At 37.6% G+C, this 103,463-nt stretch overlaps 3 protein-coding genes across 3 annotated transcripts; 1 reads left to right on the plus strand and 2 right to left on the minus strand.

Annotated features, from left to right (window-relative positions):
* Positions 1-2,736: 2,736 nt before the first annotated feature.
* LOC139734183 (organic cation transporter protein-like) lies at positions 2,737-20,060 on the minus strand. Its single transcript, XM_071644986.1, has 11 exons — positions 19,908-20,060; positions 17,193-17,462; positions 16,465-16,568; positions 13,655-13,809; positions 12,498-12,666; positions 11,359-11,497; positions 10,500-10,591; positions 9,307-9,515; positions 5,177-5,285; positions 4,143-4,352; positions 2,737-2,896 (listed from the first exon to the last, which is right to left on the minus strand). The coding sequence occupies exons 1-11, from the start codon at positions 20,058-20,060 to the stop codon at positions 2,737-2,739; spliced, it is 1,770 nt and encodes a 589-aa protein (XP_071501087.1).
* A 7,440-nt stretch (positions 20,061-27,500) lies between these two features.
* On the minus strand, positions 27,501-61,180 carry LOC139734184 (uncharacterized). Its single transcript, XM_071644987.1, has 33 exons — positions 60,919-61,180; positions 60,229-60,314; positions 59,510-59,629; positions 58,570-58,711; positions 57,347-57,493; positions 56,180-56,302; positions 55,269-55,342; positions 54,730-54,834; positions 53,863-53,992; positions 52,943-52,957; positions 51,930-51,953; positions 51,272-51,367; positions 48,829-49,049; positions 47,117-47,230; positions 44,971-45,112; positions 44,035-44,127; positions 42,851-42,982; positions 42,046-42,122; positions 41,332-41,445; positions 40,111-40,261; positions 38,526-38,627; positions 37,823-38,059; positions 36,781-36,962; positions 36,166-36,352; positions 35,316-35,414; positions 34,183-34,392; positions 33,456-33,557; positions 32,656-32,844; positions 31,785-31,898; positions 30,361-30,579; positions 29,462-29,587; positions 28,184-28,418; positions 27,501-27,594 (listed from the first exon to the last, which is right to left on the minus strand). The coding sequence occupies exons 1-33, from the start codon at positions 61,178-61,180 to the stop codon at positions 27,501-27,503; spliced, it is 4,464 nt and encodes a 1,487-aa protein (XP_071501088.1).
* A 2,618-nt stretch (positions 61,181-63,798) lies between these two features.
* Positions 63,799-74,504, plus strand: LOC139734185 (annexin A13-like). The gene is made up of 12 exons (XM_071644988.1): positions 63,799-63,816; positions 64,552-64,633; positions 65,029-65,123; positions 65,960-66,073; positions 66,648-66,719; positions 67,830-67,863; positions 69,377-69,456; positions 70,312-70,380; positions 71,068-71,169; positions 72,563-72,653; positions 73,192-73,304; positions 74,239-74,504. The coding sequence occupies exons 1-12, from the start codon at positions 63,799-63,801 to the stop codon at positions 74,359-74,361; spliced, it is 993 nt and encodes a 330-aa protein (XP_071501089.1). The 3' UTR covers positions 74,362-74,504.
* Positions 74,505-103,463: the final 28,959 nt, after the last annotated feature.

A 103,463-nucleotide genomic window follows, 5' to 3' on the forward strand; every position in this document is an offset into this window, starting at 1 on the left:
GCAGAAGGGGAATTTTGCGAACAAAAATCAGGAAGTCATGGACTTTATTTTTTGTTTTTCACTACGGTATTTTGACAAGACGGTAAAGATTGTAGAACCATAGAAAACAGATCGCAATTTATATTTGATGAGATCATTGCATCCAATTCTCCTTTACCCTATAGAGCTATTATAATTATGACATTGATAAGGCGGTAAACAAAAACAAAAACAAATAATAATTCATTATTTTCAATACTGGTGTTATCATCGATGGCAAAACAATCATAATTGTACAAATTTCTTTGTCATTTAGCATTGTCATTCTTGGCTTATCATTATTCCCGTTAACTCGAACTTCAATGATTTTTTCCATTGTATTACCTTTTGATATGTTCAAAGGAAATGTCACACCCTAATGTAGATATTTGTCATGGCATTGTGTATTATATAGGCACAGACGCACTCCCCTCCGTGCCAATGCTTTCCCATACACACTTGCTCATAAACCCTATTTTTTATTATGACAAAAGAACAAAAATATTTCGGTTACCTATCTATATGAACAAATTGAACGCGCATAATACATTTTTTTTAATGATGTTTATGTACATAATAATATGTGTACGTTATCCATACTGGACGTACCAGTCAAGCTTTTCATAGCTTGTGACGATCCAGACAAAATGTGTAATATGTTTCATGTACAAACTATGTGCATATTTGTGAATAATGTATGTATATGCATTTTGTGAATAAATCAAATCAAATCAAATCAAATCAAATCAAACCTAAGACATGCATAATTATAGAAACATACACGCTTGACATCTTATGTGCACAGCCATTTCAAGACATTAGGCCTACATGATAGTTAGAGACTCTCTCACTACTGATTTTGATTTTCATTTTAACGGGAGCCCACTGTATAGTTACAAGCCTTGTTTGTTACTACTATTGATTGACCGGGATACTTTCAAACTAAACGCTCAGTTCAATCCAGATCAAATTTTATTTCCAATATTGCAATTCTTTTTTTCTGATACACAACAATTACAATGAATCAATTCAACACGCAACATCATTGTACAGACACACACAATTACCTCACTTTAATGTTGAATTGAACGCTAACGACACTAATGCCACTTAGACATGTTTGTCCACTCGACTGATGTAGGAAATGAACATAAGGAGAATGGCATGAAGTATGATATCTCAAATGTCATTGTAAAAATTGATGAGTTTCATAAAATAGCAATCATCGATGTATTTCTGAAGGCACATACAATATTGTAACTAGAAAAGCACTCTGAGAGGACATATCTAAAACAAACTATAATCCTTCGTAAAATCCACGGAAATTCCCAGATGTTAAACCAATTTAATTATCTCTTCCTTGTACCATTATCAAATTGGTCCCGCAATTCTCATCTAAAGCCGTCCACAATTTTTGAAGTTTTGTGTACGTAGACAAACAAACAAGCTAACAAACAAACTACCAAACCCCGATAAAAACACAACATCCTTCCTTGGCGAAGGTATAATTCAATTTGAAGACAAGAACACTATAGTTTTGAGGACAAGAACACTAGTTCTCCTAAAAAGAGAGCAACAACAAATCTACGTTTTGACCAATGCAAATTAAGCAGAGAACATGTTTTTTTTTTCTTTTTTAAAAACAAAATCAGTTTTGTAAGTCTTTAAGTTGTTATGATTCGTCGTTTGTCTTGCACTTAATATTGTTAAAATAATATTTCAAATGCCATGTAGATGTTAAACATGGGGTTGGAAGGTATGATATACAATGTATCAATCTGTGTAGTCATTAGTGCCCTATACCACTTAATTTCTTATTTCTTTTTCCTCTCTCACTCAAATTAAAAATGAAGCTGTTCTGATATCTAACCAGTATAAAAAAAAAGCAATGATTTGCATACTTTCATTTGATTGACTGACACAGCTATTGTTTGTTGATTTTACTTTTTATGTGCTTGTTTGTTCGTGTTTCTATACAGATCTCCTCTCCGTCAAAATCATTCTTGGCCAGTCCTGTGTATCTAATGATACTAATTGACGATGAGTGGTTTAAGGGACAGAGAGAGAGAGAGGAGAGAGAGAGAGAGATGACTGAACTTGAACTCTATAAGAGTGACGTTTGTTAATTACGTGGTTCGTTTCCATTTCTGACTACAGGCATGCACCACTTACATTTTTCTTTGCTTTTGAGATCCTCAGCTGTCAGGTGATTGTTTTATCGCATGTACATATCTTTGCATGCTTGTAAAGTTGTTTAATGAATCTCCTGAAATTAATCTTTAATAAAAACCGGGGAAGGTGAGAAACTTTTCTGCAGCAGGTGTACAGCGGATAAAATAAAAATGGACTTTAGAGTATCTGCGTGCAAACTGATTGGTCAATTGTTTTACATTGATTTGTACTCGTCCACACAGACTGAGCCATGCGACGGGTAAAATCCGAATACATACAGTTTGTAGCCGTGCTTCCAGTAAAATCCGAATGCACGCCTTAATCCTTGTATAAATATGTGTTTTATGTGTACCGGAAGCATAATAGGGAAAAGGGTTTCATTAATTTACATAGCCATCTTAAACAGTTTAAAGGTAAAACTCATGCATCCAATTGTCACCGATCCATCTGTCCCGTGCATCATTTTTAATTGTATACATGTATCATTGTTCTGGCAATATTTTACTTTGATTCTGAAGTATCAAAAAAGTTGGAATCAAATTTGATTCATTCTCCATCTTGATGACTGAAGCCAGGATTAACGGTTCCCTGTTCGACCGGTTCTTTCTCCTTTTCTGGGGAATAGATCACGCTGAACTCTGGGGGCGCCCCATTCTTCTCGCCGTTGGCCAATGACCCGCTGTTCTCCGATTTGTCCTCCAGATTACTGTATGACAGAGACAAAATAAATGAACGTCGTAAGAACGATTTTTTGACCATTTCGTAAGATCTCACAAAGAAGGCTGTAAAAACCACGTCTATGTTATGTAATGCGCATGTATGTGTGATACAACTGCAGGTCTATTTGCATCTTTTGATAATTTAATAATAATTGCTTTTATTTTCTGTTGTAATTATTCATGTGTAATTACTGTTGTTGATAGAATATCGTATTTTGAAAGAGAATTGTATTTGTGGTTATAGCTATGTACATGCAATAAGGCTCACTTTTTGCGTCTGTTTCATGTGAATGATTATTGTATCGTATTGTTTTGTTTTGTTTGTATATTTATATCAAGAAGACGCAAATCACCCTCTAGGCTGCTATGTATTTTCATTTTGATGAAATAAACAAATATCTATCTACTTTTCGTATGTTCGTGGCCTGGTTACAGATTGTCTTGTCCAAGATTTCTTCTTATGACCATACGAACGTCTCAAGAACAACGTATGAACCACGCAATATTTTGGATAGATTTCATAGGTTTGCTAGACCATTCTAGAAGCATCAAATTCTTCAGATGATAGTAAGAACGCCTTCAGTTGTTCACAGAAGGCCCTTACACCGTTCGTAAGAAAGTTTTACCAACGGAGATTCGTACGGCGTTCATACGAACGACTCATAACCTTCATAAGACGTTTGTAAGCTGCTCTTAAAGGAGTGCGTACACAATTCGTGTAATTATTGTTGGGTATTAAGGAGTAAGAAGCCAAACGCGCGAAGTTCTAATTATCTTTCTGTTCATGGTGCTAGACGAGGAAGCATGTCCCGTCAAAGAAAATGCGGGACTATCAACAGTCATGATTTATAACTGTAGACTGTACACGACAGCGTATGCTTGAACCAGACAAAGTAAACACATTCATAAAATTTTCTTACGAATAACTTTAGAATGCCATGATCTGCACGTACAACTTTCTTGCGACAACGAAAAAATCTTAAAATTGCCATAGGTATGACGCAGTGTTACTCAAGGCATTAGTGTCAGATACGTACGAACTCAAGTCCATCTTATAACCGAAAATCACTTCGTCTTTCTCAAAATAGGCTTAAGTTATTCTTACGAATTAATCGGTGTTCGCACGAATTTCTACCAACTTCAACGAAGTCCTGAATTCATACAAAGAGGAGATTTGTACGAACGCAACGTTCGTACCAAAAATTTGTGACTGAGGTTTGAAGTAAAACTTACAGTCCAAAGTTTTCCCCGTCCTCCATGGTCTCGGGTAGCTTCTGGCCGCGAGTCTCCGGGAAGAAGAGGGAGAGCAGTCCCGCTAGGACCGAGGCGCTGCCGTAAATGACCAGCGGGAGTGGAGTCCAGTACTTGTCCAGCGTGAGGATGATCGGGGCGATGATGCCGGCGACGCGAGCAAACATCGAGCACGTCCCCATCGCCGCAGTCCTGATCGGGGGCGGATGTAGTCACGGTAATATAAATGACGAGAAAATGTACGGTTTTTTTTCATTAGCTTAGATCCGATCAAAATATTCCTTTTATAGGATTATAATGTTTATCATGCTTTTCCACAAGGAATACTCTGCGACCAATGATTCAATGATAACCATCTATTGATAACACAGTGCATGACATTTTTTTTTCAATAATTTAGTTACGTCTAAAGATAATGTTAGTAGTTCTATATTGCACATTCAGAAAAGAAAAGCGCATTGAGATAGATTTGTAACAGCATTCCCCTTTACGGGACGGACGAATGAATGCAATATGGAAAATTAACCGTCAATACACAATTACAAAGCATTTTTGTTTTTTTCTCCGCAAACTTTTGAAACAGAGTACAACAATGTACATAATTATGTAGTTACGTCATATAGCTACCTACAAAAGGAGAGAAGTAAAGAATACAGAAGAAAAAGACCCGCCCGTCCACCTATCAAAACTGCATGCTGCATTCACTTGGAACTCTCTTTAATAATGATTATTGTGTGTTTTTAAAAACCCTGCTACTAAATGAATTAACAATTTGCAGTTGAAAATGACAAAAAGAAGATATAAGAATGCTTATGAACGGAATGTAATGATTTATACCTCTATTATGAAATTAAACAAGGAAGAAGTAAATTGTAATGTTTTTACCAAATCTCCGTCATTTTAGCGGCTTTTCTTTTATGATAACTCTAAAACGGCCAAATTCCACATGCCACTTTTGATATGATAAGGTACCCAATATCATTACATTTTGACGCATTTGTCTTGAGTTTGCTTACCTGATCTCTGTAGGGTACAACTCCACAGTATACAGGTAGAGTATGGCGAACGAGGCTGAAATGCCGAACTTGCCTATCATAGCAACAGTGGTCAGGGCAGCTCCAGGGGCTGTTGATAACAAAGCATGTTCTAATTGTTGATATCATTTGTTTGTTTGTCCGTTTGTTCATTTCCATCTGCAGATGAGAAAATGGCTGGATAGCCCATATTCAGCTACGCTAAGCTGGTCTTTCATGGGGTCCAGTTGGATGTGAGGATGTTAGGTGGGTTAAACACCCTGCTCTTTGCGATGAATAAATGAAGCGGGATCTTTTACGTGTATGAGTTGTGTCTCTCTCATACACTGGACCTCCATTTTATGTCCTATCCGAGGGACAGAGTGTTTTGCCTCTTGATAGGGGGACGGCAGGCCTGTAGCCAGGATTTTTCAAGGGGGGGGGGGGGTGCGGTCACTAAAAAAACGGACCTTCGGTACCAATACCAATGATGACACACACACACACACACACACACACACACACACAATTATATATATATATATATATATATATATATATATATATATATATTCTTTGGACGACCGAACTACAAAAGTTGTATAAGAATTTGCGCGCGAAGCGCGCCGCAAATTGTGAATTTTGACTGTTTTAATGACGTTTTTAAAGTCTCGAGGAAATTTGTATTTTTGTCTGTTGCATGCAATCGCGTTACGGTATTTCATCTAGGAAATAGTAAAAACTCATTTTGCCAGGAAGTTGCAAAGTTTAATTGTGTTCGAGACTCTGCGCGCGTAGCGCGCCGCAAAATTGAGAATAGTGATTTTCCTGGTGTTGTTTTAACTTTTATTTTTTCTATTGTATACCCGCGTTAGCAGGCCTGAAGCCAGGATTTTTAAAGGAAGGGGGGATTGCGTTAATTAACAAAACGGTCCTTTGATACTGTCCCGGGAGGGGTAGCGACAATTAAAAGGTGGACACCATGCTCATACATGGACTTTCAAAATGGCCCCTAAACGAGTAATGATCATATGATTTTTTCGGGCCTTAAAAACAAGTATTCCTTAAATGTTTCCTGCACCCTAAAGAAGTACTTCATCATGATTGAACAATATACCATTTTCCCAAATTTCGGCCTTTTTGATGCCCTTTGATTATATACGCTCGTACATCACACTTTCCATCTAATCCGTGAGAAAAAACGACCCATATTACGCGTTTTCTTTGGCGAGTATGGTCACGGTGTCCACCTTTCAGTTGGAGTTTTCCATCCCATTGGATGCTGTTTGGAAGATGAAACATTCACTTTACTATACAGTGTATCAGCCGTTGGTATGCGAGTTTGTCAAAAACGAAAATAAATAAGAAAATTTTTAAAACAAAATGAATTGTAAACGTGAACCATTTATATTTTGCCTCCTTGTGGTAGGATATTTCCAGCATTTCCGAACTTTCAAATAATCATTTTAGATTTAATAATATTAAAGGTAGTAGATCCGATTCGCAAACATCTCCAATATCAGTCAAATGTCATATTAACCATCATGCTAAGAAGGTTTTCTTTGTGAAATTTGGAGGTTAGTGAAATTCAAAAATTAAATATCCGTTAGCCATTGGAAGAAGTTGAGTGCAAATTCAGACCTCAGGCTTAGTGCTCAGATGTTTTCCTATTTGATTTGATCTGTCTTACTGTGCACACTAAGATACATACTGGAATGGTTATTTCTTATTTATTAAATTATAGTAGCATATTTGGTTACTAGCTGTCTCTAGGCATTTTCGAATTTGGGCTGCAAAGAGATCCACTACCATTAAGTTAGAAGAGAGATAAGTAAATAATGATAAAATAAACAAACAAAAAAGAATGAGTTTCTTTTGTAATACTATCTGACAAACTTTTTACTTTACCATTTTACTTCATAGCTCAGCACTTTCCATTCTCTCTCATACCCTCTTACCCATTACATTTAAATGAAATACAACTAAAATGAGTTTGCGTGCCTGCATAATACTCTTTGGAAATTATAAGTGAAAATGTTCTTAGGATTTGGCTCACTTTAAAATGAGAACCAATAGAACTGTCACAACATGAGAAAATGTATAAGTAATAATCAACACTACATTTCCGAATTTGGCCTGCAAAGAAATCCGCTACCTGTAAGTTAGAAAAGAGATTAGTAAATAATGATAAAATAAACAACAAAAAGAATGAGTTTCTACCGCCGTATCCAGAACAGAGCCTGAAACGGTGCAGGCTCAAGAAATCGTTTGTACTATAATACGTCTTGAAGTACAGTGTGATACTGTTGACTCAGACTTCTACAAAGCTGTAAGTGAGAATTGTAATCCAATCCGACTCATTATACCTGAGATATTTATGAAAATATATCAATAAAGAATGTAAATTAAATAACGATGCGTCACAATGCAGTCTAACGCTCTCACAATGCTATCATACATAGGGTTTTTCACTGACTGTTTTTGCTCCGGAGCTCTTGCAATATTCAGGCTTTTCCTACTATATCTTTGTGAGACGTAGATATAAAATGTCTCAGGTTTTCGATTATAGTAATTTCGAGGAAATTTCTGTAATTTTTATCATATATGTAAACTTGAGGCTGTTAGATTTTCATCCACTTACCTCTGTTCCTGTGAAAAAATGCAAGTGTCAACCTCAATGTCATACACGAATCGCACGTACTCGGGCGGCCAGTGGAAAAAAAAAAAAAACACCGGTCACACGCGCCAAAGGCCATGGCATGCAGTGCCAATATAATAATAGCTCGCACAAATTGATACATAACATTTGTGTTTGTGTGCATGGGGACGATCCGATGGTTCATACAACAAAAGGGTTTCGTACAATTATTTCTAACATTGTTAAACGTACTCTTCCACATTTACGTATAAAGCATATAATGTGTCTTTATATTTATTTGGATTGTTATCCTGAGAATTGCTAAAAACCGTTATTATGAAAAAGTGGACCTTTCAGAATTTGGGGGGGGGGGGGGTGCGTACGCACCCGACGCACTCCCCCTGGCTACGGGCCTGGACGGTATGATTACACACAACATTGCCCTGTCAAGACGCGGGTTCGAACCCGGGTCCTTAGGTTCGTGAGGCAGACGCGCTACCGACTGAGCCAACTCACCGTCCTTGCTAATAAAGTTTGCAATTTAATATTTTTTTTTAATGTTATGATTGTTGAATAGATATAATTTGTTATTTTCTGTAGAAAACAACGAAACACATTGTGTGACCCTGCATCACAAAACCAACAAAAAGTCGCCAGGCATGGATTTTTAGTTAAGGGCATATTCTTAAAGAGCAGACTCTAAGCTTTGAAATGATGTTTAACTCAATTGAAATGGATTCCCCTAAACTATCTAAATATTACTCTGGAAAAATGTGAACTGAGAAAAGAGGCTCTGAAGTACAGGGTCTATTCAAGCGCTTAATCTTTACCAAGCCGAGCTAGCTGTGCAATGAAAGGGACAAAACACAGGGTGTAAACCACCGGAGCAACAACAATGAAGGGATTACCAGATTAAGCTGAAATTAAGAATGTTCTATTAACACATTCCGTCTATAATTCATGCCAACGTCAAAGCAGTAGAGTTATCCTTTCAAAAGTTATTAGACTTGAAAGTGAAGAGTGTGTAAAGCATTTCAAGAAATGAAAAGGGGACTCTAAGACATACCTGATCTTGCTGGACTCCCCCATAAAAGGGTTGTAGAAAAACTGCTGAAAACACACTTTCTCATCAATATTATGATCCCAAATTAAAGAATATAGAAGAAAGATAGTTCTTTCAGAAAATATGAAAAAAAACATGGACTCGGTTGACCAATTTCACCTCTTTTTAGTCCTCACGTAAAACCTAGGGGTGCGACTTTGTGTTCGTTTTGTGATGCACGGTCACATAATGTAAAGATGTAACAACATTACAGAAACAATATTTCATTTCATAAATGACGAAAAAAAAAAGAGATGATAATGATTGATTAAGACAGAGTTGAAAATGGGTTCTAGCTTTGGAAAACATGATATTGCGAAGGTTCATGATACAAGGACAATTCAGATATCTTTGTACTGGTCGAAATCGTTTGAATTGCTCCCATCGACTTACGAATAAAGGTTGTACACAGACAGGCGACGCCACCAAGCAACAGGCAGCCAAACATACTGAGCCGTCGACCGATGAGCTCAATGATGAACACGGAGAGAAGGTAGGCCGGGATCTCGACCGCGCCCGACACGGCAAAGGCCACGTAGTCGTCGACGCCCAGATTGGACGTGTTCAGAGAGAGCCCGTGGTAGACCATGACGTTGACCATCCTTCCAAGGAGAACCAAAAAGCACAAAGAGGACAATAAAAACAGCAACCGCTTCCCGATCGTTGTGACAGAGCCACGATATCCCGTGTTCCAGGTTTTTTTTATTACACACTCAGACGTTACGTTCACCGCTAATAAATATTGCTAAATAAATAGTTAGTCTCAAAAACATAAAGATCTGTAATATTAGACACTGTAAGAGGGTTAAACTGTATAGCACCATTTAACATCATCATCGGATTAAAAAACAGTTGCTTTTGATAATCAAGACAAACCGCCCGTTTAAAGAGTCAAGACTTGGCAGAAAGAAAATTGTTTGTGTACCAATGACTTAAAGAGATCACGAAATAATAAAGTGGATAATCGTAATTTCAACGTTCTTATTTAACCTTGTATAAATAATTCGTATACCACACAATGAAAGTATTATATTGACAGTGTCCCATCATCTTCGTTGCTATATCATATCTTTATGGTTGGATGTTTTCAGTTTTACATGAACCCTGCCGTTAATCAATTTGCCCTAGGGAATACAATAAGCATTACGATATTAATTTCGTCATGTTTGAATAAGAAATGAAGATATCCATTTTCATAACCATTTTCTTAATATTGTTTTCCTTCCAGTATATCACATAATCTATTTTCATCGCATTCTTATCCATTGATGTCGGCATAAAACTAAAGCTTCAAAAATCATAACTTCTAAAAAGATCTTCCTATTTTCCACAAGGTTAACAGACAAGTCTCAAAAACGTGTCTGCATTTTGAATCCACATCTCTATGTAAGGTAAATTCTGATTTGACCCTTTTCTGTGACATGGACTTTGGACAGAGTGGGAAACGCTATACCGGTGCAAATTGACACTAAGTCACACGAAGGTTTAAAGAGGAGTTTGAAAAACAAATACACACACACACACACACACACACACAACACTGCAGTTGATCAACGGTGTGAATTATAATATGGGAAAGGTCATACCAGTTAAAGATGATGTTCACAGAGCGGAGACGCATTCGTGGGGTACGGAATATGTCAAGACCTGTTTTACGCCGACCTTTGGTGGCGCTCTCCTGTTCGTAGAATCCATCGATTCGGGAGTCGGAAAGAGAGAAATGAGATTGTCGGATCAGCACTAAATGCCCAGTAAATACTTATGATGATATGATGCCCTTTCAGTACCAATGGATCATCCATGTCTGTCTATGTCTTCATCGCATTTTTTTTATTCATCTATCCATAATCAACAGTCGTCCGTTTTCGCCTTTTGGTGATCCTTGTGGTCTTGTGATATAATTTTGTTCGTCAGCTTGTGTTGAGAGCACTGACTCTTATGACCTTTGTGATTAATGTTATTGTTTCCATGCATTATCACAATCATATCATTATCACATCGCTATGATAATTTCTTGCTTCAGTTTTATGTTGATTCGTGATGCCTGTTATCAGTGCGTCTATACATCTGCCTATACGTCTGCGATTGAATTTCCAATCAGTACCAATAGTAGGAGAAGAGATTATTACATGTAGTGGATGACCATCTGGACAACATTATGAAGCTAAGTAGTCTTTTTGTGATGTATCCATCTATTACCGAACATATGAAGTTAATATTTCCGGTGACAGGACATTTGCTCTTGCAATTATCCCAGTCTTATTTTCTCCAATCACTTAGGGTTAGGGTTAGGGTTGTGATTGTGGGTAGAATTTCTGGCGTGCAGGCTTTTCATGGGAGCAATAATTGTCGCAGGAGCAAATGCCATGGAACCATACTCCCAAATCTGTATTCACATGGTGTCATATCGTTCGTCTTCCCATTCGTCAATTCTGGCATTCCTACCATTTCCTTGACGAACTCGCCGCTGAGGATGGGGCCCGACGGGGATTTGTCGTTCGACTCGGCAACCTTACGCAGTGCTTTCTCCGCCTCCTCGTACTTCCCCTGTGAAATCTGCCATCTCATAGATTCGGGCAGGAAGCTGTTAAAATGTGTATTACAGAAAAAAAAAACAAAGTGAGGAATCAATTAAAAAGGATTAATCAGTGACGTTGACGAGAAAGTTAGGGTAAACTAGGAAGAAATTAAGCAGAGAGAGAGAGCGAGAGAAAGAGAACAGGACTTAAATGAAGTTTGTATTTCAGGATGAGATACAGGTGGAGAGAGGAGAGAGAGAGAGAGAACACTAAGTGTAATGATTATGTACGTGAATGAGGGAGAGGGAGAGAGAGAGAGAGAGATAGAGAGATAAAAAAAGAGAGGGAAAGACCCTCATGACCATAATTCGAAAAGTAACAATCTATGAGAAATAGGTAAGAATATCTGACAAGTAGCAATATGAACACAGCAGTTTGTTTCTTTCCTTTGTTTCTCTCTCTCTCTCTCCCTCCCGCCTCTCTGGATTGATTCATTTAAACATTTGCATTCTTGGAAGATATTGCATTTCTTTGAAAAATGATGATAAAAACATTGTGATCATTAAAATGGGGTTTCATCAAATTGGAGGGGTATTTAACAATACGAACATCATCTTTAGTAACCCCAGATTGCATTGAGATGTAATCATTTAAAAATGTCTTTTTGCGTTTGTGAACTTGGGCAGTGGATCATGAGGGACCGTTAGGGTATGTTTTGTATTTGTTTCTGTTTGTTTGCTTGTTTACTTTGTTCATTATGGAGGTTGAGGAGGGCTTAGTGGTACAGGTGCATCACTTTTTACGAATTTAATCTAAGTGTGAGGAAGGATTGTCTACCAAGCATGCCTAAGCCTGTAAATAGTGAAAAATATCATTATAGGGATGCTGAATTGCAAGTATTGACGGAACAGCTAGGCCTGGGATGAGTCCAAAGAGGTACATCCTTGTAGCTCACCCCCCCCCCCCCCCCCCCCACACACACACACACGCAGGCACACAAACGAAGAGTAAATACTCCAACGTAGTGTTCTAGCTTAACTCACAGTCTTGAGAGGAATGACTTACAACATCAGAACTAAGAAGGCGACCGTTGGGGCGGTAGCCACTAGCTCCAGGGTCTTCCAGTAGCGGAGAAGGTAGGCGAGCAGGGCCAGTAGCATGTAACCGAGGGCGAAAGGGATGACGACCACGATCCCGACCACGTTGCGTTTGGAAGGACCCACAAACTCGGTCCCTGTGATATCAGAGAGGTCAGTCAATTTTATAATCCAGGGCCTTCAGGATTCTGAATTTTCCATGAATTGTGTATTCCTGTTGGCAATGGAATAAGCTGTTTGAGGTATTCATGCAGTAGATACACTGCGTATCGCAGTGGAAAATGGACTCTAAGACAATTTGTGAATGCTTTCAACAAAAACAAAAAATGTAAATATGCCTAGAATGAGTAAATGCAGCAATATATCAGTAGAACACATAATGCGTAAATTTTCACAATCCTTCCAAATGTTATAGATTGTTGTGTCTCTTATCTCTGGTGCTGGATGAGGAGACAACAACCGTTTGTGACGTCACTGCAGAAATACAAGAAAACGCAAATGATACATGGAAGTCAACATGATATCGAAGTGAATGAGCACCGAAGTAATCAGAATCAATCAGTAAACCAAATTTAAAAATAATAATTGGCATACATACTGGGGCAGGATTCGAACCTATACGATTACCGGAAAGGCGTTTTATCCACTCGACCACAACAGCCAGTGGTGATTCTAATCCACTTAACATGCAGCAGGTACTGCGTATATTCAGATTAATGATTTGTTTTGTAACTGATTGACAAATTGCTATACATCGATGGTATGCAATGTTAGCGGATAAAACGACTATCTGGTGATAGTATATATGTGCTTATATAATTATTTTTCATCAATTCGGTGATTATTTACGTGACTTGATTCAGGGACACTGTGATTTATAGTCTGAAGTCTTATTCACTGCGCCGCGAGGACTCCTCGATTACACAACATTCAAACTTTCAAGCCTTGGTGACAAGATTCCCTAAAATGATTTCATAGTATATTCCATGGGATATAGGCCCTATATATTTACTTTTTTGAGTAAACTACAGTTCCGAAGACTCTGCAGCAGCTTATCATGCCTCTTTTCATCACGAAGTACCTTATAGGTAGTGTAAGCATTAGTCTCTAGAAATTGACTCTCACCAAGCACGAATGTTATGATGTAAATGCTGATGCCAGCGGCGCCTTGGAAGAACCTCATAACCGCGTAGACTGGCCACGTCGGCGAGAACGCCAAAGCCACACCGGCTATCAGCCTCAGCACCAAACACGCCATCAACGTCCACCACCGGCCAACGCTGTAAAAACAACAACAACAACAACAACAACGTAAAAACCTATTATCATAAAATGAACCGTCATCTGTAAATTTAACATGATCTCATTCTTACGAAGGAAGGTTTTTGCGTTTCCACACAATTTGATTTTTGTTCTTTTATGATTGTCTTTATAAAGTTTGGTCATCAGATCAAACAAGACTTCTTTAGGTTATTTAACCAGAATCTTGTTTATGAAGTGTTCACAAAAGTAACAAGTATTGCTATTGTGCTTTGTTATATTGGCACAGTGAGATTCTTCTTTTGATTACCGAAAATAGAGCTATTCCATCATGTGAATGTGTATAAACATCAAATGCATTTCTATACACTTTAGAATACATGCAGTTTGCACGTGATATGCCTTTTTCAAAAATGTTCTCAAATTCACAGATATTTTGTCTTTCTCTACGGACATAATAATACTGCTTTTCGTCTCTACTATTATGTCAAAATACATTCAAATAGTGAACTGCCTCCAAAGAAAAAAAAATAAAAGAAACAAACTAATAAACTCACACTCACAGCAAATACTCGCTTTGTATTCAATTGCATTCATTTGGATGAATGCAATTGACAGTCACAAACTAGATGGCTGCTAGAATTTGATATTAGGGAGCTTTATATCATGACGCGCGGACGTTTGAGACGACGAGTGCCGTGGACGTTCTCCTCTCCCCTGCGTCGTGCTGAAAAGTAGCTTTAGATTACGCTGGGACGCAACGTATAAAGAAGAAAATCGCGCCCCCATAGTTATGATCGGTGCATGAAGTAGCTCTCTACGTTGCAAACTGTGCGGACGTAAAAATAGCCCAGTACGTGTAGTGAAGAACTCAGGCGACGCAAGCTAAATTTATAGATCGACTTGACGCGCGCTTCTGCGCACGCTCAGAACATGTTTTTTTCCCTCTGAACGTCCGCGCGTCTAAAATCTAAAGCTCCCTATTAATGAAATGAATACACTGATGAACATGACACTACCTCTCCACCCCACGTCCCCGCCTGTCTACCTCATTTCATCGGAACCACTGTGTTGTCTAATTGGCTGTTGATGTTTTAATTTTCTTTTTTTTCCCTCTCTATTTGCTTACGGTAAGCGCTCTCCTGTATTTTGTTTTCTTAAAAAAAAAAAAACCAAATAACAAAGTAAAAACAATACAAACAACATAGTAAATACAATTAAAAAAAGTAGTTGTTATGGATGCCTTGATGGTTATACAGAAACCTTAAACAAAAAAGGCTTCGGCCTACATTTGCACTAGAGCTATGTAGAGTATCACTGAACCTTCCAGTTGACCTCAGGATGGGAAGTGTATTCGATTTTTTTTTTTAGTTTTTAGTTTTAACGACGTTCTCTCACGCAAGGGACAGCAGCTAATCAATGGCTATATCAACATGTTTTGTTGCATTGTCGAAAAGAAAAGAAACATCTCATGAAAGCACGGAAATACGCGTAGACTGCTAAAACATCAGACGGGCTGCAGTTCAATGGACATCTCGATGAGGAGAAAAGCAGGAAATTTCTTTCCTGTTCTCAATAAAGAAAAAGCCATCGGGAATGACAATTATTGCGCTCGAAGAGCAACTGAATCTATGACACCAAACAGAAAAAACAATAATGCTTAATGACACAATCAGCTGTGACTAATGGAAGATGCAAGTTTGCTAGAAAATGTTTGAAGGAGAAAGACTCAATTTCAATTTTCAATTTCAATTCATTTTCATATTTCTCGATGAAAAAAAATACATCAAATATAACAAAATTAAATGAAATACATGATATCCAGCTATGAGACATACATAGAATATAGCAAATATAATTATAAAACATATATTGGTCGATCTATGAAGGTTGGAATCTGTAAATGAATGCTAAAGAAATATGAAGGAACCTACTTAAAGGCGATCTTGTTGATCGTAGGTCCCAGTTAAAATCGAGTTAAAGATTAAGATGAGGAGCACGGGTACAACAATGACCGAAACATAGAGAAAAACAAAATAAAAAGTACAACTATACAGTTATAGTACAGCTAATTCTTCTCTAATGCAGGTTTGGGGTCGGGTAAGCCACATGCTGTAGGCGTCGTTCTGGCAATAATAATGATAATAATAATAATAATAATAATAATAATAATAATAATAATAATAATAATAATAATAATAATAATAATAATAATAATACGGGTGAAAACATTACGAACAAGGTAAGCGGAGATCTATAATGTGCACCACTTCTGCAGCGAACAGTGGACTTTTCACAGATCCGTTGCAGAGTCACGCGCCTCAACTCCAGCTCAGCCTCACATAGTCTGAACCCTTTTCACTCATGGACATTAGATGGCGATACATCCGAGGAGAGCGATACCCACACTGAGTATAAAAAGATACTCCCGAAAGAGATCAGTTGGCAAGGTTGGGGCGCAACCCTCGAAAAACCTTATTACGTCCGCCGAGGGAGGATGTTACACCATTGGTTTGTTCGTTCGTTCGTTCGTCATCTTCTTCATCATCACCACCATCATCATTTACCGGGTCATGCAATCAAACGGTTTGAGCCATCTCTCAGCGTGTTGCGAAAGGGGAATATTGTTCCAAAGATGATAATAAGATTGGGGAACTGTACCCCAGATTACTCACATATCTGCCAGAGATCCGAATACGATCGAGCCCACCAGGTAGCCACCGTAAAATACAGATTGGGAAATGTCGGTGAGGTCTTCATTTCCACAAACGAGGTCAAACTAGAATTAATGTTAGAAAATGAACACATTAAAAGGGTACATAAATTAAGAGACAGTGTAGCAACAGAAACACGTTTAAATATTATGCTACTGTGATCGTCACCTCACCGGACAAAGTTGATCATGATGAGTCACTGACTGTGATCAAAAATGATTATGAAATATGATTACCTATGTACGCGAGTTACCCTAGACACAAGAATGCAAGACGGAGAATGTCAAGAAACGGGAGGGCAAATATTGGGGCGGGGGAAGAGGTAAGTTGTGAGATTATGGTCAAATGAAAATTAAAGACCTCAAACGAACCACTAGAAAGGGAGAAGAGATGGGTGGAATAATGCACGAGACTACTTACTGTGCGACCATTGATCATTGGCAATCTTTCTATACATCTCATGCTACCGGTACGACAGAAGAGGCAAAATACAAAACATCGATTTATGTTAAATTATCAGTTGCTAGTAATCTCAGTTCGTGCGATCTCCAGGTATAAAATTTCTATTTCATGTCGAAGGCTGCCAATGACTCGAGCATTAATGACGATGAGTCTTTGCTTGATGAGTATAGAACAAGAACACACGAATTTTGAAAAAAAAAATGTGCTGGTAATTTTCATGGCCGTACCTCAGTGACGATAGACGATTTATATTGTGACCTGTCGTATTCCCAGCCTTGGTCACAGGCGATGACTTCCCCCGGTGCGACGCCGTAATCTTGGGGAAAGAGCTCCGGCGAGAAGTCGACATTCGACACGTTATATTTAAGACACTGCTCGTACACCAGCTCACCGTCGGCGGTGAAATTGAACGGGATGCTGGCGTTCCTCTTGGCGGCGGCACAAGCATCGGGTGTTAGACCTGCGCCACTGCAATCAAAATCGTCCCATTCCGGTACCTGAAAGTGCAGGCAATTTTGGAATTATACATTCAAATGTGCATCATCTGTCTTTCTGTCGTTTCTCATACTTTATTCAATCATGTGCAAGTGTCTCATTTTATAACACAATACCTCGAGCTGTGGAATTCAATAAAATCAATTCAATCTATTTCACTTTCTTCTTCCACAGAAGATAACTTTGATATACGAAAACTACAAACTATCTTGAGTACACAATGGTTGACTTTTGACAATGACAATTAGAGGTAATCAATGAATCAAGTGCGTGCATACGTAGTCTTAAACCATTTCTTTTAATAAGTTACACTATCCGTGCTTATAGGAAAAACCAAAAAAAAAAAAAAGAGGTTTTCTAAAAAGCAAACTTGCATACTGTGAATAACTTGTACAGTCGACTAATAAACTTACAGATAAAAAAAAAAAATTGTTCGGAATTAAAATAGATTGTTACAAAGTTTATTGGTCAGCAAGCAACCAACACCTAAGCAAACAGATATTAGAAAATTCCCGTATAATGTAAGCAAAATACACATTACCAACAAAAGTTGTGAGAATGGTCAAAGTCGCCGAGCGACCATCTCCTGCACCCCCCCCCCTTCATAAACATTTCTCCACCTTTTTTTCATCTCGATGATCAAATTCAGATCATTCGAAGTAACATTATTTTCTTCAATATCTATATACTTTCATAATGCAATAATGTCAAAGTTATTGGTCTATTTGAGCAAGGATCGCAATAAATTCTATAAATCCATACACTGCACGACTGATTTGTGCGCTACCTGGTGTTGAATTATTTGGAATACCCGGGTAAAGGTTGGTGACCAAGGTAAGCGCTTCCGAGTACACTCAGTTCTAAATTGTGACCGGCGACAACGGTTTCGGGCAAAGCTTAGGAAATGGGCAATGTGATTCAACGAAAAAAAAAATGAATTTTCGAAATTCCCGACTTTTACCTATATCCGTTATCGCCGGTCACAATTATTTAAGATTACTATAGTAGAACACAATTAAACATAAACGCTTCGTCCACTTATCACCAGCTTCTGTGTATGAGCACTGACAGTAAGAGAAGAAAAAAAGAAAAAAGAAATACAAAAACATGGGGTGGGGAAGACAATCGAAAACCTGGGTAAGGAAAAAAAAAATATTCTCTTTGCCGTGTTTAAACTGTTATGTTTGTTTAGTCGTGTTCCGTGATCAGTGGTGATATCTTCCACCTAGCCTATTTCTGACTTCATGCACTTTATGCATTGCTCCCTTTTTTGTGCGTTTTGTTTGTCTGGTCCTGTCTATCCTGTAAACTCTGTCCTCTTTTGAATTATCATTTTTCTATTCGCAACTTTTTAGTCGATTGTACGAGTTGTCAACAGTATTCAAGCTCTGCGCGTTTTAAAGGGATTGTACGGTACTGGTTGAGGTGAGGATTCAGCTTGTAACGTTTTGCAAGATCTTTAGAGAAGACGATGAAATGTTTAAGATCATACAATTCTAAGGAAAATCAAAAGTTTAGTTGATGAAAATCGGTCTTGAAATGACTGAGACATCCAAAACCAAGGTAAAACAGAGAGATTCTAATAAAAGTCGTGGCCTGTCAATTTTATTAGGATCACTTTTTGTTGTTGTTGATATCTCTGCCATTCCAGGACCAATTGTCTTCAAATAAACGTTAGTTCCTTTTTGGAATTACATGCTCTTTCGTATTTCATAAAAGGTTTCTCATTATCTCACACATATATACACGCACACACACACGCACACACACATACTCACTCACACACACACGCACACACACACACACACACAAATGTCATACACCTGACGTTAAGTCTCAACCAAAACTATACTATCCCTTTAATCGACCCTCACTTCTTTCTCTTTTTCCCCCTTCGGGGCAAGAACAATAAAACAAGTTTAATTTCAAATTATGCACACTTGTCTTGTTTCGTTAATTACATCGAATGTTCTATAATAGGGTCAACCATATTGTGTACTCGCGATCAATGTATGACTTTCTGATATTATGTCATGTTTTGTGGAGGGAGAAGATAAACTAAAACAAAAGGATTAAAGGGATGGTACAGTGTTGGTGGAGATGGGAATTTAGCTTTTAACTTAAGAGGAAATCAAAATTTATATCATGAAAATCGAGTTTGGAATGACTGAAACACCCAAATACAAGGTAAAATAAAGCGATCGGAGTAAAATGTGGGTCCACTCTTTATTAGAATCGCTCTGTTTTGAGTATCTCAGCCATTTCAAAACCAATTTTAATCAAATAAATGTTAAGTTCCCATTGGAATTACATGCTCTTTCATAACTCATAAGAGGTTTCTGTTTATCTCACGAATAAGATTTAATGTTAGAAACCTGAAATTAGGTTCTCAACCAAAACTATACAATCCCTTTAGATTGAACTAGGATATCCTGGTTTTGACTCACCGCACACCAGTGGTCCATGGAGGCACTGAGAAAGACAGTGATCATGGAGATCCATGAATTGAAAAAGATGATGATGCAGCAAATCAGGAAGACGCGCCGCTGGTAGGGCCCGAACTCCCCGATGTCCTTCAGGATGTCGTCCAACTTCGGCATGATGTCGATGTCGATCCGAAGATGTCTTTGGAGAGTGAGAGTGTTTTGGGCAGTCGGGGATATCGAAGCATTTAATGTTGAGCGTTGGTCGTCCGGCCGTGTTGTGACGCATTCTGCTATCCAGACTGACTTTTTCTTTATACATACGATACGGCTTTCTCTCCCTCTCTCCTTCTGTTTCTTTCTTTCTTTCTCTCTCCCTATCTCTCTCTCTCTCTCTCTCTCTTTCTCTCTCTCTCGTTACACTCCTTTTGAGGCCTGATTGGCTACAACGGAACAAAAGCACTATTGTATAATGTTGTTGCTGGTTTTTTTTCTAAGGCAAACATGGAGCAGCCCAGATCACGAACAATATGTGACCCTGCATCACTAAACAAAGTCGCCAGACATTTGTTTTTTTTTAGTTAAGAACAGATTCTGAAAGAGCAGACTCTAAGTTTTAAAACGATGTATAACTTAATTCAAACAGACTCTCCTAACCTGCCTAAATACTGCAAAGAAAGCACAAAAGTGTGAACTGAGAAAAGAGGCTCGGAAGTACAGTGTCTATTCTAGCGCTTAATCTTTTACCAAGCCGCACTAGCTGTGCGATGAAAGGGACAAAACACAGGATGTCAACCACCGGAGCAGCAACAGTGAAGGGATTATCAAATTAGACTGGAATTGATCATGTTATAAAAACACATTCTGTCCATGATTAAAACAAACTTACAAAGTTGTAGCGCTATACTTTCAAAAGTTATTAGACTTGAAAGTGAAGAGTGTGCAAAGGATTTCAAGAAATGAAAAGGGGCCTCGAGTACAAAACTGATCATTCTACTAACTTCAAAAAAAAAAAGAGTTGTCAAGAAACTGCTAAAAATACACTTTCCCATTCGTGTTATGATCCAAAACTCTAGAATAGTGTGGAAGAAAGATCGCTCTTTCAGAAAATATGAAAAACTGAAGTTGACCCATTTCATCTCTTTTGAGTCCTCATGTAAAATCAAGGGGTGTTTTGTGGTGCACGGTCACAAATAGTCGACTCTTACCGCTAGTTGTACCCCGTACTACATTTCATTTCATTTCATTTTATTTAATTCTCCCTTATCCAACAGAACACAACACAGTATGAATTAGGTTATTATCACAATCGTATACACACAACTTGGAAATGATATCAAATGATACAATAATAGAGTTACATATAAATGATGTATACGCAAAATAATACAAGTCTATGTTTCAGTTGGAAAAAAAAGGAGAACTGAGAGGTCCACTAAAAAGCAGGCTTGTAGATTGTGAACCACTCAAAAAACTCTAACGAAATACTTATTTGTATATGCTTAACACAAGTATAATTTAAACAAGACGGAACAAAACAGGAGACACACAATAACATGACACGACTAGACAGAAAGGTGGAAAATGGAAGGAAGGAAGGAAGGAAGGAAGGAAGGAAGAAAGAGAATGCCTACACGCTGATCAAAGAAAGGAAAGAGGGAATTGAAAAGGGAATTGAAGAGACGCTTTAAACAGCCGGTGGTTGCATACAGCCGTGTAAAGAATATGATGGCTATTTCATGAATTCATGAGTTCAGAGATTAATTGATTGATGGTTGGACGATGAACCCTGTGGTTGTTGGGACTTGGTTAATAAAAACGAACATCAGAGATGGTTTAACAGAAAGGATTTCAACTTACGCTTAAAGGAAAACAAAGAAGGAGAATCTTTTATTTCACAACTTAATGAATTCCAGAATCTAGGACCTGTGTAAATAAATGTATTCTGAGCCAATAATGTTCTCAAAAGGGGTAGATGAAACTCAGTAGATTGTCTGGTGGGATAATCATGGAAAAATTGGTTCCTTGTAAACATTGAATTGAAAACATTGAATACAAAATGTCTACACCTAATATTATCTCGATCTTAAAACTCCTTATATTGATATCAATACCCTCACCAGTGTTGTTGATGACCAAGGTGATTTTCCCACAGTACTAGTCGAAGCTCATTGACAGGAAACTCACTTCGAGGTGAACTCTGGCTGCGGCTACTGTACTTAAAAGTCTTTTTGTCTATGTGTGCCCTACTTATTAACGGCCGCCAGCTTGACTTCCCGAATCCTTATAATCAGGAAGTCGGAGCCTATTTTTCACGTAATAAACCAAATGATCGATTTAGCAGGCGATCGAGCTCAACATATTTTTTTAGGGGGGGTGAATCATAAATTATCGTAATATTTATGCAATTAAGATGGACATTCAGAAAAAGATATCGTTAAAACTTCCATGTTAACATATCCATGCTTTCATAACCTTGCTTAAAGTTGACCTTTAACGGTAATGTACAGCACCCCCAATAATTTCTCGCAGTGAAAATGTAGATCTCGACGAATCCTAAATCATTCCCAATTGAATATGAATATCAAAGTCAGCAATACTAGCCACACTAGCATCGCAATGTGACTCTGGTGGTAACGTGATTATGGTGACGTATTATCGGTTCATGTGAGCTACACTAGTTTCGTAACGTCAGACAAAATACCTTTCATTAAACGACTCTGACTGAGCCGTAGACAACGAAAGGCGGTTTAGCCGAAAGAATACGTTTCTGCAAGTTCGGCTCAATACAAAAGTGCCTAAAAGTGCCTCATAATCATTAATTGAGCAATTCCTGAGCATAATTGTAATTATTTCAAGGTTTTGTGCCGTTTGATAATACGTTTCTGAGAACTTTATCGTTTTTGCGTAGAAATTGTTCTCGCGTTGTCTGAATTGTATTTCAATGTAGATTCTTCCACTCGTTACTTCATCTATGCTTCAAAACTGATCCAATGGTACACGTATAAGCTCATTGACCAGTTCTTCGAACTGGTTCTGTGATTGGCTTTTAGGCAGTGAAATCATAACAATAATGTAAAATTGCGTGAGAAGTTACCGCTCGAGGGATTCTATGGTACCACTGTAAAGAGAATACTCGGGAAGGTGGCTCCTTCAGGGAGAAGTGTAACGTGTTCGTGCTCCAAAATGTTCAGCTTTATTTATTTAAATGATATCAGCCATTTTCTCCTTAAATTTAGTCGGCTCGACCACCATTATAATGCCCAGTCTGCACCAATATTTGCACTTGCAACAGTCAAACGAATTCCACAAACACTGTTGTGCGGAGTGAACTAACACTGCGTAATGAATCCCGAACAACGCCCCCTTTCGGGTTGTGAAATCGTGAAGAAAGTGCAAAACATTCCACCATCGCGGTCACATAAAACTGGAACGAGTCGGCGCTAGGCTCTTGCAAGCTTAACTTCAAGAAAGCACACTCCGCATCAGCACAAACACTCACATGTGAGTATCAATGTTTGGCCAAAGTCTGTTCACCAAAAACTGTCCTTATTTTCATTCTACTGTGTTTCCTTTCAATCATTGTTTTCTCTCTTTGTTCATTTAATGGGTTTTCCATCTTTTTTTATTCCTGGATTTGACAAGTCTCCCATGAGGTTAACACATGGTACATCTTCTTCCTGTATTAAGCAATTGATTAGTGGGATAAAGTGAAGCGGTTTGTTGCCAAAGTTTGCGTAGAGTCCAGAAAGGTCACTTGTCCCGAAAGCGCTATTTTACTTACTAAAAAAAATACAACAACAACGCCAAAAGTATGGATCAACAGGAACTATGCCACGACACTCGTTCCTTTAATCGTTTAAGCATGGAGTAGTAGAAAGCAACCATGCCACGGGATATTAAACTAGCTGAATGACAATGGTTTTCCTTGAGACCTTATGGTAACCCAGGCCCTCATACAATAGTGAAGAAAGGAATGATTCCAGACTAAAAATGAGTGTTGCAATTCTGTGTCTCCCCATACTTCTACTTTTTTTCTTCTTCTCATTATAATGATTACAGCAGTAACGCTAATATTCAATATTTATGATGATGATGATAATAATAATGATAATGCTGCTGATGAGGATGATGATTCTGGTAGTAATGATAGTGCCATTAAATTATTATAATTGTATAGTGAAGACAATGACAACAAGAAAGAATTAGTACTTTTATTATCATTAGTATCGTTATCATTGTTGTATTTGTTATTGTCATTTTTATCATCATCAAATATTGTTGTTGGTGGGGTTATTTTAACGTCGTCTACAGTTTAGTTGTTGTTTTTTCACTGTTGAAAGAACGATGAGGGTTTCCTAGCCGCCCATAGGACTGTGTTGATAAGTCTTTCTTTGCCTGTTGGTCTGCGCAAAGGGTTGTCGTTTGTAACTTCATAAACCAGAGTCATTGTCAATCTACACGTTCCTAACAACGTCTTGCCAAAGTGTCAAATATCGTGCTTTTGTGGTGGAGTTTAGCTTTTGTACTGGCGTGTGGCTTGTGATAACGTTAATAATCAGCGTTTCATCACTGTTTCATCAGTATTACTCTCATTACAAAGATAATTCTGTTGTTGATGTCTCACATTATTCTAAACTTCTAATCGTTGTTTTTATTTAATTTCATCAATGCGATGAAAATTAATATGATTTGTGTGTTATTTGCATATTCTGTGAGCATCTTTTTTCTTCATTCAAATTTGACTTTGAAAGTTTGTTCATGGCTACATGCCACTGTGTATGGGTTACAACAGAAATAAGTAATCAATGATCAATAATTCCATTGACACCCACACTCAATTACGTAAACACACACACACACACACACACACACACCAACTCACTCACACAAACAAACCCACATACACATACACAAATCATGATACTCATCATCACACACATACACATCACATTCAAATTTTTCCCACACCGGGTGCCAATAACCCTGGAAAGAACTCTTCCTCATTAACTTCGAGACAAGTCGTTTACTTGCTTTAACATATTATCATACGGTTTTAATTGCTCTTACATAATATCTTTAATGTGACAAATTACATAACAATGACTAATTTTCGAACCGAAAACATGTAATCATTATTTCTTCAGAGAGTCATTCGAGTTACATTAAAATTTCGTTCCGATTGTATTCCAGTTCTAAAATGTTTGGTCCATATAGGCCTAGGTACTTGTTGCGATGTGTCTATAAAGTCATCGACAGGAAACTTTATTTCGTTATATCGAAATTTCGTTGTAACCGAACAAAATAAACAATAGAAAATAAAGTGGATAATGTTTCTATTCGTTGTAACCGGATTTCCGTTATACCCGTGTTCGTTATTAAAAGAGTGCACTGTTATAGGCGCTGATAAACAATTTGAACCAGAGGCTTTCTTTCTTCAATTTGTCTGATTTTAAGTAGACGTATAGAATAAAGCAAAGAATAGTGTATGAGAAAATCGTATGTCCCACACACGGCTTTGATGCCAGAGTATGAATCAGCTGCTAGATGATATTGAGTTTGATATTATGAACGATCAAAAAACAACAAACCAACATTCTGTGACAGAATAGCAATATAAACATAAGCATCACATACTTTCTGAAAATATTAATTCCAATACATATATTTTGCTGACCAGTAGCTGTTTCCAAAGATTATGTTGATGCAGTCATACATCTTACAGAAATTTTCATCAATTTTGCTTGGGAGTGTGAAATGCAAAGTAAGCTGGATAGATATCAAACAGTAAAAAGTGTCTTATGACAGACAAAATTTAACGAAATATATAATGCTGTAAAAAACAGGGTACTATGATGTGAAGTCATATTTCATGATATATTACGACATTGCGTCATTAGCGATGAAAACATAGAATGGCATACTGGTGAAATGCATGTCACGAGAACATTAAAGAATTCACCGCCAGCATGTTAAACGCTAAAATCCGTTTCCAAGACAATCATAGGTACATACTGCATCCACCCCTGAGCGAAACAAATAGATTACAAGCTGTTAAATATGCCGTTTAGAAGACGATGATAAACTTCACAACAATTATAGATATGATATATTACGACATTGCGTCATTAGCGATGAAAACATAGAATGGCATAAAATGTTTCATCCTGCTGGTGAAATGCATGTCATGAGAACATTAAAGAATTCGCGACCAGCATGTTGAATGTTAAAATCCGTTTCCAAGACAATCATAGGTACATACTGCATCCACCCCTGAGCGAAACAAATAGATTACAAGCTGTTAAATATGCCATTTACCAGACGATGATAAACTTCACAACAATTATAGATACCATGCAACATTTATGATACAATCTACAAGAGTGTAATGTCATAAGATATAATATTTCAGTTACACATTACATTCGATATGAAAAGGTATGTCAGCTCAATGATGTACATAAAACTTCCTCTGAAATATGTCTACGTTAATTTCACATTATTTGCGTCAAGTAGTATGTGCTGCCATAGTTGCTATGGTGTCCTGTAATCACGCGTGGAAAATCAACATGTAGATGGACATATCTTCTCTAAGCTAAAATGATAATAACAACAACAACAAATATTTCTGAATCCATCATCATAGCTGACCAATGGGGTTACTCAAACTGGTCAAGTGGTCCATCTTCACTGTGTTTGCATGGTCAAAGTGCCCTGGGTGACATCCTGTCGCAGGTGAACGCCAGAGGTAAAACCCTGCCAGAATCCTGATGAAAACAAAACCGGATTGTACAAAACAGCATTGTAAACATCGGAAACAGACTTTACAAGGTTTTATTCTATGGTCAATAACATAATTTCACACTTAACCATAAAACCTAAGTACGCCTTCAACCACATAAACACTGAGTTAATAATTTTGTACTGTAATTACACTTTTCGTTGATGACAAGCAAGTAAGGTTTCATCGCACAGATTATCAAATTATATACTGTGTGATTTCTTTTTCCTTTGCCTCTGAATGTGTGTTTATGTGTAGGCCAAATAGATGGATTAAAATAACTTCTTTATCACTATAATAGCTTCGGCCAACTTTATTAGTATGTATTCATGTATTTGTGTATTTGTTTGTTTACTTGTTTTTGTTCTGTTTGGTTTGTTTGGTTCTTTACGATTTTTATCCTTCTTTGTTTGTTTGTTTTATTTTGTTTTGTTTTGGTGTTTTGTTTTTGTTTTTGTTTTTGTTTTGTGTTTTTTTTTTTTTTTTGGGGGGGGGGGGGATGGGTTAAACCAAAATTGATTTAGTCTGTGAAGATACGGTAGAGATAAACACTACCTTGATGTCGGGTAGTCCGAGCAAAGCCAGGGTTGAGTGGTCCAGCAGTACGGTCAGATCCTTCCCTGGACAGAGTGCCGGTAGACAAGATCCATCCCTCAGAGAGTGGCGGTCGGGGTGCAGTATAAGCGTCCTTGGTCGAAGTCGTGAGTGGCGCCCTCAATGGCCTGGAAGCTCGGTCGCAGGAGACGCGCCCCCTGGACTCGTTCCCGGTTGAGCAGCTTGGGTTGAAGAGGACCAGTTTCACCGTGTTGACAGGGAGACGGTATAAATAGGCCTATTCACGTCAGCAGACGGCTGTAGTTCCGGCTGGGTGTGGACATCTGGGTACCACTCATCTCGCTGACATTCCGGTAACCTATCCTGTAGAGGTAACTCTTGGTTGGGGATGGGTCAAGCGCGCGGTTGTGAACGGGTTAAGAGCGCGTTTGGGCATGAGAGCGCAGGGAGTTAAATTCGGGTAGCGGCGAATTTTTGTTAAGGATCCAAAATTCATGAACATATTTTCAGGGAAAATTTTGCTGTAAAAATGCAGGGTTTTTATTATGTTTGTTTGCTGTTTTGTTTGCAAGGTTTTACTGGCGATATCCTTTTGTTAATAGGGATGCTACTTGGAAAGATTCTCTGTACAGAAGGGAGAAGAAAATATTGTCCGAAGTGACTTGTAACATTTATAAAAACAAGTAAGGATTAGAAAAATCACAGACCAGGCAAGTGAGTTATGTGCAGAAGTTGCTCATTGATCTAACAAAGTGGTGTTTTTTGTTTATTTGTTTGTTTGCCTAATTCTGTTTTGTTGCCTGTTTCATTTTTTTCCTTGAAATTTCGTTCATTTTTTTCTGTTTCAGTTTAAACAGAAGTGGCGAGATGGGAAGTTTCCTCTTATCCTAAAAAAAAGGGGGTTGGATATTCACATCAGGTGTTGCTGCTCACACGCGCACCGCTCGAGTGTCGACTTACTCACCTTGGCAATGACAGGCGGTCAAAGCTTATAATGGTAGACGCATACTTACTGGGACCCACGGTACAGACTAGCTGACCAAGGGTGTGATAGGCCTCCTCAGAGCCCGCCCCGCCCCCGGTGTCTCCGAAGCGGAGCTGGGTGACGGGAAGAAACTCCCCTAGAAAATCGTTGATGTCGCCAGAATCTGATGACCACGAGTTAGCGTCCTTGTCGCAGTTGCAAACCTCAGAGGCACCTAAATACGAGAACCCAGTTGCGGGACAGATGATAAGTGGTCGGTATTATTTATGCAAAATATCTATACAAAGGTAATTCTTCTAATATAACAAAACGGTACAACCCCTAATAAATCTAAAAGAGGGCTTTAAGTCCATTGTACACACAAAAAAAAACTATTTCCAACATCAGTCTTTGTCCTTGGTAAGAAAGTGTGTATCGGGCATTACGAGATTTTGTTCGTCAACAAGACAAATACATTGCAACTGATTGACAAATTGCCCTACATCGACGTAAATAAGGAGGTTTTTTGATCATGGCTAGTACTGAAGCACTGATCAATTCAGTGCTCATTTACGTCGATGTGGGGCAATTTGTCAATCACTTGCAATAAAAACATCTCGACGGAAGAATTTCATGAATTTGAAAAGACAAATACAGTTGTTTAATTATGATTGCAAGATTCTGGAAGCAATTGTTATTATTGTATTACCCGACGTACGATCGCATTGCTAACATGGAAAATTGATACAACGAAGTAACGTCATTGGATTATGGCATTTGAACGACATCATCGGGAAATAAAGACCATGTGATATCATAACCACAACCCCCGTAATTGTTGCTGTAAAGAAGAATCAGGCACTGTACAACTTTATGTTCCTTCTTTGATATTTCGTCAGTATCGATTATGTTTTAAACTTTATAGTCGTATCGATTATGTTCAAACTCAGTTTTTGTCTATGGCTCGTCATGACAGTAATTACACAGTTACTTTACACGTTGTTGTTTTTTTTCTTCTTCTTTCTTGACTAATTCATTTCATGTATATTTCAATATATGTCAGTTTCGTATCTTTTCAAGCGTGTATTGTTTTGTGTATGACGTGTGTTATACTTGTATGTGATTTTTATGAAGTCTATTGTACTCCAGTCTTGTATAATTGTCATGTATAATTATGTATGTACACAGGGCTGCCCTGGAAAGCAGTTGAGAAACTGAGGGGACTACCCTGTTTAAATATGACAGAATAAATATTACGTCAGTGGTATATAAACATACGGCTGCAGGAGCTGTCAACGCCGCATTCGCAAGAAGACAGGCTCGGATCCGCAGTCCCCCAGTTGGTTCTCGCCGTCCCGTGTCGATCCACAAACCAGCCCATGTCGTCCTTAATGAGTGTGGAGGCTACAGGGAGGGAGGAGGAAGAAAGAAAAAAAAACCCTCTAAAACATAAATTTGTAGGGTCCGTATGATAAAAAAAAAAACAGTTATGAAACACTGAAAAAAAAACAGTGGGTGAGTTGCTTAACTCGTTCCCACAAGAAGTCTCAGATCGCCTAGGAATACTACGGTATACCTCTGTTTCCATGGTTAGCTGGTTTGTCCAAATTATATTCATATACATTTTACTTTATAAGTTAATGTCTTGTCATATTGGCAACTCAATAACTATTCATGTGCACTGGAATACATAAGATTCTGACGGGTAAGGATAGGAATTACCACGGTCAAGTCATTCGGTATTGTAAATATGGATAATAAATTGATAAATTAGTTTATCACACGATGTCTGAAGATATGTACTGTGCCTGGATTTAAAAAAAAAAGAAAATATGGGAGTCTCTTTTGTTGTTGTGTATTCTATTGGAGGCGGGGAGGGGTTAGAGGAGTTGTTTTGGTCAAATACTATTCTACTAATGATTTTTACTTGTTGCCTTGGTAAACATGATAAATAATTATGATTATATTCTATCAAACATAGACAGAGCACTGAAAGGATACTGCGATGGCATGTTTCTATTACTTAAAATCTTCCTCTTCTTGATTTTTTAATGTCCATTAGGTCACTTTATGCTCTAGGAACAAAAACGTACGAATCAAATGGAAAGGGACCGTATTCCACACAAGCAAAATCATGAAATGATGTGATATGCATTGCAGCTCCAGCCTTTTCATACCTTTGCAATCATACGTGAACGATTGCGTGCAAGCTATGTGTCTGCGATTTGGGTCGTTGGTGAAGAGCGCGTCTATTTGCTCCTTCGTCAAACCGTCGTACGTCACCATCTTTTGGTACTCCCCCGCGGACGCCATACCCACGACGTGCGTGCGAGCTTCCGAGTCGTGCGGCAGAAGCATTTGCGCATGCGTGGAGTTGAAGGCCGGAACGCAGACAACTAATATTGTTGAAGGGACAAAATGAACACAGGCGTTAATGCTCCCTTCATTGCACTTGATCAATTTTGCGAATTTTTTTAAATGTTTGCTACAAATCTATAATACTTTGGCAAAAGGAAGTAAGTAACATTCTCATGATAACCGATTATCACTTGCTTCCTTCTGCCAGATTGTTCATGTTTGCTAAAAATCTGAGATACTTCGACAAAAGGAAGCAAGTTACAACCTTATGATTTGATTGTCACTTGCTTCGGGTGTCTCCTTTTGCCATTTTTTTAATGTTTGCTTCAAATCTATAACACTTTGGTAAAAGGAAGCAAGTTGCATGATAATGAGTTTCTCTGAAAATATCAAACTTCTTCGAATTGTCATAACTGCATCACCATATGACTTGCACGAATACCGACATTATTTCTCATCACAAATTTCCATATTGAAGGGCCTACTAAAAAACATATTTTCTTCATTTGTAGCATTGGTTCTCGATGTCACTTGCTGCCTTTTGCAAAAGCAGGGCATAATAATCTATTAGACTGCAAAGATTTGACTTCATAATTTCCCACTTGATCGTTTTGAAGAAACGTACGGATTTTTTCACTTTTTTTTTAAATACAAGATCAAATTCTTTATCAAATGTATTCAGATCAGCTTTCGCTTTATCGACAACGTACTTTATTTCAACATAATGAATGAATAGAAAGGCGCATTATTCATCTGTACTGATACAAAGAAAATGAATGAGAGGGTTTTTTTTTTTCTACAAATCACTTTGACAAGGAATTAACATCACAATTCAACCTGACAAGAATCTACGACATAAACACACGTTAAGACTTTCAAAAAATACCTAGCCTAGCAGTTCGATGTATTACCACGCATGGAGCTTAGTATGTTAGCTTAGCTTAGCATGTATTCACAGAATGTTGTGTGTTGTCAATCGTACGTCGCACAACACGCGTCAAGCGTAGCGGTGACGCAATCACGATAATAAGAATGTCCATCAGACGTAGTATTTTCTTCTTTCTTTCTTTTTTTTTTTTTTGGAAATGCATCGTTACACCGCTCAACGTAAAAAGTACGCGCCACGCTATTCCAACGGAAAGACGAAACAAATTCACAAACAAACTATCAAAACAAACAAACAAACAAACAAACAGACAAATAAACAATTAAACAACTAAGATCTAGTCTAGACTATTCTTACCAAGAAAGGGGTCAACTCCCCCGCTACCGTCCGGATCGATAAGGTACGCCCCGGCAGCTGTGTCTCCGTTTAATTTGACGTCATAGCAAGTTTCTGGAGGCTGTGATCCCGACTCTAATAGAAGTAAGAATACAAAATAAAACAAAATATCATAACTATGATTATGCACACTTTGAAATCTTTACTACGAAACATTTTCATACAATACATAAATGCAAAATTGTACATTCAGATGCAAAGACATTTATTTCTTTGATTTTGTTTCATATATCTGTTTGTAGTTTCATTCAGTCATTATTCGTTATTTATGTATTTACTGAGGGTCCCATGTCGTACAACGCTAGCTTTGCTTTTTAGTGGGACCCTCCATTTCCATTCCCATCTTTACTTAATTTGTGTTATGCATATGTATATATCTTGAAAATACAATTATGTCGTTACACATGGGCACATGTATTTTGTTGATTTTCGTTTTTGAGACTATTACAAATATGTTCTGCGAATGCATTGTATATATTTTACCATGTTTATTTAATGAAAAATAAATGGAGTTGAATTGAAAAGAAAGAACACCTTAAGACTATTAGCCATAGTACATTCAAACACCCGTGTGCACTGGCAAAGACAATATTTCTATTTTGCTGTTGTTCTTCTTCTTGTTGTTGTTATTATAGTTGCACAATGATATACGACATTACCTGTATAAACATTTTCATAAAGTATAATGTTCGAAATATTTGCATACATTCTTATTTTCTATTTTGCAGATCATAAAACTTCTCTCTCCCAACCCACCCTCTCCATTTTTGTCTCTATTCCAGTTGTCCTCTTTTCATTCTTCGTCCACATTATCAAAGAACAAGGGACATACCTTCGGACACGCAATCCATGTAGGCAAACTTGACGATTGCCTCCTTGCTGCCGGAAGTGCCGCCGGCCCGTATCTGAGTGACCGGGAGTTTGGTGCGGTCAGTGATCCACCCATTGTCCTCCAGACGATTCGAGGAACCCGCGTCACAGTTGCAGCCCAGCGAGTCGTCATAGCAACTATTGAGGGCGCCTTTTTTTCACACGTTGGGAAAGAAATAATCATACAAACAAACACATCAAGGAAAAAAAAAAGATGAAAAGTATGAATCCCTGGATTCAAATTATGTCACCACGAAAGTGAGAAAAACAGTATGTTTATAAAACAAGAAAGGAAACTCACACACTCAAACACAAACACACGCATGCACCCACACAACTGGACAAACACGACTACGAGATGACTATAAAAGGATTGGACATAGAGTATAGTAGCGTGCCTTGAAAGACTGCATGTGATTAACATGCCGAATATCTGTGCTAAAAGCTCAAAATGTCACCATAATGTGCAAGGCTAATCCCGCCATGGCGCATGAAATATAATCATTATCATGATACTGAACTAGGTGAATTAGGATGAAAATACGGACTGAAATTGAAATAGATGAATATACACATATTTCTATATCTGTATTCCTGTATTCTATGTATTCTATACATTATTTCTATATCTGTATGACCGTATATCTGTATTGTTTATATTTCATACTTTTATACACGTATTCATTAAGTTTCCTTCAAAGCATCACCATCCTTCTCTGTCCCTACTTCGAGGGCCCTGTGCAATAACTATCAGTCACTCACCACAAGCGCACTTGTTGGCTTCGCTCGTGCCCGCCCAACTCGACGAACTTGTCCCGTCCCTAATTCCGTACCATACCGCATTTGGTGGATCGAGAGGAGCAGCTGGCAAAAGACGACACCCAAACACAGACAGAATCATGAAAATGCAATGATATGATCTGTCAATATCGACTGGTGTAAGAATCTATCCGTCTTTAAATAAATTACGAACAAGCGTACATGTTTTCCTTTTCTACTGACCATAAACGCTCGTCTGAATAAAGAGTGACTGGCATTATTTTGTCTTTTATTTACATTGCTTCTCTTTCTCCCCTCCCCGCTCTTTTGATCTCCTAATGCATGAATGATTGATAGGAGTCACTCTTTCAGTTGACTCCCCTCCCCAAGCTAAAACTAATATCTTACTTGGTTTCTTTAATTTACCCTTGTCTTATTCTTTCGTTAATTATTTTATCTATACCAGCGCAAAACTGTTACATACTTACATCTATAATTATGAACTTCACTAAACTACTCTGTTTGTCTAGTACCAACAAATAAAATTGTTGAATTTTCAAACTACTTGTTGTCTTAATATCAAACTTCAATCTGAAACAAAGAGGAAACAAAAGGAAAAAAAAACTGTAAAAAAACGCATTTGAGAACACTGTACTGCAGCTCTGTAGTTAGACAAAAAATACTGAATACAGTTATGGAAAGCCAAATAGGTCAAAAGATTTTTTCCTACCATTTTCACAGCTGTACTTGACGCTCTGTCGGCAGGCGTCTTCGCCATCAACATATTCGGAGATGAGAGAGATCAGAGCACCGTAATCGTAGTTGAGATCGCGGGCGAACTCCCCGTTGGCACTGTACCCGTTTAGCGTGAACTCTTCAATGACGTCATGCCCGAACCTCGTCACGATGCCGTTCTCCACTTCGTCAAATGCACACTCCACTAAAAAAATCGACGGAGAAACATTGAAACTAATGCTATATTGAGAAGAGAATCACGAATATAATCATTATGATTGTTCTTTATGGATGAAAAGACCACATACACGCACACACACGAGCATTTCGTTTGACATTTAAGGCAAAGCCATGTATTGTTATAACAAACTCGCTTATGGGGACTTTTTTAACATTATCTAAATGACGCTGCGACATAGTGACATGTTGGTCATCCTGGTTGTCGCACGCCAAACGCATGCACAAAAGAAACTGCATGGGAGCACCCATTCTCCGGTCTGCCGGGTTCCATGACGTTTGCTCATGCGACAATAAAGCCTGAAATATGAGAAGATATCATTATTATCCCCAATAAGCCACAACTGCAGACAGTACAGTCTAGAATTATTTTTATTATAACTATTGTTCACATTTTGTATAGTCAACAATACTTACCATTAATTATACTGATTCAATTTTTTTTTTACACTGGTTGCTTCTATCCTTAATCCAAATTCTAGCCCTCTTTTGAAGCACTTGAGTTTGATTTTGTTTCATAAGCAAAATAATAAATAATGCCTTTAAGATACCGGCAAACATAACCTTAGTCATAATCCTAAACCTCACAATAGATCAAACCTTATCACAATCTTAATCGTAACCATAATTACTCGTAAGTCTTTGGAGAAAACAAGATCGGAAAAATTGTCGCCGGAGCAAAATTCAATGTCGTATCACCGGTCTGCAGAGACTTGGAGAATTTTAGCTCTGCGTAGCTAAATGTTTTCATTTCGAGTTTGACAATGGAACAACAGTCTCGCGCATATTATAGAACTCCCCCACTTTTTCTTTCTTCTGTTTTTTTTTTTCCAAGCAGCCGCGTCTTCGGAAAGCGACGGGGATGTGACGGATCTGTCCTAGACCACTCACCTATCATGAAATTCCCGGATGTTAGCTGTATCAGGAATAGTCCGTCTGTACTTTCTCCATTTTGGTACGCCTCCAGGCACGAAGCAGGGGGAGTTGCATCTGAAAGCCGCAGGAAAACAAACATGCAAAGAAAAACAGGGAAACCAACAAATAAATGCATGAACAAAACAATTCATGGATGTTTAATACAAAACACAATTCAAAATGAAATAGGACAAAATGTAGCATGTCAGATTTTCGAAAGAAAATGAACAAAACCAATTCATGGAGGTAAAGTATTTTGAGACACGAATCTTTTGATTTACACTAACTTACGAAGACAAAGTTTGTTATTTTGCACTGAGTGAATATACATAAACGATGAAAACATGATAAGTCAGATTGGTAAAATTAAATAAAAAGATAAATTAAAACATAGGCAGATTTTTTGCCTGCACACAGTACAAACAACAACATCAGTAATATCCAGAGTAGGATTTTGAAATTATGAGACTTGAATTTTCTTAGACATTAGTTAGAATTTCATGTTATAGAATGTCTTCGGACAATTGAAAGAAGAAAAAAAAAAGGTCAAAGGATTTTGATGTCAACATTGTTTCTAATCTAGATATTTAAGCGATAAAACCATTTCCCTAAGTATAGATTAAATACGACAGCCAGAGTCAATGACAGCTCATGATTAGATTGTTGGCTTTCCCTCAAATTGTACCAGTTTATGTTGACGGAAACTTTTTGTTTCTGTGCAAAGACAGCCTAACCATACATCAGTCACCCCCCTAAACACAAACAAACAAACAAACAAGTAGACAGACAGACAAACAGACAGAACGAAACAGAAATCATGACTCACCTGTATCAAAGCAGATGAGATCGCCGACGGTATAGTTTCCCTGATTCGCCGCGTTCGTGACCCCGCCCAACACCAGCTCGGATATGGGTAACAAGTTCTTGTTGGTTATCCAGCCACCGTCCCGATAGGGATTCGCCGATGCCTCGTCACAGTGGCACAGATTGCTGGAACCAATACAGTTGGAATCCTAGATTCGGTTTAGAAAGAATGAAGAAAAGAGAATGGGGTGAAGATGGAAAGAATAAATAATATATGCCTCATCAAACGGATTTAATATGATAAAATTTGCCTTGCATAGATATATTATGCTCCCTGTAACACTTACATGGTATAAGATGGTATTTATGATCATGAATATTATTGAAAAATACTCATTGCTTTATTTCTTATCCTGGAAAACCGAAACATCAAGTTCTAAATCCGTCTAAGCTCTTAATGAACCTCGAGATGAGCTTCGATATCTGTGTTTGAGGCAGCTGTTGGATTGGCCATTTCTGACGCGAGAATGCATAAACTTTCTTTATTGTTTCACGTTCAGTCCCCCCCAGAAATAAGCAGTCTCATCATAACTATGGACAGCACTAGTAATCACAGCGACGTGCAAAGTTTTCTCACCGCGTTACAGTAGCAGCCGGTCGACTCGGCCTCGTTGCCAGCCCAGTACGCCATCTTGTTGCGATCTTTGTCCCGCCACCACGAGAGGGCAGTAGAGCTACTGTAGAGCTGGGACTGCGCGCACTCGTACATGAGGTATTGGTAGCAGAAGTCGGCGTTCGATGCCATTTCCCCGACTTTCGCTGTTTAGGTGAAAAAAAAAATTTAAATATGGAAAGTTTTAGTGTAAAAAAAAAGAAAAAAAGAAAAGTCAATCGCCACTTTCAAATGATCTAAGGTAAGACCAGCATTAAATACATCGTAAGGGGGGAAAATGATTTTTTTTTTTTCAAATGAACCTGAGAAGAGATATAAATGTCAGTACACTCCGTAGCTTTGTCTTAAGATTCACATCAAAGGAGCCGCAGCATCACCAGTTCTATTCTTGTTTATATCTTCATAAAATTTATAATGTTTGTTTTATGTTAAGTGCTGTCTGGGGCAAATTATCTGTATAGGGCCCCATTTTTCTCTCTCTCTTCTTTCTTTCTTTAAATAAACAACAACAGTTCTAGAATGCCCAGAGGATACAACGATACAGCTGAGTTTTAGTGTCGTTTGAAAAAAAAAAAACACACACACACACATAAAACTCCCAGATAACAGAGTATTCTTTTGGTATATTTACTTTTCGAAGCCCGTCACTGTGAGAAACAATTAAGGTAGGCCTACATGAGACCTTCGATTTTGATCTACTCTAGAAACAATTTACGTAGAGATGTAAATATTGAATATTTAGGTAATGGAATGACGTGGAAATGAAGTGAAAATGAAAACGGAAATGAAAATATAAATGAAATCAAAATCGACATTACAATTAAATTGAACTGTACAAGGAAAGGGAAATAGAATGAAATGAAATGAAATAAAATGAAATGAAATGATATGATATGAAATGAAATGAAATGAAATAAAGTGAAGTGAAATGAAATGAAATGAAATGAAGTGAAATGAAAGAAGTTGAATGAAATTAAATAATGTTTAATGTTCGACTATCACATACCGGGGGCGCCCTCCGGGTACGTGATATTCTGCTCAAGAGTGCCGCCCTCGTTGGAGACCAATATCCAACCCGTCTGGTCGTGCGTGACGGTAGTCATTATCGTCGCGTCGTTGACCACGAAGCCGAAGTTGCAGTAGGCCAGGAACGACTCCGATTCTCCTCCGTTCGCCGGGTCGAGGAAATAGTAGCCATCGTCTGTAAATCCATCGTTGTAGTAGGATTTACAGTACCGGTAGTCTGTACGGAGGACGGATGTAAATTGATATTTTAGTATGTCGGTGCGATGAAATTGCTCACACCCTACAGACATACGTTTGTAAGACTCATCCCATTATGATACTTCAGACACATACGCAAAACAATCAATGGGCAATCAACAATTGCTCATATTACTACACATTAACAGAGCAGATATAAGGAAAGCATTGCTCTTTAAATTTCTCATAAAAATATTTTTCTTGATATCGTTCGTCTATTATATGACACATCTAGAAAATCACATAAAAACTCATGCAATCAACCAAAGCATTAGAAATGAATGAATTTTGAACGACTTACCTCAAAAGTTAACAGAGTGTAATCGTTACTCTTCAAGTTTTACTGAATCTACGAAATATTTTTTGGGAAATTTCCTCTTTACCAAATTAAACGGAAAACGAGACCCATGTTGGGTTGCTCAAGCGAAGTGAGAAGTTATATTTACCTATTGAACACACAACGTAGTCGCTCTGTTCGGAGTGCCAATAGACTCCTGTGGTGTCGTCAATCTGGTATTTATTTGTCATCCATTCCTCGCATGTTGCGTCTGGAGAATGGGCGAAGATGCACAGGGGTGACGAGGGCGACGACGAGGGCGACGACGACGACGAAAAGGAAGAAGATGAAGAAGAGGGATTGCAGTGTTAAACAATGATCAAGAAGGAGAACGATGAGAAACATGGAGACACAGAAGGGTCAGAAGAAAATGAAGAAGAGAAAAATGAAAATAAGAAGATAAAGAAGAAGGTAGGAAGGAGGGGGAGAATAATCGGCGCAAGAGAGAGATGATGAAAAAATAGACAAGGGGAAGAAGAGGAGGAAACAAAAAATACAAAGATAGCGACAATGACAAACAGACGAAAGACAGATGCAGGGGGCAAAGAAGAAAAGACGGAAGAGACGGGGGATTTGGAGAAGAAGAAAGATCACGAAGAGGAGAAGGAAAGGAGATTTTTAAGATATTCGTCGGAACTTTTCACGTTTACAATCTCACTCAAAATTTGCTTGGAAAGAGCAGAGAGTAAATAATAATATGTCGTCAACAGAATGTACAACATATGCGCTATCATTAAGTGACACAATCAACGGTTACTATGTGACAGTTCTTCCTGCCGAAGATTCGTAATTCCGAAGGCTCTCTAATTCGCATCTTGTTCTGATTTTCGGATTATCGATCCTTCGGAATAACAAACTTTTTTTTCGGAATGTACAAATCCTCGGAAAAACAAACCTTGCGAATAATGCCACAAATGTTCAGATAAACGTGTCGGACACCTAGGTTTTCTTTTGTGTGCTTTGGAATAACGAAACGTCGAAATAATAAACATTATTTCATTTAAGGATTGAAGAAATTGCAGAATAACGAATATCATTCCACCGAAGTGGCAAGGACTGGTAACCTATTCAGGCATAGGTGAATCGTGGACAGTTTGAGTTTTTGTCACTGTTTTGTGTGCAAAAGTTATGCATTCAAAGTAATGTAGTTACTGGTCAGTTGAAAGTAAAGGAAGCATAGATTTGTCATACAATTTAGGCTAAAGCAAGGCTTGGTGTTTTCTGTACATTTTTGCTGACTAGATATCCAGCTTTTAACAGAAATAAAAAAAAGTGACATAGATTACTAAAAACAGAATGGTTTCTAAAGGCATAACTATACGTTGGTGCTTCAGAATAATGTGGCATACAAAGGATTTCCACCATGGCACATAAAGAGTCAATGGTTTTAAGTTCAAAAGAAGAGAAGTACAAGTAAAGTAATGACTGAAAATACAAATACATCCTGTGGTTGAGCAACAACGTTAAGTAGACATAGATGCATCCCAGCCTGCGAGCTTTAAATCTGCGACGCAAACGCTGCAAGGCGAAACACTTCAGTGTCGAACAATGGAGATTGCTGCCTCGCGACTGCGCAGAACACAATTTTTAGCTGCATATCGTCGTCATTGGCGTTCGCGTCGTGAATCGAAAATTTCGCTATTGCATAATCGTAGCGGCCAAGAATCAACACAGCGGCACTTATGAATACTCACTGTACTGCAGGCCATTGAAGCTCAGTCGGAGACCTGGACCACCGCTACCCCAGGTCTGTGGGTTGACTCTGATGAAGCGGGCGAACAGAGGCGGGCTGAACGACTCCGTGACGACCTGATTGGTACCAGAACCGTCATTGCCAGCGATGAGCTGTTCATAAAAGGGCCCAAGCCAAAATTTTCATTATAAGCAATTTGTATCCAAACGATGCTGGCTTCATGAAAGAAAAAAAAAACACTCTATAACGTCATTTTCATATTTCCAAGCAGATAAATTCCAAAGATTAATAAACCATAATTTCCGTACCCCACTATCTTCTGAGCATAGTTATGCAGAGTGAGAACGTAAATAATACTAAAATCATTTTAGATAAAGCTCTCTGTAGATGCGTATGAAACAAGTGCACGATATCATGTAGTAATACTCTTGTTCTAACGGAATATCAGTACATCATGTCCCTTGGTAATCAATTATTTTAATAAACGTGAAATTTCGCTATGGTATATCCCGATTTTTTTTTCAAGAATGATTCAGGTCATTAAAAAGATAGAATAAAATACACAATGAAGAATAACAAACATCATTCTTTTCATTGTCCTTTATTTGGGTAAAGTGTGAATAGCATATATATCTTGCGCTTTTGTCGAAGAATACAAATCAACACAAAGAATACATTGATCAAATTTGTCATGAGGAGATGACACACATAAATCAGTTGCGGTACACGCAAAATGCACTACAGCAACCTTAACGTTCTGACTCATGGTAGATGTCTGCGCATTTAATAGTGCAAAACGTTCCAATAGAAGATGTATCAAAGGTATAATTTTCGGGAAAGAGAAATGATAAAGAAAGTGAAAAACCGATTATAGATAAGAGAGCAACAGGAAAAAAGATGGCCATACAGAATTATTGGTAGATAGGTAGATAGATAGAGGAATAGATAGACAGATACACAGATAGATAGATAGATATAGATAGATAGATAGATAGATAGATAGATAGATAGATAGATAGATAGATAGATAGATAGATAGACATAGATATATAGATAAATAGATAGAGAGACAGACATAGATAGAAAGATTAGATAAATAAAAAGATAGATAGATAAATACATAGATAGATAGATAGACAAATGAACAAACAGACAAAATATAGAAATATCAAAGGAAAAGAGGTAAACGACAGACAAACGGATTTTTGCTCTTTCGGCTTACCACAGGTTCGTCTCTATGTGTGTAGTCAATGAAATTGGTACCACCCATCGAATGCTGAACGTAGAACGAGGCTACGTACTTATTGGCGTTCGTGTTATGCCCCTGTACCAAGATCTATGTAGCAGAGTTTTAGGGGAAAAATAATTAGAAGGAATCGCAAATTTAGCATGCATCACTTGATGCCATCGATCACATTCAAATATTCTCACTTTAATAATTAAACGACATTGACAAAATATTCCTTGAAATGCACCATTTTTTTCTAGAATTTGAATGTCTGCAATCATCTTGGGATATATTTAATGTTGAAGTTTAGTTTAGATGCGAATCCCATTGATGTTTTTTTTTTTTTTAAATGAGAACTAATACTGCAGATAGTTGGTGAGGTTCTTTTTTTTTCTTTGTGAAAAAAACACACAACTGGAATTATATGATCTGGGGCCCGTTTCACAAAACTTGTTATCAGTGACAACTGCCACATTTCTATGACAAATTTTCTCTCAGCCAATCAGATGCGAGGATTTCAGTAGCTTGTCACATCTATGACAACTTGTCACTGAGGACAAGTTTTATGAAACGGGCCCCTGATCACTTCTCTCTCTCTCTCTCTCTCTCTCTCTCTCTCCAAAAAGATTGCTGCAACAATGAAAATCACTAAAAGCTCGCCAAAATAGGATCTACGACTTAAGATAATATGGAGGACAAACAGTATACCTGAGAAACAAGGGTACCGAAGAGAAAATCGACCATAATCCACTGGTTTGTATCGACAGTATCGGGAATCCAACAACCTGTAAAGAGATAAAGAAGAAGCGAGGGGGGAGAGGAGGGAAGGAAAGAGAGATAGAAAAAGAAGAATACAGAAGAAAGAAGAAGGAAAGGCAGACGAAGAAGAGGGATGGATTTTTGTTTTTCAATTTCATTTTCAATTTATTTCTGCAACTGTTTTTATTTTCAAGAATACAATGTACAAACAGGAATACACTAAAACTGATTTAGATTAAATAACATTTTTTTTTAAAGTGAGATCAAGCGCTAGTATTCAAATATAAACGTAGGTAATGATGTATTGACAAAATGGGAGCCCGCTCCTGACAAAACGACCACAAAAAAAAACAAAAAAAAAAATCTAGCTGCAAAGTGCGAATTTTCCCGCTATGGATTATGTATTACATAAATGTTTATACAATTATTTCCTTTACTTTAGTACTATGCAAAAAACGTCTTTGTGACGCTTTTATGCTTATTATTATAGTTGTATAAAAAGAAATCTGATCTTTGCAACACATATACATTGAGAGTTTAACAAATGAGAATGCCTTTGTTTTCTTTTTCCATCAATACTAAAACTATAGGTTTTAATCCCCCGACATCATGGCAAACAAACAAACTCCGATAAAAAGAATAACAAGCATTGCATACGTTTCTGTGTATTCTCCTAATTTCTGTAGATATATCGTTCTGTTTGTTGTTTGCTTGCTTTTATTTTTTTCCACGTTGTTACAGTCCTGGAACTTACCATTGTAGTTCAGACGCCCCTTGTATGCCTGCCTGGACGAGCTCTCTGTCGATGCCGTGATCTGCGAGTTTGCAACCGTGCTCGTCGACGACACACCGAGATCTTCCATGGCGTCGGTGTAGCTGCCCTTCACTAAAAGGGAAAGAACGACAACGTATATCATGACTGCTACTGCTTCTTCGGGTTGTGTGTTTGTTTTTTTTTTTGACATATTGTGTGTGTTTCGGGGGAGGATTTTTTTTTTTTTTTGTTGGTAAATCTGTAAAAATTCTTCATTTGCGTATTTAAATATTTATGATCAAGCTGCAAACACTTATTGGAATACTAGCTGCAATTTTTTGTGTGTGTGTTTCTGGGCTTGTTTGTTTTTTTTTTTTGGTGACTACAATTTTGACATTATCAACTGAAACTGGAATAAAGGGTACAAAAAGTGTGTGTTTGTGTGTGCAGACACTTCATCAAATTCTTATTGGTTTTCATGATAAAAATACAATTTGTGCGGAGACTTTAAATTCAGTTGCACACGTTTGAGATGATTGTATCATCACCTGTTGCAGTTTTCATTATGTGGTTGCAACTGATATTCCATCTTAGTATGATCATAATATCAAACTGTAATATTTTATAATATATTTCTTTAAGCTTATTCAATGACAAGTCCGATCGATTTATTTTTCTTCATAAACTCTCTACCATTTTGTTCCCCTGATTCGAGTGCAGATATCATCATCAACTTCATTTGATTTTCTTTTTTGTTTGTTAGGTTGTTTGTTTGCTTGTTTATTTCATTTTCCATCCGAGAAGATGGCTGGATAGCCCATATTCCGCTGTAATATCTGGGTGTAGAACCGCACATTAAGAAGTTAAAAAAAGAGAAAAACTCAACAAAAAGGATCATTCTGGAAAACGTATTAAAACTCCAAAATGAAAAAAAAACAACAAGCAACCAGATTTGCTTTCATAAGTGTGGTATCAATGGTTACTGGCGAACAGTAATGGTGATGTTACAATAATAGTAGTATATAGTAGTAATGATAAAAATGATAATGATAATAATGGTAATAATAGTAATAGTAATAATAATAATAATTATAAAAATAATAATAACAACAACAACAACAATAATAATAATAATAATAATAATAATACCAATAACAATAATAATAATTAAAACAAATTCTCACCGTAAGTGCGAAGTCTCCAGTCTGTAGGCGAGTTGTAGTACCATCCGTAATACACACCGGTATCTTCCACCACACTGACATCCGTCCTGATAGCTAGAGGTACATTGAGTGCCCAACCAAGAACAAAGATGTTTTTAAGCATCATCAACCAACACACAAGTCTAATTAACTTTTAATCTCAATTTGTATTGCCATGGCATTATATGGTGACAACGTTCCAATTGCATTTGTCTTTAAGCTTTGACCCAGCGTTAAAGACAGAATTAATCTGTAATTTTTGGTCACTCATTGGTATCATAGGATTCATGACGAGGTATCAAAAAGTTTTCAAAATTTGTCGTCTTCACTTCGTATTTATGAAAGCTGTACTGACCTATTCATATATTTGTTCCGTCCTGTCTTAAAGTATATTTGCGCTAAGTATTCGCAAATTAGTATTTCATAAGATTTTCTTTGATTAGTTCACAATATGCAAGCTTGCTTTTTAGTGGACCTCTGAATTCTTTTTTTTTTTCCTCAACTGGAGCATGACTTTGTTGCCAGTATGCATGCATATGTTTACCTGTATCATTCATTCTTTGCAAAGTGACTAGTAGAATGTATAGGTTTATGATATCATTCCTGATTTATTTTCTGCTATGTTTTGCTGAAACAAAAGTAAGAATGAAAAAGAATGAATTATTGATTGAATGAATGAATGAAGAATGTTTAATTTACTAACAAACTACATCAATCATTATTAATTTATCATTCTACTTATTACTACTAATATATTACTATATCAACGATCAATAAGCAGTTGTCAAAGAGACCCAAAGAGAAAGATAGGCATGATAGGAGGAAGAGAGACAAGATAAATATGATCTACTTTCATGTTTTTGACACATCGCACATTCAGTACCTGGGATTGAAGGACAAAATCACAAGAACACTTACAATCGTGACAGCCATAAACGTCGACCCGCATGGCGATTAACCCGTTCCAAGTTTGTGGATGGAAGCGTATGTAACGCGCCTCGAAAGGCGTGTCAAAAGTCACTCTGGCCACAGTATCCTGCTCGGAATTACCGACGCAGATCTGCAAAATCAAGAACCATTTTAAAATGGGTGATGTTTGTCAGTCCGACAAGTTCATTGGTCCAAATACTATGAAACACACCAATTCCCCTTCACCTTAAAAAAGTTATTGTTTTTTTTTTCTTATTGTTATTGTTTTATAGTTGGTTTATATCAAGATTAACACTATTATGACCGTTGTAATTGTGTATATCACTATTGAATTGAAGAAAATGTGACCTGCTACAACAAAAGGATCCGAAAGTCGGGGAGGACAATTTTCGGAAAAAGGCATGACATTATTCACTTACTCTTCTACTTTGATTTCATATATATATAACACAACTCATAGAATTACTCGGTTACGGAGATATCCATGATTTCATTAGCGCATGTCAAGAGGTTGAGGAAATCAGAGTTTTGAGAAAAACGCCTTCAAAGTTTTCCTTCCGACGCTAACAAGGGGAGGCGAGACAGTTTTCGCCGCTTCACAGTAGAAGGTATGCTCCTAGCGACCTCCGTGATGTTCACGACCAATCAGCAATCAGGATGCCACGCACTGACCGATAAGATTACTCCCTCGTTGCTATGGGCGGAGTCTAGCTGCAGCGCTAAATCCAAATCTTTTCTGTCTCTTAATCCGTTGAAAGTCGGAAAATCATGGCCAAGAAAAAAACCCTGATTTCTTGCCTTTCCTTTAAAGACTTAGCTCTGAAATTTCGGCAAATGGTAGACAAAACATTAGACTACAGAATTATGCCCAAAACAGGAATGCGATTGTATTGACCAATTCTAATGATGTGACTTCAAACTCGAATTTTCTCGGCTCAGCCGTCAGCGACTTTAGGATCCTTTTGTTGTATGCTTGCTTGTCACAAATGCAACAGTTCTGATTACTTCTTTTTAGTGTAAAATCAATCATCAAGTAGCCCTGGTGTGGGGTGCTGTTCGTTATTCCGAAGGGTCGTTAATCCGAAGCACACAAATTCCCTATACCTAGAGGTTCGTTAATCCGGAAATGAAAAAGGGTTCGTTAATCCGAACATTTGTGGCGTTATTCCGAAGGTTCGTTATTCCGAAGATCCGTTAATCCGAAAATGAAATTAGGAACAATGAACCTTCGGAATAACGAATCTCCGGACTAAAGAGCCTTCGGAATGACGAACCTTCGGAATAACGAGCTGTAACCCTGTTGTATTCAGCTTGTGTTCTTTCTCTTCCTTTTCATTATTCCCACTCTCTCCATCTCTCGCTCTCTTTTCTCCTTGTATGTTGTGCTCTTTCAGATCTCTCTATCTACCTCATTGTTTTTTTCTTATTCGTAAACTTTCCCTGTCCAACCATCCATAGACTACATTTATCATTCTTGTTATTTGACCTGGGGCCTGTTTCATAAAACTTTTTATCAGTGACAACTGCCACATTTCTATGACAAATTTGCTCTCAGCCAATCAGATGCAAGGATTTCAGTAGCTTGTCACATCTATGACAACTTGTCACTGATGACAAGTTTTATGAAACGGACACCTGATCTGTTGGCGTATATTGAACGAATATGATTAAATGAGAAATTGATTGAAGAGTTAATAAAGTAGATTTTTTTTTTTTAAATGATTTATTTAAGAAACAAATTTTGAAGAAATGAAAATAAAACAAACATACAAACAAAATATCCCTGCTGGAAAGAACACAAAATACTACAGTTCGTAAATTGTTGAGAAACAATGTAAAACACAGTGTGAACACATTGTGGTATCCCTTCACACTGTTATATTCTTGAGTTTTAACAATGTGAAGGCATGGTCAATCATCAATTCATAGTGTGAAACGGAAAATTGGTATGTGAACTTTCTGTGAAAAAAAAAAACACACACACCACAGTGTGAAATCATCTTTACACTGTTACTAAAATTTGAGCGTTTTCGCACAGTCGACTTTGTGAACACACTGTGAACACAATGCGAGACACTGTGTTCGTTCCAGCAGGGATAATCACGGTACGTCAATGCTTAACAAATCGGCCTACCTTGTCCGATCCACTTTCCTGTACGTAGGTCCAGGTAGAGTCGTCGAAACTGTGGCTAACTTTGTACGTCTCCACCCACTGCGCATTACCATTACCACGACTCTGGGTGGCCACCTGTAAAAGTACGCAGTTAAGCCTTTAAGTCCTGAGGAACTTTTTAGCGGGGTAGATCATGTGATCACCCTCAATGTTCAACTTTTGAGTTAATGCCCTTAGTTACGTAAAATTGCATGAAGATCAGGTCGAACTTTAAATTCTTTGAAACTTTAAGTTCTTGAAATGACAACAAGAAATCCTAATGAAGTTTATTAAACATTTTAAAGAAACTTTTTTGTAAACAATTTACGAAATACAATTTTTTAAATTCAGAGGCGCTGACATTTTTTTCTTAGTTTCAAATGAACAACAAAGAGCTGACACGAAAGTGAATTTCTTCTTTATCGTTGTGGTTTCATTTAATTAACTCTTGTGTTTTTGTTGTTGTTATTGTTGTTGATGATGTTGTTATTGTTGTTTTTGGGTGGGATATAAATCAGAAAATCAAATATTTTATATGTGATTATTCATTTTCACACGGCTATGGTATCGTCGCCTTTTCCACTATGCAAGCGGTGAGAAGTTTCTCGATAGCATTTCAAACTCTTCAGATTCGACAACTTTTAAGTTTTATGGCAAAGTTAAACAAGATTGTTACTGGACGGTTCGATTGAGATTCACTAATCCTATCATCACTCAACCCGTGGCTAACATAGTTATTTTTTGTTAGAAAAAGCGCTCAAAATACATGAATGAGTAGCATCATAATTTTCATAACAGTGCTGTTACTGTACTGTACTAGAGCCACCATCTCAAATATCACAAGAAACAATCATAGCGTCATCATGCTCATGGTATACACGTACATCGTGATAGCGTTCATCTACTTCAATCTACACACATGCAGAGCTTCCTGTGTTGTTCTCCTTTGACAACATACACCATAATGTAACCGTGCATCACAAAATACAGAAATTAGTTCCTTGCTCTGAATTTGAATACGGGAGTACTAAAAATAGGTGAAACGGGTCATCCTATAAATCAATCTTGACTTTGTAATGTTTTTCTTAAAGGGCAATTCTTTTTCCACATCATTCTAAAGTTCGGAACTATAACTCAAATGGGAAATTATGTTTTAGGTAGTTTTTCTGGAACACTTTTTTTTGGTTAGAATATTGAGATTAAACGTTTAGGTGTTTCTTACAAGATCTTTTTCATTAAATACCTCCTTACACACACTCTTTACTTTCAGCTCTTTTACCTTTTGAAAGAATGATTCTATTTCTTTGAAAATTGGGAGTAATCATGAATAGAATGTGTCAATGTGTAATTTCAGCTTAATCTGATAATCCCTTCATTGTCGTTGTATGGAGTCATACTACTTTTTTCGGGGGGACGTCCCATTCATTGCACAGAGAACAGCTTGAAGGTTTGTTAACCACCTCCCTGTTAATACTACGCTCTTGAATAGATCCTTCTCCTTAGAGCCTGTTATCCTTAGTACATACACACTTTTCCACAGTTTGTACTTTCTCTCCATTATTTAGAATCGGGTTATACTTCATTTTCAAGCTTTGAGTCGGCTCTCTCGGAATCTGCCCCTCTCTGAAAAAAAAAAAAAAAAAAAAAAAAACCTGTCTAATGACGAATTCTGTGTTGGTTCAATGGTTACCAACCCCTGTGATCAAAGGAACCGTGTTTTGTCCCAGGTCGATTTTCAGCCACTGACTTGTGTCGTCTGATCCTGCCACCCAGCCGTACTGGGCCTCGGTCGAATGAAGCCGTCCCCTCGAGGGTCCGAAATTGTTGTTCCATCGCACACTCGAAGCGCTCATCTGCGAGTTTGGTATGATGCTTTTTTTCTGCACTCCAAGGGATTCCCTGCATGTTTGATATACTGCATAATAAAAAGGGGTAGAAAGGAAAAAAAAGTTGTATACATAAAATAATGTGACCACGCATCACAAAAAAAAAACACACAAAACAAAACACGACTTTGTGTAAAGATTCAAAATAACCAAAAGTGGGTAACTCTAGGTAATTTTGAGTTTTTTGATATGTATGCTATTTTTGACAGAATCATATTTCTTCTACACACATTTCAGAAGTTCGGGATTGTAGAATGGATGGGAAATTTGTGATGGGTTACCTATTTTTCCAACACACTTCTTTTTGGTAGAATTTGTTATAAAACCATTCACACACTCTTCACTTCATAGCTAATAACTTTTTATAGGATAATGCTACTTAGAAAGTCGGTATCATTCATGAACAAATGATAGAGCAACACTTTAAAACAATGTGTACTTTCTTTCCATTTTTAACATAGGTTAGGAAAGTCAATCTATCTGAGGAGATAGATTCTACTTTGTGGAAACCTGTTTCGGAAAGCACAAATTTGAGGTTTTCAAAAAGGCTTTTCGAACCTCATGATTAAAACAGCTTTGCGTTTATCATCTCATAAAAATTCCCTAAAAGCCGTTTGGAAAACCTGTTTCTGCCGAGAAAAAGAGTTTATAACGACTTTTTTGTGGTCTTGTGATGCAGGGTAACATAACTCTTTGCCTGAAGGCCTGATGAAGTGGCGAAGATATGCGCCGGTATGCTCTGTATTTCCCAGATACAGAAATGTATGATTATGACTATCTAATATAAATACATAGAATGATAATGAATTGTTTCGTTTTATTTCAATGAGCAACAAAAAAAAAAGCTCCCATATTATGATAGCTATAATACTCAGCAGCCACGGGACACACACGTCTGAATCGCCCTTGCAATTCTAGGTATGTAGAAGATTTCGGGTATGCAAAAAAATATTATAACGTAAGAAATTGTGAAACATGTACATTTAAGCAGGTTATAATTTTACGCATCACTCTCCTTTTCTTTTGTAGTTTTTCAGCCTCATCACTTTTTTTCCCTCAGTTCGTTACTCTTTTTTTTATTGGGGGGGGGGGGGGGAGTCAATTTCCTGCATTTAATGCATAAAGGTTACTCGATGACCACTCAGATATGCCATGTAATCTCACAGTTCCCACATCCGACTGCATTACGCTATTAAATTTGGGAAATGGAAAAAAGAAATCAAAACTGAGGAGATCGATTGCACTTATGCATTACAAGACTAATATCCAGTGAGACTTGATTATCTTGATTTAAATGTTATATTATTGATAATATTGGTGATAAATAAACACATAACTTCATTGATAATCTTTGAAAAATACACACAGATTGACTTGTTCAGTTAAACAATTGACTGAAAAAAAAAATCTCCCCGAAGAACTACGCTCAAGTCCTTAAGTCAAGAGATTATCTTCATATCTTGGCAATATAAACGGAAATAAAAGAGAAGAACGAACTCGCTACAGTTACATGAAAATAAGTTACAGAAGTGTACCATCAGGAATGCTTGGGCAGAGTCATCAGGTGGTGCGGTGTTGAAATTGCCTGTGAATTTGTCTTTTTGTTTCTTAGATAATTTGTTTGTTCGGCTGTTTTCGTGTCCATGCGCAGGACAATGCCTTAAGCTCTCATTTGTTAAAAAAAAGAGAAAGAAATGCCCTGCTTCGTTTCCCCCATATCACTTCTTTCTTGCTGTAGTCATATTTTATCCCAAATGAGCATCGTGTTTTCCAGGGGTCCAAAACAAAATAAAGGTTCTGCTCTTTTTTTCACAAAGAGATTTTATCCATAATAAAGATTCAGGTACAAAATAAATGTCACATACAATACATAAAGACAAATAATGATCCAAATTTGACAGGCAACTGCGAAACAACTGAATAATGTAAATGCGATTCCAATTAATATTAGATCCAAAACCTTTATTTTTCTAAGACATATATTCATCTACTTTCTTCGCTTGTTTTGAAGACTGACAAAATTGGCTATAATGTAACGATTTTTTTCTATTTCTTACAGAAAATATGAAGTATTTTTGCGTACATATAAACAAAGTTGTAACATTTTGGATTTTAAAATAACTTCTAGTAATTTGAGTTTGATTCTGTAACATAATTTCTGGTATTTGATAAGTAAACCTTTGAGTATCATCACATTCCCGAAACAGATGTGCAATTGTCTCTGTGGAGCTCGAGTTCTGCTCTTTCTTACCTTGGTCTGTGAGTCTGGCGCAGTATGTGTAGACTATAGTGCCATTGCCATAAGGATCCAAATTCTGCCATCCCTCTGAACCAGAACACTCAGCCGCTGGAGGGAAAAGTCAAAGGTCATTTAAAAACTTTAGATTTCTTTTTTTTTTTCAAAATCACAAATTGTCCTTATGAGCAACAACAAAAACACTGAACACAGACTAGTAATAGAAAATCGATATGTTATATTACACAAAAGTGTTTTACGTAAAGAAATTCAAACGATTTTGTTTTTTTCAACAACAAAAAAGTTTCACGTTGGTATGGAGCGTCATCATGTAAAGTTCATTCATTCATGGGCGAGATAAAAGATAATTTTATTCATGAGACCGCTCGTGACGTATAAATATTCTCCTTATGTTTTTTTGTTTCTCCTTTTTTTTTTTTTTTTGGGGGGGGGTTCTTAACAGTACATTTGGCAGCACATATTAAGCCATGCAACACCACGGCCATAATCTTTATAGACTGCAATTATCTTTTGGCTAAGACTCAGATCTGTAGAGAGCCCAAAATGACAGACATAGAAGGTATGCTGAAAGAAACAAGAACTGAAACAAAACGAAGCAAGCCCCGAAAAAAAAAGTTATAGAAAACAATAGCAAGGAGGAAACGGTACTTACCGCCACCTGACGCAGACGTTGTAGCTGTTCATGGTGGAGAAGCGAAAAAAAAGCAAGATTACAGCTTCAATGAATTGTCCTATTCCTTACGATTTCTCAATTTCTTCATGCTTTATACCATTTCAAGAAGGAAACTGTGAGGCTTATAACTTGTCTCTGATTAATGTTCTCATTGTAATGCTTAATGAATGACAGTCAAATCATTTGAATTTGCTTGTTTGATTTGTTTGATCACAATAGTATAATATGCGTTTAAAGAAGGCATTCCATACTCATCTTTGTATCACTTAAATAGAGATGCATTGAATAAGAAATTGTAACATAGTGTAGCATAACTACAAATTGGCGAATGACCAGTTGTAAAATGTGAATACTACAGAACCTATTGTGATGGGGCTTTCATATTAAACAAAAAGCTTTTGGTTTTTAGGTGCGCCATTTTGTGTTAGAACTTTCACACACACCGTAAACAAGAAATGAACAGTAATAATAATAATAATATTATAGACATGTATAAAAGCATGAAACCCGTGATAAAGGCAGCTGCTTAGTACTGTTAAAGTAAACTTCTTTTCAGGACAAGTATTCTATTTTGTTATAATCAAATTAGGGTAAAATACTTTTTTTGTGTCTGTATTCTAAATTGAATGAATGCGGAAAACATGTTATTATTTATACGACCAGGTAAAGAATATAGGATACATATCATAAACATTACAAACATGAAACAAAAACCAGAATGAACATTACAAAGGATACACTGTACTGTACACGTTACACAATATGAAAATGAAATGAGTGGAGACTACATGACGGTCAAAGCACACAAAAGTAAATATATTTACTATTGCCCATAGGCATGTGAACCCACAAATGTCAGTCGTTTGTATGGTTTTCCGCAACCTCCTTACGGATTCTTATACAAAATAGGTGAAAATGGAAAGACATATTTTCATATCTATGTAACAAGACCTCGGCAATACGACAGACAAGTATATTGTTAGGTAACTTACCCGGAAATGCAGTAGCTGCAATAACCGAAGGACAAACAAAAAAGAAACAGTGAAATATAAGGAAAATTTCAATATTTTATAACCTTAAAATCATTAATATGTTACGGATGAAGTCTTTGGGTGAATTTATCTCAGGAAGAGTTCGTAGCACGCTACAGTATAAAGTAGCAATATTATGCTTCCTATTTCAGCGGAAAAAAAAAAGATCTCGTCAGATAAGAATGTGAATAATTATGTGGAGGTTATCAGAATTTCTGCAAAGGGAAAATTGGACGAAATAGCACTCAAATGGGCCATAAGCTGTCTTTTCGTGAAATTTGATAGCCAATGGTAGCTATGATGTCGCTGTTGATAATAGATCTCAATGTGGCACTATCATCATCACTATGAATACAAGTTTTAAAAGCTTGACGCGATAAATACAAACATACATAGCAGACATTTAACTCAGTCCATTTGTGATTATTCACTAATTGTGGAATTTACTGAACTCTGGACCGTATACTTATAAACCTTTGGGAGAAAGCAGAAAAATGTTTGCACGGTGCCCTTTCAAATCTGGAGACAACTTGGCGACGAAGGTAATGCAGCCGAAGTGTCAGTCTACGTACTGTTACATCGTTAGCGATTTGTGTGAACGATTCTTGAATATATACCTCTTTTACGAATTCACATCATTTATTGATTGTGTGCCATAACTCATTTTTCCCATACACTAAGCAAAATTGATAATGATAAACAGCTGAGCATACACGTACGTATACTTGGTGTAGTTTATGTGACAAAATGTCTGTGCAAATTCGTTAATTACGTCTAATTTCCGTCGTGGAGTCAGCTATCGTTTACATATTATGTTATGTTCTGTGAAAAAAATAAATAAATTGAAGTGCAGAGAATGTATAATGTACGAAGTCACTTACGCAAATGATCACCACAGCCGTAAACCTCCACGGCGAAGGCGATGTTGTTTGTCCAGGACGCCATGGTGAATTTGATGTACCGACCCGACATTGGAGTTTGGTAGAGGTAAAAGGTGTCAATTTCCTGGGGCTGAGGTTGTAGGAGGGGGGGGGGGGGGGGGGTGGAGAATAGTTGACAGATAATCATGGAGTTATCCGTTTTCCCTGGATTGCGCCTCACTTCAGTTAAGGTTTATGTACTGTACATACCCACGTTTTTCAATTAATGTCGAAATTTACCCAATTACCAGATCCTCTTCAGGTTCACGAAAGGGTTTGATGTTATGAAATATTTTATTCCAATTAGGAAATGTTTTGATTAAAAATTGTCTCGTGAATGAATAAAATTATTCTGAACTTCTACGAAAATGGTTTCTCCATTCTATTCGCAAACAAAAAACCACACACACACACAAAAAGAAAACCGATGTGGGTTCATTCCAATTCAATTGTATTTCTGTGTGATATTTTCAAATAAAATATGATAAAGTGTGGACATAACTATACATAAAGTACATGCGTAGTTATGCATGTGATACCAACGTAAAGCCGGATAAGTACGCAATAATACCAAAATATAAGAAATCAAATCTAAAATTCACAACCTTTGACTCGGCTTTTACTACTCTTATCATTTCATCATTCATCATTTGATTCATCACATCAAAGTGACAATGATATTCAATTGATATCACATCAACTGTAATTATCTCACTGTGGCCGATAAACGAGTGGGGACAGATGTTCAGTCTGTTCCCTCCCACTCCTATCACACTAAAATGCGTTTCTATGTGTTCTCTCCGTATACAAATAATTTGGTTGCATTACCTCAGCGAATTCCGTCTGAGAACTGTAGCTGCTTCCGTCGCTGCTGTATGTCATGTAGAATGTGTCGGCCTGGTCTGAGCTGTCTCGGTCTCCGCGAGATTTGAACTGAAACGTGACGAAACATTACAATTAACATTTTCCAAGATGTTTTATTTCCTCTGACGATTGCATGGGGTTAATGGTATAAAGATTCCTTATGATAAGTTGGTGTGCATTTGGAAAATCTACCTTGCCATTGTGTGTGGTACACATGCACACTGTGAATGAAATCTCACTGGTTCTGCTCATTTGTTCTTCTCACATTCAGAAAGCGAAGAAATATTCAACGGTCTTTCCCTACACAATCTCGAAGTGAGGTTTGTTATGAAAAAGAACAATGATTTCAAAGATCTTGGCATTTACTGACGGGCAAAGCCTGAGAATAATCTAGTGTACAAATTACCACAGTTGAAAATTTTGAGCATTCCTGCAAATATAACAGAACGTGATATTTTTAAACCTGTAACTGAATGTTAGCACTGCGTTCAAGAACTTCTTACCCCACTTATGTAGGCATCCACCGATAAGTCAATCAGGAGGTACTCCGAATTCGAGTTTGACGAAGGCATCCAAACTGCAAAGTAATTCACAGAAAGTTCGATACATTAAACATCAAAACTGTTACAATTACAAACAAACGGCTGCACAAACACTCACACACACACGCACATAGACACACAGACACAATGAATAAACGTAATGTATGATTCAATACAAAGCTGAATTACTACTCCGTACAATGTCCGTTTGCTTGAATACTCATTTATGAAAGCCCATTCACCTGATTTTAAGTTTATAAGTATGTGCTGTCATGAAAAAAAAATGTTTATTTTCATCGAAGCACCAAATCTCATATCCCACAAGATGAAATATATCCCTGTACTATATGAAAACTGATAAGCCTTACTTTGAACGTTCAGAGAAAAAAGAGATGACGAAAATCGCAAGACCTGTTAAGGGCGCAATTGCTTCAACGTCTTCCAACTACGAGCACATTGAATTTTAGTTCCATACCAAGTGTTCACAAAAACAGCTTAACATTTCTTCTCCCCATAAATCCTCTGAGAATATATCGATGGATAGATTTAGATTCACCCAGGTAGTATAACGAGAACACGTGATTCAATCTTTTCGACTGGACTTTTATACTTAGGAAAATCAAGGAGAGAACAGTTTTGTGACTCGTCCAAGTCATTTCTTCAGCTCTGTCTTGCTCGACGGAATATTACCAATGCAAAGCCCATCACAGGTCACACGTGAATGTTCACCACAAGACAGAGCTGACAAAGTGACTCGGACGAGTCATGAATAATAATGTAATGTCCGTAATTTTCACAATAAGGACCCGTAGAACAGATTCAATCACATGCATCAATCTTCTGGAAACGGTGAGGTAACCTCTGCAATATACCTCCAGACGGTCCGTAGCGACCCTTCCACGCCTCGTACCCCGAGGCTGAACTCGACGCAGTCATCTGGGAATTATCGATCCAGTTGTTCCCGACCCCCAGCGAAGACGTGCAGTCCCAAATGTCTAATTGGAAAGAAATTGAGGTAAATCATGTAAATTGTTTTTAAGAACGATACCTATGCTTTGACTGCAATGATATTATGTTGAATTATTACTACTACTCTCCATCATGACTTTCATATTATGGATGTAGCATCACAATGATATGATGATAAGAAATGGTATTTCTGACATGGTGTAATTTTAAGGTTAATGTTTTATACCTTATATTACACATTATGACAACATTGTATTTAATCATACTTTTTCATCATATGAGGGGGTTCTTTGAAAAAAAAAGAAGAAGATACGATCATTACATTTAAACAAATTATGTCACCAGGCTGTTGCCATTCATGTTCACTATAGATCTAGCTTCCTTCTGATTATGCTTATCATAGTGAAATTTCGCATCTTCACATAAATTAAATTATCCTCACATTATCCACATGATTCAAGCGTAGTCTTTTGAGTGGGTACCTCCACTTTATCGCAGAGTGTATTATAGTTAATACGGTTGTATGTTTCTTGTTTGTATTGATCATGTAGACATGAACATGTTGTTATCCCTGGCTGGCTTTGTATATTCTCAACGACACGCATGTCAGATTTCTCTTTTTTTTTTTTTGGTATATTTTGTTGATAAGAAGTGAAAATAAAGTTTGAATTTGAATTTGAATTATAGAAATTCTTGTTTCAGTGTAGAACGGATAAGATAAAGGTTTACGTATCTGACCACAAACATTTCCCCAATCTCATCTTTAATGACGAAAATACTGAATCATTTTATATACAAATTAACATTGAGTATGATCTTCTTCATATCAAGAACGATGAGTCTGAATCAGCTGATTAATGTCAAAGTTAAGTTCGAGAGCAGACAGGGGTATAATTATTCAACGTCAACAAAAGAACCTGCAGCAGCCAGTGTGGACTTAATGGAAGAAAGACTTCATACTTTCCTCTTCCTCCTCCTCTTTCTTCTCCTCCTCCCCTTCTTTGGCTCCTCTTCCCCCTTCCTCTTTCTTCCTTTCATTCTTTCTTTTTCGTATGGGCTTGTAAACTCACCGGAAGAATCGTCGTAACAGACGGAGACGCTCTCGTAACCTTGTGTGACGTTGTAGTAGGCGCGGGCGTACGACGAAGAGGACCAGAAATAGCCAGTAGTGTCCTGCATGACCGTTGTAAAACCAAGCCACTCGGCGCACGAATGAGCTAGGAAACAACCGCCACCCACCACAAAATTACCAATGTTAGAATTATGATGTTATTATTGCATCACTCCTATTACCATATTACCCTTATATTGTGTAGCAGATATTTGGCTTTAAAAAAAAGAAGAGAAAATAAAGTCCCCCTAAAAATGCTTCTTCAAGTTTGCCGAATCTATTTTTGTTACATTTACGGACCAGTTAGAGCTCTGCGTGTTTGTTTGTTTGTTTGTTGGTTGGTTGGTTGGTTTTGCATTAAACTAACGCGCTACAGCGCACTTCTTGAATTCAGCGTCAATTTGACTTCATGATCATAGCATAAGTTCACCTGATGAATATATAGGTTATATGCCATCATAAATCATTCTTTTTCATCGTTCTTAGTGCGTTTACAAAGCAGGAATACTCTACGTTAGAGGAAAGATAGGATTGAATAAGACAAAAATATTGTATTTCGCCCTTATCCTAAAGCGTTATAAGCTCTTCACGATAAAAAAATTAAAGTATCATAAGATCCAACAAATACACAATGTATACATAATATTCTGTAAATAGATTTCTCGTGGTTAATAAAATGTAAAGATATGAAATACATGAGGAGTTGCTAGCCCTATCCACCATCAAACACCACTCTATTCTCCACCCTCACCCCCCCCCCCTTCCTCATCTATCCAGAAATGTCACACCATTCTAATTCTATTAAAGGGCCCCCTGAAATTCAAATGCATGTTGATTTGCGTTGACTTATGATACCCTGTGATATTTTGTAAATAACAAAAGACATGGGAACATGCAAGTTATGCTGAGTCGAAGGGAAGGTGCATTCCATTGTCTTTCGTTAAACATTTCAGTACTTTAGCAATGATTGACAGATGAGGTCATCTGAGGAATATTGGTCTGGAAGGATTTGTTGTTTGTTTGGGTTTTTTTCTTGTGGGAGTTCCCAAGTAATCTGAAGAAAAATAGAAGAAAAAATCGTTACAAATAGTATGGAATGTTTCTAGATTTTCGTTTCACTGCACAAGTGATGTTGAGGGTATCATAAATCACCTTAAAATTTCAGGGGCCCTTTAAACTCACTTTCGTAGCACCCATACAACTCAAGTCTGAGGGCGGGCTTAGCATCGTAGGTGAGAATATCCATTCTGATCACCCGCGCCACAATGGGGTTGTTAAACGTGATGGCTACTGTCGATCCCTCTACGGTGTTTCCATCAAAGACCTACAACACAGTGATACAGAAATGAATATGCGAAGATTGATTGAATGAATGAGAAGCTCTCTGCTGAATTCTTATCAATTATGGGAGGCTTTTGGCAACATAACGAGGCCCCATCTATTTCCAGCTTAACAAATCACTTATTTGCTAGAAAAATACCTACAATAATTATGATAAAATATGTTCTTTATTTATTATTAGTTATTCTTTGCTGTTATTATTGCTCTATATTATTTTCTTATCTGCACACTATTATTGTTTATGTTTATCTTTAGTTGTGTAATGTTATGTTATCACTTTATAACATTGCATTACATTTTGTTATTGTTCGTTTCTTTGAACTTAAGGATGAATTTGAATTTGATTGATTGCGGAAATAAATAAAACCAGAAAAAAAAAACCCTCAATGTATAATGCCATAAGAGGTGTGACCTCATAAAGAAACATTTTATCCTTTAACATTACTCCATGCAAGATGTGAGCAGCAAGTACATGCCTATGTTTGTAACTATGTGTCGACAGTTAAAGTGCATGGATAATAGTTTGGTGCTACATTAAAGTTAACACGGCAGGGAGATTTCCAGCCCACCCGTCTTAAGGACACTTACTAACGGTTTTAGGAATAGATTCTTTTCGGTGTAATAAACTTTAGATCAAAGAAATAAGTTTCAGAAACGCGCTAACGACTTCTCTCGTTAGTCTGAAACACCCCAGATTAGCCCATTCATATGAATAGAATCTTTATGCATTGATTCACTTTGCACACACAAAAAAGGAATAGAGTTCCGAGAGTTTTCTTACCACCACGGTGCTGCTCTCCTCATAGTCAATGAAGTTCGTACCATCACTGCTGTAGGATATGGAGAATGTGAGGATGCGCTTGTTCGTCTCACCCGCGTCCATTCGTCCTTCCATTATCAGCTGGTGGAATCAAACATGAAATACACGTGACGTCATTCAACTATTCAATTACAGGAAGCAAACAATCTAGCAAAGAAATTATGGTATTACGTTTGTTGGATCAGAAATTTGAATCTCTAATATTATAGGTTGTGGAAAAGACAGTAAATGCATAAATTTTTGATAGTAAATATTTTCAGATATTTTCATGTCGGTTAGTCTTTAAGGGAAACTCATGAGTCCAAGTGAACAGGTAACATCTAGTGTTTTTGTTTTTGTTTTGCTTTGTTTTGTTTTGTTTTGTTTTGTTTTTGTTTTTGTTTTTGTTTTTGTTTTGTGTTGTTGTTGTTGTTGTTTTTTGTTTTTTTTGTTTTTGGGGGGGGGAGGGGGTCTCTTCATTCCTTTCTGGCATAGCGATGTGTAAATTACATCACACCCATCTCTAAGTACCTGCAAGGCGTTTTAGGCTAATACGTCAAACCCACTGAACATAGGAAAATATTTTTCATGTCTTTAACTTTTAACAATATTTAAAGAATATGTAACATAAGAAATATAACATGTTATTAGCAGAAGCAACTATGGGATATATACACTAAACGGATATCGAACCCACTTACCCCTTCGATGATAGTGTGTGCTAAGAGATCCACCTGAAAATGAGGACTTCCAACAGCTCCATTACCTGTCCAGGCTGTATTAATGTCTGCCAATAAATCATATAAGAGAAGATAACGTTTGCTCAATGTAAAATAACAGTAACGATAACCTTAAAAACAGAAAGCTTAATAGTAGAGACCGTGCGTGATGATAATGGTTGCAGGAGTTTAGTATACTAATGATGATTATAATCATGATAATAGAGGTAAAGGTCATTGTAAAGATGATAATGATATTAACTGTAATAAGTATATTATCACTAGATTATGACTTTTCATCCTGTCATTCTGCATTCTTTTTAATTTCATTTCCTTAATTCTGTATCATTATTACGTTTTAAGTTGTTGGGTTTCTTTCAGTTACGAATAAATCGTTACCGGTTCAGGCTATTTGTTTATAATCTGATTTATCAGATGAACAGTGGCCTATATTGTATTTTATGTTGTCATAAGTATTTTCAAACTACCAATGTTTTGCCGAGTAACAGTAGAGTGTTACCTTGTTTATTATTTTTCCATGCCCCCAGATGCGGCCATTCAAGAATAGATTCCGTTGTTATTGTCATTAACTTATTCTCTAAAAGATATGTTCATGAAACATGAGACGGGCCTGCTCTATCTTGCGTCAAAGGGGATAGATAACGTACTTACCGTCTGATATGCGACCATCCGAAGTTGGATATGAAGCGTAGTCGTGGCTGGTTGACAACTGCGAGTCTTGGATGAAGCCGCTCTGCATGCCGAGAGGGACTGCCGAGCTGCAGCTTGGCGCATTGGCCGAAGCGCCGGGGAGCCGAACCAGCACGGAGACGATGACGCTCAGCAGTGCAGCCGCTGAACATGCTGACACGCTTCGGCCGCCTTCACATTTTGAGCGCGGAGAGGCAACACGAGCGGCGTGTTTCGAAGGCATCTTTAAGAGAAGATAACAATGATTAAGATACAAGATGATAGTGATTGGGAGAAAACCCTCTTTTTTATTATCTCATCTACAAATCCCACACATGTAAGGGTTGCATTCAACATCACTGTTAACCCCTAGACTTAATACGCAGGCTACCAGGTTACCGTAGGGAACGGGTTAAAAGATATCACTATGAAATTACAACATTATCTAACTTTATCATATCCAACTCGAGTGGAATGAAACTTCCTCAACTCAAACTGTCCAAATTTGCTCTATTCATTCTAAGTAATATAACCACTAACAAAAAAAGTCAATCAATCAATCAATCAATCAATCAATCAATCAATCAATCAAGTCAATCATGCCTTCTATCATGTTTTGCCATATGCGGAATGTGCGACTCATCAGCTTAGCTTTATCCGTCGTAAAATGATTTTGCAATTGACAACAGTGTAGGATTTACACTAAACCAGAACAAACACTACACATTTTTGCAGATAAAAGATTTCCAAAGAGATCGAGTGCAACGCAAATGATGTTTTTAAAGTGCAGAAATAAGTACATGAGGCAAGTAAGGTAGCCTAAGAAATTCAAGAAGAAAAACGCACACCTTTACGGTAGGCGGTTTATAGCAATCAAAGAACAATCTTTCTTCAAGGCAACATTAGATATAACTTATAGTCTGGTGTCATAATCTAAGTGACATATGCCAACTAGTATCTTACCTTTTTTTCTTTCTTTCTTTTATCTCGCTGGTCAATGCTGCACAAAGGCAGCAATGAATTCTGTCATGTTTAAGTAAGATATCATTTGTGTCAAATCCAACCTTTTTGCTCAGCCCAGATTCTGCGGTGTTTCAGTAACTCCAGCAGACGTAACAAAAATACGCATACTGCACACACCGTTTGCAGCAGCAAAATGGCGACTGTTTTGCAAGTGTTATACGATTGCGAGTCGACGCAGTTTGACCAAAATCGATATTTGTAAAGACAATCATAGTACGTGTGCACGACAGTACTTGTCTCTTTTCATCCCTTTCTATTCGATGGCAACGAAAATCGATTACTTGTACGAGTCTGGCGAAATCTTCAAAGACGTTATGAGGTGTAGTTATCGATTGCTGCCAGCCGTTCCAATGTGAGTGGCGGAGCAGTGACGTCACTAACTCTGCGGGCCAATCACAAGTCAGGACCAGAGTAGGGTTATCCTGAAGAGTTTATAACGAGCATAATAACGAGTGTGGTGGAGAGGAGGGGAACAATTGTCTTTGGGTTATCCCTATAGGATTCTATGATAATTGTCGCTAGCTGGCGCTTTTTAGTTCTCTGGGAAAGTGTCGTACGTGGTCTCGACGGCTGCTTTCTGTCAGTGGGTTATAAACAACGACTCTGCTATCTATTTGTCAATGCATAGTGGGCGAGATGATGAATTGAAGACTAAAATGCAAAAAGGAATATCGTATCCAAATGTCAACCTGAGATGGAAGATACCGACACACACACACACACACACACACACACACACACACACACACACACACACACACACACACACACACACACACAAACAAACAATTGAAATACAAACGTGTATAAGATGAATTTGATAATAGTTATCATGTTCGAAAGTATTACTTGTATTGATGAGTGCAGTATCACTGAAAAGAGAAAACTGTTCTTCCTCAATTTGATGATAACCCAACTTTGAAATAAAAAATCATTTGACAATGTCAGTTATTAGTTATTGCATTCAATTTGTTTAAACAATACAAAAATAATGATGCATCGAGTAAGTCATAAATTTACAAACATAGAGAAAAGCCGTTACACAATCCTTAGTGAACTCTCTAACTTCACTTACACATAATTATTGATCAATATTTGACGAGGAGTATGCGTATACGCGGTTAGAACAAAAACAGTGTAGAAAACAGTTATTCCTTACCTTTCTCAGATTTTTTTTTCTCGTTATAATAAAGTACACCACGTAGGTCCTGAACATGTCAAATACATAATTGTATCAATTCAAGGGCTTGACTCTAACTTCATGAACTTATTTTCTGTCGGGTGACCCGCTCCAAGCATCTAAATTCTTTGAGTCTGATTTTGTTTTGTTTTGGTGTTTTTTTGTTTTTTTGTGACGAGAAAGACAATAGCGGCCTGAAATAATCAAAAACAATATGACAATTAATTGCCCAATACGGCCAGCACAAGATATCCTATCTACAATTTGTCAGACTGACATCAATTTACAGTGGTTACAGGCCACCGGACCACTGCATGGTATATGTCGAGTCCTATAACTTACACACACACAACACTTGAATCTAACAACAGACAAAATTGGAAATGACTTCAAAACAGCACAGACTCGTCATCCACAAGTTTGTTTACGTTTCAATCGTCCCGTTATCACGTGACATGACCGGATAGATTTTTATTTACTGTTTTTACAAAACATGAGGGTTGAAACGTAATGGCTGACAAAGCATATCTGATATCGCGTTGCTACTTGACGAATGACAAGCATCATAAGCCAGATTGTACTGGCAGGTATAAGATCATCGTCCAATAATTGCGTATAATATAGCGCCTGGCGGTTATAATAAGCAAGAGATGGCCGCCATGTTAGACTGCGTAGAGGTAAGTAAGTTTCATCAACTTCCGTTACCGTGCATTGTTTTGTTTTTTTCATTTAACATGAATAACATTATTATCACCTGCACATGAAGTATAGATCCTCTTGACATTTAATTTCTATGTAACTAAGGCATCTCAAAGCTGGTGTGCTATCTATAAACATTCGGGTCTTGTAGTAGGGTGTAATACTCCCAGCGATCAATCCAACGCCAAACGTTTTACTGTCATTCTCTGTGCCACAGCCAAATGACAAGTGATGATTGTAATTCTCCTTGTACCGTATTATTTTATTAGTTTTATTAATTGATTAATTAATTGATTAATTCTAATTATTTATTTATTCATTTATTTGTTTATCCATCTATCTATCTATCTATCTATCTATCTATTTATCTATGTATTTATTTATTTATTTGTTCATTCATTCATTTATTTATTTATGTCTGTAAATGAAAACCTACCGAACAAAGAAAAAAAAATAAGATACCCTAGGTCCGGAAGTGAAATTTATATCCGTCAAAAATATCAGGGTTATATTGGTTATTGGTTTCCAAACAAGGAAAAAAAACAATAAGATACTTAAACGTTTTCTACTGGGAGGATTAAGGTAAGTTGATCTGCAATTATCAATCTGAATACCATATTTATATCTGAAATATTTACAAGACTTGATAATAATTATGAAGTTTTGATTATCAATTATCGATGATCTGGTAACGCTGATTTCTTTCCTTTTAGCCAAGAGGCACCATCACCCCGGCAGATCCGTTCGACCGAGAAGCCGACGCCAAGGCGCTTTACGACGCCGTAAAAGGACTCGGTAAGTTTATTTGGACACTTCGCCCTTCCTATATCATGCAGTTAATGGAACAGTTGTCATTACATCCAGTCAACAGCCCCAAACATGATCGTACTTACCTCATGAAATATCAGCTATTAACAAAATGTTCAAAATCCGATTGATATTCCTTTCTGTTATTGTCGTCGTTGTTTAAATATTATTTGGAAATATTCAACAGTGTTTCATGATGTAATTATAAAATTGATAACTGAACCTTGCTTCATTTCTCATCCCTTCCTGTTATACGAAGAACTTGCTTCCAAAAGGCACTAAATCCATCATTTTTTTTTCAATGGATTTAGCACCTTTTGTTTGAAAGGGAATTATGCTTCATTTATGCCAAAGTTTCATGAGGAAGTTGTCCTGTGCTCCAGGTACTCGGGAGTCGACGATTACGGAAATCCTCACCAAGCGCACCAATGGTCAGCGACAAGACATCGTGGAGGCGTACTCGCTGGAATACGGTGCGGTAGGTATTTTCCTCTGACTCATTTCTGATATTCTGCACTGGTTGTACGATATGAGGACTTTGATAATACAATTTATACTATAAACGTCAACGTGGCCGTCATTACAAGTCATGGCTGGTGATTACTTTGTACTCCATCCACTTCCGTCCGTATGCAGTGACGCATCAATGGCTTTATAAGCTCATTGTTGTAATTGCCTGCAAAATGTACACACGGATGACGTGTCCTGAAAGCCGATCACTTAGACAGAATCACGTGTCATGGCCGTTATATTTTTCACGACAAAACTTGAAAGTAGGCCTACCTACCCGCATGTCTTATAGATAAACAGGGTTGCACGCGAGTCAAGCTCACAAGATCATACTCCGAAGAAAATAGATTCAATGTTCTTTGTTCTTGAGAGCGAGGTCAACAATATTAGTTTTAAGCTAGTAACCATTTTGGATGCTCATTGTATTTTTGTTGGCAGTTGTAATAAGCTATAATGTGACAGATAGCCGAATGACTTCCCAATTGCACTTGAATGCCTCCTCGACTCGTTTTTATTTGTTGTCGCTTACTACCTACACGACTTCTCCTGAACGTTGCAAGTTAGGGCATCCTCATCCCATTATGATGACCAATTCGGGTAAATGCATAAATATCTTACAGTCTGAGTTTCCATAGACCGCATGACAGACACTTCCCCGTCGAAAAAAAAAAAATCTTATTTTCGATGAATTTTCCCTAGACACAGGTATGTTTGTGGTAAGCCGCTTTGTGTTTCACTCGACGCATTTCACTTTTCTCCTAATCTCCGCTACGTGCTGATCTGACACTCTTACTCCGTTTATAGGATCTCCTCGAAGTCATGAAATCAGAACTGAGTGGGAGCTATCTGCGTGTCGTAGAGGGCCTCCTTGATGAACCGCAGTTACTTCTCGCACACATTATTCACACAAATGCCACAGTGAGTTGAGTACTTTTTGCAATGTTATTTTATCATTATTGATTATATTAATATTATTATTATTATTATTATTATTATTATTATTATTATTATCATTATCATTATTATTATTATAACCACACAGTTTTTATATAGGCCCATGAATTTATTCAACACACTGGTCAAAGCAACATGTTGTTTAAGAGACTACAAGTCCATTCTTCTGCATTGATTTTGATATTGAAATAATTTTAGTCGGACAGGACTTTATATTGGTTCTCCTAATATTTTTCACACCCATAACTTTGGGACCTACAGTTTTAAAAGCTAGCTTTTATATATAGGTCTCATCATATTTTTGTTTCTCCTTTGTTACACCTTTATTATACCGGTACCATATACCATAACCACATTAACATAATAATGTGCTTGAGCTCTCTTTATTTGATTGAATCAGAAGACATGTTTGAATATATACATTTGTAGTCTTATTTGTCGTATTAATGCCTAGAAATTTGCTGTTAAATACGAAAATAAATTGAACCAAACTAAACTGAACTGAGCTCCATGATACTGCGTTCATTTCATATGACAGAATACCAGCTTACTTGCTCCCTCTGACCTTGCTCTCAAGATATTTGAGATAATATTTCCTCTCAACTACGTGGTAAGTGCGTATTGATATCTTAAAGGAAAAACATTTCCTATGAATGATAGAAATCAAGGTGTGCTTATGCAAATCATGTGATATTGTAGTTTCACTATTCCCAAAACAACATGGAAAATAACACGATTGGTATCTGTTAATGCATAGAGAGGCTACATGCCACACGGGAGGGTTTTTTTTTTGAACTTCTTCAAATTGATGAAGTTCTTGCGTCGAGTGTTTGTGGTTGTTTTTTTTTTTTCAACTGATTGACAAATTGCCCTACATCGATGTTTCTTTAGCTCATCTGAACATACCTCAGCTTTCTTCCTGTACTTAAAATAAAATTATGATACTGTGTATATCAACCCTGCGTACATATAAGTGGACCTCACACAAATTGAAAACCTGGATAATTAGAAGAAAACTTTTACCCGAATTAGGATATAGACATGTGTTGATTGCACTGTGTAAGTCGAAATATTTTTCTCCCGTCCCTTTAAATTGGATTCAACTAAGAATAGGTTGACTGCACTTGCTTAAATTTTATGTCATGAAAGTAGAGATGATGTTCATACCAGTCACTGGAGTTGATTTTGTGTTGTGTGATGAAGTGAAGAAAAGATTATATTTGCATAACACATGTAATAATATGACTCGCTGGCTATATTTCTATACTACTTCCCTACCGTGACGGATATTGACAAAATCAGTGCAATTGCGTCTGATCGATACAAAGGGGTTGGGCAATGTCGTAGTGGAATTTTTTTTTCATATAATAAGTAAAATTCTTGTTCGATATCGCAACAAAATAGGTGAGGAATATTATTTGCTAGATTATCTTATACAGTATACTCGCATTATAAAGAACACGGTTTTAACGAAATTCTCGTTACAACAGAATAAAAACAAGGTCCCATTTTAATTGTCATCTCTATGATTCTATTCATTTCACTCTTCTGCTATAACAAAACTTTAATATAAAGAAAATTGTCGGTCTCGAGGATTTTGACATAACGGGAGTACGCCGTGTGCATGGTTTTTAACATGAATTTGAAATATCTAAGAGTAATAAATCACACGATGTATTTTGTATATGTATTAGTCATGTACCTATCTCTAACCTCACAGGAAATTAGCTGCATCAAGGAAGTGTATCATCAAGGTATGTGTTCATGTTTATCATCAGAGCGTGCCTTGAATAAAACGACCATATGCAAAAGAAGATGTGAAAATGTAAATAGGACAGAGTCGTAAACTTATGTTGGTCCACTTCCGAAAAACGAGCGCTCCCATTAGAACACTTAAGAAAGGATATTATACATTATATCATTATAGGATTTCTCCTGTCAGACATTGGAGTCCTTCTTCGGTGTCAAATTCATAGCTATCAGTAGATCACTTTTTTTTTTTATTCAATTGCTACAGATAATCATGACTGTACATTACATTAAATGTTTAATGTGTAATCAATCATTAAATGTTCAATGGCAATAAATCGAACAAAGACTTAAATACCAGCAACGTATAATGGTTTACAAGATTTTAGATAACAGAGTGCCGGCTTATCTAAAACCACTCATTATCATTAGACCGGTATACTACCACACCAGATACGCAGTCAACAGCCCCCTCTTTGTGCCTACACCACGGACAGAATACATGCGAACATCCTTTTCTTACCAGGGAAGTGCAATATTCAACACTTTACCAGTATTCTTACAAACTTGCCCCTCTCTTGAAAGATTTAGAAAATTATGCCGTCAGTTGAGTTATACGTTTTAAATAAATACTTATTATGATACAATGGTTATTTATTGATTGTTTTAACATTTTTTAACTGTTTATATTGTTTTTAATAACTTTTCTTTTTGGTTCCACTAACCCCTTTTATGGTATTCAAAACTCATTTTTTTTTATTTTTGGTGTGTCATAACAGTAATTACACAGTTTTTTTTTAAATAATACACTTTGTCTATGCTAAATTTAGTACATATTTTATGTCAGTCTCCATGATCTAGTATCTTTTTAAGCGTGTATTGTTTTGTGTATAATTAATATGTGTTATACTTGTATGTGATTTTTATGAAGTTTATTGTAATCCAGTGTTTTATCATGTATATGTACACAGGGCTCCCCTGGAAAGCAGTTGAGAAACTGAGGGGACTAACCTGTTTAGATATGACGGAATAAATAAATAAATAAACAATGTTAAGTATGAATTATAATTCAAGTGTGAGGAGAAAATTTAATGAATAATGGGCAAACTTAATTGCCCAGTAGTGCATCTCCTTTCATTAGTTGATGAAAATCACAGCGGATTTTATCTTAATTCTTCAGAATTTATGTCTATCTGATTACGACAGTGCAAGTGTGCCAGCATAGTATACTATATGCACAGTAACGCCTTCGTATATACTGTGTGATGATACTATCTAAAGCATAGGAATAATTCATAATTGCTTTACATTTTTAGCTATCTTGTATTTACACATTATTAATTTGTCAACTTGCCTAGTAGTGCAACGTGTAAGTGTTTCTCCTGTTATAGTCATGTCAACTTTATTTCGATAATACATTAATCATGATGATAGTATTGATGATGTCGTGGTAATTATAGGTACGGTTATGTCAAAAATAAATCAGACCAATTAAACATTAATCCAAATCTTCGACAGCGTTTGGAACGGAGCTGGAAGGCGACTTGGTGTCTCACCTATACGGGCCTTGGATAGGGATACTCATCAATATCACCAAGGTAACCACGTTACGTCATCAACCGCGTGCTTTTTTTTTCTTCAGAGTTTTATCAGGATTTTTTTTCCCTTGAATGAATGCATGTCATAATGACCCTCGTCATCATTATCTTGTCATCCCTACAAAATTGCAAGAACCAACGAATCTAGAACACGGGATGATTGAGGTGAAAGTATGATTCAAAGACCGCTTTCAGGGAATTTTAGTATAACGGAACTGTTTCGTGTTTTCCTCTTCCTCCTCCTCCTCCTTCTTATTTTAATTCTTTTATTTTCTTCCTCTTTTTATCACTCAGTTTCCAGGAAGCTTCACAACATCTGCACTTCAAACTTACATTCTAACAAATGGCAGTGTGTAGGTGAAATATGTCACACTTATTTATAAAAATTAATCTAAGTAATGCAATGTAATTAGTTTTTCAATGACTTAATCATTCGTGATCAGAGGGCATGTGTCCATAAAAAGTCTGTCAGCGTGTGAGTATTTTTCTTCGTTATCTCTGTCTGAATTTTCGTAATTTAATTCTCTCTGAATTCGAGAACCTTGAGATGCCTTTCTTGAAAAAAAAAAATCTCCAAGAGTAATAGTTATGACTTCAAGGTCTTAGTTCCTTCGTTACTGTAGGGAGATATCGTCCACGGACCATTAGGCCTACTCCTGCTGCCAATGAGTTCCAATAGGAGACTTCAACTGGAGTTCTCACTCTCTACGTTTGTTTTGTTATGCATGTATTACTTCGAAAAACAAAACAAAAAATCTCAGCGTGTGGTTGAGGTACAAAGAAAAATTGTTTTGTATGCAAATATTTCATTCTTGACCCCCCCCCCCTTTTTTTTTTTCTTTTTAACTCCAACAGGGCAGCCGAAACGAGAATGCTCCTGTGGATGACGCCAGTGTCGAATCAGACGTTGAGTACCTCATGGAGGTGATAATGATGATACGTTATACAGTATTCGTATATTGTGGTTACATTGTATGTATGGATGTTTGTTTGCTTCTTTGTTTGTTCTTTGGTTTGCTTTCTTTGAATAATCAATCTCATACAAGCTATGATTTCTTTGTATATTTGTGTGTGGATCACTGTTTTCCATCGCCATATTTATTTGTTTTTGTTACATTTGCAACGAGTGCATTGTGGGTTTTTTTTCCAGTCACATATTAGTTTGTATATTACAATTATGTGTGTGAATTGAATTGATACAATTGTAGGCCCTGTCACCTTTTATCATAATGTTCCTTTTATTGATGGAAATAAAGCCTTTAATTCAATTGAATTGAATTGCACTGAATATGCTGAATCGAATGATAACAGTAGTTCTATTACTATTATTATCATTATTATTATCATTATTATTATTATCATTTCTGTTGTTATTATTACTACTACTAGTACTTCTTGTACTACCACTACTACTACTGTTGCTGTTAGTACTATGCTACAACGACTACTGCAGCTACAACAATCATTATCATCACTACTACTTCTAATGAGCATGATATTACTTCACAAGGCTGTATTTTCTCCGTACGCAGACATTTTGTTTTAGTTCTAGTACTTAATTTTCTGACAAGAAAATATCGCTCTCTCGCTCAATCTCTGCCTCATTCGCAGAATGCCGTTGATAGCTGGATGCTGCCCAACATGAGAATTGAGGATCTACTGACAAAGTCGAGTTTACCCCATCTCACGGCAGTGTTTCGGAAGTTTGATGACGTAAGCATACTCCTATTATAAGTAGATGTCAGTGAAGACAGGTATTCTTGCATCTCATGTGTAATATCTCTATCATTATGATTATGTAACCATGTCCAGCGCGCTCCACTTAAAGGACAAGTTCACCTTCATAAACAGAAGGATTGAGAGAATGTAGCAATATTAGTAGAACACATCATTGAAAGTTTGAGGAAAATCAGACAATCCGTTCAAAAGTTATTAATTTTTGAAGTTTTTGTGCAGTACCCGCTGGATGAGAAGACTACTGCAGTGTATGAATAACTTAGATGTCACATGCGTACAACAATATAAGGAAAATATAAAGAGAATTTCACAAAATTCCATCTTTTGAAAAAAGTACACATTCCCCTGACTCGTTACCGATAAATGTTATGGGTAATATTATTCCCCCTGCCTTTAGAAAGAGGCAAGTCAATTGCTCTTTTATTATGCGAAAAAAGTGAAAATATGTTGAATTTTCTTTTATATTTTCTTTATACTGTTGTACGCATATGACTCACAAGCTGTAGTAGTCTCCTCATCCAGCGGTTCCAACACAAAAATTTAAAAAATTCATATCTTTTGCATCGATTGTCCAATTTTCCTCAAACTTTCACTGATGTGTTCTACTAATATTGTTGCATTTTCTCAATCCTTATGTTTATGAAGGTGAACTTGTCCTTTAAAGGCCACCGCTTCACACTTTCATTCCCACGACTGACTTTGCATCCGAAATAAATCACGATAGCCTCACAATAAATACGCTTGTTTATTTCAGATCCGAAGTCGGTCAGTCGTGCGACCGAAAGTTGTATAGCGTGTGGGGACCACAAGTCCACGCGTATTTCGAATAATTGGCCCTATTGAATAAAATAGATAAAAATAAATGAAGGAACTGTAAATCACAAGCAGGCCAAGATTATCAGCAGTCCCCTGTATTTCCAACAAAATGTTCTTTCATACAATAAATTTCATATTATGATTGCATTCTATTACATTTTATTTTCAATCATCACGATAAACTGGCTTGTTTGATTTCATATAACTTAGCAAATATAATTGTTGTATCTATGTGTTGTTCGAAATTATGTAAATGAAGTGTGAAGTTAAATGAAATGAAAAGGGTACCATTTGAATTTACAACCTTAGGTGAATTATTCCACTGTAGATGCAGAAGTGAGAACAATGCTTTTAAATTCAGTGTGTTTGCCTCAGTCCCGACAAGATCTTCTTACACAGAGAGGCCAGTATTATAACATGACAGGCAACAGGAATAATGTGTACTTCAATAATCGCCAGAAACCATATTGCACTGTACTAAGTAATAGGAATTGAAGAAACAGATGTGTAATTGATGTTGTATATTGTTACTGGTATGCTATGGCTCTTCCAGGCGTGGACTCAAAAGACTGGAAAATCGCTGACTGATGCCATCAAAGTTAGCAACTTGACAGCAGAGCAGAAAGACGGCTATTCAATGATCGGTGAGGATGAAAGATCAAACCTCATGCCTTCGTGCACACGTTATTCTAACTGAAATCACCAGCTTATGAAAACACTCAGGCCTACAATGCACATTATGAATTTGCTTCATACTTTAGCAGGCATAAGCCATTTCCTGTTCATTATATTTATTATGAAGTAATTTTAAGTATTTACTAAATTTTGATTTCATTGCTGATGATGCAGTCTGTAATTTCGTTATTAACGAAAAAGTATATAGGCAGTAAGAATTGCGTGCAAGGCTTGAGACTTGCATCAACATTTTCAAACATATTCATGATCTTTGCTAGGCCTACTGACACCAAAAACAAACTATTTAACAAAAGAATGGAATGTAAATATCAAAATAGTAATGGAGGTTGATAGCTGATAATTGAATGTCCACTTGATTTAAATGTCAGTGTGTCATGAACCATAAACATTACAGACACGATGTAACCTTCAGAATAAATGCAGTGATTTTGATGCATTTAAATTGACAACCTTTCAATCTATTTTCCTCTTTAACCTTGTATTCAGTGAACATGTGTGTGGACTACATCCGGTTCAACGCCATGTCTCTCCACCGGGCCATGGCTGGCTTGGGCACCGACGACGACACACTCATAACGATCATTGTCCTGCGGGCTGAGGTAAATATTCCACACACACACACACACACACACACACGCTCTGAGTACCTATTGCGTACCACCTCTCTGTCGGACCAGTAGAAAAAAAGGAGTTATCGTGCACACACACACACACACACACACGCACAAACACACACACAAAAAAATAAACAATACACAGTATGCACGCACATTGGCTTTCCCACACTTCAATAAATATCCTATAAAATTATAGAGTTCAAACTGGCAACTCTTTTTGACCTTCAAAAACTGCCTCTCCGTTTGACAATAATATAGTATGCAGCATCGTAAAATAATCATTTAGGTTCACCTTTAAGATGCCTTAAGCTTGAAACTATGCAATGCTCATAAAAACAATAAATAAATACGTAAGCTAGAAAAAAAAAATATTGGCAGCATTATAATATTATTGTTTTGGTATCATTCCTTGTTTCTGAGCATGTAAAACAAACAAATCTTCATACTGAAGCCAAATCTGATGCTTCGAGACCTGCAGGTGTCTGAAATGATATTACACGATTTTCTATCAACCTGTAATATGAAATTTGATCGCCTAATAGGATATCAGCAGTAATAACAACAAGAAAAAAAATACTCGAAATGAAAAAAAAAAAACCTAAGTGAAGAAAACAAAGATATCAAAATGTCATCAATGTCAATGTGGCATTGTGCACATGAGCACATTCATATCGTGATTTAGCGGCTTAGACTCTTTTAACTTAAGTCGAAGATTACGAGTTCGAATAATCCTTTCAAGTACTCACTTCCCTGGACCAGATGCCTTTACCAAGAAGGCACCTCCCTGCTTTTCCCATGATGTGTAACAGCAAGTAGAGTAACATTTTTTTTTTCGACAGCACTAGGAGTTTCCATAAATTAGGATGCATAAAGAGCCACATTCGCGAGCATTGATCAGTGCTTATCTGTTTTATAGCTTGACCTTGAGAACATCAAGGTCATCTTCCAGAAGTTGTATGACAAGTCCCTCCGCGACGCTGTCTCCGGAGATACCAGCGGTGACTATCGTGCTGCCCTCCTTGCTATCATCGGAGACTGAACTAACCTGAGGTACCCAGCCTTTTGAGCGTCTCATGCTGCAAGAATGATCGTGATAGTAGAGCGCCAGCTTGAGTTGAAACGTTGTCATTTTGGGCATGTTGGGGCCCTGCACAAGAGAGACTCCTCTTGATGTGATGGATCAAAGAGTCAATAATATGTATGTAAAGGAAATGAAGAAGAAAACGTCAAGATGAATTTATATGAGGAAATCAATGAAGGAGTTAACATAAATTGTGTAAATAAGTATTGTAGGTAGATGTGTACATATTCATAGAATCATTTTGTGTACGACTTTAATTGTTAAAAACTACACCACAATTGTTGCATGAAATGTAGTTCTTTTTTCTTTTTGAAAGTCTACTTTAAAACCGTAATCATTCTGTATTAAGTAGTGATTATGCTATGGATCAGATTCTTACATTTACTTTTGTGTGTACAATATTTCGTTCAGTTGCACATTTCAATATCCTTTAACACTCTATTTTTCACATTTAAAGGCATTTCAGAGAATATTGGTTCCAGTTTGTACCTCTGTGGAAAGCAAGGTTTCCTATGTCAATGAAGATGTCATGGACACAAAGAGTTAAAGTAAATCTTATTTTGGCATAATGATGATACAGAGCCTTGACTGAAATCACTCTCGCTGCTGCCACCGGAAGGAAATGGAAGTATGAACCCTTTGGGTGGGAGCCCTTGGTCTTATCTACTGTGAAAAAAGAAGCTCCTCATTATGTGACTATTGAATGCGGGAAAACGTTCTCCAGCACCGCCTACTATTTTGTTCATCATTCTCATGCATTAAGTCATTATAACTATGAAGCAAATTCACACAGGTACAATTATAAAGCAATTTCTTCTTCACTTGTGTGCACGTGTATGTCCATGTGGCGTCGAAATATTTTCTGGATTAGACATTTTGATGTAATAAAGTATAATATAGCCATTGAGTTATCGTCAGGAAGTATTCTAGACGAATGCCTTTGCAAACATTTACGAATTCAATTTTCGATTCCATTATATTTTCTATATTGCGCAATGGAGAGCAACGACAAATGCAACGTATAGCTGTACGGCAAGTTCCAGCTAGGCTTTGATAAAATTGACGACTCAGTTTCACTTAAGGCATTGTCCGTGTTTTCTGTTTCTTTGCTGTCGTATCCCCCCCCCCCCCCCCCCATCCCAGAAAAGAAAATGAAAAGCAAGAAAGGAAAATAGAAAGGAGCAAAGGAATGGGAATAGAAAGTAATAGTTGCAGCATTCAGAAGAAAGATATAATCATGAAGAAAAGGTTAAAAAATGAACAAAATGATAATAGTGAAGGATGCGAATAACAACAACACCAACAACAAAACTATTAGATCAAAGACATGGGATATGGAGAGAGAGAGAGAGAGAGAGAGAGAGAGAATAGATAGTACAAGTAGTAGCCGAAGGAGGAGGAGGAGGAGGAAGAAGAAGAGAAGGAGAGAATGAGAACGAAGAGGACGAAAAAGGGGAAGAAAATGGAAAATAAAGATGATGAAGAATAAGAACAGAAGAAGAAGACGGCAAAAAGAAAAGACGGGGAAGAAAAAGGAAGAAGAGGAAAGAAGGGAAGAAGAAGAAAGTTGAAAGAGGAATCTATACCAATCACTCTTCCTCGGAAAAGTCTATCATTGGTAGCAACGATTACCTATAAGTATTTACCATTATTCTGGTATCACAAAGATCACAAAGATATCCAATGTATTATCAGTATTTTTATTTGTTGTAACCTAAGAAAGAATCTATCAGTACTATACTGACTTTAAAGATACAGAATTGACTTACATACCAAACTATATACACAAATGTTACAAAAAACTTGGTCATTCATATACTTTTTTTTCTATCTTTTCGGCCTTAAAGTGCCACATGAATAATCTAAACAAACCCTGTCTGTATTATGAAATCAGGGAATTGATTCTCTTCTTTTTTACGTAGTGGATGTCAGCCATGTTTATGTGATTTGACGAAGGCACTTGCCTGATGCGACGTCGTATTATCTGATTATGCCAACGATATTTTGTTCCTGCTGTTTATTGCAAAGGGTTACTGAGAAGTGAAGCATTAAAATGAATAGTAAACCTTCTGAAATTTTTTTTTCTTCGTCTTTGCCCAGGTCTGTTGTCTTCGAAATGTGTCAAATCTTAGAATAATTTCAATCTTTGAGCTTTGTGATGAGTGACAAAGAGAAGACAAGGAAATACTATGTCATTTTATTGAGTCAGTATCTCTACGCTTACACCGGTTGCTTAGGAATGTGTGTGAGCAATCGAGTGATACACACATCAATGAACTCGGGAGAAGTCAGGCACACCGAAAGAAAGTTAAGCATGAACATTGAACGATTTCTAACACGTTTGTCGGTAAACACGTTTGTCGGTTGAAATCATTCCTTTTATTGCCTGTAATCCCACCACTCGACTTATCATGAAAGCAAAGCAAAACAAAGCAAAATAGTGACGACCCTTTTCACAGTAAAACATGTTGTAATGCGGCACACAGTCGACGGATGTACTCATGCAATGGACGTTGCAATGTCACTTTTAATAACATTCAGTGACAATCGTAGTCTTTATACTTGTTATTTCACATATTACGTCATCTTCAATAGCGATGAGATTTCAATTGCTCGCCAGGTGAGGAGTCTCTTTATGACATCCACTCCCATCTATCACCGAGTGATTGAAATTTTCATAGTGCACCTTACCCCGGCTCGTGCGCATCGGAATTTGTAGTCAATAAAGAATCCCCTTTATCTGTGTTATGTGTATAACCGCCTGCATCTTCGATCGTCTGCATCCGCACGCAATACTGCAGCAGCGCGTTTCGCCGCGGAGTTCAGTCCTTACAGACCGGCGTGCTTGTTCATCCTGCACTTGGCGTTGTGTTGCAAACCGTACCGGTCGACGATCAAACGCGCTCGCATGCATTGGGGAGTTTACCGTACCCTGTCCACTGCACTGGATCTTGTCAATCTTGCCCCGGGCAGAACTCGCTCGCTGTCTACGCCTGGACGTCCGCCTTGGGATATTACCAGCGTTCCGTTTCTCTCTCAACTCGATTAAAATTGTTCGCACCCGCAGAACTACTCATCGTTTGCATGAGCAATGGCTGCAGTTGAGGTATGTCCTGATTATAATATTCTCAGTAATCCACACATTTTTTTTTTGTGTGTCAGCTCTGCCTATAGTTGTATTATCTTTTTATCTTTTTATCTAGTCTAGGCCCTTTATACCTGTACTTTAATGTTTGTTCATGTTTCCACGGTGCCCAGGGTTGTGAATAGTAAAAGTTAATAGCTCTCATCAAAGATATAATGTCGCTTATCGCATTACAAAGTCTACAGTCAAGTGAAGCAATTATATAGCGTCGTAACAATCGGCTCACGGGCGTATAGAAGCATGGCGGTGACACGCAAGCTAAACAGTGTCCACGCGACTCCCGGAGCAGCCCCCATCTTTCAACCCGTCCCGTGTTTTGTTTTCATTGGTTGCCTGAGTTACATTCTCCCTCAAGCACATAACATTATGAATGCATTATGATATACCAATACATAAACGAATGCACATAATAATGAATAAAGATGGCATGATGTGATATGCAATAAACGTGATGCACTCTGCACGGTTGAATGGCTAATTTGAGACATTTCTTTCGATGATATCCTCGCTAATGGGTAGGTATTAAAGGCACATAGAGATTTTATTGCACACATATTCTTTCATTGTCATAAATAGATTTCTAATCTAGACCTATAGTATATCATGTTATATACCTATGAGATATAATTATGAATTATATAATACATATATGTTTGTATATGAATATATGACTGTGTTTATTTGTGTATTTATGTGTTTATAATCTATATGTATAAAAAAAATAGACAGAATGAGAATTTAGATACGCTCTCTTGATGTAAGGAAGTGTACACAATTGACGTTTTTCTTAATTCCACCGTAACATATATTATGGATGATCGCGCAGTATATTTTGAGATGCAATAGAAAAAAGCATGTTCAGTGGGTTGTTGTTGTTTTTTTTTCTTTTTTTTCTTTACCAATATAGAATTTCTCAAGATGACATGCTTTTCTGGCGTCAATATACCCCAATAATTATGTAATATACCCATATATGATTATAATTATATAATTATAAATAAATAAAATGAATAGAGAAAATCTGGGAAGAGTAGCGTTTGCATGTTACTTATTATCAGTTTTCTCATTTGATTGGGGGTTGTTTTTCGTCAGTGCAGATCCTTTGTAATGTAGGGATGTAGAGATGTAAAACATGTACGGTTTTTTGTTATCATTTGAAAAATAAAAGGATAATAGAAAACAGGTATATACTATACGCTGAACTCCCTGCGAATTGAAACAATCAGAAGCAGAATTTCTGATGCGCTCTAATTATCTTGCCGATGCTACTAGTCTCGCTCTATACATGAGATATGCTATTTCGTAATTCAACATCCCCCCTCCCAGAAATGCGAATCTCAAAATGATGAACCAACATACATTATGGTCCCGCCTTTGCCATAGAAGAAAACATTCCCAGTAAGCTAGAGCTAGAGGCACCCCTCCCCTCCCCCGAAAATAAATACATACTAAGTATACATACATGGATACATACATATACACACTTTCACACCCAGACGTTATCCTTATAATTATGATGAAGGCATTATCATTTTTTTTTCTCAAGTAGAACTGTGGAAAGTATTACTTTAATTTCTGCTTCTATGTGTATGTTTTGTGTATTTTCTATGTATACCGTGGCAAACTGGGGGGATCTGGTTTGTGGTCAAGGAGAGAATCCAATATCATCTCTCTATTATTACTGTAGTTCTAAGTGACTATCATGTTACATCTGCATTGGTGCATTCATGTATTTGAGTACACATTCGTACATACGTGTGCGTGTGTGTGTGTGTGTGTGTGTTGTATGTATGTGTGTGTGGGCGTGTGCTTGTACATTGCTTTTTTGCGTGTGTATCTGTGTGTGTATTGTAGGAGAGAAGCCGCCAAGGGATCTTGCACTTAAAAAAAAAAGGAAAGGAAGAATACAACGTCTTTACTGGATACAACGTATTCTACACTCAATGAGATTCACCCGTTGCATCTTCTTCTTTTTTTTCCTCCTCCAGGCTTGTCCAAACACTTATTTTAATATCGGTGGAATCCATTATCAAATCCCTCCCTTGGAGCCCCTGTGGAGGGGAGAAAAACCCTTAAATTATCTTGCGGGCAATTATTTCGCTGACTGCTGTGAGAAAAAAAAAAAAGAAGGTCATTGCTCCCTGCGGAGTGCATATAAATACAGCCATACTAACGAAAACCACGCCGATCAGCGCGTATGATATGAGGGCTGCGGCAGCCTGCGCCAAATGATCAGCGAGCAGTGGCGTGTCACACAACGACGCGTTGACTGCCTATACGTGTAACACAAATATGCAGTACAGTAACTATCAAAGGCCCAAAATAATCAAGGAGCTTCAAGCACATACCCCTCGTATCAAGCACGTACACAAGCGGACAAGTACGCACACACACACACACAAACACAGACGCACAGAGAGACAGATAAGTTCGTCTGAGGTCGTGGTGAACTCTTGCAGCTTGGTGGTTGTATTAAAGGATGAGGATGTTCCCATGATATAACCAGGGAAGTGGGAAAAGGTATCCTATCTCCCTGATGTAACAAATGTTTAGATATTGTAAATAAAAGTATCACCGATTGCAATTCTGGCGGTGGAGTTGATAGCGTTAGAGAAATATATTTTGTAGATACTGTTATTGTAATTAATAGCCATATTATATCATCCCTATAATCATCTGCATGACAACATCAGTACTATCAAAGCGAAAAACACCCGTGTGATATCACTGAATTTGCGCTCATTCTTTTAAAATTGCGTGCATTCAACAACAACGAACAGCGGTAGCGCCTGACCACTGGAAAGCTTGTCCAAGGCTTACGCGACATAGCAGCAACCGATTATACCGGATTCCAGGTATTGAAATGCATTGAGTTTGTACAGGTGGATGGAATGACCTTTTACAAGGTACCCAGAGGCATACTGTCCATGACTGTGACTTTGTTTGATGGTGGGCTCTTCTGTTGTCATTACTGCTACCCATGCTATTGCAGCGCCGTAAGTGGTGAAAATTACCATCCTAATGAATATTCATGATTTCAACGAAGAACAAACCGACAACAGAGTAGCTGGTAAACCTAGACTAGGTACTCAGGATGGCATATCTCCAGGGATCCTCTATGAACTCAATCACCTATCGAAGGATACATCACATGTGTTCACACAGGAAAAGGGGGAAGAAAGTGAGAGCCCCCGTGCTGTGGCACGCAGACGAGCCAAAGATAGGCGGGAGTAAACATGGCACAGACACATATTCACATACCAACACGCACACACACACACACACACACGATCACACACGCACGCACGAACACACACACACACACAAACATACACACACGCACAATTTTTTTTTATGGCAATGAACTGTTTTTTATTAGATTTTCATTCAATATCAGGCTCATTTTCACAAGGAAATTAGTATGGAAAGACATAAACAGCTGTATTCCTCTCGCTTGTGCTGTTGAATCATTTTTCTTGGTTTAACTTACATATACAATACAATATGCCTATTTTATGCATATTATGCCATACAAAGCTGATATGAAATTCTTTGTAAATCTCATATAACCAAAAAAAAAGCTTCTTCATCAACTTGCTCAAACTAATCAGCACACACACACGCACACACATGCACACACAGACAGACAGACAGGAAAGCGAGACGGGGGTGGAGAAGAGGGTAATGGGGAGGCGGGTTGGGAGATGCAGGGGACACAAATTGAGCTTGGAATAACACATAGATTGTACGGGAAGTAATGCGGATTACCCCCATGAACGTGGCTCGGTTCCATTTTCCCTTTTGAGTTTCTCCGTAGGTTTCCCTTTTGGAAAGCCACGTACGGAACCGTTGGCCGGACTTGCTGACTATAGAATCTCAAAGACCGTCGATCGTATTGGCGTCTTTTCGACAAGATCGTTCCCCCTCCCAAGGCCCCGTTATATTCGTGACTAAGATTGTCTGTGTCCCCCTGCTTCATCGTTCAGTCACTACCGAACATCCCGAGTGAGCAAAAACACGCCAGATATCTCTGTATCGCTCGGGAATACATGCCTGCTCACGTCACGAAGATGAAGGAGAAAAATATAGGTGGGGGGGGGGGGGGGGGTATGAGAGAGAGAGAAAGAGAGGATAGCAAACAGCAAGGAACGCTGTGTATATACATGTAATACGTTAAAGGGACTGTACAGTACTGGTTGAGGTGGGGATTTGTGTTTTGAACATTCCTAAGTGAGATAATGAGAAACCTCTTATGAAATATTAAAGAGCATGTAATTTTAAGAAGGATTCAACGTTTATTCAATGAAAATTTGGTTTTCAAATAGGTGAGATAACCAAAAAAGTGATAATTATAAAAGGCGACTGGCCACGCGTTTTATTACGATATCTTTGTTTCACATTGTTTTTGGATATCTCAGCCATTTGAAAACCGATTTTCATCAAATAAACTTTTGATACCCCTTAGAATTGCATACTCTTTGATACCTCATAGAGTGGTTTCTGAATATCTCGCAAAGCTAAATCTTCACCGCAACCAGAACTGTACACACCCTTTAACTTTTAATATACGCAACATGTATAGCCTTAACCCAATGCCTCCAATGTAAGTCGATTCTCCATAGAGTTAATACATAGAACACAAGGATCGTGTGCGCAAAGGGGTAATCCATCCGATTCTGCTATTCATGCACTTTCTATAATTCCGACTCATTATGACTGCCATATTTACCATAGTTACTCACACATTCGATTTCGCTACAATTGATTTTCGTATTTCTAAATGAAAATGTATGCCAAGTAACAAAATAACATAATACATGATATCCAGCTTGGATGTATACATTCGAATATTATCAATATAGAACAAAGCGGTCTGAAATTCAAGTAGAAAAATGCGGGAGAAATACGATGGAACCTACCTGAAAACATGCTTATTTAGCGTAGGTCCCGATAGAAATCTAGTGTGAAGAATACGATAAGGAGCAAGGATACACAACAAACTAAGGAAAGACATAACGGTATACAGAAGTGAAGATACTTCGGATGAAATGCAACTTATATAGGGTAAACAAATGAATCACATGCTGCAGGCAAATTAACGTTCGTTATGATAGAAGTATTGACAATAGTGCGAAGGTGCGATTAAGACATTCCTAAAACGACATATATACGTTACATTAAACTTGTAACGTCCACTCAGCAAGATACAGGAGATCATTGAGAAAAATAAACAACAACCTGCTGAAAGCCAATTTGTTCCTGAAGTAATCCTTTATTTTATAGCTCTGACTTATATGCCACCGCTAACGACCTGACAAGTTTAGAATCACTGTTTGTTTGTTTTTATTTTGTTCTTTTTCTCTTTTGTTTTGTGTAGTAAATATTGTTTCAATTTCAATCTTATTCAATTTTCGACAAAAAACATGTAGACATCACTCTTTAGGTAATAGAAAATAAGGTGCGTAATACTATGTACAATGAAAAAGTGTACAGTATTGTAAAACCTTACGATAATTATACATTGCATTTTGTTGAAATGATATTGTTGAATCGCTTTGAGTCTGTACAGAAAAGACACTTCATCAATATTGGTTTAATGCCATTATTGTTTTCTTCTTCTTCTTCTTATTATTATTATTATTATTATTATTATTATTATCATTATTATTATTATTATTATTATTATTATTATTATCATCATTATTATTGTTATTATCATTATTATAAAAAGAAAAGAGTATGGACAAAAACAATTCCAGAGTGATTTGATGTATATGCTTTCCCGTTTTCCGTTTGTGCCAGGATTCCAAAGGGTTATTACAATCGTGTTAGGGGAAATGTATTTGCACAGAGAAGAGAGGGAAAAAGGCCAACGAGCAAAAAGAAGTACATAACAAAGAAGAAAAATGGAAGACGGGAAATACCAATATTGATTAAAAAAATGGATCATAATAGTGAAGAGACTGTATACCCTGGGGAAATATAAGACCACAATTTATGATACATTTATAGCATTGGCATTGATGATAAAAAACATGCATATGACTTCCCTACTTTTACAAAAGGTATCACAACTTTTTAATATCATTCTTTTATTGATTATTGAACGTAATAATATTTAGAACGAACGATTTGGTAAAAAAAAAAAAGATAAGAAATAATAATCAAGTCGGTCGTGTGATCAGGGAACTTTCAGGTTCCACATGTTTTCCCCAGACGTTAACATTTATTGCAACCACCTAGATAGAAGTTGATGGTACCTTCACTTAATAACACTTTCATGTCATTGAAGAGGGAAAAAAATGAAGAAGTGCCCCAAAAATATGATATAAAAGATATGTTTTTCGTTTTGTTGTTGTTTCTTGGATAGACTATCAATAAACAATTTCTATCGCTGAGCTGCCATGACAAACACAGTCGTTCATCAGCAGGATGTGAAATATTCATATCGATGTTGTGAAACAAAATGAGGTTGAGTGGGAATGACTTCGTCTAATTTGCGTTTCAGTTAATTGGTCGTAAAGAATGCGTCATGATCGCATGTGATATTTTTCATCTCAGATTTTAGGGAACCTACTTCACCGCTTGCTTTATTTTTACCAAGGGTATCAATTTTACTCAACTCAGTAGGGGCCCTACAACCAACGTTTACGCGGGCTGAAGTTGCACTTTAAAAGTGGCAATAAAAATTGTCATTGTATCGCGCTGACAGGGATGTCATTTTTTGACACACAGCGGCATTCGGAGAAGGAAGCGGTGCCCTCTTTAACAAGAATGGTATGAACTGGCGGCGCCTCATATATACCTTCTTGACAACATCCCTCCTCCCCACCACCCCCCCCCCCCCCCCTACCTACCTACCCCTCGAAAACCTACCTCACCACTCCCTCCCATCTCTCTCTCTTCCTCCTGTGCATGTTTTCCGTTTCATGCTGCTCCCAGAGGTCACGTTTAAATCGTAAATATAACCATTTTTAAACTACAATATGAATATATAGCAACACACGCGAGAATTATAGTGCGCTTTCCTGATGGCGTGCCGACACGTCGGGGTTTTCCCTATCGACTTCAATGAGCTCCTTAACTTGTGATCAGGTGCTATAACGGCAAAAACGCCACCGATCAACAAAATAGGAAGATAAAGGTAGGTTTCAACTACGGAGGATCGTCACGGAGTTATGATGAAGGAAAGATGGAAAGGCAGACAGACAAATAAAGACCGACGCATAGAGACGGGAAAAGTTTTAAAGGGACAGTATAGTATGGGACGATGGCCCGGTGGCCCGGGGCCACCAAAATGAAAGTCGGGCCACCAAGTTTCAAAAAAGGGAAAAATTTGGTGGCCCGCCTTGGGCCACCAAAAATTTTTTTGAAAAGTGTCATTTATTCATGTTAAGATGTTGCAACCCATGTGCCTGTCAATGAATATTTATACTTAGTCATACCATTCAGCAGTTTTAATTTGTTTAAAGGATAGATGAAAAGGACTGAATGAGTGCCTGAGAGTGAGTGTTTGCAAGTTTGTTGAGGTTTATTTATGAGTAGATACTTATGTCCAGCTTCCAATTCTTACTGTGGTAAAACTTAAAATATTTGACTCATCAAAACAAAAAAAAAAAGCAGGAATTTTAATGTTTTTTATTATTTTTTTTTTGGGGGGGCGCACCAAAATTTTTTTTCCTCGGGCCACCAAAAATTTGAAATTGATGATTTTTGGTGGCCAGATAATGAAAAAGGTTAGTGTGGAGCCCTGTTTTAAAGGGATAGTATAGTATCGCTTGAAGTGAGGATCTAGCCTTGAATTTCTTGCAAGATGCTTAGAAAAGAAAAAGATGATATAAAATTTTTAAAGAACATATGATTTTAAGAGTAATTCAGGGTTCATTTGATGAAAATCGGTTTTAAAATGGCTGAGATATCCAAAGAAAAAATTGAAACATACTGTTTTTTAATAGGATTGCTTTGTTTTGGATGTCTCGCCTATTTCAAAACCAATTTTCATCGAATTAAACTTTGAATTCCTCTTAGATTTATACGCTTTCATTTTTCATAAAAAAAAAATCAAAGGGGAGGGGGGCGACTTAATACAATTATACTACCGAGATGAAAGTTTTAAATAATTTACAATTGCAATCGAGATGAGGAAGAGTCGCAGAATGTCAGGGGAAAAAAAGTTACGGGTTAGGTGGTTCTTTAGTCCAAAGGATACATTTTGTAAAAATACAGCCCAACATTCGTAAAGATCAACTTGAAGCTTGCTTGAATTATGATCGAAGCCGGAAATTGTAAGTCGATCTACTCGTAATACCAGTACAGAGAAGTATATGAAATAGGGGAGAATATCCCTGAGTGGGGAAAAACACAACAAAAAGAAAACAAAACCCATAAGATTGTTGGAGAAAAGATGAGTATTGTGTATTTATCTTAGTTTCCATCCAACATGTTTAAAGACAAGAAGAGAAGTTACTATTTTTCTTTCTCATGCTTTTTTTTCGCTTTCGTTTTATTTTAATTATGTCTTTACAATCAAATGTATATTTACGCAACTAGGTAATTTTGTTGATTTTTACTATTCTTGTAACTCTGAGCTACAGAGGGCACAAACTATACTTTTCTTTTTTTGATTATCGGAATATCAAATGTATCATCGAATATAAACGTATTGCAAGGAGGCGGGTTATTGTGCGCGTTAATTCACTCCTATAATAGAACATGTGTAGAGCATTGAGCAATTTTAATAACCACTTCGTGTTCAAGTGAAATCCCGTCAAAATTAAGCGTGGAATGTGATGTTTAAAGCTCACGCCTGCTTTCAGGAAAAAGTAAAATTTCTCCACAATCACTGACAGCACATGCACGCTAAGCTTAGATCGGAATGATGCTAATAAGTTTGACTGGAACACCAATCCTGACTAAATGTCTTTCTTTTTTTCATTTAAGTACAAGAAGATGGCAGTACGCAGTCATCTCACATTTCTGGCATCTCTTTCAGACACACCGAGTTGTCATATAACCATACGACGTATTGATATACTTTGACAGAATGTACCAAAATTCTTAATTTTTAGAAACGTCATACTAGTCGTTGCGTAGAAAAACAAACAAACAAACAGACAAACACATGGAGCCATTAGGGGAAAACTAGCATTTCATGTTACATAGAACCGGTGGTTCCCTGTTTGACGACAGTCGAAATTATTGTAACATGTTTATCGCTTCAATGTCAAGTATAGTATTAACAAAATAATCTGGGAGCTGCATTTTGGACTCCCGAATAAAAAAAGATAGAGTCTTTGGCTTTAAAGGTTTTAAACGGACTTTGTATGACATAAATAGCAAAGTTCACTTTAAAAAGCATCGCACAAAATTAAACGGATGTGGGGAGTTAGTCAACTTTTTGGTTTGTTTTGCTTTACAGGAAATGACCACAAGGTTTAGAGAAAAAAAAAAGTGTGCAGGAATTGTTTATTCTTATCTTCACCCCAAAACAACGCCAGCGTTTATTAATATCTCCAAGCTAGTTATATACGATTCACTCCAGGTTTTAATGGTGTTTGAATGACATGCATGGTTTAATTTAGAACCGCTGCGGTGGATTAACAGGTCTATTTTTACTCATGCCTTGCCTTCCTCATTTACGTGCCATAGGCTAAACTATCTGAAACTGGTATGCGGACATAAGGACTATATATGGTCGCTACATCAAACGTTGCCTTGGTATTTCGAGTCGCCTTTGGTGTAAGATTTTATTATTATGCTGTCAGGAGGCAACGCAATTTTAGAACATTTTCATCGATGTCATATTGCTCGAACTATTAACAACTTTGATTTTATTCTCAGCACCTACAACACCTCTCCCCTCAAATTCTGTCTCTTGATAGCGTATGCTATCGTGAGTCCTCAAAAATGCATTACTCGTTATCACTTTCTAAATAACAACTGGCGATTTTTAGTGGTATGCATAGGTTTGCCGCGGAACTTTTTGGCTGTTAAAGAAAAAATTGGACACCCCCACCCCGGCAAAATAGAAACAGAGAAGTAAAATGGAAAAAAAAAGGTACAGAAAGAAAGAAAGAAATCACAACAACCCCCACCCTTCACACACACACAGACACAAACACACTTAAAAATGTTTTGGCGGCCCCTGTGCATAGTCATATTGGTTATCATACTTTGCCTTTAGAGTTCTTGGTTAAAACTATATAGGCAGAGGTGGCAGTGAGACCTATTATTTTTATAACCAGAAGCTCGAATTTAGGCAGAGCATAATTGCTTTATATTTTGGATCTAAAATCTCATTAAAAAAAAAGGAGGGGAAAGTGTGAGGAGAGAAGGCGTGTGGTGGATGCGATGTTATGGAGGGCATGGCCGTATAAGGAAGCAGTGCGCGATGTCACAATTGCTTTGTGACATCATTTCACAAACAGTGCACTGATTTGGAAAATGTCGCCATAAACAGTGACGTCATTTTCCAAATAGTGGGGCCTATACCATGGAGTGTCAGACAGGCCAACGTTCTTAAACAGTTGAAAATACATTTGTAGGATCACGAGAAGCTCCTTCAACCAATCACTGGAGGATTGATAGCGATAATCATAACAAAATATAATAGTAACTAATAATTTCAACTACAGCATAAAGTAACTCACGTGACTATCTCTTTGATTTCGAGGCATATTCAAGTGCCGGTCTGACTTCTTATTATTATAATATTATGCAATCATACTTTTATTTTTTTTTTCAATTTTCAACCTCTTGCATAGTAGGTAGCACACTTTTCTCTTTCAACAAGTTAAGGTTTGTCAGCGCGTTTCAATTAGAACGAACTTTTATCTTCCGTTTTATGCTGATATAATAAATGAAAAAACTCAAACGTAGTGATATCGTTCCTTGTTCTCTCCAGATTACTGTCCTTTGCATAATACCATTCGGCCAATTATGAGCCAATAACAAATGCGTCAAAATCTTTAATGCGAAGGGCTGGGGGGGGGGGAGTATTGTGCGAGATTTTACACCTATACAATCAGAAGAAGATACTTGATATCAAAGAAAGACGTAATTCTCACCGGCAATGAAGATTTTTGTAATGGAAAAAAAAATGCTCCGTTCACCTATACATATATATAAATATATATATATATATATATATATATATATATATACAAAGTCTTATTAAATTTTATGATAAATATGCGGCTTTGCTCATGTGTTAGCCACAGTATTCGGGTACAAAATATTAAGCAAGTTTCAGTTCAAAGTCAGATTGAGATTTGTGGGGTTTGTGTCGCAGGTGTTTGTAATGAATGCTCATTCTACCTAAAAGATACTCCTGGCGCTGTGGAATACAGCATGAATAGGTTTATGCTACGTTACAACATAGTATCATAGAAGATGCAACGATCAGGGACAATTAATAAGCAAACAAACACACAATGTACGTATAGGCACATAGTACAAACACACAATGTGCGTATACCATACACCTAAACAATATTACGAATGCAAATTAAAAAGGCATGTTCGTATAAGAACTTATCTGAACCTTGTTTGTTTAAGTATCGAAATAAGGGGTCAACTCAGTATTTGCATAATATCAAAATGATATGTCGGGATGGGTCACTTTCTAGTCCCATGTTGTAGAGGGAGTTATGCTGTACAGAAGTGATCATTACCCCTCTCAACACTTCCGCACGTATCATATTCAATTACCGGTATTGCGATACTTGAGGGTATAGCATTTCCGATGACAGGCAGTGCGCACGCGCGAATGAATTGGGTCGTGATGATAACACATGGGTCATTACTCCACTTTGGCGGGTTCAGCCACCTCCCCCCTCATCCCGTGATAAAGAAATATGAGTTTTAATATTCCCCATGCTATTAGGTACGTCTGTCATATATTTCTCGTTATGATGAAAAAAAACAACAACAACAACACTCATTCGTATATAGAACGTTCGAGAAAATTCCCCGTTGAAGGAACCTCCGGATGATTTTCAGATTTTTACGTTTGAACAACTATAAATTAGTTATACTGAGGACAGAGTTTCTGAATTCATGATAATTGGGATGAAGAATAAGAATATTTTTCAAAATTTAGAACAAATTGCAATGAACAAGGATGATGACATGGCAGAGTTACCATAAGAATGCATGAGTTGGGGCTCAAGGAAGCAGAACAAAAGAAGAAGGCATGCATAGATTATACACAGGTGAACTGGCAAGCAAGCGGTATTGTAATAGAATTACACTGCTACATTTTTGAAATATGTGAATCTCCTATGTCATCATCCTTGTTCAGTGTAATTTGTTTAAGGTTTTTCAAAGTATTGTTTCTCTGCTCAAGCACCACAATAACTTCCACAAATCTACACATGGAGTTGTCAATTTATGTACTACATAGTGTGAAATAAATTATTATGAAAATCGTCTGGAATGCCCCTTTAAGTGCGTTTGCTTTTCATCATTTTTTTTAGAGAAAAAAAAAACATCAACAAAATCTGTCAATTATTCTGTCTCTCATGGCTTCTTTTACTTTCGACTTATATGGATGGCGACTCCTAAATCAGGTAGATTTAACTAGGAGCAAAACCTGGACAAGCTAACCTGGCAAGATTTCAGGATTGTATACAAACATGTGTCACGTAGAATTACTATTTGAATACAAAGCCAACGAGAATCAATAGCTCAAGCTCGGGGTAGGTCCTATATGCACGACATATGTGTTCATGGATAAAAAGGGGAAATTACCACTTGAGGGAATTGGCTGTCACTGAGGTGGTACTGCTTTGAAATTGCTAGATCACATGTACCAAGAAACTTCACTAGTACCATGCTTGCATTACATTATTTTATCCCAGTGTGTATCATTTCATGGGATGCTTGAGCGGAAATGACGGACAATTGTTGTTTCATGAGCACATGTGAAACTTCCATTACCAATTTCATTTAATGTCCAATTTCAATGAAACTTTTGAAAATGCTCTTTGCAATCTATTAGGAAGACACTTAGAGCCAAACTTCAGACGACAGCAGTCTAAGTGAACACGATATATAAAGTGGCGCAATTATTTTGAATTTTCCAATAGTTAACGCAATTTTCCCATTATTAACGCAATACATACTCCAAACTACTTGTTTGTATGCCCTGTATGCCTCTCACCTGCCTTTTGTACCATTTTCTTTTGTGTTGCACCTTTTTCGCATAAGCAGTATAATGTTTTTTATTCGTAAGGTGTAACTGGCTTTTTGCACAAGAAAATAATTAATCTCGTTCCACTGCTGTCTGATTGTTATAGCCTTCATATCCACCAATGACGCAGGACGTGTAACTGTATAACTATATGATTATAACTATATAACTTCCTACCTTTCGAACGGATTGTCCGATTTTCCTCAAACGCCGCCATCGTCCTCTGCTATTAAATATTTATCTTTTCATTACGTTAACCTAGAATCATGTTCGGAGTGAATTTCCCTTTAAATCTCCATCCGCCATCTCGCAAACGTCCTGAAATCGAGAGTTCTTAAATACAATGGAGAGAGCAATCATATAGGCGGTGCAAGTTGCTTGGCTCTGTTTTCAAGGTGCTAATTTCCAGTCAGCGCTTCCTCTCAGCTCTGTGTCTGAAGTGTGTGTGTGTGTGCGTGTGTGTTGTATTGTGTACGTGTGTGTGTATGTGTGAGTGTGTGTGTGTGTGTGTGTGTGTGTGTGTGTGCGTGTCGGATGTATCAAACGCTCTACCTATATCCATCACGTGACTGAATGGCTCATTATGAGCGCGCTGAACGTGTTAAAATCGGATGCGGCCTGCAGATTGCCGGTCACACGATATCAGCCGGAGACGTGACTTCGGAGGAGATTCGGTTGCCGAACCGGGCTCTTAAAGGGAGTTATGTGGCATTGATTAAAGACCCTCATTAAAAAGCCTCTTCCACACATGACAGTAGGATTCAAGACAGCAAATGTTAAAGGCATAATTTACCATTTGCGGATGAACATTAGTGCTTTAAAATAGTTCTGAAAAGTGAGTTATGGATAGAAACAACCACTGTAAAAATTTGATTCTGTATAATCGATGTTTAGTATTGTTAGATACGCAGAATGTGAACTATAGTTGTAATAGAAATGTTTCCAGAGTCGGGAGACAACAAATTCTACTATATCCGAGACGCAGTTTCAATAGGGTCTTTACCACGAATGGAGTAGGATGCCACCATCTAAACATGGAAACTGTAGAAGCTCACATTATCGACGTTCGAAACGGCTGTTAATCAATACTAAACGTGTCAGTGCTCTGATGTTTTCAAATCGATTATGAGGGTGGGGTGGTGCAGGAAGATCGACATTTTAAGGTGCAAAGCACACGCGTTCGGCCTCACCGACTTTCCGAGTAGGCCTATGCACACTCCATTTCAATAATGGTGCTTTTATTGTGACCAAGAGAACGGTGTAGATCTAAATTTTGTCTCACAGACAATCAAACTAAACTAAATGTAAAAAAGGAAGGCAAACAAACAACATGAAAAAATGTAAACGATTCAGAATGTTTTAGATTAGTCATTTTAACAAAATTGCATGAGCCAATGAATTATGATGTAAGTTGCAAACTATGAACTGAAACGCAAAGCAAACCTGTTGTTTCGGATGCACGTCACGAGACCAACACCCACGAGTCATACAGCCCACGAGTCATCACAGCTCACGAGTCATACAGCCCATGAGTTATACAGCTCACGAGTTATACAGCCCATGAGTTCGACACTAAGCCAACAAGGCCCACGAGACCGACACATTTTAAGCCCCGTGTTGTATCTGTCGAACTCGTGGGTTGTTTTTACTTAGTGTCGAACTAATGGGCCTATACAGTGTCGAACTCATGGGCTATATGACTCGTGAGCTGTATGACTCATGGACCTGTTTTTGATGCCAAACTCGTGGGCTGTATTACTCGTGGGTGTCGGTCTCGTGGGATGACCCCGTTGTTTTTAGGGCTGATCTTAAAGCTGACGCCTTTTCGCCAGCTGCACGTGGACTAGTGACCTCGGAGTATAGCGAGATGAATGAACCTTCATGACTAACGATTTCTCGTTGTCAGTTTTCTCTCGTCTTCGTTTCGTGATTGATATTGAGTCTCTTTCCCTCTCCCCCTCTCTCTCTAAGATCTCTCTCTCTCTCTGTGTGTTATGGCTGTCATGTCCGGTAGGATATTGGCTATTAACGGAGCTTCCGTAGCCACTGCTGAGTAAGTTGTGAGGGACGTACGCAGTGACTGGGGTCTCTTCGAATGGTCATCGTCCAACTTGTTTTGTCCTATACTTTCAACTCCTTCCTTCTCTACCCCTCCCCGCCCCTTCTATTTACTTTTCTAAGTAAGCGTTTCAATGCAATGTGATATTGTTACTATTCCCTTTCTTTGTTTTGCTTACCTTCTCATGAAGACATTCATGACCTCGAAGCACTTACACGATTTGCATTTCACTTTTCGTCAGTACGAGAGCGGACCTAGGGGCATTTTGTGGCATGAAGTGTTTTGTCGGATACTTTTTTTTCGGACACATTTGCCAATCAGTTGTACTGATTTCAGTAGCTTATAACAACTTGTCAGAAAAACAAATATCTGACAAAACGTGTAATAAAATGCCCCCTGATGTTCACTTCATCTCATTTATTCTCATTTCCAACATGGTTTCTTTCTGACTATCCTTTGTTGCAATGTTATGATAATTTTGTAGATCTGGAATCTTTTGTCTATCTTTTGTTAGAAATGGAAATAAATGGACGCGATGAAATGTTGGGAATTTATTCACCTTGCACAGCTTACAGACTTACACTTACCCGACAGATATCAGGCACAATATGGAGAGAGAGAGAGAAAAAAAAAACATTAGCCAAGCACAACATAGAACCAAGTGTGCTGTTTTGATGCCAACGTGATTGCACGCACAAAAGCGATAAATATCTCTAATTTCAAGAGAAAGTCATGGCTGAGTTGCCGTGTAATTATTTTCGAGTGTTTCTCGAAGGTTTATGCCATCCTTATGACTAGACACATCTTCACGTGGTCTGAAAACACACACACACACACACACACAAACAATAAAGACTTTTACTAGAAAAAAAAATACATAATGAAAATACATCCATTTACCAGTATCATAATGATTATTTGATAAACTGTATGATAAGATTGTACTATACTTTTATGATAGGCACTGGTGTAATAGCAAAACACTTTTTTGTTACCAAATAGTCTCGTTTTGCTAACTTTCCCTATTAGGGTATTTTTTCCCCTTTACTCTTTATTTTCATGCACAGTAATTGTACTAAGTGAAATTATAGAGGGAAAGGGATCTCAAGACATGAGAATGACAGAACAAAGAAAAGTATGCCTTTGAACGTGGCAATATCGTCATCAGCTACGGGGCAACGTTCGGAAATAAAGGGGTGGGGCGTGACTATTTTCTCCCGGTTTAGAGCTCCGGAGATTCACTCGGCACGCATCGTTAAACCCCACGATGCATAGAAAGTCCCCGCCATCTCGCTGGTTATTGCCCCCCTATGTTCCGCCTTCGAGATTGGAGGCGTGATTCTGAATTCGTTCCAAGCCAGACCAAATCGTGACATCATCACTGACGAGCCCCACGTTGCAGGGTTTCATCAGGGAGGTGGAAGTCTCTTTTACACCTCCTCGGTTTCATTGACACCTGAAAATAAAAGATAGAGAATTCCAAGGGAGAGCTAATAAAAAAAACAAAACAAAAAAACACCCCAAAGTGAGTCTATCTGGAGCTTCCATGTAGCGCAATAAATAGACACTGCTTTCCTATAATGAACTAACATTCTATGCATAGCCCTGCAGCAAAAGATGTTGTTGATGTCTAGACATTATTCTCTCGAGGCATGTCCAATATAGTAACCAAAAAAAAAAAAACCGTATTAAATGGATTCCAAGTATTAAAACGCATTTCATTATGCACACCATACTTTTGATGAGGTCGTTACTAATGACATTAGCTGAAGGACGAAAAACAATATCGCACAATGAACACCCATTCTGTCGCATGCCAGAAAAAAATATTAAAAAACAGAATCAGCCAAAAATACTCGTTTTTTAGATAAGTTACTCCTCATGCCTTTGCCCCACAAAGGAGAATTATTCCCATAAAAGATTGTTCATATTTTGTCGGTCTTTTTGTGAGGAGAAATACCACGGAATATACCGTGCAAATAGCATCATGCGTTTTCGGGCCAAAGCATCCAGACTGTCTGTAAACATTTTTAACATCTATTGTCCCCCTCAGTTTTGCCCGTCATGCTATCCTTAGCAATGTTGCATTTCACATTTATCTGTTCCTGCTTTATTTCGCGACCATTTTCTCTTGTTTCGAGTTTCATTGCATACCCTCACTGAAAGGGGCATTTACTCCACAACATTGTATAATGATATGGTTTCTGTAATGTCGAAATGAGGAGTTTATTTGCAAAAGGGGCTAGATCCACTTTTAGTACTTTATAGAGAAAAACTGGTTTGTTTGTGAGAACTTGTACACAAGTGTATGGAAAATAAAATTCTAATTTTGCCAGAATTTCTTTTCAAATGTTTGTCTGGATTTGAAATTTTCACTGTAACTAACTCAAATGAAATTCTGTGAAGTGATGCTAATAACTCAATTTTCATCAAAAATGGATCTAACTCCTTTTTGCAAATGAGCTCTTCAAATACTAGTGGCCAAAATCAGTTTAACGAAGGTCAAAGGTCGGAGGAAGCAACGAAGTTTTCTAATTTGATTAAACTCGATTACCATCACTGCAGGATGGCAACAAAAATCCGTGATGTCACAGTTAAGGAGACTCTTAAAAAAAGGGGGGGCAATCTAAGGGGGGGGGGGGGGGAGAATCTACATGTCTTTGAGATTACAAGGACACTTCCCCTGGACTGAGAGTAATGTTATTGAAGGGTTACAGATGAAAATAGATGGATTTTCCTTCATTTCTTTACACTGTTTCACTATCGTAACATCGGGAAATATTATAATCTTCATATCCAACAATGTATTCTATACAAATACTTACCAAAACATTACTTTAAATCGGCTACAGTCGGCTTTTCTTCAATTTCCGCATTCACTAAATCCAGGGTTTAGCAATGGCTAAGTAGTCCCGTGGGAGGGACGCTATAGATGAGCAATTCACGATGAACACGATACTAACCTTACTCACCCTTTACGTTTCTCCGCCTGTCAAGTTCACAGAGTGTGATAGAGATAGACTTGGTTCAAACTCGTCATCATTTCATCGGGTTCCAGAGGTGCATTTGGTCGTATAGAGCTAGTTCAGCTCAGTTCAGTTCAATTTCTTCACGCATTTCGTTTTCGATACAATCTGTAGCAGAATTTGATAAAATAACATAAATTGTACATATGAATTGTTCCCACACACTAATTCACATTAAGGAGAAATTATCGTATAGGGAAAGAGGAAAATCCAAAAAGCAGTGTCAAATTTAGGGACCATTACACGAGAGGGGACAATTTGAATTATGTTTTGAGACAGAAATTGTATATTTATAAATTGGAAATGTAAGAGGGGACCATCTTCATAAGCAGAACTTGATTGGGAAGATGACCTGAGGATATAGCCAAACGGTCCACTCCGTACGTTCTTCATTATAAGCGTTCAAAAATTGTACTCGCGTGTCTTGCTCCATTCTAGCAAACCTAGCAATCAAACGGCGATTGTAGACAGGACAATCTCCCACTGGTTCACCAGCGGTTACGCGTTGAAATTCTTCTTCGAAAATGCATACCTTATTTTCCGATGACCTTGTCAATGAAACACATCTGGAATGTGGTTTATAAACTGTCCCTGTGGAAACATGGGACCTTAAAAAAGTTATAAAACAAATATCCCCTCCTCACATCCTACACTTATCGTACCAAGAGTAATGTTACACGATAATAGTTGAGCGTCGAGTCATCTCCCACGGAATCCTCAATGTATTCTCAGGCACTGTGTTGGGGGTAAACACAGAAATTGCTGCTGGCTTTACACGTCGGGAATCCACTCCCTCACGGTGCAATGAGTTTCATCGGACCTCATCGTTCTCTCGGTCTGAAAAGAGATAGGGGGTGATTCATCCCCGCTTATCGGTGATGCGCGAGGCATTTTCCTCCTGTGGAATTACCATGAGGAGTGTATCGAAGAGCTAATCGGTGAAGTCTGTCTTAAATGAAGGAGAAGCATGCTGTAGGATGGACGAAGACGGAGGAGCTACACACACAGTAGTGTGGGATACTAAGGATGGGAATAGAGCAATGTAGTGACCCCCTTCATCAGTTTGATTTTAATGAGGTATAGGCTTGTGTGTGGTTAGATGGCCGTATACGGTTCATACGGCTTGTTATAATAATGCTAATTCGTTTTTATTATTTTTTTCTCCCTCTTTCACATCTGCATCTCCACAGTTTCACGCTAGAGGTGGCGGGAAGATTAATGATAAATGAAATACGTTGCGATGGAGAAAGATGGGTACTCCCTTCACCCCACTGAAATTTGCATTGTGGGGAAAAATGTAAACATGGGATCTGGTCTAGACGCATGCTGTGCGAAGGAGCAAAATTTTAATTATGGTTCATAACCATTGTGATAATCTGTACTCTTAATAACGATGCCGCTTTTTTGTTTGTGTAACGTTTGCTTCATTTTGACTCTTGAATGTTTTTTTTTTTCTGTATGTTGACACGTACTGTATGTTCTGATGACGATGGAATATTTATTTTATACATATTTCAACGTATTTTTTTTTTCTTCAGTAGTTGTGTGTGTTTCGACTTTGATGGGTACATACTGACGGATCAGCCAATAGAACGTACACAGTACGGTGGCTTTTACGGCACAAGAAAACTACACGGCATGTACGGGCTCCCATTGCGTTGTGCCTTGGGATATGGCGTGTCTGGGAGGACCGCGTGGCGCCAAAACCTGATATCAAGCTTGCGACGCGCGCCAAAACCCAATACCAGCCAATTCCGCCAAAATCTCGAACATGCCACTCGCATTCAACCCTTGTATGCTCTTTTCCCTTCATCATGTACCCACTTCCGCTTAATACAACATTTGATCCAGGGAACTTGCACCCGGTTCCTTGGAGATTGGAATTACAGGATTATTTTCCCCATCCCACAATAGCAGACAAGCATGCACACATACACGCACACACACACACACATACACACACACGTGACACCACACCCGACGACATATTATGTGACCCACAATTTAGACATCCTCAATCATTGCCTCATAAAGAAAAGGGAGAAAAAATGCCTGCGAGCAAAGGGTTCACGTTTTGAAATTCCGTCCAATCTGATGTGTCCAAAAGAAAGCCGACGCGGAAAGAACATTAAGACAGTAAGCATGGTAAGGCGTAATTATCACTGGTTCACTTATAGATTTCAAGGCTGTGCGTTACAGTTGACTCTGGGATGAAATCGATTCAAACCTTCCAGGTGAAAAGGTACACTGCAAAAGTCAACCCATAGGTGACCATCAGCCGATTACGTGTATCATGATTATTTCCGTCTTCATAAGATCTCTTCTTTTTTTTTTGTATCCTGACACGTGAGGCGTTGCAGATCTTGTGTTTTTCTTCTCGCGCGCGAACACGAAGCCGCAGCTATTCCATCCCCTCGTGCGCCCGAACGCGCACACACAAGTCTACGCTTACCAAGACAATCAGTGCGTTATTTTCTAACCCTTCGTTTGCTTTTGGTCAATTCCCAAACGTCCAAGTAGACGTGATACCGCTCTGGGGTCTCTGCTTCGGACTTTGCAAACATTTGGCATACTTTCTTTTACTTTCGAGGATTGCGGTGTGGGCTTCGTTTCAACACCAGTCCTTTTCTCACCGTCGAATTATCTAATAAGAAAGGTAAGATGACCGCTATTATATCTCAAAAGCTTGAAATTTGCAGGTGAACAATATGTGATATTACATTGTTTAAATCGTCGTCGTTTTTGTTTGTTTTTGTTTTGTCTTTTCTTTCGATAACTGCCACCTTTAACTCATACCATATCAATGCCAGACAACAAAACGAGATAAGATAAAAGCTATGCAGCGTATAAGAGTAGAAATGCAATGACAACATGTACTACATATGTCAAAGACCGAGAAACAGAATGATGTCATAATAGCAAAGTTTTGGTATGACCTTGTCACTATAACGTTGGATTACTTCTTCCGTTTTTGTTGTCTACACAGGAGAACGCTATATTTAATTTTGACACCACCCTGTGTACATGGCTGATGTTGTCATTTTATGATACATCCTCCCATCTGTATTCATTTTTTTTTCTGGATATCACTTTCCCCTTTCATTAAAAAAAAAAAAAAATCTTTTCAGTAATTCATCTGAAAGAGGGAGAAGGCCTATACACCAGATGTGTTTATAGGCATGCTTTGGTATCCTCTCTGGTTTGTTCTTGCTGCCGTTTGTCATCGTAACTTTTGCACTCTCGTAGCTGAAATCTGCTTGTGACACATACATAGTTTCTATCAATCTTGCCAGGAACGAACAAACAAACAAATAAAACAAAACTCTTCTTTTCTGGATGTTTAAGCGCAGGAAGTTCAGATTCACTTTTAGTAAGGAAAATATTTCGGCACGTAAGCACTGTGGATTCTACTCAGAAGCATCAAGAAAGACTATACAGTCACATTTGAAGAGTTTTTGTTTTTGTTTTATTCGGAATAAAAATTTCCACGTTTGGTTGTTAGTAAACAATCCCGGGCCGAAAGGCAATGGAATGCCCCCAACTACGTGTATAAAAGCTTTATTGATATCAGCTCTGCTTTGAATAACCACACGACGTTGATGCGGAGTTGCTTATATACTATTTTTTTACACCCATTGTCTTTGTTTATAGGCCTACTTAGCACACCTTTCCTGCATCTCTTCCATTAAATACTCATCAAGCTAACATGCCCCTCCATGTGTTATCAGGCCATTAATTCTTCATTAAAGCGGGCATTTCCTCGTCGGTGCTATGGGTAGCTGTGTATGTTTATATCATACATTAAAGCAGGTGCAGGGGAATCAAATGAGGTCAAGTCGAAATCCACACGATGGTGATTCTGGCCGTTCACTTCCAAGCAATCAAAATCGTCCGTAGATGTTGACCTACTCTGACCCTGGGATGACCTTTCGAACAAGTCTCTTGAAACTGAGCGCACTTCAGCGAACCCAAACCCGAGACCGTCTTTGATCGCGGATTATTATCTTTAGTGATCGACTCTCCTTGTTCGCCAGAAGCCTGCCTGTAAATACTGAAGATATCCCAATGTGACGCCAAAAGCGAAATTATTGCTTTGTGATCTGTGTAAAGTGTGCGGGGAGAGGTATGTATGTAGGCATATTTTAATCGAATGTGTGTGTGTTTTCGTTTGTGCGCAATTGCGCATTCAATGCAGAAGGTTTGTCTTTACTCGAGTGTTGTTTATTGTGGACCTGTACTGTGCTGAAAATACATCTGGTGTACACATTGTTCCCCGAAATCTCGCTTGAGATTTGCTTTCTTCCTATGCTTATGTGTAGTGCGTAGGCCTACTTTTTTGATAACCAATTAACGCTTGGACAAACCGTTTTAAGCCATGACCGCGATGGGCGTAGTCCCTATAACTGCCAATTTACTGTAAGCATTAATGAGCAGTGAGGCATCAGGCTTTCACAGTGGCTATTGACTGGTATCCGAGCAAAACGCCTCATTGATCTGCCTGCATGAATATATTGACAAAATTTATTTCAAATGCACTCCCTTTGTTCTTCGAATTACACTCAGAACTGTACAACGGCTTCTACATGCGCACCCAAGTAAAACGCAACAGGATTTTGTGTGCGCGTAATGAAAGTATGTATATATCGCACTCATGTCGTACATAGAAAAGATCTCTAAAATATGGATGTGATATTATAAAACAAGCTTGCTACTATCTTGTTAACCCTAAAGGGGCCGGGCTTTTTTTGGCTATGCTCAGACCGGGGGGGGGGGGGGGGGGGGGGATGGATTCCGCCCCCCCCCCCCCAGATCTCGGCCATCGGTGGTGCGATCGCGATGAAAATTTGCATGCGTGAGACCCGCGTCATAATCTACAAGATTGTGTCATAAGATTTTTTTAAACAATCAATTTCTAATTTTAATTAGTTAATTATGTAAATTAAGCTCAAGATGATATTTTAGCCTAATTAAAAGCAATGAGAGTCTAATTTTTGATCTGCAAATCTGTTTTAGCATATTCAACAATTGTACCTCACAAAAACTTCCAAAACTCATTTCAATTCTTATGTATTTTATTGTTTTCAGAATTTCTTATGTATTTCTTTGTTTTTCAACTTTTGTTTTTTCTTTGTTTTTTCATTGGAAATTGTCACTGACCACTTTTCTACCATAATTAGCACAAAATTAATCAATGAAAGTGATTAATTGTAAAAACAGTCAGGTTTTTATGACTTTCATGACAGAGCACTGTTTTCCATAGGAAATGTACACAAAATCACAAAATTGTGCCCGTTTTGGGGCGACATTCCGTTACAAAAATGGGCGTGGCTTCGCAAAAGTATGCGCGGACGTTGCAAATTTGGTCTCAAAAAAGTTGCGCGAGACTTGAATAAGAAAGTCAAGAAGCCTCGCGACGAGGCCTTCTCGCGTTACAGAATTATAGCGCGAAACGTGGGGGGGGGGGGGGCGGCCCTTTTAGGGTTAAGTTTAATGATTGTTATTCGTATACCTCTTAATACTGAAATGCGCTTGGTGGGATTACTAAAACGCTCAAGGCTGTACATGATGAATTTCCTCGGAGAGATTAACGTAAAATTCATCAATCAAATGTCAGTCGAACCAACGTTTAACATTAAACCAGTCAGTTTAACCCTTTCTGTCTGCTGTTAAATCATGTTGACCTCTTGTGAGACATTCAGCAGAATTTTTCTGGTTATACTGATTGGTTCCCTGCTTGAAAGAACACAGTGTCTCACAGTGTGTTCACAGTGTGGTCACACAGTCAACAATGTGAAAACACTCGAATTTAACAGTGTGGAGATGATTTCACACTGTGGTATGGTTTTCACAGAGTGTTCACATGGTAATGTTCTGTGTCACACAGTGAATTGATGATTCACACTGTGTTCACATTGTGTTCTTACTATGTTTCTTACACTGTGGGACACTGCGTTCTCTCCAGCAGGGTTTCTTTGTATTGATACTTATTTACGTAGGGCCACACAACTGATACACTATACACGTAAATGTTGTTACAGCCACTCGAGCGCAATACACAGCGTAGCATAGATGATACCACATACGTAATCCATCATTATCGCAATGGACGCTGGGATAATCATCTATCCAATATTGATTGAAATTGGAGAGTCTACTCTTCGATACTTCTCACATCTGGACACGTGCCAACGCTAACGTTGGTACACAGCTTTAGATGATGCGTCAGCAGTTGAATAAATGATATTTCCTTTTGCCCAACGAGCCCCACACCTGACAGCTTCTGATATTATTGTGTATTCATCGTTTTCGAAAAAAAAAATGGGAGGAAGAAGAAAAGACATTGGCAGCGGTTGCAGATTTCAAGGCACTCGCTAGATAGCAGTCGTTGCATATTAACTCTGCTTCCCCGTACGAATAAAGATCTTGATAGGAGTGCATACATTGGTAGTGCACAACCTTGACTTCTCTCCGAACGTTGAGACGAAAGGAAACGCCGACTCCAAGACATAGTCGAATACGCCGTGTATCATCTATCGTACACCGTGACGAGTTACGCGATTTTGTCTTCAACACACCTTGACTGCGGCATCGACTTTGAAATACAGAAGTCTAATTTTGCTCTACCCACAGGGACACGTGATAAACGATCTTTGTGTACCACCATATCGATCTCTTACGTCTTCGGAGCACTATGAAAGCAATAATGTCTTTGACTATGAAACTGTTTTTTTTTCCATGAACGTTGGAATGGGTGGGGCTGTATCGACTATAATGCTCCTTTCATTCAATATGTATGTTGTATACGCTTTATTTCGTGTCATATGTATTGTGTGTGTGTGTGTGTGTGTGTGTATTTGTGTGTTTTTATTTCAAATTGTAGCGGCCTTGGTGGGGAAATATGACTGGCGTAACAATAAGGGGGCTGACAATGCAACGCGGAACAAAAAAAAAATGTGATGCAATATTGAAGAGGGTATGGATTAGCTCGGTTAGAAGACGTAAGAGCGATAAAGGGACGAAAATTATGCTTTATCACCGCAAAAATACTTCTTGACTGGTGAAGACTCTATAGGATGTCAATATGAAGAGGATGGGAAATGGGAAAGGTAGGGGTAACAGGAGAGGCAGACAACATCAATGCTGGCACATTTCAATTTGATTGTTTTGTTTCTGAATAATGGACATAAATATTTTGTATGGATGGATACATGTATTTGTTTGGGGTGATTGTGGTGCTGAAATCGCACGTGGATGGAATGGATACGTAATAATAGAGAGGAGGTCTTGGGGAACATAAGGATCACAGAACAAGAGATAGATAGATAGATAGATAGATAGATAGATAGATAGATAGATAGATAGATAAATAGATAGATAGATAAATAGACAGAATGAAAGAGGGAGAGAGGAAATAAAGAGAAAAACACGATGACATTCGCAATGCAAGAATCATGTGAAATAGCATCTTTGTGTCATTTTCTTTATATTAGTTATTTTAATTAAGACCCAAGTGTTATTGTGTACAGGACAATAACAGAGTAAGAATATTCATTTGTACAAACAGGTGATGATAAGCGATACAAGCAAATATATTTGCATATTTATCCTGCATGTGCGCATACATGCAGACATATAACG

This window comes from Diadema antillarum, unplaced genomic scaffold (assembly GCF_040938485.1).
Source record: "Diadema antillarum isolate AM-2024a unplaced genomic scaffold, OU_Dant_1.0 seq00000512_RagTag, whole genome shotgun sequence".
Lineage (NCBI taxonomy): Eukaryota > Metazoa > Echinodermata > Echinoidea > Diadematoida > Diadematidae > Diadema > Diadema antillarum.

What these genes read in the sequence shown, in the direction of transcription:
- LOC139734185 (XM_071644988.1), top strand. An exon ending in ACGTTGAGTACCTCATGGAG is followed by an intron (nt 70,381 to 71,067) that starts GTGATAATGATG and finishes CCTCATTCGCAG; the next exon opens with AATGCCGTTGATAGCTGGAT. An exon ending in TCATTGTCCTGCGGGCTGAG is followed by an intron (nt 73,305 to 74,238) that starts GTAAATATTCCA and finishes TCTGTTTTATAG; the next exon opens with CTTGACCTTGAGAACATCAA.
- LOC139734184 (XM_071644987.1), bottom strand. Translation starts at nt 61,180, where the DNA reads ATGCCTTCGAAACACGCCGCTCGTGTTGCCTCTCCGCGCTCAAAATGT. An exon ending in CTGTTACGACGATTCTTCCG is followed by an intron (nt 56,303 to 57,346) that starts GTGAGTTTACAA and finishes CTTTCCAATTAG; the next exon opens with ACATTTGGGACTGCACGTCT. An exon ending in CTCAGACGGAATTCGCTGAG is followed by an intron (nt 53,993 to 54,729) that starts GTAATGCAACCA and finishes CTACAACCTCAG; the next exon opens with CCCCAGGAAATTGACACCTT.
- LOC139734183 (XM_071644986.1), bottom strand. Translation starts at nt 20,060, where the DNA reads ATGCCGAAGTTGGACGACATCCTGAAGGACATCGGGGAGTTCGGGCCC. An exon ending in CATCATAACATTCGTGCTTG is followed by an intron (nt 12,667 to 13,654) that starts GTGAGAGTCAAT and finishes CTGATATCACAG; the next exon opens with GGACCGAGTTTGTGGGTCCT. An exon ending in GCGAGTTCGTCAAGGAAATG is followed by an intron (nt 10,592 to 11,358) that starts GTAGGAATGCCA and finishes TTCTACGAACAG; the next exon opens with GAGAGCGCCACCAAAGGTCG.